Source organism: Orbilia oligospora (assembly GCF_000225545.1).
Source record: "Orbilia oligospora ATCC 24927 unplaced genomic scaffold scaffold00076, whole genome shotgun sequence".
Lineage (NCBI taxonomy): Eukaryota > Fungi > Ascomycota > Orbiliomycetes > Orbiliales > Orbiliaceae > Orbilia > Orbilia oligospora.
The window spans coordinates 1,757,925-1,893,924 of record NW_011645633.1 but is presented as its reverse complement, the minus strand read 5'-3'; the positions used below and the strand labels follow the sequence as shown (position 1 = coordinate 1,893,924).

The 136,000-nt window shown below is 44.9% G+C and overlaps 48 protein-coding genes across 48 annotated transcripts; 24 read left to right on the top strand and 24 right to left on the bottom strand.

Moving 5' to 3' along the window:
- Positions 1 to 23: 23 nt before the first annotated feature.
- On the bottom strand, positions 24 to 1,512 carry AOL_s00076g550 (uncharacterized protein; the record flags this gene model as incomplete). The annotated part of the gene is made up of 6 exons (XM_011123102.1): positions 24 to 230; positions 290 to 355; positions 431 to 745; positions 819 to 1,070; positions 1,249 to 1,299; positions 1,402 to 1,512. 6 exons carry the CDS (start codon positions 1,510 to 1,512, stop codon positions 24 to 26), a joined length of 1,002 nt encoding a protein of 333 aa, XP_011121404.1.
- A 386-nt stretch (positions 1,513 to 1,898) lies between these two features.
- AOL_s00076g549 (uncharacterized protein) lies at positions 1,899 to 2,708 on the top strand (the record flags this gene model as incomplete). Its single annotated transcript, XM_011123101.1, has 1 exon — positions 1,899 to 2,708. One exon carries the CDS (start codon positions 1,899 to 1,901, stop codon positions 2,706 to 2,708), a length of 810 nt encoding a protein of 269 aa, XP_011121403.1.
- Positions 2,709 to 2,946: 238 nt separating this feature from the next.
- Positions 2,947 to 3,956, bottom strand: AOL_s00076g548 (uncharacterized protein; the record flags this gene model as incomplete). Its single annotated transcript, XM_011123100.1, has 3 exons — positions 2,947 to 3,192; positions 3,272 to 3,602; positions 3,691 to 3,956. The coding sequence occupies 3 exons, from the start codon at positions 3,954 to 3,956 to the stop codon at positions 2,947 to 2,949; spliced, it is 843 nt and encodes a 280-aa protein (XP_011121402.1).
- A 2,867-nt stretch (positions 3,957 to 6,823) lies between these two features.
- On the bottom strand, positions 6,824 to 9,295 carry AOL_s00076g547 (uncharacterized protein; the record flags this gene model as incomplete). Its single annotated transcript, XM_011123099.1, has 1 exon — positions 6,824 to 9,295. One exon carries the CDS (start codon positions 9,293 to 9,295, stop codon positions 6,824 to 6,826), a length of 2,472 nt encoding a protein of 823 aa, XP_011121401.1.
- Positions 9,296 to 11,100: 1,805 nt separating this feature from the next.
- Positions 11,101 to 12,400, top strand: AOL_s00076g546 (uncharacterized protein; the record flags this gene model as incomplete). The annotated part of the gene is made up of 3 exons (XM_011123098.1): positions 11,101 to 11,418; positions 11,821 to 12,136; positions 12,255 to 12,400. 3 exons carry the CDS (start codon positions 11,101 to 11,103, stop codon positions 12,398 to 12,400), a joined length of 780 nt encoding a protein of 259 aa, XP_011121400.1.
- A 429-nt stretch (positions 12,401 to 12,829) lies between these two features.
- Positions 12,830 to 14,388, bottom strand: AOL_s00076g545 (uncharacterized protein; the record flags this gene model as incomplete). The annotated part of the gene is made up of 4 exons (XM_011123097.1): positions 12,830 to 13,074; positions 13,223 to 13,459; positions 13,627 to 14,148; positions 14,268 to 14,388. 4 exons carry the CDS (start codon positions 14,386 to 14,388, stop codon positions 12,830 to 12,832), a joined length of 1,125 nt encoding a protein of 374 aa, XP_011121399.1.
- Positions 14,389 to 15,244: 856 nt separating this feature from the next.
- On the bottom strand, positions 15,245 to 17,759 carry AOL_s00076g544 (uncharacterized protein; the record flags this gene model as incomplete). Its single annotated transcript, XM_011123096.1, has 6 exons — positions 15,245 to 16,367; positions 16,433 to 16,619; positions 16,692 to 16,979; positions 17,081 to 17,224; positions 17,503 to 17,539; positions 17,607 to 17,759. 6 exons carry the CDS (start codon positions 17,757 to 17,759, stop codon positions 15,245 to 15,247), a joined length of 1,932 nt encoding a protein of 643 aa, XP_011121398.1.
- A 3,949-nt stretch (positions 17,760 to 21,708) lies between these two features.
- On the bottom strand, positions 21,709 to 23,588 carry AOL_s00076g543 (uncharacterized protein; the record flags this gene model as incomplete). Its single annotated transcript, XM_011123095.1, has 3 exons — positions 21,709 to 22,990; positions 23,060 to 23,273; positions 23,384 to 23,588. The coding sequence occupies 3 exons, from the start codon at positions 23,586 to 23,588 to the stop codon at positions 21,709 to 21,711; spliced, it is 1,701 nt and encodes a 566-aa protein (XP_011121397.1).
- Positions 23,589 to 29,357: 5,769 nt separating this feature from the next.
- AOL_s00076g542 (uncharacterized protein) lies at positions 29,358 to 30,279 on the bottom strand (the record flags this gene model as incomplete). The annotated part of the gene is made up of 2 exons (XM_011123094.1): positions 29,358 to 30,052; positions 30,147 to 30,279. 2 exons carry the CDS (start codon positions 30,277 to 30,279, stop codon positions 29,358 to 29,360), a joined length of 828 nt encoding a protein of 275 aa, XP_011121396.1.
- A 3,103-nt stretch (positions 30,280 to 33,382) lies between these two features.
- Positions 33,383 to 34,011, top strand: AOL_s00076g541 (uncharacterized protein; the record flags this gene model as incomplete). Its single annotated transcript, XM_011123093.1, has 2 exons — positions 33,383 to 33,532; positions 33,628 to 34,011. 2 exons carry the CDS (start codon positions 33,383 to 33,385, stop codon positions 34,009 to 34,011), a joined length of 534 nt encoding a protein of 177 aa, XP_011121395.1.
- Positions 34,012 to 39,294: 5,283 nt separating this feature from the next.
- On the top strand, positions 39,295 to 40,601 carry AOL_s00076g540 (uncharacterized protein; the record flags this gene model as incomplete). The annotated part of the gene is made up of 4 exons (XM_011123092.1): positions 39,295 to 39,355; positions 39,452 to 39,534; positions 39,610 to 39,914; positions 40,019 to 40,601. 4 exons carry the CDS (start codon positions 39,295 to 39,297, stop codon positions 40,599 to 40,601), a joined length of 1,032 nt encoding a protein of 343 aa, XP_011121394.1.
- Positions 40,602 to 41,861: 1,260 nt separating this feature from the next.
- Positions 41,862 to 44,711, top strand: AOL_s00076g539 (uncharacterized protein; the record flags this gene model as incomplete). The annotated part of the gene is made up of 7 exons (XM_011123091.1): positions 41,862 to 42,125; positions 42,228 to 42,334; positions 42,462 to 42,855; positions 42,944 to 43,655; positions 43,735 to 43,875; positions 43,946 to 44,133; positions 44,205 to 44,711. The coding sequence occupies 7 exons, from the start codon at positions 41,862 to 41,864 to the stop codon at positions 44,709 to 44,711; spliced, it is 2,313 nt and encodes a 770-aa protein (XP_011121393.1).
- A 1,074-nt stretch (positions 44,712 to 45,785) lies between these two features.
- On the top strand, positions 45,786 to 46,322 carry AOL_s00076g538 (uncharacterized protein; the record flags this gene model as incomplete). The annotated part of the gene is made up of 1 exon (XM_011123090.1): positions 45,786 to 46,322. One exon carries the CDS (start codon positions 45,786 to 45,788, stop codon positions 46,320 to 46,322), a length of 537 nt encoding a protein of 178 aa, XP_011121392.1.
- A 1,149-nt stretch (positions 46,323 to 47,471) lies between these two features.
- AOL_s00076g537 (uncharacterized protein) lies at positions 47,472 to 51,611 on the bottom strand (the record flags this gene model as incomplete). The annotated part of the gene is made up of 8 exons (XM_011123089.1): positions 47,472 to 48,016; positions 48,101 to 49,480; positions 49,566 to 49,851; positions 50,072 to 50,423; positions 50,504 to 50,551; positions 50,620 to 50,663; positions 50,742 to 51,104; positions 51,240 to 51,611. 8 exons carry the CDS (start codon positions 51,609 to 51,611, stop codon positions 47,472 to 47,474), a joined length of 3,390 nt encoding a protein of 1,129 aa, XP_011121391.1.
- Positions 51,612 to 53,406: 1,795 nt separating this feature from the next.
- On the top strand, positions 53,407 to 55,453 carry AOL_s00076g536 (uncharacterized protein; the record flags this gene model as incomplete). The annotated part of the gene is made up of 6 exons (XM_011123088.1): positions 53,407 to 53,751; positions 53,837 to 54,205; positions 54,267 to 54,311; positions 54,393 to 54,851; positions 54,932 to 55,139; positions 55,230 to 55,453. 6 exons carry the CDS (start codon positions 53,407 to 53,409, stop codon positions 55,451 to 55,453), a joined length of 1,650 nt encoding a protein of 549 aa, XP_011121390.1.
- Positions 55,454 to 56,349: 896 nt separating this feature from the next.
- AOL_s00076g535 (uncharacterized protein) lies at positions 56,350 to 57,432 on the top strand (the record flags this gene model as incomplete). The annotated part of the gene is made up of 2 exons (XM_011123087.1): positions 56,350 to 56,416; positions 56,492 to 57,432. 2 exons carry the CDS (start codon positions 56,350 to 56,352, stop codon positions 57,430 to 57,432), a joined length of 1,008 nt encoding a protein of 335 aa, XP_011121389.1.
- Positions 57,433 to 58,192: 760 nt separating this feature from the next.
- Positions 58,193 to 60,254, bottom strand: AOL_s00076g534 (uncharacterized protein; the record flags this gene model as incomplete). The annotated part of the gene is made up of 5 exons (XM_011123086.1): positions 58,193 to 58,369; positions 58,438 to 58,556; positions 58,608 to 59,214; positions 59,303 to 59,669; positions 59,743 to 60,254. 5 exons carry the CDS (start codon positions 60,252 to 60,254, stop codon positions 58,193 to 58,195), a joined length of 1,782 nt encoding a protein of 593 aa, XP_011121388.1.
- A 1,873-nt stretch (positions 60,255 to 62,127) lies between these two features.
- Positions 62,128 to 63,314, top strand: AOL_s00076g533 (uncharacterized protein; the record flags this gene model as incomplete). Its single annotated transcript, XM_011123085.1, has 2 exons — positions 62,128 to 62,716; positions 62,803 to 63,314. 2 exons carry the CDS (start codon positions 62,128 to 62,130, stop codon positions 63,312 to 63,314), a joined length of 1,101 nt encoding a protein of 366 aa, XP_011121387.1.
- Positions 63,315 to 64,634: 1,320 nt separating this feature from the next.
- On the top strand, positions 64,635 to 66,380 carry AOL_s00076g532 (uncharacterized protein; the record flags this gene model as incomplete). Its single annotated transcript, XM_011123084.1, has 2 exons — positions 64,635 to 65,216; positions 65,310 to 66,380. The coding sequence occupies 2 exons, from the start codon at positions 64,635 to 64,637 to the stop codon at positions 66,378 to 66,380; spliced, it is 1,653 nt and encodes a 550-aa protein (XP_011121386.1).
- Positions 66,381 to 70,087: 3,707 nt separating this feature from the next.
- AOL_s00076g531 (uncharacterized protein) lies at positions 70,088 to 71,531 on the top strand (the record flags this gene model as incomplete). Its single annotated transcript, XM_011123083.1, has 2 exons — positions 70,088 to 70,501; positions 70,578 to 71,531. 2 exons carry the CDS (start codon positions 70,088 to 70,090, stop codon positions 71,529 to 71,531), a joined length of 1,368 nt encoding a protein of 455 aa, XP_011121385.1.
- Positions 71,532 to 72,977: 1,446 nt separating this feature from the next.
- AOL_s00076g530 (uncharacterized protein) lies at positions 72,978 to 75,537 on the top strand (the record flags this gene model as incomplete). Its single annotated transcript, XM_011123082.1, has 4 exons — positions 72,978 to 73,456; positions 73,547 to 73,644; positions 73,714 to 74,597; positions 74,665 to 75,537. 4 exons carry the CDS (start codon positions 72,978 to 72,980, stop codon positions 75,535 to 75,537), a joined length of 2,334 nt encoding a protein of 777 aa, XP_011121384.1.
- A 180-nt stretch (positions 75,538 to 75,717) lies between these two features.
- AOL_s00076g529 (uncharacterized protein) lies at positions 75,718 to 76,933 on the bottom strand (the record flags this gene model as incomplete). The annotated part of the gene is made up of 2 exons (XM_011123081.1): positions 75,718 to 76,725; positions 76,811 to 76,933. The coding sequence occupies 2 exons, from the start codon at positions 76,931 to 76,933 to the stop codon at positions 75,718 to 75,720; spliced, it is 1,131 nt and encodes a 376-aa protein (XP_011121383.1).
- Positions 76,934 to 77,511: 578 nt separating this feature from the next.
- AOL_s00076g528 (uncharacterized protein) lies at positions 77,512 to 78,736 on the top strand (the record flags this gene model as incomplete). The annotated part of the gene is made up of 2 exons (XM_011123080.1): positions 77,512 to 78,492; positions 78,569 to 78,736. 2 exons carry the CDS (start codon positions 77,512 to 77,514, stop codon positions 78,734 to 78,736), a joined length of 1,149 nt encoding a protein of 382 aa, XP_011121382.1.
- A 206-nt stretch (positions 78,737 to 78,942) lies between these two features.
- On the bottom strand, positions 78,943 to 80,137 carry AOL_s00076g527 (uncharacterized protein; the record flags this gene model as incomplete). The annotated part of the gene is made up of 3 exons (XM_011123079.1): positions 78,943 to 79,706; positions 79,769 to 80,035; positions 80,122 to 80,137. 3 exons carry the CDS (start codon positions 80,135 to 80,137, stop codon positions 78,943 to 78,945), a joined length of 1,047 nt encoding a protein of 348 aa, XP_011121381.1.
- A 1,091-nt stretch (positions 80,138 to 81,228) lies between these two features.
- On the bottom strand, positions 81,229 to 82,761 carry AOL_s00076g526 (uncharacterized protein; the record flags this gene model as incomplete). The annotated part of the gene is made up of 1 exon (XM_011123078.1): positions 81,229 to 82,761. One exon carries the CDS (start codon positions 82,759 to 82,761, stop codon positions 81,229 to 81,231), a length of 1,533 nt encoding a protein of 510 aa, XP_011121380.1.
- A 324-nt stretch (positions 82,762 to 83,085) lies between these two features.
- On the bottom strand, positions 83,086 to 85,546 carry AOL_s00076g525 (uncharacterized protein; the record flags this gene model as incomplete). The annotated part of the gene is made up of 6 exons (XM_011123077.1): positions 83,086 to 83,519; positions 83,578 to 83,705; positions 83,758 to 83,861; positions 83,927 to 84,340; positions 84,404 to 84,547; positions 84,605 to 85,546. 6 exons carry the CDS (start codon positions 85,544 to 85,546, stop codon positions 83,086 to 83,088), a joined length of 2,166 nt encoding a protein of 721 aa, XP_011121379.1.
- A 998-nt stretch (positions 85,547 to 86,544) lies between these two features.
- On the top strand, positions 86,545 to 87,643 carry AOL_s00076g524 (uncharacterized protein; the record flags this gene model as incomplete). The annotated part of the gene is made up of 2 exons (XM_011123076.1): positions 86,545 to 86,737; positions 86,838 to 87,643. 2 exons carry the CDS (start codon positions 86,545 to 86,547, stop codon positions 87,641 to 87,643), a joined length of 999 nt encoding a protein of 332 aa, XP_011121378.1.
- Positions 87,644 to 87,753: 110 nt separating this feature from the next.
- On the bottom strand, positions 87,754 to 88,840 carry AOL_s00076g523 (uncharacterized protein; the record flags this gene model as incomplete). Its single annotated transcript, XM_011123075.1, has 3 exons — positions 87,754 to 87,915; positions 88,079 to 88,230; positions 88,318 to 88,840. The coding sequence occupies 3 exons, from the start codon at positions 88,838 to 88,840 to the stop codon at positions 87,754 to 87,756; spliced, it is 837 nt and encodes a 278-aa protein (XP_011121377.1).
- Positions 88,841 to 90,004: 1,164 nt separating this feature from the next.
- AOL_s00076g522 (uncharacterized protein) lies at positions 90,005 to 92,160 on the bottom strand (the record flags this gene model as incomplete). The annotated part of the gene is made up of 2 exons (XM_011123074.1): positions 90,005 to 91,090; positions 91,183 to 92,160. 2 exons carry the CDS (start codon positions 92,158 to 92,160, stop codon positions 90,005 to 90,007), a joined length of 2,064 nt encoding a protein of 687 aa, XP_011121376.1.
- Positions 92,161 to 93,465: 1,305 nt separating this feature from the next.
- On the bottom strand, positions 93,466 to 94,153 carry AOL_s00076g521 (uncharacterized protein; the record flags this gene model as incomplete). The annotated part of the gene is made up of 4 exons (XM_011123073.1): positions 93,466 to 93,569; positions 93,629 to 93,745; positions 93,811 to 94,049; positions 94,131 to 94,153. The coding sequence occupies 4 exons, from the start codon at positions 94,151 to 94,153 to the stop codon at positions 93,466 to 93,468; spliced, it is 483 nt and encodes a 160-aa protein (XP_011121375.1).
- A 440-nt stretch (positions 94,154 to 94,593) lies between these two features.
- AOL_s00076g520 (uncharacterized protein) lies at positions 94,594 to 96,567 on the bottom strand (the record flags this gene model as incomplete). The annotated part of the gene is made up of 2 exons (XM_011123072.1): positions 94,594 to 95,437; positions 95,504 to 96,567. 2 exons carry the CDS (start codon positions 96,565 to 96,567, stop codon positions 94,594 to 94,596), a joined length of 1,908 nt encoding a protein of 635 aa, XP_011121374.1.
- A 582-nt stretch (positions 96,568 to 97,149) lies between these two features.
- AOL_s00076g519 (uncharacterized protein) lies at positions 97,150 to 97,947 on the bottom strand (the record flags this gene model as incomplete). The annotated part of the gene is made up of 1 exon (XM_011123071.1): positions 97,150 to 97,947. One exon carries the CDS (start codon positions 97,945 to 97,947, stop codon positions 97,150 to 97,152), a length of 798 nt encoding a protein of 265 aa, XP_011121373.1.
- Positions 97,948 to 99,766: 1,819 nt separating this feature from the next.
- Positions 99,767 to 101,741, top strand: AOL_s00076g518 (uncharacterized protein; the record flags this gene model as incomplete). The annotated part of the gene is made up of 4 exons (XM_011123070.1): positions 99,767 to 99,918; positions 100,000 to 100,270; positions 100,373 to 100,522; positions 100,593 to 101,741. The coding sequence occupies 4 exons, from the start codon at positions 99,767 to 99,769 to the stop codon at positions 101,739 to 101,741; spliced, it is 1,722 nt and encodes a 573-aa protein (XP_011121372.1).
- Positions 101,742 to 102,704: 963 nt separating this feature from the next.
- AOL_s00076g517 (uncharacterized protein) lies at positions 102,705 to 103,475 on the top strand (the record flags this gene model as incomplete). Its single annotated transcript, XM_011123069.1, has 1 exon — positions 102,705 to 103,475. The coding sequence occupies one exon, from the start codon at positions 102,705 to 102,707 to the stop codon at positions 103,473 to 103,475; it is 771 nt and encodes a 256-aa protein (XP_011121371.1).
- Positions 103,476 to 104,372: 897 nt separating this feature from the next.
- On the bottom strand, positions 104,373 to 104,891 carry AOL_s00076g516 (uncharacterized protein; the record flags this gene model as incomplete). Its single annotated transcript, XM_011123068.1, has 1 exon — positions 104,373 to 104,891. The coding sequence occupies one exon, from the start codon at positions 104,889 to 104,891 to the stop codon at positions 104,373 to 104,375; it is 519 nt and encodes a 172-aa protein (XP_011121370.1).
- Positions 104,892 to 105,134: 243 nt separating this feature from the next.
- Positions 105,135 to 106,091, bottom strand: AOL_s00076g515 (uncharacterized protein; the record flags this gene model as incomplete). Its single annotated transcript, XM_011123067.1, has 2 exons — positions 105,135 to 105,761; positions 105,876 to 106,091. The coding sequence occupies 2 exons, from the start codon at positions 106,089 to 106,091 to the stop codon at positions 105,135 to 105,137; spliced, it is 843 nt and encodes a 280-aa protein (XP_011121369.1).
- A 952-nt stretch (positions 106,092 to 107,043) lies between these two features.
- AOL_s00076g514 (uncharacterized protein) lies at positions 107,044 to 107,388 on the top strand (the record flags this gene model as incomplete). The annotated part of the gene is made up of 1 exon (XM_011123066.1): positions 107,044 to 107,388. One exon carries the CDS (start codon positions 107,044 to 107,046, stop codon positions 107,386 to 107,388), a length of 345 nt encoding a protein of 114 aa, XP_011121368.1.
- Positions 107,389 to 107,421: 33 nt separating this feature from the next.
- Positions 107,422 to 108,205, top strand: AOL_s00076g513 (uncharacterized protein; the record flags this gene model as incomplete). Its single annotated transcript, XM_011123065.1, has 2 exons — positions 107,422 to 108,013; positions 108,069 to 108,205. The coding sequence occupies 2 exons, from the start codon at positions 107,422 to 107,424 to the stop codon at positions 108,203 to 108,205; spliced, it is 729 nt and encodes a 242-aa protein (XP_011121367.1).
- A 75-nt stretch (positions 108,206 to 108,280) lies between these two features.
- Positions 108,281 to 109,588, top strand: AOL_s00076g512 (uncharacterized protein; the record flags this gene model as incomplete). Its single annotated transcript, XM_011123064.1, has 1 exon — positions 108,281 to 109,588. The coding sequence occupies one exon, from the start codon at positions 108,281 to 108,283 to the stop codon at positions 109,586 to 109,588; it is 1,308 nt and encodes a 435-aa protein (XP_011121366.1).
- Positions 109,589 to 113,677: 4,089 nt separating this feature from the next.
- AOL_s00076g511 (uncharacterized protein) lies at positions 113,678 to 115,058 on the top strand (the record flags this gene model as incomplete). The annotated part of the gene is made up of 3 exons (XM_011123063.1): positions 113,678 to 113,894; positions 114,030 to 114,225; positions 114,293 to 115,058. The coding sequence occupies 3 exons, from the start codon at positions 113,678 to 113,680 to the stop codon at positions 115,056 to 115,058; spliced, it is 1,179 nt and encodes a 392-aa protein (XP_011121365.1).
- Positions 115,059 to 115,596: 538 nt separating this feature from the next.
- On the bottom strand, positions 115,597 to 118,164 carry AOL_s00076g510 (uncharacterized protein; the record flags this gene model as incomplete). Its single annotated transcript, XM_011123062.1, has 3 exons — positions 115,597 to 116,034; positions 116,095 to 118,028; positions 118,110 to 118,164. The coding sequence occupies 3 exons, from the start codon at positions 118,162 to 118,164 to the stop codon at positions 115,597 to 115,599; spliced, it is 2,427 nt and encodes an 808-aa protein (XP_011121364.1).
- Positions 118,165 to 119,097: 933 nt separating this feature from the next.
- On the top strand, positions 119,098 to 120,054 carry AOL_s00076g509 (uncharacterized protein; the record flags this gene model as incomplete). The annotated part of the gene is made up of 1 exon (XM_011123061.1): positions 119,098 to 120,054. One exon carries the CDS (start codon positions 119,098 to 119,100, stop codon positions 120,052 to 120,054), a length of 957 nt encoding a protein of 318 aa, XP_011121363.1.
- A 2,273-nt stretch (positions 120,055 to 122,327) lies between these two features.
- Positions 122,328 to 122,792, top strand: AOL_s00076g508 (uncharacterized protein; the record flags this gene model as incomplete). Its single annotated transcript, XM_011123060.1, has 2 exons — positions 122,328 to 122,430; positions 122,503 to 122,792. 2 exons carry the CDS (start codon positions 122,328 to 122,330, stop codon positions 122,790 to 122,792), a joined length of 393 nt encoding a protein of 130 aa, XP_011121362.1.
- A 441-nt stretch (positions 122,793 to 123,233) lies between these two features.
- Positions 123,234 to 124,678, bottom strand: AOL_s00076g507 (uncharacterized protein; the record flags this gene model as incomplete). Its single annotated transcript, XM_011123059.1, has 3 exons — positions 123,234 to 124,214; positions 124,275 to 124,388; positions 124,469 to 124,678. 3 exons carry the CDS (start codon positions 124,676 to 124,678, stop codon positions 123,234 to 123,236), a joined length of 1,305 nt encoding a protein of 434 aa, XP_011121361.1.
- Positions 124,679 to 125,362: 684 nt separating this feature from the next.
- Positions 125,363 to 126,562, bottom strand: AOL_s00076g506 (uncharacterized protein; the record flags this gene model as incomplete). The annotated part of the gene is made up of 1 exon (XM_011123058.1): positions 125,363 to 126,562. The coding sequence occupies one exon, from the start codon at positions 126,560 to 126,562 to the stop codon at positions 125,363 to 125,365; it is 1,200 nt and encodes a 399-aa protein (XP_011121360.1).
- A 1,956-nt stretch (positions 126,563 to 128,518) lies between these two features.
- On the top strand, positions 128,519 to 130,578 carry AOL_s00076g505 (uncharacterized protein; the record flags this gene model as incomplete). The annotated part of the gene is made up of 3 exons (XM_011123057.1): positions 128,519 to 129,360; positions 129,418 to 130,148; positions 130,220 to 130,578. 3 exons carry the CDS (start codon positions 128,519 to 128,521, stop codon positions 130,576 to 130,578), a joined length of 1,932 nt encoding a protein of 643 aa, XP_011121359.1.
- Positions 130,579 to 132,277: 1,699 nt separating this feature from the next.
- Positions 132,278 to 133,537, top strand: AOL_s00076g504 (uncharacterized protein; the record flags this gene model as incomplete). Its single annotated transcript, XM_011123056.1, has 1 exon — positions 132,278 to 133,537. One exon carries the CDS (start codon positions 132,278 to 132,280, stop codon positions 133,535 to 133,537), a length of 1,260 nt encoding a protein of 419 aa, XP_011121358.1.
- Positions 133,538 to 133,751: 214 nt separating this feature from the next.
- AOL_s00076g503 (uncharacterized protein) lies at positions 133,752 to 135,321 on the bottom strand (the record flags this gene model as incomplete). Its single annotated transcript, XM_011123055.1, has 2 exons — positions 133,752 to 134,103; positions 134,186 to 135,321. The coding sequence occupies 2 exons, from the start codon at positions 135,319 to 135,321 to the stop codon at positions 133,752 to 133,754; spliced, it is 1,488 nt and encodes a 495-aa protein (XP_011121357.1).
- Positions 135,322 to 136,000: the final 679 nt, after the last annotated feature.

Here is a 136,000-nt window from a genome sequence, read left to right as displayed (position 1 = left end):
CAGAAAGTAACTCGTCTGCCAGCTCAAAACCCTTCCGTATGTTCCTCTAGCCAATTCCAAAATTTAAGAGCACCTCCACTATTACAATTTTCAACGATATCCGACCGCATCGGACCTACTCGACCCCATGGAATGATGACAGAGCCATTTTTGGATTGATCGATTTCTGGAGAGAGTGTTGCGTATAGTTCAGTTAAACCACCATAGCGTGCCGGATATAAGAACATCCACTGTGTAAATTCTTAGCGGTGCTAACCTTCGTCAGCTGGTGAGTAGGAGGGGAACATACGCCAAAAAGCTTCAAAGGAAGACTATGCCTCATTAGATCCGTTTTTAAATTCCCAGGATTGGGCGACTATAGTGGCTGTCAGCTTACAGAGATCTATGGAGAGGTCGAATAGGCGAGAATTGAATCCCATAGGTGACTTACTACCGCGATAATACCCGTATCTTTATATTTCTCGGCATATCCCTTCGCTAAAATAGTATTCGCACATTTGCTCTGGGCATACTTGAAATATGTATCGGCCCCAGGAATATATGACAATGGCGGGATGCCCTTGTTCTCAATGTTTTCGTAATTGATCCCACCAGCCGGAGCAACATGCGCACATATCGAAGATAGGAAGAGAACCCTCACGGAATCTTTTGGTGCGAATTTTACAGTTTCGACAAGGAGGTTCTGGAGGTGTCGTTGGAGAACAAACGGTCCGAGAACATTTGTTCCAAAGTGGAGTTCCCATCCCTATGACCAAAAAAAAGAGTTAAGTTTTAGATACCTGTGAAAAGTAAGATGTTATTTTTGCTTGATTGATCACCTGTGCACTTCTCCAGCTCATTGGAGTCGCCATTACACCCGCATTGTGGACTACTGCGTCCAATCTTCTTTCCTGTGAAAGAAGCTTGTCGGCTGCAGGTTTGAGAGTTGTAAGATCACTAAGGTCTAGCTGAAGAAACTCAATTCCTCCATCGGATTTTGGATATTCTTCCTTGATCTTATTAACTGCAGCGGTCCCGTTTTCTTCAGACCTTCCGGCGATGTATACTTTTGCGTTCTTGGAGTATAAGATCTATTGTTTTTCCAAGACATAAATGTTAATATTCAACCTTCAAGGCGTCTTAATTTAAGACTGTTGTGCATAAAATCGGCAAACAGGTAGTATTTATTGATGATTGCTATACAATTGAAATCAAACAGACAAGAACGACGAAAACGACCCTGACAGAGAGAATGGAAGAATTACTAACCTTCGCAAGCTCAAACCCTATACCACCAGTTGCGCCAGTAATCAGATACACCTAAAACCCAAATCATCAATGCCTTAGTCAACTGATGTACAGATATCGACTTCGCGCCCAGCGAAAGATGTTTGCTCGTTAGAAACGCCTAGCTGTACCCACCTTTCCAGACAAATCAGGAACATCCTTCTCCTCAAACCCTGGCTTTGGAGGAAACCCCTCTGATGTGACAAGCTGCCACAGGGCTGTATAGATACCATAAAATAAAGACATTGCGGCTGCGGGTATCAATTGGGCTGAGATTTTAGTCCTGGAAACAAAGTGCCGAGGATACGAGAACTAAGGCCGGGAATCCCAGAAGCCGACAGGACGTGGTGTCCAGATTGCGAGATCCAGGTCCTTGCATGGAGGACGGTCGTGTCAAAATACCACATACAACACACATTTCCATATTTCAATGTGTTGAATAGAATGTCCGCAGTCGTAGCTATGGGGGGTGCGCGCGGTGGATACGAGACTAGGGGGTATGAGAGGTAATGATCTCGATCATGCTCAAATTATTCCTCATGCTCAGGTACCACGAGTCCAAAACCATGATCTACCATGGTACCTGAACACCACGCAAGGGAACACCGATATCAGGAACAGGAACCGTTACCATGCATTTCTCACTTGCCTTAATACTGACATTGTCGCCGACCTTCATAACTTGCTTCTCCTTAGCCTTCCTTCGCACCAATCCGACCAAAAACCAAGGGATAAACTGGTTAACCAGTGAAGCCGTTCCTGATATCGAATCTCTTAACAAATGCCACCCCGTCCCCTTCGGCTACTTTGATACGGCTCAGTTCATACCAGACAATACCCCACCAGGATTTCTTGCAATGTATAAGATCCAAAAGGTTTACGATCCTACTAAAAATCTATATTGGATTTCTATACCCGGAGCTTCTGTTACAAAAGTCGAGTTTTATACGGGAACGGATTGTAAAAACGCGGTATACCAGCAAGATGAAGAAGGTGCTCTGAGAATGTCAAGGGTAAACCAACGGGAATCCCAGAATGTTAGATCGTCGACTATGCAACTACCACAGAATGTCCAGGCGATCCCAGAAGAAGAGAAAGATGACGAAGACTACAGCGACTTCGACATTGACCCGTCGGAGTTAGAAAATATGGACCAAGAAGTCGAGGCACAGTCGCAAGCAGGTAACTTGGGTACGACAAATCAGGAAAGAATGGACATCGAACCCCCTGTGGATGGTGAAACCCGGCAGGAGAAAATTAGTCGTCAGGAGAGAAACTTCCTACGATTTAATGACGATGTAGAAGGTGATGGGGGTATTGCGTTGGATGGCAGATATATTACACTGCAATGGAGTGAGGATTGGGAGAGCTTTAAATTATCATATCTCTATGTCCCGACGTCGAGGTCTCAGGTTACGGAATTGAGGGAGAGGGATTTATGATCTTAAAAATATACCGAAATCGATTCTTTTATACTAAGCCTCTAGCTCTAAATATTGCGAGAAATGCAACCTTTATGTGGATAGATATGTGTATGAAATACCATTAGGTCCGCGGCCAAACTTCACTTGAATCTCCAAACTATTTTGCTTCCTATGGAGCCCAGCATGCTCTCATAATGATATATAATATGATAGCAGCGAAAGAAGAGGACAAAAAGGGGTTACCCTCCCGTGAATCTTACCAGGCCCAGTATATAGAAAGGAATCCTTGCTGTAACCAAGGGGTGCATATTTTATGCTCCAGAGTCCCTAATACCAGTCCTTGCTGGGTTTGTTTTCCAATCTTCCCTCCACTTCTCACACTGTCGACGATACTGCCTTGCCTCTCTACCGTTAAGTCACTCAAGAATTTCACTCCAACGTTCAATAAACTGTAATGCGAATCCATTGCTCGAATGAAACGCCAGATGACAGTGAGCCAGGCCTTCAAAGTCATAAACATATTAGTTATAGGACTCAAAAAAAAAAAAAAAAAAATAGTCGCGAGTATTTAGCTGACTTACACCCGGATTTCTTGTCTCAAATGCAATGACCAAGAACCCACCACCAGGTAAGACCGTAGTATCCCTCCTCATAGGATTACCCAAATCATACGTCACGGGCACATTTTTGTCAACTTGCTCATTTATGACTTGCGCTAGTACAAAAAAATCGTGCCCATGCAAATGAATCGGATGATCCAGCCGGAGAGGCGTCTTTCCTGTTCGTGTGAAATTCGCACTGATGATGAAATATGCCCATTTATTCTCCTTGTTCAAGTATATCGGCTGATACAAATGCGGGAATGGCATTTTAGCACCCTCGAGACCGAGATAAGAGTATGTTGGCTCCGCCCTAGTTACCAGAGGATCATCAGTTGCCTACATTTAAATACGCCCTTGAAGGTACATTTTGCACGCTCTATCGGAACTTAAGAACTCACCAATCAACAAAGAAAGTCGAGTTTGCCATGTTCCATCTCCATTCTGTCCCACTCTGGGGAGTCTTCAACTCATTGGAGAAAGGATCCCAACTCACAAAGAATCCGTCGAGTATACCCAAAGGCGGAGGAGGGACGCTCTTCTTGAGGATCGGTTTGATAAGTTGCTTTGGCTCATCTCGACATAACTTTTGGTTCCTACAGTTCGAAATGGGTCGAAGGGTTCTTTGTCGATCTAGAGTCATATCGGACAATAACTGTCCTTGCATCTTCTGTTGAACATTCAACAGGTAGAACACCGGGAGGAATCAAGCAGGTTTTCATGTTAATCCAGAAGTCTGTCTGCTCGAATGTGTCTGCGTTCGCTTCGACTATGACATCATACCTTTGGCCTGAGATTAAGGTCTTGTAAGTATATCCATCTATACCTCAATAATGCAACAAGGTGATAAACAATCTCCCAACTTAAGGCAGGAACCACTCACCGATTGCAATATTAATCACATCCGTTCTATACAGCTCAATGGGCACAAGGTCGGCTGCCGCAACCGTGAAATTATGACCATCGATATCAATCCAAAACGTTTGCATATATGTCGTACTCACATTAATCAACCGCAGTCGATATTTCTTCCCCTTTTCGAACACAATATCCGTAAACCCTCCTTTGTCGCTCACACATCTCGAATCTGTTGTCGAATTGCATGGAAACTTCCACTTTCCATTCAACAACTTTAAATTCGGAAGCGGTGGAATCCCACGAACTTCCTTATAGTAAAGTGTAAAGGCAAAAGTATGGAACAAATCGGTAAGCATGAGGGTATACTCCTCATCATAGTTGACGCTACAGGGTCCATGTATGCACCGGTATTGGATATTGATATTCGGCTCTCACATGGCGACGAGACAATCTCACATTTCCCAGGACGAACTAAACCCCCTGACATCAAACCAGAATCCTATCTCCTCAAGAGATTTGGTTCATATGATTTTCAACTATCGGAGGCTCTGAAATATCTCACATATTTCATCATCGAAGCCGATCGAGAGCGTCAAGAATGTAAATTTATAATTACTGAGAATAGAATCCGATCACTCGAAACCGGTATATATATATAATGGACATAGTTATTTTGAATGTGATTTTACATACGTACATTCAATTTAAAAGGATCCCCGAATATAGAATTTAATATTTCGGTTTGGTATAGTTTCCAAGCACATGTCTGGATATCTCAAGACGATATACCACAGTTGTCGCGAGTCCCCAAACCCTCAAAATATTTAAAATCAGTTATGCAAGTATAAGGCTACACTCACAAACTCACTCTTCATCAAATGACGTAAACTCATTAACTATAACTCCAACGGCTTAGCCATACAATCACGGAAGCTATTTGATCTACAAGCGCTCCACTTCTAGAGCATTAAATTTGATATCTTCACATCCTACGTTGGAAGAAAACATAGGCCAAGATGTATTGTTTTGAGGAATGTAGAGTTATCTAGGCACCAGGCTGCAGGTTATGCAGGGTCCTGTCATGTTCCTTTCCCTTACTTCCTCTTTTCTCGTGTACGCCTTAATATATTCTGCGGTTAAGCTATATTCTGAACTTCATTGACATATCTTAAGTTCTGCAGTTAAAGTCTCGTGACTATAATACTATATGCTTGAAAAATCATCTAAGCTACTCTCACTCGAGACTGATATAAAATGGTTCCGGATCGATATATATGATTGTTCTACATGAAGATGCATAGATGCCTTGACATGCATCACAGTACCGGTGGAATCGTTTGACACTGTCAGGAATAATAGATAGATACACCTAATCCCCAGCTGGCCAGCTGCACCGGTGCACCTTCCACAGATATCATAAATCCGGAAACTTGGAATCAAACATTAAGAAGGGGCCAGCATATGTTTTCCAAAGCTCTGAAGGAACATGCTGGTAAGTAAGTAAAGGACATCTATACCACATACCCAATCCCCTTTACAAAAAAAAAGAATGAAAGAGAGAAAGAAAGAAATTTCACTCGTGGCAAAACGTCGGACACGACCGCACGTGGCTCGAAAATCCTTCTCATGCATGCCAGTTAGTCCATATCGATATGCATATATACATACATGCGCAAAGGAATTTAACCAGCCCACCCACCGCACAGCGGTATATACCGATCAATAGCCATTGAAGCCACGAAATCGAATTGTATAATCATTTCAATCATTTCAATCATGTGCGATCGCAATCGCACTCCACCATGCATGCACCCCCCCATGGCCACTTACGCTAAGACACGTGCAGTATCTGCGTACGAAATTTTTTTCATTTCATTATTAATTATTCAAAAATGCGACATCATAAAAACTTTCAAACATCAATCGAGTAATTCTGAATTATCTTCCATTATTGTTCATTAAATTAAAATAAAAATACTAATATATATAATATGTCTCAAAAAAAGGGAAGTGATCATATACTTTCTTCGTTAGTAAAAAAAAGATATAAAAAAATATGATGACAAGAAAGAAGGCAGTGTGGTGGTGGTGATGCTTTCGTTATATATCGGTGGGGGCGGGCTATGATACATTTTGCGGGTATATCTTCAAACTCTTTGGTATATCCTGCAGGGTGCCCTTTTTTTGTTTCCTTCGATATTTTTTCTCTTTCTCTTTTTTTCTCTTTTCCTTTAGACCTGTCTCTTTTTTGTTTTCCTTCGATGCATATGTTCAAGTAAGAAGATTCGTTATATCGAGCAAAAAAATAAAAAAGAATCGAAAAAGGAGGGGGTGGGAATAAAACTTATGTACCCCTCAAAAAAAAAACTCCGTAATAACGCCCAAAGCCATTCCATGAATACCATCATACCGTGATCATGCATTATGCATCATAAGATCTTTTACCGATATAACCCCGAAATTCCTTCAACTTAACATGTTAACAAAAATCAAACAGAAACAAGCAATTTCGGTCTTTCGTTATAAAAAAAAAAATGAAAAAAGAAAACTTCAAAGCAAAAACATGAGATATAATCTTTCAGAAAACAAACAAAAAGGCGCTCAAGTTTTCGTAATCCATTTTTTTGGGGGGATGCAAATTGTCGCGGGTTTTAACAAAGGAAAAACATGAAGTGCTTAAATCAACCATCCATCTGTTCTCAAACCATCCATTTGCACCGAATGAACATCCCTGGGTATCGCTATTCCTCCCAAATCTTTTTCCCCTACCTCTTGACAGGAAACCCAACTTCCTGTAACTACGTATTCCGGTTCTCCACTTTTTGCTTCTGAAGCTTGTCCATTCTTCTTCAACTCGAGCATACACATAGGTAGCTCCTTCACACGCTGTCGATTCACAGACGTCGAGATTGTTAAAGTCTCTTGGTCGAACCTGCTGAGCCACGATGGCACGGTAACTCTGTTAGTGAGACCGATAATCGCTGGCTCTTCAGGTGCAATGATCAACTCCAACCCCTTCTTTTTGCAAAACTCGTGATCAAGGCCCAAGAGATAGCAAGTAAGTTTGTAGATGACGTTGTAATGATCGACCTCCTGGAGTGTTTCCCAAGGTAACTGCGTACCCTCGTCAAAGTTTTGATTGCAAAGATTGTCGAAAAAATAGTATTCGGCCATAAACTCAACGAAGTTTTCGGTAGGATAGTCGCCGTTGAGTTTATTGTTAGTCTTTTTGTGTGAAATCTTTCGGGGTTCGAGGATCGCGGCTAGTCGTTCCTGGTATTGGTGCCATAGAGCGCCTAGGCGGATTTGCGATATCGCATCGAAGTTTTTAACAACTTTGCTCATCACGGGTCCGACTTTTTCGAGCGAGCGGTCTTTGTATAGATCGCGGTAAATGAACGAGCGTCGACCGATGGCGTTTGGGGCGGTAATTTGTAGTGGAACTCTGCCGTCTCGCATGTATAATGGTGAATCCGCTTCGGAAAGTGTACTGTAGAGGTCGCGGACCTCTTTGATCTGTTTATTCGCAAGAAAGGTCTCAGGTCTCCAGCAGCCACCTGGTGATTCCTTAAACAGGCCAGCTGGCGCGTGAGTGCTGAGAGTAACGTGGTGCTTTTCTTCCAGCTTGTTAACAGCGTCACCCAGTAATTCCGAGGCGTTGTAAAATTTTGTCTCCTCGGGCATTTTGTACCCGGGGAGATCAACCCAGACCGAAAAAACCAAATCCTTTGGATTAGTAGCCATGTGGGTTCCGTAGGCCAGCCCACGTAGATTTCGACAGAAGGTCCTGAGGCTGTGGGTGAGCTCGAACATCGGATTCTCATCGGCATCCTTGACTCGTTCGAGCGGCATCCCCAATAGCATTCGAAAAAAGACGGGCAGGTCCTTCTTGTCTTGTTTGAGAGTGTCGCATTCCTTCCGTAAGTCTCGTGCAAACTTGTCGGTGGCATCGCGAATCAACCAGTGTCCGTTCTTGTCTCCTAGATCGAACCCTTCGTGTAATTTTTGCATGAAGAGAGCGGTCGCATATCCACTGATAGCAGAGATATCCGCCTTGCCTGAAATTAAATCTTCATACTGAAAACACTGAGCCGGCGTCTTGCGATTCCAAACCAATCTCAAGTTTTGTGCATAACGAAACTCCTGTCGTGCCCACATACGGTTGGTATAGGACGACAGACCAGCTTTGTTATGACACTTCGTCCCCAGCCACTTCTCCACCACATCACCAGCCTTCGCACCACCCTTCAACTTGTCCACCACTTTTTCCAGGCACGTACACCTAGCACCAGGCATCAACACCACGACTTCCATCGATCGGAAAATATCGGGTATCTTTGGTAAGATCTCCTTAGCATAGTCCTCTCGTTGTGGAGCACAGAGTTGATCCATCCATAGATTCCCTTTCACCGCCGAAATCTCAACCAAACGATCTATTAAATCCTCAACGTCCCACTCGGTTCCCAAGTTCATTGCAACAGCTCTCGTCGGATCCTCTTCCCAATGGCCAATGATCAAGTTTTCTCTATCAAAGTCACCCCATGTGTAAGATATAGCTGTCCCGTCGATTTCGTTGATTTGTACTTTTGTCCAGCTCACAGCGACATGTTTTTGTATCGGTCGTTTCGCCCATTGAAGCAATGGCTGGCCAGGATGAAGACCAGAGATTTGTGGTTCACGAGTAACGATTTGATGTTTGAATTGTGTACAATAGCACTCTGAAATATGAGCTACTCTGACTGTTGTCCTTCTATCCTTACGAGAAGCATGGGGACCAGGAGTAGATGCCGGTGTAGCAGGAGAAGAGAACAATAATGGCGAAGGCGAACGAACCGCTCTGAGAGGTGGTGTTGTTGCCAGGTGCGATCCATATCCACTGCTTCCCGGTCTACTGGGAGGGGTATCCTCTGGCGTATCTGGAAGAAATGTATAGGGAATATGCTGGTCATGGCGATAGAGTGGCGGCCTAATTGGAGTGGAAGGTCGACGAAAGGAGTCTGAGATGTTTCTATGGTGAGGATGTGGTGGATGAGGAGACGGAGTTCGCATGGGAGAGTAGATTCCCTGGCGACCAATGGAGGATTTGCTACGGAGCGATGCCGGGCCGGGCGACCGGTAAGGCGAGGCTAAAAGTTTTCGTTCGACCATATTGAAGTCTCCAGATTGAGGACAATTCGAAGACGAGTGAGAAGATAGAAGGAAAGAAGGGGGATTAAGGGAACTACAGTCTTGCGACTTGAAGCCGAAGGGTTTGGGCTGTTATAGCGAATTCGAAGCGTCGGCAGCCATACTGTGGTATATTTTGCGTTGCGAACGAGCGCACGACACAAACAACCTGCACCAGCTGGGAAGAGCAGCCGGGATGCCCCAGAACCAAGAATTGATTGGAAGTTGATTTGGGTTTTAGCGAGGAAAAAAAATAGATGCCAGCTGTCGGGCGATAAGTTGGCGAGGGAGAAAGAAAAGGAAGGTGGAAATGTAATGTAATGTTAATGTAAGTAACTTCGATAACGGGACGGGTAGCAGAGGGAGAGATTCGGAGAGGGAGAGAAGATGGATGATATGATATTAATTGCCCGAGTGAAACCCGCCCATGTGGTATGGATATGGAATGGTCTGGTATGATACGATTTAAAATATAACCTCGACCTGAACCAGACCAGCTAAACCAGCTAAACCTATGGGGAAAGGAATCCGCCTAATAAAGAACAAGTTGCTGAGGAGATGAGCAGGACAGAATGGGGTCTTATGGGAGGGGGGGGAAGAAGAAGTACAAGAAGGGAAGGGTTACATGAAAAAAAGGAATACAGAAAATAGAAAAAATAAAATAAAATAAAATAAAATAAGAAATAGAAATCAGGTGAGATAGAAAGCAATTTAAAAAGAAGAAGAAGAGGAGAGAAGGAGAGTCTAGAAGTTCATGCTGAAATTGAGTGAGAGAGTGAGAGAGAGCGAGGGAAGGGACGGGAAGATGGAGGGTGGAGAAATGATATGAATGAATGGACAGGCGAACGGTGCATATATCGGCAGCCAACTATGCAGCAGCATTCAGGCTTTCTCCGCTGGCCATGGTCATATCTACAGCAAAATTTTCTGTAGGATCGCTCATATCATACCGTATCATACCGTATCATATCATCATTAGGAAGTCGGTAAGCAATTGGAAGTAATTGTAAGCAGATAGATAAAGTAAAAATGAAAAAATGGGGGAAAAAAAGGTACTTGCGAAAAGGTACTTCCGATGAGTACATGTAGGCTTCTCGTATCGGTCAAATCAACTGGATTTTATCATTCCAGGAGCGAATGGACATGTACTTACCTTCTTAACTCACATAGGACATGTACATCTCATCTGCCCCCGAGGCTATACTCCGTACATACATCGATACGCACGTACATACGTATGGAGTCTGTCTGTATCTGCAGCCCAGCCTGTTTCGCATGCGCTGGAAGGTTTATAGCGACTCGCCCGCAGGTTTGTGTTGGCAACCCCCTGCTGGGTCAATCCCTGTCTGCCGGACATCCCTGTCGTTGTGTTGAGCGATGTGTTGGGCTGACTGGACCTGAACCCGTCCTGTCCTGACGACCAGACCAACCCGATCCGACCTTAGTCTCGGCCAGGTTGACTTAGTGACTGGGAGCCGAACTTACGTGGCAGCGACGGGCCAATCACTCGGGCGCCAACTCACTCTGCTTTAACCACAGCAAGGCCTGTCTGTCCTGTCTGGTCCCCTTCGACTCGAAGCGTCGGGTTCGCATAATTCAGATTCAGATTCAGGAACCGCCCTGCTCTTGCCCGCTTGCCTTCCTGCAATCTGACGACAGACGGATAGTTATCATTGATCAATCGCCAGCTGAGTCTTAATTATAGATCGCGTGTCATCTCGACCGGGAGCGAAAAAGAGGGGAAACTTTGGAAAAGAAAGAAAGAAAGAAAGGAAAGTACGTAAGAGATGGCCATGGCGTCTTCTCCGCTGAACATCCTTATGCTCCACGGCAAGACCCAGTCCGGCCAGCTCTTCTACGCCAAAACCCGTGCCTTGGAAAAGCACCTGATCAAGGTCTGCGCTCCCTCCCGACTGGCATTCCATTATCCTACAGCGCCTCACCGGCTTTACCTCCGTGACATCCCGGATGTCGACCCAGCCTTGCTCCAGTCAGATGAGGAAAGCGATGGCATGTACACATGGTGGAGGAAGGACGAAACCACTGGTGAATACAAGGGCATCAAAGAAACATGGAAGTTCATTAGTGAATATCTGGACAAGAATGTAACTCTCCTTTCCTTCCTTTCCTTTGCTTTCCTTTCTCCTCCATACTATGCTTTCCTCGTCTTAGTCCGACATTAGTTTGAGTTCCCTCTTCAGTTATATTGCATTGCAATTGCTCAATTATTTAGTTACAGTGCTACTACACTATCACACTGCATCATGTATGCACTGTGAATTGTGCACTGTGCAATGAGTTTCGAATTGCTTCAAACCCACAAAAAGGGGGATTTCAAACTAGTCCTTCACTAGTTATTTGTTTTCATTTATATATATAAATACTGCATTGCACTGCTGCCTTTTCCCCGTATTGCCTTTGTTTACTTCGAATTACCCCAATTGATCTCAAAGTAAACATCCTAATAGTAATCGTTCAATCCCATTTCAACATATTTGTCTTTCCAGGGACCATTCATAGGAGCAATCGGATTTTCACAAGGCGCCGGCCTCGCTGCCATTCTCGCATCGATACTTGAACCTTCTCGTCCGAAACCGCAGTCCATAATATCCGATGGCTTCTCAACTACTCATCCGCCCCTTAAGTTTGCAGTAGCTTATTGTGGTTTCAAAGCTCCCAACGATGAATATAAGTGGATATATGAACCGAAGATCCAGACACCTGTACTCAACGTATTAGGTAGTTTGGATACTGTCGTCGATGAGAAGTTGATGAAGGGACTTGTTGATGTTTGTGAAGGTGGAAGGGTTTTATGGCATCCTGGTATGTAGGGAAGCTTATACCATATAACACTCTTACTTCCCTTTTGACTACATGTTCCTTTCATTTTTCATTTTATTTTTTTGATGAGGTTTCTTACGGTCGACTATCATGACAATAGGTGGTCATTACGTCGTAGTGAAGAAACAATGGCTAGATGCCGTCGGTGTCTTTATCCGAGACAGCATAAACGAATCCGAAACGTCGAGTAAATCCACCGCTGCAAAGGAAGAAGAGTCCGTGGAAGATATGGAAATGCCGTTTTAGGACATATGATGTTGTTACTGTTTCATTGTGCATGTGCGTGCGTGTGTGTGGAGAAGGTGGCTAGTGCATGCTAGGGGGGGAGGGACCATGCCGGGCCGTGATCCTCGGAATGTGAAGATCCCACGAGGTGGCTGCATACCTCCTACATACTTCCATACTTCCATACCACGACCAGCTATGGTGCACCGGCGGTGGAACGTGATTGTTTCGAAACCGCCTTACATTTTGTCCTAGCTTCAAGGCAGACGGGGTTTACGAATATAAATCGGGAATAAACGGAGAATATGAATAGAAATAGAAATAGAATAGACCAATAGACGTCGAACAAAGCGATACGAACCAATGACCTTAACCCGTCTAACTCTAGCTCTGTCTCAAGAGATATATAGTATATATATAAACAATTGCTTGGAAGTACATCAACATTGTTTAAGGCGACTTCATATGTTCGGAATACACCGAATTCTGTGACCCAAAAGGTTTCTTCGGTACTTGCAATTGCTGTATCCACTCGCCTGATCCTTCTTCAGGACTACCTTCTTCACTAGGACTTAAGAAGGGCTCGTCCTGTAGTTCTGGGAACAATCCTCCAGCATTGATTATCTGCACCGATCTAGACTCGTAGTCATATGTCCCTTGCTTAATCCCTTGAAGGTTACTTTCCATTTCGTTCGCTACATCATACCAACCAACAAACAAATCATACGTCAGCTTCAAATAATCCCCCAATCATATATAAAATATCCATAGTGCTAGTATAAAATCTTGAATAGAAAGAGAGAAACCAAGGAAAGAAGGAAGGGAGGGATGGGGTAGTCGTACCAGAAACCGCCAGCACATTCTTCCAAGGATCAATTCGAAAACAATTCATCCCATCGAACGCCAATGGATCCCAGCTCTTTGGCTTTTGTGCAACTTGATCTTCGTATTTCGGTTTCACGAGGAGAACGTGATGTATCCCTTTGAAAAACTCTGCCGTGGCGACGGGATTCATGTCCGGGAATTGACTCATGATGCTAGGTCCTAGAGGTAGCGTAGCTTCGAGGCCAAAAATGCAACCTATTTCATGAATTCAGGCCAGTCGATTTATTTAGTTAGTCAGAGAACAATTCACCATGTATCTCCCTCCATGACATCATGAATCAAGATCTATCGTTGAAGACAAGCTAGAAAGAAACCCATGTGATATCATGATAAAGCTCTAAAGAGCGGGGGTGGAAACATACGCCACAACCACAATTGTCCATCCGTCTGCCCCGTCTGTCCATCCACCAGTTGAAACACCAACTTCTTATTCCCCGTATAAGCCTGCGCAACCAAATTATTCAAACTAGAAGTCACTTCCAAATCCGCCGCTTTCAAAGGTCCGGGAGGCACGCTCATCGATCCAAACAGTTCCCACATCTCAGTGTGAGTATCCGGATCAATTTCCAGAATCGGCGGAGGCGCTTGTGCATCCCCTCCTTCCAGGGCAACGAGGTTTAAACTTGATATTCCTTGAACGAGACCTCCACCTGCACCTTCCATAGGAAAATCTTCTTCGATTGAAGGGCTTGACTCGCTTTGGTAGGAGTCGTCGGCGTTTTGGACTTCGACGGTTGTTTCTGAGTATATAGCACTTGATACAGTGTCATACCAGAATTTGGATTCGTTGATCGTAGGGGTATCCAACTCTGTGAGTGTTTTTAAGAAGAAATATTTCGATTTTCTACCAGTTATTGGGTCTGGTTTTGTGATTTTCGGGACGACTGCATGAAAGGATGTAGAAATGAGTATTATTAACTGTTAGTAAACCATTGCGGTATATTATTTATAATTGTAATAATCGTATTAAGAAATCAAGGTAATATTTACCTATGTAAGGAACCGTGGTAAGGATCCCATGCGGCGGGACGGAGGAGTGATAAGGTGCTTTCACGACCATATAGAACGGTATACGTACGGCGCTGACTGGCGACAACAAGAGGAGGGTGGATATCACCACCCATGTCGGTAATATTGATGAATGGACCATATTTACAACTTCAAACTAGCTTAAGCGCTTGGGGATTATCGAATCGTCAGTTTATGGACCACTTGAATTCGATATCGCATGGGTCTTCCTCGTGGATTTGGATATTCAAGGGAATCCCGCGTGGGCATATGCATGGCTAACCATGCTCCTGGCACGAGATTATTTGAGATCGTTTTTGCGTTGATTTCTGAAAAATACAACAAATTGGACATATATTTCGCCGCGAAGGGTTTTTCAGTCGGTGTATAGCTCGACATTATGACAGAAAAGATGTAGAAGTTTGAAAGGTTAAAAAGTAAATAGTTATATTTTAAAAAAGATCATCTAAAATTGCATTATATCCTAAAAGCCATTGGCGTATAACGTGCATTCGATTTAACAATAAAGTGAGTCAATGGAGAAAAAAAAAAACGCTTGATCCCGCTGTTAACATAACACGTAGAAACTTTAAGAAAAAATTGGGTGAACAGGAGGGTTTATATAAAGGAAAATATACAATAGAATAATTGGTGCAGCCGAAGTTCACAAAAAGTGGTCAATCGGCTGTATTAGAAGGATTGTCTTGAATTAGATTGAAGAAACGGGGAGAGAAAAGAAAAAAAAAAAGGAAAACATGCGTCCAAGCATATGCTTGTTAAGGTATTTGGAAGGATAAAAAACGGTATTCCAATAGTTGTCTGAACTTAGAAAAAATGACGATATCCTGATATAATCGATTATAATCCGCCTCCCATTTCCCTTATCCTCGATCTCCTTCTCGTCTCATGGTATCTTATTATTTTTTTGGTTGGTTTTAAGTTTTATTTCTGCTTTGTTAAAGCCGTAGCTTCTTAATGCATATTTCCTGGAAGTTCAACTGGCATTTGTTGACCTCCTGGAGACGGCAGCTCCGTGACACCAGGCATGCTTGGGTGTCTGTTCTGATCAAGTGGACTGACGACACTAGGGTTTCTAGACTGATCCAGTGGGCTAACGACGCTCGAATGTCGGCTAGGATCCATTGGTGTAGCAGCCATCTCGCTCATAGGGCTCTGTGGTGGTGGATATGGACCAGGAGAGGTTGGTGGAGCATATCCCTTGTTTGGCAAAGTAGGTGCCAAACCATACTGCTCGTTGTAACCGCCCTGCTGGCCGTACTGGCCATTATAACCCTGGTTGTTAAAGCCGGCATTTTGGGTGTTGTATCCAGCGTATGGAGGACCGACGGGTGGTTGTCCTCCTTGTTGTTGAGCTTGTTCCATGGGTGGTGGTGGTGGGAGGGTATCGTTTGCATTAGCTTCACGGTTTTGACGTCTACGGAAGAAGAAGAATGCACCGATTGCGGCGGCAATAACTGCGATACCACCGACTACACCACCGACAATGGCACCAACTGGGGTACTACTGCCGCCACCGCCAGAGGATTGTCCATCATTTTGACCGTTGTTACCGTCAGGTCCGGCGGTTACAATGCCGGTTCCGGTGGTCGTGGGGGCGATGTTACTAGGACCAGGCATGCTAGTAGATGGGACGAGAGTAGCGAATGGAGCAACACCATCGGTTCCAAGACTCTTAAGTTCGGAATCGGTGGTGTTCAATTTAGCTTGTGCGAAGCTGGTTTGTTGGTTGGTGAAGTCGTGAACCATATAAGTAGCTCGAACAAAAGGCATGCCAAAGACTGCAGTGTAACCTGCTCTAGCGGCAAGACTGTAGTTATCCATCGAGTCGACAAGAACGATACAAGCGGGCGTTCTGCCGTCACGAAGAGTGGTTTGGTAGCCACCAAGGGTATAGGCTGGGATGATCCATTGCTTGGCTGGAACGGTAATTGTAGTGCCTTGGAAGCTGAAGATAAGAGCTTTAGCGGCGTATCTGAAGCTACAGTCTGTGAGATAGCCGCCGTAGGTGGTGTCGAGGTAGGCTTCGACATCTCCAACAATCGCTTGCAGCGGGCCGTTAGGGAAGTAAAGAAGACTATGATAAACGATTAGTTTTTTACGAATTTTATTTTGAGATAGTGGACTGGGAAAGATGCATACCCAGTACTGAATTCGACATTGGCATTCCAGCTAGTGGCCAAAACCTCGGGATCACCACCACTGCCATCCTCGTATTCGAGAGAGTTGAGCTGCACGGTGGTAGTCGCAGAGGACTCGAAAGTGATCAAGTTACCCTCATACTTAGCAGTATCAATGGCGCCAATTGTGAGTTCACTGCTGTTGGTGTCTACAAACAAATATAGTTAGTGACTGTTTTTTTTTGTTTTCAAATATCCCTCCGGGTGGATTAGATGCATACCAAAGTCATTGAGATAAAGACCATACGCAAGAACACTGATAACGTCCTCATCCAACATGGTTCGGATGAGAGTCTTTTCAGTAGATCCAGAGCCGCCAATTCCCAAGCCCAATTGAGGTGTCCTGGTATAGTCATATGCAATACCGATTGGGACATTGTCAACCTCTGTTTGACCGATTTGAAGGGTATCTTGTCCATAGTATCCCAATACATAATACCTCGAATCGGAGGATGTCAGATTCAGCGCGCTCGAGAGGTTCTTGAAGGTACTTGATCCAGAGGGATCATCTGCAATTCAAATTTCCTGTGTTAGTTTTCCCGATGTCTTTAAAATCAATTTCGACGGCCGGTACATATATATGTGATGCGCCTGAAGAGAAATAACTTACATGTACCAGAAAAGTTAGATTGAACACAGAGAGCGAAATTTGCATTTGTCTGGCCATTACAATAGTTTCTCCGAGGCAGTGGGCCAGGAAACCAAGTAAATGGATCGGAGCTCAATCTTAATCGGACGAAATCGTGGGCGGACCCTGAAAATGAAGTTGTTAGATTATATAATCTGGAATTGAACAATAGTATTGTGTGCGCCAACAGCACGAATCATCCGCTTCCAACTAGTATAGAAACTGTGAAAATTAAACCCTGTGCTGCAGCGCTGGGATACATATATCCATGTTGTATGATTTGGGGCGATGCATCAATGTTCTTATCGATACGAGTACGAGGAGCGCGTGGTTGTAAGAGACCATCCGAAGTATTTCGTGCTGTTGGCGTTACACACAAAAACAAAACCTCACAGGAGACTCACCAACAAGAAGATCGACGTAGTAAGAGAATTGAGGGGCCTAAAAGGTTACGACAAGTCAGTTATCGAGATTCCTCGTATTTGCGACTTCGAAAGTGCCGTCTTACAGCATATTTGAAAGTTGAGCTAATAGTTGCCCTCTTGATCAAATCCGCAGCTGCCTCGACTGGGCTGCCAAAACTATTATGGAGCTGGAACTTGAAACCCTCTGCCGTCGCCAAACATATCGATGCAGTCGCCAAAGCTTTCGAGATCCTCATTTTTGCGAACTTCTAATCGTCTTGAACTTGCGTTCCAACGGTGGTGGAAAATAATACTGCAATCGCTAACCAAGACGTTCCGAAGCGCTGTCGAACCCTACGGTGGGATGAAATGCAAAGACCTGGGCCAAGAGAAATCTGGAATGTGGGAGGCACAGGTTCTTAAGGGAGGCATAAAGTCCGGAGAACTGCAGCGCTGGCTCGTTATCCACTCGGGGTCAAAGGCTGTTTTGATTACGGGCGGCTGCTTGCTAGGGGGCAACAGCGGAGGATCTCGAAGAGCCGCAGGCTGAATGGAGTTTTTGCATACGGCTTCGTGCGGGTTTTGCACATTTCGCACACACACACACCTTTCATCACCATGTGGAGCCCTGCAGAATGCATCTTGGTCGGACCGTGGAGCAATGGTGATGAATTTCCAAATATCCGCTTCTCAGTTGGTGCTAGTGGTCTCCATGTCGCACCCCTGATAGCGTACGGGCTAGCACATCGGCGCTACTCCAACCTTTTGTGTGCTTGTTTTCTGTACGATCCCGCAAAATGAAATTGGCATAAGGATTTTTAGTGGCCCGATTCCGACGTTTCCAAAAAAGTTCTCACCATTTGATAACGACATGATAAAGGAGGCTTCGGATTTTGATTTTTCTTTATGAGGTCTGCATGTTTTCATGCGAGATAGAGGCAATATTGACGCCAGTTTTCTCAATGCAGACTGTGAATGCACACACACGAGCTACAGAACTGTGGGATCAAAAAAGAATATCCACAAAAGATCGTGCATTAAAATCCATTGATATACATAGCACAAGGATTAGGCGCAGAAGCTAACAGCATGTCTTGCAATTCAGCCGCACTGGCCGGTTCCGACAGACTCGATCGACTGGAACATTCGGAAGGCAAAGGGAACAAACGATATCGATCGATAGTGAGCCTAATTCTTGAGGGTCCCGCCTACATAAAAGGTATCGATACACCGAGTCATGGAGAAATTCAAGGCAACGTTATAAAGGGAGTGAAGTTTTCTCTACTTCAAAACCCTGAAAGATTCGTCACAAGGACGTTTTGACGGGATATGAACAAAAGCGCAGGATCATGAGCAGGGCAGTCTCAGGCCTGAAAACAAGGGTTCTGGCAGGGGATCCAAATAAGCTTAGAAAACTTATTCTTTCCAGTCTTTTGGGGTCGAATTCAATAGCACCTGCTACCAAGGCAAAATTCTTACAAATACTCATCCGAATACCCACGAGATCTCGAGAAGAATGAACGAAAGAATTGGTTAAGATCGAAATATTTCCATGGATTGAGGACAAGCCAAGCAGAGAAAACAAGAGGGGTTCCCCATGAGGCCTATTAACCCACAGACCAAGTTGATTGACGACTTAGCTTATTTGACGACCATGCTCTCCTCGGTGTATAATCAGTTACAGTTCACATTCCTTCTTCAGCCGTCGGCGACGTGAATATCCGACCGACCCAGCGAGCCTTCTTACAGGGAGAGTGCATCTGTGGATTCGTATTCATTACCCACCCCACTGCCCAAAAACCTTCAGGTCCTGCGAATGTCGCCACCAGGGATCCAGAGCTCTCGGTAGATCTTGGGGCAACGATGCTCCACAGTTGGCTGTCCATACATACTCACTTACTACAATTTTTCAATGCAGTTGCAGCGCGAATACGGGCTGATGACTCCCATGTATCGAAGTCTATATGTGTAGGATAGGACAACCACGTACTAAAAAGCTGCTGGCTAGAATCCCAAGAATCGCAGCCTTCTCGAGGCAGCCCCGACGAGACCAAGGCTACCAAAATCCGAACGTCAAACCCTTCTTGTCTCTTGTCCTGCGCCCTACGCCATGTCAAACAGCGCCCTAAGACCGGTCAAATGTTGCAAAAGGACGAATACAACACATGGGAACGGAGCACGTTTTCTCGTTTTGAGCAGTTCCTGGTCTGCCTAAAGGCATTTCGGGGCTCCACATAAGCATCTGGGCATCTGGGCAAACGTACTATAACGTTTAAATCGTTTCCAATCTCAGTCTTTTCGCTGTTTGAAATTGAATCTTTTAAGCAACCGATGATGGAATAAAATCCTATTTTTACAAAGCTAGTCCTTTTGATGTTGACATTTTTACATAAAATTTTGAAATATTTTTAAATGAGCATGAGCTCCCCCCACCGGTATCGGTGCATAAAGTCTTTAAATGCCCCGTCTCGAGGAATTTTTTATACACATGAAGGCCTTAAAGTTTGGGGGTACATCTCGACTTCAAAGATTCAAAAGTAACCCAAGATCCTCGCCCAGAGTTGAAGACTGATCCTTCACATAAAAAAACTCCGATGACTAAGCGCCCAATATAAGTGATATTTACGACCGCATCCCATCCTCATGCACCAGAAATTCCAAACTATGGTATAGACAATAGCCAAAGAGAAGGCCGTTTAATTATTTCTGGGACCAAATAATACGAAAAAAGTTCGAACCGAGATCGATATTCAAAGACGATATTACGAAGGATACTTTCTATAGGCCTAGGAGGCCTCCACCAATATTCGATGGCTATCTCCCATTTCAATCCCGAATTCAAGGGATGAACCGACAAGCTTCCGAAACCTCAACTCTCGTTACCTATAACGTTAAATCATCCGTGGACGACAATCTTTGTTTTGACAGAGGTTTTGTATCAACATCGACTTCGTATGCTCAAGCTCAAGCTAGCTAGCTCATCGTCGCTATGTACAGATATACACATCTCCTTTGCCGTACTGGATTCTTCGCACTTAGGTAGCTCTACCTAGCGATTTCAAATCTCTTTTTTGGTTATTACAGTATATCAACCGACTGTCATAGCTCTATGGAAGTTGGCGGATACCATAAAGGGGGGAAGGGGGGGTATCTGTCCACTAGGCTGGCTCCCGGACGAATGTCGGCCATAAAGGTTGACTTCATCTGGTTCTGTGTCTAGATGTCACAGGAGAGGTTCTTTACTTAGGCTTCACAGATACAAAGCCATCTTAAAGACCTTTTAGACATCGGGTTCGAGACACGAAAAGCTCTGTAAGGACCAAATAAGGTTCATATGGTGGCTACAAGAGCGTATCGATCATTCCCTCGTCTTCAGACTTCTTGAACCTTGGTCGAACCTCGTACTGGTCCGGCCTAGCAACCTATGACTATAGTAGTGGATCGAATCAGTTCGCGAAATTTCATGCATAAGGGAAGCTTAAAGCTCTACTGGAAATTCAACATTACCTAGGCTTTAACATCCAAAAGAACGAGGTCCCTGAGCAATTTGTCGCCATCAAATCCATCAATTGTCTTTTGGGCTCATAAAGGACTTAACGATGTCCTCATGAATTATCAATATCTCGGAGCGTTTTTTACTTGGTACTTGGTCGCAGAACTTCGACCTCAAGACGTCGTTCGGTTCCAAGTGGTGTTTTCCAGTTTCGGCAAATAAGGTTCATCCCTCCCGTTCCTGTACTCAAGTCACGGATTAATGCTGACACCTCACAAGGGAGCCCAGGCCGATGAAGTTTAAATACGAGCGCACATCAGAAAAATAAAGTTGGATAGTAGTATATCAATTGATATATGAAGTGCCATATTAACACACAAGCGCTCAACAAGAGGCCCTCAAAGTGGTATAAAATCGCTTTGCCTCGAACAAAAACGCTCGAATCTCAAAAAGCAGACATATGATGCGGAGGGAAAAAAGACAGATAGGGGAACAAAAAAAAGGGAAATCATCTGTATGTACAAGAAAATCCGTTATAACAAACAAAATAACAAAAAAATGAGTTATAAAGAGGTATATTAATGGATCAAATATAAAAGAAAAGGTGCAAAAGCTGAGAAATCTTTCTTGGAAGAGGCTTCATATCATCTCGACCAAGCATCTCTTTCTTCGGACACAAAACAGATATCCGGAGGGGAAAATCAAATGCTGTTCTAAGCAAACATATATCCAACTCTCTTCCAGAATGGAGCGTTTCTCCGCCTCTCCATCTCCTTGTTATGCTCTTCCCAATCGATCTCCCTACGACCGGCATCGAGATCAATCTGGTCCAGACTCCTCCATCCCTCACGCTTCCAGAGATATCCAACAATCCAGAAGAAGAGAGTGATGAAGAAAGCCAAGAACTGCTTGAAGAAACCCTCAGCGGTGTTGAGCTTACCGTCACCACGTGGTGGGTACAAGGCAACATAGAATTGGGCAATCAAGACAATAACGTTGATGGCCAATCCGATCCAAGAACCAACAACACCGAAGATAGCCTTGAATGGGATTTCGTCGAGGGTACGACCTTGGTGAGCCCATGCGGCACGGAAACGGATGTGGCAGAGACAGATGGAACCCCAGGTGAAGAGGGCAGAGAGACCGGACAAAGCCAAAAGCCAGTCGAAAATTTCAACACCCTGTGGAGCAAGACCGATGAAGGCAAGACCACCCATGGAGATAATAAGGATGGTAGCTGGGAGAGGACGACCGGCACGATCAACGTAGGCGAAGATCCTAGGGGCGTATCCTTGCTCGGCCAAGGCGCACAAAGTACGGGAAGCACCGAAGACACCGGAGTTACCAATGGAAACGACGGAGACGAGGATGACAACGTTGAGGAAGGAAGCGTATCCGGGAATACCAGCACGGTTGGCGACAAGGACCATAGGAGAAGCAGTGGTATCGATGAAGTTTCCGGAACCGAAAAGCTGTGGGTCGTTGGATGGGATCAAGAAACCGATGAAGAGAAGGGAGAGAACGTAGAAGAGAGTGATACGCCAGAAGACCTGCTTGACGGCAGATGGGAGGGACTTGAGAGGAGTCTTGGACTCAGCAGCGGCAAGACCGACGAGCTCAGTACCGGCGAAGGAGAAAGCGGCAGTGACGAAGACACCACAGAAACCTCGGAATCCATTCCTGAATGCACCTGGATCATACCAAGTTCTGGCTCCCCAGTACTCATTGAATTGACCGTTGGATGGACCGCCACCAAGGACGAAGATGAAACCGGCGAACAAGAAACTGACAACAGCGGCGAGTTTGAGCACGCTAGTCCAGAATTCTTCTTCACCATATCCAAGGACACCGAAGACATTGACGAGGACGATGACGAGCAAGAACATGGAATACCAGATAGCCGGACTTAGGTCATCTCGCCAAAAACGAATACATTCCGAAGCGACAATGATTTCGAAGGGAAGAATTGTAGCCCATTGAGCGAAGTAGCACCAACTATTCAAGAAACGGTGGTTAGCTCGCTTATACTATATCTCTTGGACAACGCCACAACATGCAACATACCCCATAGCAAAACCCCAAGAAGGATCGACGAAACGGGACGAGTAGGTATAGAAACCACCAGATACTGGATACATGATAGCGAGTTCACCGAGGGCGTAGACGACGTTGAAAATCATGATACCGATAATCATGAAATCGATAACCAAGGAAGCGGGACCACCAGTGGCCAAGGCACCACCGGAACCGACGAAGAGACCAGCACCAATTGAACCACCTGTTTGCCAACGTTAGTGTATTCGAATTTATTGCCACCGATCTGGTGGTGTTTTTTTTTTTTTTTCCTCTAAAGAAAAAAAAAGAGAAATAGAGAAGATTTCAACATACCAATGGCAATCATATTCATGTGTCTCGTCTTCAATGTCTGGTTAAGCTGATTATGCTTATCCGCCAACGTACGGGGCTTGAACGACTCTGGGGTAACACCCATCCTCGTCCAGATACTGAGGTTGGAATTCTCATCGCTGAAGGCATCTGCTGAAGGAGGCGAACTCTTCACCTCAGTGTCTTCGAAAACTGGCTTTGCGGCCATCTTGTATTGGCAAGAGCAAACAGCGACACGCGAACGCTGTCTCTGTTATTATTCTAAAAAAAAAAAAGGTTTAAAGAAGGGGTGAAATGGACGAAGGGTCGCGAATTGTCGAGTTTAATTCTTCTTCTTCAAAATTGAAGGTGGAAGAATAAGTGATGTTGAGGGATATCGAGAAGAATATCTGAGCAGCAGAAGAGAAAAACAGCGACGAAACCACTGCTATATAAAAGAACTTCTGGAAGTCTGGATGATCCCATCACCACACCTTCCTATCTGTTGCTCACTAAACCAGCTTTGCGGTCTTGGGATTAGTCTGGTGGTTCCTAATCTCGGTAGACACCTGTTTCCTCTCGTCGCCGATGACAGGAAAAACCTTCAGGATACATCCTAGTCCCGTTGCGAATTGCCATCGAGCTTGGGGCCCGCATAGTTGCCTTATCGCATAAAGCTAACATTCGTGGTACCATGTCGCCCACCCCCCTCTTCTCAAGGAACATTTCGAATTCCAGAATACCGCACTAGTCCGGAGTGAGTGGCTACAAATCGGTCTGACTCCCTGACAACTCTAAGAAGGTTGGCGAGGGTACCTTCGCTGGATGAGCATTATGCGCAAAAACCGAAGGTGGAAACACTATTGCCAAGAATATGTGGTTCGGGGGTGGTCTGGTGGATGTTTTTGATCAAAAGCAGTTACTGGGCCGTTCGACTAGAAGGGTGTCCCGCAGAACTTCCTGATATCGAGCGATCTAATTCCCAATCCTCACCAAAATCTGACTACTTTTTGGATGTTGGTTTGGTTCGAAACCTCACCATTCCGATTGGAGGAAAACATGACCACACGCCCAGATTGGGAGGAAATACGCCGCTTCGCACCTCGCCTTCCTCAAAAAATGCCACATGTCTGTCAGTTCAACCTTCGGATACAAGGGGGGTTTCATGTGAACCATGCGACTTATTCGTATCCTAAGGGTCTTGTGTACTTCTCCAGCAAGAAAAGAAAAAGAAGATCCGCAGCTTGCCTTCTTACTAAAACATCCCTGGATTAGAACAGAACGTCATCAGGCTTTTAGGCTCCGAATACCAAGTGCTTGGAAGAAACTCTTGGTGTTTTCTCTAAGCGCAGGGTGCTTTTTATGGTCCGTCGCTTGTCTGCCGAGGTGCCGAGAAGCGATGCTAGGACTCCCCGGCATGCGCCAAGAGATCAAGCAGGTAGGTCGTTTTGCTGAACCATGGCAATCGAAGCTTTGGTACTGTCCAAGTCAAAGTCTTGGAAGTTTTGAGGCAACCCGAGGTGATACGAAGTACATGTACATGACATGTACCTGTGTGTACCTGATCTTTTTTTCTTCTCCAACTTCCCACTTCCCGGTTGCTGAATTTGCGATTTTTCCCTCCTTCTTCGACGCTCTGACGAAGTTTCCGTCAATGCACTGTCATTTGCAGAGTTTTCTTTTCTCCTTTGCGGAGCTACGGTTTCAAAAATCCAACAAGGCGGCCTCAAAGGAAATCTGCGTTGTTGGAAAGAAACCAAGAAGAAAAAAAACACTCAGCCAATTATCGTGAAAACTCTTCCACCAAGTATAGGCAGACGCCGGAATGTCACGTTAGGATAACACTTTGTATTTCCACAGGAAGAAGGGGGGGGGACAAAAGGAACATCGAAAACAGAAAAGGAATAAAGCTAAAATCCCACGATCAATGGACGAACATGGATTGGCCCTTCTTCAGTGGGGTCCGGACTACCCGCCTGTCGCCAATCCCCACCAATTTGTTAGGCATCCAGAACACAATCGCTGGGCAGACAGGCGACCAAGAAATTTAAGGTGCTTTTGGATTTCAAGCTTCTGGCTAACGAAACCCCACTAACGACCAAACAAGGAAAGCCCAGAAGCACATCAAGCTGAAATTCACGAAAGGTTAGACTCGGGTTCGAAATTCCAGCCACTTCCCCATACAATCCGCCAAATGATATCTGACTATATCGGATACGAGCATGTGTATGTCGCGCTGCACCAAGCCGCCAAGCGCGCCCAGTTGTCAGTTTATCAACGCCTCCAAGGGTAGCCTTCGGGCGAACGCTAGGATGTTGATAGCGGTAGGTTGTCTCTGTTGATAATCTTTGATATCAGGTTTTGAGAGTATAACGGGGTTGGATACCCAAATGGGATATAGATGCGGCTTAGCAGTGGATTGATATGGAGGCAAAAAACCAACCAGATGCTATGTTGAAGTGGTAGATGCGCGGGACCCCGTCGATATGCGCATGCACGAGCATCATGGCTTCCGCGTGGTTAAACTTTGTTAGCATCCGAGCGAGAGTGGCCATGGCTAATCTCGATACCCCATTGTCATTACGCAATGGAATTTTAGGAATAATGGAGAAGATACAAGACAATACAAAGGACTGGCCGGCGAGATGCGACAACAACCTGTTGTACATTCATACTGACATGCATCCTGACATACGCTATACATGTGGAGAAAGCGTATGCGAGATATTTAATTTTTTGATTTTGATGACAATTATATGCATACTTGGGTTCGTATCAGTGTGGAACTACCGACTATCACTTGATACACTACCTTGTTCCTAAGATCCCACAATGCGATGCGATACGATATAATATTGATTACATCTCGGCTTCAGTGAGTTAAACTCAGGTTCCAGCCTCCCCCCTTCATAACCGGTTTGTACTTCAATCTCTCTGTCTCTCTCTCGACGCCCCTCGTGTAATGCGTTTGTGGGGATCGATATTGGAGATGAAGGAAAACCCCACAAAATGAGAGCTTTATATTACCTAACCGTTACAACGGTGGCAACTCTGCCTGCTCAAGCCCCCATCTCAAGTTTATTTTCCGTCGGGGTTTCCGAATACATACATGATTCTTTTTTTGAGTTATCCGTCGGTACCAGTTTTGTGCATGGCACATGGCTAACCACTGAAGCTATTCGTTCAGCGAGATCGATATGTTTCGTTTCTATCACAAGATTTCAATATTCCTTTTTTTTTTCGCTTTCTCTCTTTTAGGTTGTCCAATCAGGCTCGTCGTTTGCCCAGCGCCTCCTCTCTCTCCAAGCCGAAATAACTCGGGCTTGGGAGAATGGCTTTTATTGAGAATAGGATGATATTTCGTCAATTGCTAGTAGAATTTCACATGATATCACCTGATATACTATCTTACCTCCTCAGCTGAATAATTTGGGGCTGTTTTTCTTTTCTTTTCGTTCTGTCGTCCGAGTAAACCGAGAATGAAAAAAAGTGGTTACCTAGTACCAAGAGACGCAATAATACGGTGGTTTGCGGGTGAAGTCGGTTACAACATATTCTCACAAGGCGGTCCTCGAGCCTCTCTTTCCTTGATTCCCCGTTCGAATAAAAAATATATTCGTCACGACCAAAACGTCTTCGGAGTCCGGAATCCTCCTTGATACTATTTTTTTTTTTTTTTTTTTTGTTCTTTTTCTTTTCTTTCGCCTTCGCATCCGGTGTTTTGGGAAGATCCAAACCAGAGAAAAAGTCCGAAGGCGACTGTAGCAAATAACGTAACCGGTTCCCGGAATACCTCAGTCACAACACAAGCACACCACGCCCTGTCAGGTCTTCCAGGCCTACAGGGCAGTGGAACATGTTACAAAGACACCACGAGTTTGGATAATATATTGGAATCGAATCGTGGAGAGTGTATTTTTAATGCCATGTGTATACTACCTTGTAGACATAGTATGTAAAACGCTCGAAGGGATACTTTTAGTATCTTTTTTAGCGTAAGGCCTTCAAAACGGAATATCGTTGAGACATCCGGGGAATCCTTACCGACAGTTAGCCTTCGCCTACAACGTCCAAGTTAAGTCATCTACTAGATCCTCACTTTTTTTTTTTTTTTTTTTGCTTTCTAGAATTCGAATTCAAATTCAAATCTATTGAAGATGTATGTATGTATGAAGGTCAAACGGCTTGCTCGTCTCATCCAAAACCCGGAAAGCCAAGTAGCGTTAATGAAGCCAAGAAAGAAATACAAGGCCTACAAAAGCAAACCGGTCAAATCAGACCTGATCGGGAAGGTACAAAAGTTACAACACGAGGGGGGTCTGCCTCACGATGGTCGTTTTGACATTTTTGTGAATGAATTCAGCTTTAGCTTTTCTTTTTTATATTTTGCATGAAAGGGGGTTTCGTTATACGAGCGAGAGATAGAGAGAGGAAACCAGGTGCACGAGACCAGTTGCCTTGTTCGGAATTGTTACTGAATGTGTGTATGTGTATGCAGGTGTATGTGTAGAATCGAATCTAAGGTCATGCAGGGCTTGCTTGCTGGCACGCGATTCGATAGTAGTGAGTCTTTCCCCGAAATTAATTAGGCATACCTATTGAGACTTTTTCTTTCCTTCTTTCTTTCTTTCAGCTTTACTTTCTTTTCTTTATCTTTTTCTTTACTTTTTGATACAGGACAGATATAGGTATGGCGTGGTATGGTATGGTTTGTACTCGTGTTAACGCCTCTGGAGCGGAAAAATCTGGGGTAAAGTGTTTAAGGTTAGAACCGGAGATGGTAGGTAGACGTTTTCTTTCATTCTTTTCTTTTCTTCTTTTCTTCGTTACTTATTTTACTTTTTTTTATATTTATTTATTTGATACTATTGAATTCAAAAGTGACAGCCTGGGACAGCTCGGTCATGCGCGGTATTGCATTCGCTGAAGATTAACGGTAACTAATACCCATGCGTTATTTTGCCACAGAAGATGAGTAGTCGTCAGCCTTCGATACTGATTCGATTTGATTCGATACATACATAAGCACTTGGTATCTTTGTTTTTCTTTCTTTCTCGGGTGGGTGTCAAGATTCTTGGAACCTTAGCCCCCTTCCCCACAGACGGCAGGCCTGGCCTGGGCGTTCGGATCTAAGAAGGAGAATAATAAACGGGGTATATGATTTACTACCTAGGTATGTGCCTAGGTATGTATGTACATGATTTGATATCGTGCGATCCAGATCCGATGGATTGGCGTGCATGTGTGTCTGTGTGTATACAAATGTCTACCGTGGCGAAAGGATGGATGGATGGGCACGCGAGCACAGCTCGGACCCGCCTCCCGCTTGACTGCATTAATTGGGTGGTTCCACTGAAGTGGTCTACGGGACATTCTGTAGTTCCGGACTCCGGATACAAGTATGCTGTCTTAGAGAATCCTTTTTTTTTTTTTTTTTTTTTTTCGTTTTTGGAAGGACTATTGCATGTGATTAAAGATAGATCAGCATTGTCAGTGGCGTATCATGATATTTAATGGGGCGTAGCTGGTTGGTCTGGAAGGGTCAATGTCTGGAAGTTGAGAGTGATTGCTCGATTGATTGTCGAGGTATGCATGCATGATTGAATTGAATCGCCATTGTCAGATCAAAAACTTCTTCTTTTTAGGGTTACAAACGGTAAATGAGCACACGACCGGTTTTCTTTTTGAGGTTCTTCTTCTTTTTCTTCTTTTTTTGTTTTGAATTGAAATATATATTATGTTATAAGGGCAAATTACCTAATTACATTATCGATTCCCATGAATGAACTACCTACACCCCCAGAAAAAAAAAAGAAAACTCCCAAGAAAGAAAGGAAAACAGAGAAAGAACGATATGAGCTCCAATAGTCACCCGATGACAGAGTCCTCCCATTTACTTACAATCTGGTCTCGTCCCTATAGTACCAGTCTTTTTTTTGTTCCCCCTCACAAAGGCCACCCAAGATTAGTTACAATCTAGTTCCCTCCGTCTCTCTCTCACTTTGTCTTCCTCGCCTCTGCTTCAGCAGCAGCAAGATGCCATGCGAACAACCTTCTGAAAGTCGCTTTCCCACCAGTTTCAATGACATCTCCGTGACAAGGGATGATCCTATCAAACTCCCATCCATCGAGGACCTTTGCACTTCGATTGAACCCAGCTCTTCCTTTACTGCTAGCTCCGTACCACAAAAACCTCTGCTGACTCTTCCCAGCCAAAGAAGTGAACAGATGCATAGAAACTTTTGTCCAAAACCCCTTCGTCGCATCAATATCCGTCTTCGAGAATTGTTCTTTCGAGGGTAGATTAAAGATCAAATCCGCTTCGATCAGTGTCCCGGACGGTTTATGCAATAAAGCGATCTCATGGCTCATATGATTATCCCAATATTCGAGCTCGAAGTCTCGAGTGAAGTCTTCCGGTAGAACCAAGGAATTCTTGTTCTCAGAGTTGTATGAGAAATCGAATGGGACGTCTTCGTTGCCTTGCTTTTGACGCTTTTGGTAGAGAACTGTGGGTCCGATTACTCGGGCTGTTGGGTAGGCGGCTTTCCATGGACCGATGTTGAGGTGGTGTTCGATGTCTGGTGCGACGATGTAGGAGACTTGACCACCGAGGGAGGTGACGGTTGAGGCTACTTCGTCGGTTAGAACGGTAGGGGAGAAGACGACGAGGCCGCCGGATGATAGTTTGGCTGATGAGAAGGGTATGTTAGTAGGTGTTTTATCATATATCATTTGTTTTGCTTTATGAGTATAACTCTAGGATTTTATATGGATGATACGTACTAATTGTAGCTCTACCACCGAATTTGAGAAGACCGATACGGAGAAAAGGGACAGAGACTGTGGTGATTGCATCGGTGACTTGTCTGATGACGGCTGTTTTGGATGGATCGGTGCCCCAGAGCTTTGACGACATGGTGACGATATTAAATTGGTATAACTTGTGCTCGGTTTGAATTGATTGGCTTAGGGTTTATAAATCTGTAGGATTGATGTTCGCGATAGAAGGTAGGTATGAAGGTATCTCGAGTATTGAAGATAGGATACTGATGAGGATATATTGAATTCGTATTGTATTGCTGTTATAAAATTGTGGAAGCATTTGAGTCCATTGAAGTTCGATCCCGGTATTTTTATAGCCACCTTCCCTTCATTCCAACTTACAACATCCACCCTCGGTCTGATTGATAATGCAACTTGCACGGGAGTATCAACTTGAGAAATTCCAATCCTATGCACTCATGAAGATGGAAGGAAGAAAGAAGTGGAGGAGTAATCATTCAATCAGCCACAAACAACATGCGTATGCATTCCCCAAAGTCCGCATTTCCGGGTGAGCCGTCGGTGTGGTTCTTCCCTTAGCTTTCCTGCAGTGTTTGCGACCCCAAAACTTTTGAACGTTTTTTTTTTAAAAAAAAACCAAAAGAACGAATCGAATGACGTTTTCATTTCAAGCAGAAAAGTAGGTCATGTAAAGTCCGTCGCTTACAGACACTAGCAGGGGTTCAACGGGGGAATTGTTTCGCGAAGACCACTTAAGCTTCGGATTTGCTGACTTCACGGGCATCCTCGGTGTCAATGATACGGACTAAATTGCACAATGCAATTGAGGCTTGGATTTTTATTCATCGGCTCCGAGGCTCTGGATGTTGGAGATGCCGAGTATGAGTAATTTCGAATGTTTCTAGAAGTTCTAGACCTTTTATTACACCGTATCATCGGTATATTAAGACCCATTGTGAAGGTTTGAATAGAGAGACGTCGACTTCGAATTTCATGAATTCCGAGGAGTATGGAAGGATTCGAAGATTTCGGCTCCACTTGCAAGAATAGACGGTTGCACCGAGCCGTTGGAGATTAATAATCGGGAAAAATTGCTTGGCCTGCAGAGACAGCTGGCTTTTGAGCTCTGTCAGCACGTTTTGTCGATATCGTGATAGATAAAGTGAGTTAATTATGTCAGCATATCTATTTCGGTATTGAAGAGGAGGAGGAAGAAGGAACAAGACAAGTATATTTGCTTTGAAGTTCTGTAAATCCTGCGCTATCGCCATCGTTGACCGACCGTTGGAGGGTTTTGTCTGAGGCTTTCTGGTATGTGTTGTTATACAACACAGCAGGTTTCTAGCTGCTTGTACAGTCTCGTAACCAACACGTCTGATCCCGTGATTTTTTTCATGATCAAAAAGGAATCGGCTAAAAAGCATAGGACCGAATATGCATAAAATTATTCAAGGAGTCGATTGATGCTAAAATGAAGCGATTTGGATAAGAATTGATGGCAGGGGATGAGGTTCGTTAAAATGACCATCGCAACCTCGATGAGGTTGATGTGATGTTTGGGTCCTCAACACACGGCAAAACTACACAGTCTCGGAGTCAACAACAAAACAACTCTTGGAGATATCGATACAGACTCGTGCAAGCATACAATATGACATACACACCCTATGCTATCTGAAGTAGAGAAATTGTTTAATACCTTTCAAATCCTACTAGAAGACAGTAGAGCGAAGTCGTAAATCGTGCTGTGTCTACGGTTTTTTATTGGGCTCAAGTAGCTCAACTTTCAGGGATTGTTGTTAGGTTACTGCAGCTGACCGCTGAACGGATATCTACAGACATACAGACAGACATGGCTACCACGTTTCCGATAATTTAAATTTCGTGGTTACCATCGGCCAGTCGGAAGCCGTCTTTGCAACTTCTTTTTCTATCGACTAAATATTTTATATAAATTTCAGGTAAAAGCAGAGACGGGAACAGTCAAAATCTGGGGAGAAAGACGCCATGAGACAGACACATCTGACCACTCACAGGCCCATGTGGTCCTCCCACAACACCATCTTTTCAACATGTTTGACCGACCAGAATATCCGCTTTCGGCAGGGTAGCGAGAGGATTGCCTGGCCAACGACGACCAGCCCATGTTCGCGGGATAAAACAACCGGCGCTTGAATTCAACAGCTTCTTCGCCCTGCTGACACGACGGGTTCTACATGTTATAGCGGTGAAAGTAACTAGGAGAAAAGGTAGCGCTGTGGGGTTCAAAACAAACCAGCTGATGTAGGGCAGCTGTCAAGGTCAGAAGTAGAGATTTTTATTAAGTTGAAGTCCGTTCCTGGATTTGTCTCCGTCTGCATGATACTATCTCCACATCCTTTTTTGTCTTTGGCTCTATCGATAATAGGCTTTTTTGCGCAACAGAGCGCTATATTATATATTATCTTTGGTACACGGTTGGACCCTTATTTCAGTTATAAGGATCAGGATTATAGGATCAGGAAGGGAGTCAGTCAGTCAGTTTATCTATTAGTATATGACGACGATATAATAAGAGACTTATACTCCGCATCTCATCGCATATCCCACTTCTCTCTCTCTCTCTCTTCCTCTCTTCCGTCATAATTGCTTGGTTGCATGGCATAGTATAGTATACTTACCTCTTTCATAGTTGCTACCTTTACCTCGACCTCTTCGCTGTCTTGCAGGTAAGAACCGTAGCCATCAGGTTAACAGTACATGTACAGTACTTACTGACTTACATAAGTACTTAAGCAAGTACGTACATGTCGTTGTCGTCGCAGTTGATTCGTCTGCTGCAAAGAAACGTCAGCTAGCAACCAACCAATCCACCCCAACCCAGCCTTCCTACTTTCGGCCATTTCGAATTCCTGCTAACCAATTGTCCTGTTTCTCCAAATCGCACTTTTTGCGACTTCAAGATATCCCTTCTCTGCATCTTTTCTCACGAACTACGGTTTTCCTCGAATTCGATTTTTAAAATCGCATCGGATCGGATCCGAGCACGTCACTTTTGCTGCTGCAGCTGCCACCTTTCTGAATCCCGACAAGGTCTCTTTCTCCGCGCCGCTACGGATATCTGCAGCCAAACCAAGGTCCATCGCCTGATACGGAAAACTACCACCAAAAAGGGATTCCCATTCCATCATCTTGCATACCTCGCACCATCAATTATCACGATAGCACTATCGTAATAGATAAAATACTTTATCAAGATGTTCTTCGAGAAGACTACTCTTTGGTTCTTCCGAATCGCACAATGGTGTCTTTGTGTCTCGCTTCTCGGTATCTCGGGGTACCTTGTCAACGAGTACGCCAAAGCTAATTCTCGGGTTCCACCTGAAATCTGGTTGCCTTGCATTACCGTAAGTACTTTCATGACCTTCAATTGCTACAGCATGCTATATAAATCGACGGAAAAAATGGTAATAAAAATACTAATAAATATATGTATCACTAGTCTGCCTTCGCGATTTGTATCTTATTCTACTCAATCACCCTCCTGTGCTGTCTCGGTCGTCTCCTCCTCCACATCGCCGCCTTCTTCGATTTTTGCTTCATGGTCACCTATATCGCTGGTGTCGTCCTGAACCGTTACAACTTCCATCAAGACGGTACCCAGAACCGAACATGGCAGCATTTGACATGGACCAGACAACAAGCTGGTATTGATAACCATGCCAATAAGAACTTGCCATTGGTCAAGGCGCTGGCTGGACTTACAACCACGTTGATGGTTTTGTATATCATCACGACTTTGTTGTGTATCAATTTGGCGAGGTTGGCTGATGAGAAGCACGAGGAGAAGACCGGACACAGAAGGAGATCTTCTAGCCATGTTTAGACCAGTGATTTAGCATGATTAGAAGGAAGACGGTTTGTAGATGAAACCTGATGAGACGGGTATAGATGCTCCGACTCATCGATATTCACGAAAATGCCATTTATTTATTTTTATCGATATGGTGGATATCATCTTGGACGATGGATTTTTTCATTTGTTATCTTTTGGGTCAACTAATGCTTTTATGATACCTCACATTGGGTTATTTTGTTCTTTCTCTTTTGTCAATTTACCTATACAAGGCCGGAAACCTAGACTTTTCGGGAACAGGACCGAATCGCGATCGTATCGGATTCATGCAAGTGTAGGACTAATAGTCCTTTCGGCATTATGATAATGTGGGTAGCTAGGGAGGGTATGCATATGTTAATGAGGTTGTTTTTTTCCTTTTATCATGTTTTTTGACGGAGGTGTATTCATGTAAATAATGTCCAACTAGTATCGCTTCAAATGATACAGCCATTCTTACTGTCCTAAATTCTCTAGATCTCAAGACCTTGAATATAAATATCTAGGTCATGTGTCTATCTATATACCTAAGTAGGTATCTATCGATTCGATATCGCTTGCCATGATCCTTTCCATGGCCTGATGCGCCCAGCACTGTTCGCCAAGGAAACACCAAGAAATGTTGGATCCAACACACATTTGGCTGTTATTTCACCTATTTCGAGAAGACTTCCAACATTTTTGATTTTAGAAAGAGGTTATCCCATGCTATGTGTAACGTTACGAGTATAGTCTCCTTTCTTCTAGGAATAGAAAAAGGGGGGCGAAGAAGGAGTCTAAGTATTCGAATGTGTATCTTTTCAAATCTTACAACCTGACGATATCTCTAGACATAGTCGTAGATTAAGTTTTTTTTTCTTTACCTTTTATATCTCAGACATATTCATTATTTGACTCTCGCGAAATAGCCTTTTGTTTCGTCAATCAGCCCTTTTAATATCCAAACTGGGTAGATTACCCTTTTTGGTCGTCCATCTATAGAACTTCGGGAGTTTAAAAAGGGTGAAAGGCCGGTGGTAACCTTATAAAACTCTTTTTTTTCTCTTTTGAAATTCTTTCTTAATTACCTCAAGGTCCTGACAAGGCCTTCTCCTGTTGGACGGGCTGAGAGGAAGAGAAGTTATATATATGGAATGAGGGGGGAAGAAGAGAAGGTGAAGGTTTTTTTTTTGAAAGATCTTTGGCTGGACTTCTTCCTTTGACTCTTCGATCACCGACTGGATATTGTGATTTTATACTTACGACGACGAAGAGGGTTTATATTCATCTTATATTACCCTTTGGTGTATAATTATAAGAGTGTTTACTTTAAGTAGCTCTATCTATATACTCACGATGACACCTTCTACTCCTCCATCACCTCGTCTGGAGTCTATAACCTCCCCGGAATCCGACTCGGAACCTTTACTTCCACTATATACCCCTTCCACCACACTTCCACCAGCATACACCACCCACCGAACAGATAGATTACTACTTTCCTCCTCCTCCTCTTCATCATCTTCTTCATCACCATCGCCATCAGGACAATCAACCACAAGCCCAACAAGTGACCCCTCCAAAATCCCAATATTCTCCATAACCGGGCACCTTCGTCTCAAAATTCACAACCCCTTACAACTCTTCCACCGCTTCCTCTTCACATTCTTACTCCTAAACACCGCCTTATTCGCACTATTAGTCTATAAACTAGACGAAACGACGTTTCTTACCGTGCCCGGTATAGAATACAAAATATGCGTTTGTCCGTTACCGCCGCCACAATCAGAGGTACATCATCAATTTGAAAGGTATGGGGATTTTATCGGTGGGGGGGAGTGTTATGCTTTTTTTAATACCAATGATAACAATAATAATAATAATTGGGGAGCTGGGATTTTGAAGGGAGGGAGGAGGGAGTATGAGAAGTTGTTGGTTTGGAAAGAGTGTATTGAGGAAGTTGGGAGGAGTAGACGGTGGAGAGAGTGGATTTTGTGGGTGGTTATGCCGGTTATGTGCGTCGTTGAGACGGTGGCGGCGGGGGCTTGGTGGTGGTGTTTGAGAGAGGTAGAGAGGGAGGAGGAGGAAAAGGAGGAGAGAGAGCGGGAGGAACAGGAAGTGGGACAGGAGGAAGTTAACTTTCGTGGGGGGAAGAGTGGGGATGTTTGAATATGCATATATGCATATATGGACGAAGTCGAAGATGGAAGACGGATGATGTCCGGATGTTGATTCCTACCGAACCACTTGTCTCGTACTCGGACCTGGAACCGAATCTCGTAGAGTTTAGAGGGTTCGCGGTGTGGGGTTTACAGCATTTTGTGCACGTGGAGTTTGGGTTACTCTTTTTGTTTTCCTTTCACGATCGATGTGTGGGACTGGTGGAGTTATCATATGGCTGTGCATATTGTGGTACAGGTTTGTGTACTTCCAATGTAATGCAATATTCTTATATCATGGTAACTTGCTGCGCTTTGTGTGGTCTCGTTCCCGGACGTCACAAAGGGCAGCGGTAATTTAGAATAGTGTATATCTTATACTAAGTGGGGTGTAAAAAACTTATACTTTTCCTATGCCATACGCCATACATGGACCAGCTAACTAACTAATTCGGTACCTCATTGGATATATACCTATAGATGTAACGTTCATGCTCTTACAGTTGGTTAATGCAGTGCGGTGGCTTGGTTAAAACAGCCTACTTGTGCGTACAGGGTTAAATATCTGTCTTGACCAATTGAGTTTGAGAAAAAAGTTGCAATGAGTTAGGTATAGTCAAATCCGTGATCCGGGCTCTCCCTTTCGTTTGTGCACCATTGAGCTTTAGTAGTTCATAGAATGCATGGGGGAGCTCAATGGCAAATTTAAACTTGTGCGCCGTATATTTGGTATCCTCCATAGGGAACAGTATACAGAAGCATGTGGTTGATCAAGGGTAGTCGGTTACAAAGGGCTGTTTCGCCACGCGAGAGGAGGAAAAAAAAAAAAAATCTAACATCAAGGAAAACTCATGCGATGCAATGGCATATGGCACTCGTTTCGAAATTCGAGATGTATCGATTTCGACTCGAGGCCGGGCTCGTGCTCGAGTTTGTTAGAAGTTGTACAGCAGCTACACAGCCGACTCGATCATTTACCAACATGCAACATGTAACATTGTTAACAGTGTAACAAACATTTGATTACTTCGATATACCTAGATTCGAGGCTAACTTCGATAGATGGTGCATGAAAATTCAGTGATGCAATGCAGCTTTTTCCTACCAATTGAGTGAATAGTTACTGTAGATTTTTTTTTCTCGGTTCTGGATCAAATGCAGGAGCTAGTTTTGTCTCTGGAGCCGAGCACGAATTAACGCTCGTGTTCGTTCAGTGTTGGCATTCCAAAGCTTATGCAGCATGCATGCAGGTTCGCAATCGGGTCGGGACTTTTTGTGATCTGCGGGTGCGGCACGGAGCGAGAGTACAAGCTTGGAGTGGGAAGATTTCGTAATCCAAGGGGGCTTTTTGGCATTGGAAATATGTAATGATGTGAAGTAATACTCATTAATGTGGGATACAAAATTTCTAATATGCAATTAATTGGCGATGACTTAAGTACTTGTGGAGGGCGAATCGGTCGGGTTAGATCGGGCATGAACAATATGCATGCATAGGAATGCTGTCGAGCGGGATATATAGCTAGCTAGCTAGTCAGCTCCCTCATCAAGCGCCTATATTTAAGGCTGAGAGTTGGAATGGTGTATGTCGAAGTCAGATTTACCTCTCTCTGGCAGTTTTGGGTTTTCTTCAAAGCGGGGTAGCGAGCACGTAACACGGCAAGTTGCAGAATTATTTCCTGCGAACTGGGGCCATGGCTGAAGCTGAATGGGTTTGTGTAACTGCTAGCTATAAAGGTTCAGCTCGAGGTACATGTACACATCTTCGAGTCCTAGATGTATGTACATATCGTATACATACATTGTTCATTTTATGGACATTTCATATATACCAAAATATATCGATATTATCGATATATATATGAGTATCAAGGCCTTTGGAAACCTTCAATCAGCTTGGGAAATTTTGGATCATGGTGTGCTGGTGTCGTGATATACTAATGTCATGATGTAATAACCCTAAATATACACGCAATGTTGAATATCAATATCTGAGTATCAGTAAAGCGAGCTGCCTACCGAGTGCGATTCCAAGTAGTTGCAGTAAGGGAGGAGACAAACCGCATATTATAGGTTAATTGAGAAGCTAGGTACTAGTCTAAGCTAAGAAGGGAATTGGGGATGTGCATTCTTCTGCAGCTCGATATTTCGGCCAGCACCCGATCGATTGACGTCCGTCCATCCATGTGGTAAAGGCCGGTACTATTCCTAATCCCCATTAGTCGGGGCAGGAAATATACTTAGCTAGTACAGCAGGGACCTAAATTTTGAAAGAGTACATCGGTGTCGTGGTCCGTGATATAGTTGTACGATAAAATTAAAGCCAGATATATGTACCTGGCGAGATCACAAAGAGCTAACTACTAGACTTTGTATTCAATTGGCTAGATTTTGAAAGCTTCAACTTCTGTGTTAGTATACTAGATTTGGTGGGATACACGGGTTGTCAATCCCTTTGGGTCAATCGTTCGTGAGGGGTAGTTTTAAGATTCGCGGCTGGAATGTGGCGGCTAGATATATTCGATCGATTGTAGGGATTGTACTCTGAACTTAATCGAAATAAATACAATATGTATATATGCCTCATCGAAAGTGAACTGCAAGGATTGAATAGTGGCGCCATGGCTGGCTGTGGAATTGAAAGGCGGTATATCCGTATGCAAGAAGAGATATTAAGGCCTTGAATTCGGTGATCCTATCATATACCTGTACTTGGGCATCCATGTAATGCGTGCATTATGGTCGACTATGGGAGATCTTCCGAATGGAGCTACTCCGCATTGCTGTAGAACTAATGATCGGTTACATAGCAATCAATTGGCTAATTGGGTCCTCTGTTGAGCTCATCAGTTACTCCTGGAATTCTGATTCGACCAAAACCAGGATTTCACATGTCCGGTGCATTACAGTATCCGTGCCTATCGATAACTCATACGTATGCTTAATCGAATAGTTACGACCCCTCTCTAGATCTATAGAGGTATATCTATATAAGAGAGCCTACCACCCTGCCTTTTCGTCAATTCATCCTCTTTGAATACCAATCATCTTCACACAAGCACAATCAACTTACCCACATTTATACACGGACAGTTGTCATAACTTTTATTTTATCTTCAGCGATATATAAATCAACATGCCTGTTGAGTTTCCAAAATCTTTAAGAGCGTCTTCCCATAGTTCGGAGGGCGGAACTAGTAAGTCTAGAATCAATATCTCAAAGAAAGTGCACGATTATTCGTGCTACTCATATATCAAGGGGACTAATTTTTTTCGTGTTCGAACGTTATTAGCTAAGGAGGAGGATATCTACGGATACGAACTCCTCTATAGAAGCGCCTTCGCCTCATACATCGCCCCAACTGGAGCATGGAATGTAAGTACTGATATATTACTATGTAAATATAGTTTCTTAGAGCCAGAAACCTATCTAACAGCTTCTAAACTATAGCTCGTTTGGTTCCAAGCTGCAGATGGCTCTATCAAACAGGCCAGGTGGTATGGTGAATGGGTCATTTCCACCGTCCTTGCTCCTGGAAAGGCTCTTCAAGGTACCCCACTTACGGCTCTCTTATGGGGGCCCCAGGACACCGTCCGTCTCTATTACCTTAGTCCACAATTCGAACTCCAGGAATGGTGCTGGGACACCAAGAACGGTGCCGATAACAAGTATGATGGTGCTTTGAATGCCGCAAAGGTCAAGGTCGCACCATACAGCAAGCTTGGTGCTGTCTCCTTCGGAGGTGCCAATCTTCGGTACGTTTATACTCTTTCTTTGATACCCTCTTAGCGCTGCGATCCCGTTTTCTGGATCTTGGAATGTTTGGAACTTGAATTGACTGACGCATTTGGATATATAGTGTCTACTATCAAGGCACCAATAACAAGCTCGAGGAATACACCTTCGGCGGCGGTCAAGGTTGGAAGAAGGGTGCCACTCTCCCGGGAGACCCACTTCCAGGAACCTACATTTCCTTCGTCAACCGTAATAAATGGGATGCCAACCCACCCTCCATCCGCGGCTACTTCCAAACCGTGACCGGCTCTCTCGCAGAACAAGTCTGGGAAACCGGTGGCTGGAGAATCGGCCAATTTGTCATCCCAGCTGCCCCATTCCTCACACCAATTTCAGCCACTGTTTCACCCGAGAAGGATTTCCCTAAGATTCATGTCTACTGGCTCAGCGTCGAGAGCACGATTATTGAGTCTGTGAACTGGCATGGATGGAAGGCACCGAAGCAGATTGATAATATTAGTGTTGTTAAGGCGGATATTTCAGCCACGAGTTTTACGAGGGATGATGGAACTGTTGATGTTAGGATTTATGGTACTGCACAGTTGAATGTGCTGTTTGAGAGGATCTTCAGGTACGGAGTTTGGGAAGAGAAGATTCATAGTATTAGTGTTGGGAAAGAAATTCCTATTGAGGTTGTGGGTGTATAAATTGAGGATAGATACTAAGTACTCTCAGACAAAGAATTCTGAATTCTCTTTTTGATCATTTCAGTTTCGTTTTATTTTGGACGAGGGATTGTTAACTAGTAATTGTGGGACGCTCTTTTGTAATTTTGTCCGATGATATTAGTATCAATGCAATGGGAATACTAGAGAGATTATTGTGTTGACAGATGTTGTAATTTGAACGTGCACAGTCTCGTAACCCGCCTGCTATGTATGAGGTCGTGGCCATTGTCAGTCTAGACCGTGGATGTGCTAAAAATACATGTATACATTCTTTGTTGCTTAGTCGAAACCCCCCCGTGGGGTATCGCACATTGTAAATTGCAGACTGATCGTGATGATGGTAACTTTGGAACAAGTTCTCGAGCTAGCGCTGCTCGAAATCCGGGTACGCGAGTACTCGAGTACTCGAGTCGGTATGTTCTAAGAACTTCACAACAGGACCCGCGGCAACTCCCTTCCTGACCTAATTACTCTATACTGGCCATAAACATTAGTCGGTATTAACTACGACTAGTAGGAGCTTGAGAGATTTCAGTGAACTGGCAAGGAAGAGCAGGAACTTTGCATCATGCGCTTCCCTTCAGGTTTCTGTGGCGGAATTTCCCCCAGCAGCGCAATGCAGTGGACTCGACAGTGGATGACATCACATCCTCGCCCACCCATGGCCACCCACATTGACCGGCTTGGCAGCCCTGCGGGTGCGTCGATGCATGGTCGTCGATGGGTAGACGTAAGCTAAGACATCTGATGTCGAATTCCGAATTCCGCATCTTAGGCTAGAGATGTTACATTCCCTACAGTGCTACCAAAATGTATGCGTGCACGCGTGAAAGACAGGAGCCGTACGAGCCGTTCTTGAGCTTTGAGCAACCATCTTGCGAATTGCGTTGGATATCTGATCGTTGAATAGTCGAATTAATCACACTGGGCTATAGCTTAGCAGGCGTAGGTGCGGTTCATAATATTGTTCTGGAGAATATCCTGCGAAAGTCCGGCATTGACCATCCGAAAGTGAATGAGGACGGTGGTAGATTGGGAAAATTATAAGATCGACGGGCGGGCGCTTTTTCTTTTCTGTCCTTGATCGAGTAAAGCATTTCGAATTCTTGTGGTCGCTTGGAGTAAAGACGAACATTCTCTAGAACCTTTGCATTGGTTATTAAATATACTCGACTCGAGCGGATATCGACAAATTAATTGACATACTTTACCGGATTATATACTTGCAAGTTTAACGATATGATATCCCCGAAAGTCCAACGGCTTTGCGCCTCCGAATCTTCAGTCACATCGCTGATGAACGAGGATCCGGACCTAACCCCCTCGAAAGCCTATGAAAAAGTCGCTCCTCATAAAATGCCAGTAATCTTAAGTGCATTCGCGCAAAAACATTCGGCAAAATCTAACGAAGATGACTATGCGAATGTGTTGGAAGAAGATATCGAGGCTGCAAAGAGTTGTGGGAACTTTGAAGGGACGGAGCCTAGCAAGCTCTTTTTAAAAGTATGAATTGTTAAGTTTTGTATTTGTATTTTTACAACTTCTTCTTATGTATACATGTAGTTAAAGGATGTGGATTAACTTCGATGGCGTTTTCTTTTCTAGATATTCTACCATGTCCTCCGTACCTTGGAAAACGACCCGCAGGCTGGAGTTGTGTCGCCTAATCTGCTGGGTAGCACGGGAGTTATACCTCTAACTATCATGTCAATGTAAGAGTTCCCTTTGAATTCTTTCCGTTTGGCTAGTGGTTGAGGGTATAAGTGCCCTTACCTTTATATAGAAAATTTTTAGCTATATTTATAAACTAGAGATCTCGAGAACTAACTTGATACATAGAATCCCAGATATAATGCGCCACTACGCAAACCTTATCGTCAAAGCCGAATCATCCATAATCCTAGCCACAAACTTCTGGGCAGCTTCTCATGCCTCTCATATTATCACCGATGCTCTCAGGGAGCTTTCAAGGCGGAGATTAGAAGCAGATCTCCCTACAGTTGATGTGAAAATTCTATACGACAGAGGGAATTTGAAGCAGCTGTTCAAACACCATCTGAACGGGAAGGAGAAAGAATTCAATAGTGAGAAAGTTCAGATCCCGAAGCCGGAAGAAGTACAAGGGATTACGTTGCAAGTTTTGAATTTTCATATCCCGCCCGTTGGGACATTTCATGCGAAATGGATGGTTGTTGATGGGAAGATTGCGGTTTTGAATAGTAATAATATTCAGGTCAGTAGCCTAATTCCCTTTTCCTTATATATATATACATATATGTATGCGCAAGAAGCTGATTTAACATACTTATTTGATTCGCAAGGATGTTGCAAATTTGGAAATGATGTGTCATTATGAGGGTGCCATAGTCGATTCCTTTTATGATTCTGCTATGATCTCCTGGCATAATGCACTCAGACCATCACTCGGTGTTCATAGATTCTTCGACGAGGATGTGACAAGACAAAATTTTGGGTTCTCGGATTTTCACACTATTGCGAAAACGATCGGAGACGACGTAAACCGGCGGACGAAAGAGTTCCGGACTAAATATCTCAAAGAACACGAGAATTGTGAAAGCGAGTATCTAGGAAGAGATGGAAGAGATATGGTACCGTTTGCCGCCCAACTGGGAGCTGCCCATAATAGAAAAGCCCATGAGCATGCAGATAACGAAAACCTACCCAATAGCTTATCAAGCAATGAGCACAATCGTGGGCCCCTGGGTACAGGCGGGTCACCAGTCCCAAATCACACTCAACGGGGACAAATGGTTGATACTGAAATACCACTACTAAAAGATCGAACGGCCTCAAACACAAGTCATATTGGGAGAACAATTGCAACCGAAGAGGACCAAGACGAAGCTGCAAGAGTACTAAACCAAGCAGCTGAAGATGTTACCGTAGGGGAGGAACAGCATCTTGCTTCTGCCGCTGATGCCTCGAGAATTGAATACGATAGTACCCTGTCAGCAGAAGCAGAACGAGTGCAAGGGTTCCTTGGGACACTAGAAGGTCTGACAAAACATTTAAGTATGCCAGAACCCTGGGGCTTGTTGAGTTTCTCCATAAATTTGCTTTTACAGATACGGGCTAAATATTTTGTTCTCAGATACCACAATCCAACCAAACACCCAAGGGACATTAAGATGTTCCGACAGAGAAGCTCATCTCGAAGATTTCAACCCTTATATTCTTCACCCACGCCACAAGCCATTTCCTATCGCGATGGTGAACAGGCGGCCTTTTGGCGGTAAGTTGTAGTCTTGATATATGTATATCACATAACGATACAAAGTACTAAAGGTATTTCTTTATAAAAGCTCCGGGTCATCAATCGGTCAGAGTCCCGCAGAATGAAGCTTGGATAGCTGCCACCCGTTTGGCCGAAACACAAGTATTCATCCAAACTCCGGACCTAAATGCATCCCCCTTAGTCGAGGAGATCCGAGACGCAGTGAAGAGGGGCATTGAGGTTGTCCTATACATAACTTTAGGTTATAACGACGCTGTGAGTTCATGCTGAGGATCCAAGAAAGTTGTTACTTGTCGTTGGTGGCACGTTAGACTAATATTAACCAGGGCGAACTCTTGCCTTTTCAAAACGGCACTAATGAGCAAATAGTTTGTTCGCTGTTTAATTCCCTATCATCGGATGAGGAGAAAGAAAGATTGAAGGTATATTGGTATACTGCCAAAGATATGCGGTTCCCAATTCATGCAAAAACAAAACAGAGGACATCGCATATAAAACTCATGGTAGTCGACGGCCACATTGGCATCCAAGGTAGTGGGAACCAAGATACACAAAGTTGGTATCACAGCCAGGAAACAAATGTAATGATTGACAGCGAGGAAGTTGTCCAGGAATGGCTGTGGGGTATTCGATCAAACCAAAACACTCATATTTGGGGAAGAGTTGACAATGATGGTGTTTGGAGAGCAAAGGAAGAAAGAGACGACGTAGAAGATAGTGATATCTCCGGTGATCAAATTCCTGGAGCTTTAGGAGGGGCAAAAATAAAGTTCGGCTGGATGAAAGGTATTAAGGGCGCTATTGAGCGGGTCCAAGGCGCAGGCGGTTTCTAAGGGAGTTTAACCAACCAATGCGGTAGATGTTAATCATTACAGGGCTCCCGGCCCAGGTTGTATTTTTCTGTCCAGTGTCTTTCGGGGTTGTTGCATTTGGGTAACTGTTCGCTTCGACATCTCTATATCTGGCTAACCCTTCTGAATTCGCTTCTTAATGTAATTGCAACTTGACATTCATAATATAGTGGTTTATCTCTTTGAAAAATAGGCATTTGCAACTGCCAGCTAAGAGTTACAACAGAAAGACCAAGATATTGCACTTTTATAATTTAATTGGCTGCAATTGTTACATCGACGCATCAATTGCCCCCACGCGAAGACTATATTTAAATTTACAACATTTGCATATGTGGTCGACGGGATCTGGTTGACAGATAGGCTGGAAACGAGAAGCCGCAGCCGCGCGGTCTGACGTCAACCGAAGCTAAACGTCTACCATGATAGTTTAGCTCGAGGCTGTTCAAACGATCCAGTGAGCGTCGATGAAAATAATCCTTGTATGTAGACGTCTGCAGTGCAGGTATATGTTTTAACATATATTTCTACCAGAATTTTTTTCCTGTGAAACGATAGGCCCCTGCAGTGAAGCTCCGGCCTTTTTTGGCCTAAGCATTTTACTTGGCTCGACTTGGCTGGAGAAGGAATGCCCAGGGGTTGGCTCCCAGACTCACGGAAACGAGTGGTCTGACAAGCATCATGCCAGGGGTCCGATGCAGCAAGCAATGTAATTGGTTCAAAAGCAGCCAATTGTTAGGCCCATTTTTAGCCCGCCCCCGCCATCTTCAGAGTGCGGATTGAAAGTTGGTTTCGGCCACACACCTTTCCTGCTTAAGCGCCTTATTATTGTTTTGAATCAAGTTTATGTCCGCTGTCGTAGATGGCCCACGGACTAGAACAAACAATGGGGATTACGTTTCAAACTTCAGGTCCACGTTCTATTTCTCCAATATTTATATTCCAAACCTGGCTCCCGAGTTGAAACTGTATATCAGATTCATTCGCCAGTGGCTATTCCTTCAAAAACGGCACACCTGCCGAGACTGCGAGGCCTCTCTTGCTGTTCATGCGACAATGTCAAATTCTCCCGTGGATTCGAGGCCAGCCGTAGCATCATTACCTTCGCAAACAAACCCCTCCAATACTCTAGATGTCAGGTCTACAGGACAAGAGCCGGTGAACATGGCACCGGCCATGCAGCAAACGAACACAGATCTCGATGTAAATCGAGTCGAGGCCATACCTTCGGCCCCTCCTCCTGCCTACATTCCACCTCCTGAATGCCGAACCTCACGGATATACGATTTTGGGGACTTAGATCTGACTAATCATCCCGATAATGATCCTGAACGTGCAGTCCCACCCCCGCCTTATACTGGCCCATCTAGAGACCAGGCCGTTGTAATATACAGTCACACTTCTCCCTCAGGCGATGCAACAGCCACGGTATATTACCCTACGATGGATTCATACATGAAGGCTTCAAAGCGTCGAAGGCTCTACGGGGCAGTCACTCTTGCCGCATTTATCATCGTGGGAATAATTCTCTTGGGAAGCCTAATTGCTCGACAAAATATGGGAGGGTCAACTGATACAGCGGACCGGACTTAGTCTAGAGGTCTATCCAGACTCGGACAGGAGGTCGCATACATCCATATCTCTACGTACATACAATTCCGCAGTTCAACGAACCCCGCCTTTACATTCTATCTTTTGGTTTTCTTACGATATTGAAGGCATGGGAACCGTTGTTATGACACTCTGACCGACGAATATGTTACGACGAAATTAGGCCAGAACTTACTGTTTTCTCATGTTCGAAAGGGACTTCGTTTTTTTTTTTTTTTTTTTTTTTTTTTTGGTTTTTTATTTCCTCATGTTCATTTCTCTTATTCCAGGTTTCCCCTCATCAGCATCTTGGGAAGAGTTCTGGCGTTCTTGATTCTGGTTGTCTGGGCTTTCCGTTTTTTTGCGCATCTTTTCCTGGGCCGTCGGGGATTTATTCACTTTCAACACTAGCAAACTGCGAAAGCTAGATAATTAATGGAGCAGTCACTATTGAATTTCACTTCTTCAAATTTGTACTTATTCTTTCTTAATCACGGAATACGGCCATGAAGTATCTGCAACCTTAAGTTTGCGGGATGTGTCTCATCCAAAGATTCGTCCCAAGCATTTCAAATTATTGCAATTTCACTGACCCGTCAACGGACTTGCATGCAGATTTTGTCAACAAACAATACAATTTTGACTAGACAAAGTGCAAAAACCTTTCGCTTTGGCATAGTCACTTGATTATTACGGAGTACTACCTTTCCGATTCCTTGCATACTGTGATGATATCGTGATGTATTAGGAATGAGGAGGAACCTCGAGAGGGGCTTCGGGACCCTACAACGGGATCGCAGAATATTTACAACAAAAACAACACATGTGAGAATAGTGTCGATATCGAGCAAACATGCCATCGAGTTGATCTAAATTGGACCTAGAATACACCCAGCTCCATTTCATAGTCTGATTGGAGCCGAATACCAGTTAACTGCCTTAACTTTTTTCTTAACCTTATAGATTTATGAAAATCCTTGCCAAAATAATAAAAAATACATGTCAAGAATGATATCATGATAAGAATTGCAATTGAAGGGGTTAATTAACAGTACAGTATTAAATTTATAAATGAATCGACGGCCTCAGAATTCAACAAAAGCCGGGGTTCATAATACTACACGAAATTAGAGAATGGCTAATTCATCGAACTTATGGCCCTTTAGCTGGCCCCGTAACCTTATCCCAAAAGTATCTAACCCCTTTATCCCACTCCTTATTTCCGCATTCAAAATCTGGCATACCATAGGCCTCTCTGATGGTTTCCTCTAAACACTTTTTCGATTCTCTACCTTGTCGGTTTGAGAAATAAGTATATCTGAAGCCCATCGAAAGGACCCACTCCCACAAAGCAGATTCGTGTGGAATGGGTGTAGTTGGGGCCATCCACCAATTTCCATCCCAGCCAGGACACAGCGTAACTTTGTTGTAGAACTGAAGCGGTCCCCTTCCCATTCTCTTCGGGCGGGCAAGATTGTGGTTTATGTCATCGAAAGCGTCGAGAAATCCATAGCCCCAGATCTTAGCGTAGGCCTGACCGTTAGCGAGCCAAAAGCGGCACGCAGCCCATTTACGCCCCGGAGGACGCCGATACGGGTCCAGTGGCTGAATTTCAAAATGTTGTGTACCTCCAATGACACGGGTACCCCCTCCTTTCCAATTCCAAGGGTTAAGCGGATTGTTTCCGTGACATCCATCTATATATATTGCAGTTACACTTTAGAATCGCCTCTGAAATCTGAAAACAGACATTTCGTAAAACGGTGCAAAGGTTTGCTTACCTAATATATGGTGTAAATTTTCTTTACACTCTTTCTTCGTGGGTGGGTTTGATGTCCAACTGATCGCGATCCGGAAGTTTTCTGGAGACCCTTCATAAAAGGTCTTATCTAGTCCACCGTCTTTACCTTTAAGCTCAGGGGCACCTTCACCACAAACTTCGTCGCTACTAATAGCCGAGGCAACAAGGTTTCGTTCGACATAATACCATGAAGTAACAGGGAGAGTTTGTATCCATCTCTTAGATGAGGGGACAGTAGCGGTGGGTTTTGGCGTAGTAAAGAACAATTGCTTGCAAGCGTGCACAGTGACTTGAGGGGGAGGTGTAATTTCTGGAACTATAGGCCCGGTTGGTCCTGTTCCAATTGTGGCGGTTGGCGGTGGCATTTCGGACGTTGTGGGAACAACTGGCGAAAACTTTGTTCCTGTCGTCAAAGCTGGCACAGTGGAGATACCGATTTTCTTTAGGTCAAACTTCGACGGGTCTTTCAACGAGACTGTGTAACTCGTGTAGTTCGTGTTTGTAATAGTTGAAGTCAAGTTTCCTCCATTTGCTAATGGGAGGAGAAGGACAATTATCGGCGCTGCTACGGCGGGGATCGCCCATAGTAGCTCGCTTTCAGCCCATGTCATCTCTCCAACTAGAGACTCGTCAACCCAATCTAGGGTTGGTGCTGGCTCTTCATGCTCTTCAATCTGCGTGGGTGTACTCTCCTCTTCATCATCTTCATTATTCGCTGGCGTGCTGGTGGCTCTAATACTTGAAAGCGATGCCGTTGAATGTTCTGTTTCAGTAACACTATGGCTACTAAGTGTAGGCCCAGATGTCGTCTCTACGGTTGTGGCTGTAGTACTGGTAGAAAATGAGCTGCTTAGAGAGCTACTCATACTTGAAGAACTACTTGAGCTCGTTTGCACCGGGCATTTTGCCCAATAACTCTTATTTGGAGTGCTCCCACGCTTCCACGAGTCCTCTGGACTGTATACTGGAGGCACTCCTTCGCCTGGTCCCTCGCCCCATCCTGGTGGCAGGTCCCCTAGGGCTGGATCCGTGGGCCGCTTTGGATTTTCCGAGATATTGTCATCTGAATCCCATTCAAGGTCTTCAGGCCATCTCTCTTGCACGAGAGACTGGGCCATTCCTACCAACTTATCTTTCTCAACTTCTACCAACTCTCTTGTGAGGCGCCTGTAATAGGATGTTCCTTCTTTGCACATCCCCCAAGCTCCATTGTATACAACTCCTGGAGCCCGGTCTAGTCTATGTTCAAGTTTTCTGTCAAATCGAGGGTATGAATAGGCATATAAGATTGTTCTAGCTTCATCTCGATCAAATCCCATTTCTAGAAAGTATGCAAAGAGACCTGCAACTGTGCCCGCCGCTACATAAATTTCGAAATTGGAATTCAGCATCGCTCCGTTTAGAGATGTAGTTAACAAGAGCGCGATAAAAAAAAGGGCACTTACCATAAGCTGTTCCCTTGACAGTACCATAGTCCCCAGGATTATGTGACACGGCTTTGGCCGGACCAACTTCCCTGCTATCGAATGTAGAATAGGGAAGGGGTACTAAGATATCAACGGCGGGGGCAGAAACCCGGAGGTTCAAATGTGACTGATAATAGCTATCCCAGGATATCATATCCACACCCCCAACCGTAATGAAAGGCCTCTCTGCATTCCACCTTCTGAGTCCCTCCTTCGCTGGAAACCCAATGATTGGGTTAGTTACAACAGTGTTACCTTCATCTTCCTATTTTTACGACCCGAACAAATTAGCAGCCAGTCCATTTCGTGCCTATGTGATTTTACAGAACTTTGCTAGCCTAGGTGTATATATATCTCAATTATAAGGAGCTTAGGACGAGAAAAGCCCAGTTTGTGATACCTAAATACGAGATTTTGGGATCTCGAAACCAGGCCGAGGCAAATTCTGTAGCATGCACTCTCATTGTACTAAGCGGCATACTTACGACTTCCCAATGGACACTACCTCCTGGTACTACGAATGCAACACCAAGCTTGCTAAGCATTCCAATAAGACTGCGGATACTAGCTATGAGGTTATAATCGAATGTATCCATTTTAGATCCCGGGTTATTAGGATCGGAGAGAAATGTTAGGATCCATGACATGCTTATCACGATCTTCCTTCCCATGAATCGTTTCGTAATATCCGCATGAATCTGAAGAAGGCTGTCAAAAATATGGAGACGTGATGTCCTACCATTCCTATCGGCGGCTACAACTACAACTGGTTTTGCCTGTCTCGCGGTGCCTACAGTTCTGCCAAAGATTTTACCAAAAACCGCAGTTCCAGCACCCCTGAGATAATATGAATTAAAGGTTGAGGTTAAAATGAAAGTTGTACAACATTTTAGGTTCTATGAATCATATCAACTTACCAAGAGTAATCCCGATATATTTTTTGGGGGGCTGGGTAGGGGTCTGCCCTGTTAAATGAAAATTAAAACCGATGATTCTTGAATAATATTTTCATCTTTGCTGGAAATTATCTTACCACATCCAATCTCTCATTTCTCTTAGATTGGTATGATTAAATTCCTAGTATATATCATGATCAGCAACATATTATAATCCTCCTATGAAACAATATGTGGCATCACGGTGGAAGTATCTTACCGGATGGTTTACGTCAACTCCCTTGCAAATAACATATACTACTACTGGAGGCTCTGTCGCACGCCCTACTCTTTGGTAATAATTATACTGTAGTTTATCCCAACCTTCTTCTTGGCCCCATATCCAAGGCGGTACTCCCAAAGCTCGGAGTTCTCGGGGAGCCCTAAGCTGGCCGGTAATTTCCCTCTTTAGCATACCATGAAGCGGATATGCAGGGTTTATTGTTCTAGTTAAGTTCGAATCCCTCGGCTTGATCTTACCACTGACATCAGGCGTCCTTTTTCGATTTCGAATAAACCCTGGCGGGGTAACTTTTAGCTTTCTAGCTGGATAGAGAGTGGTCAACGGCCGAACAGATGCAAACTATAGTATTATGGGCAGTTAGTCAGCATCACCTTTAGCTGAAGACTCTAAATACCGCCCGTAAACTTGAAATAGTCATCCAATAGATATCACAATCTTACTAGTTTGTGATTTGAGTTCTTATCTTATACATACCAGATCACCATACTCCTGCTCCAGGCGCCTGATTTGTTGGGTGCTGGTAATCAAGCAGAAATACCATATATCGGCCTCGCTAACCCCGTTTGGTCCCCTAGCCCAGTATTCTTGATCGGTGCCTTTAAATCTTATACCTTTAACAGCATCTACCATTTCCTGAAAGTACTTGGCTTTCTCCTCAGAGCTATATGGTTTCCCATTCTGATCCACTCCAGGACTTTGCTGCGCAGGGAGCTTCAGAAGAATCACCCAGGGTATTGGTTCCGAATATTGACTTGAATCTGATCCGGCTTTACTAGTCGGGTCGGATCCAGTATCTGACCCGCCGCTTTCTTCAGTGTCTGAAGGCCATCGAGCAGATAGTTTCATACTTTTCTGGCTTCCCGATCTTGGCCATGATATCGAAAAGAAGGGGTATATGATGAGTAGAAGCAAGAAAATTCGCTGGTTCAACAATATTTTCATTCTCAAAGCTAGAGATTAACTCGCAATGGACACCAGGTCCGAATATATAAGCTAATTCTTAAATTGAAGAAGGTTTGCTTTGGGTATGAGATTAAAGGTTCGTGAGAATAATTGCAAACTGGATATAACTTTATAGAATTATAGAATTGGTAGAATTGACAAAAACTGATAAACTGCTGGGAATAATTGATTACGAGAAATTAATGTCACAAAGGGCACCGTCTAGCTATCGGAGTGTTTGAGTGTATAGGTAGGAGCTTAGGATATATACGTACATCATGCAATTGCAATTGATGACTAGATCGAAACGAGTTTAACAAAATATATCCGATTCATCCAACAACGTGCTAGGGTTTGTATAGCAGTGACCGGTCTCGCTTATACAAGACATCACAGGAGGTATGCGGGAACCAACTTTCAGTTTTAAATTATTAGTCTGGGGACGCTTTAAATTATAGAATGTATACTATACCTATAAAGTCTAGTAACATGCAACATGATATCCCTGAAACAAGGAGATGTGAAGAAAACTGGCTGTATCATATGATTATAAATATTAAAATATTTTACATCTCAATTGCATTACATCGCTACTGCACCTACATCTTTACATTTCGAGTCTGAGAATCCGTTGGATCCATTTGATTCCAACTCCCCATATTCAACATTAACGCCACAACTAATCAATAACTGTTGGCTAGAGATATCAACTGGTAAGCACCTAGCCCTTGATTAGGTCGGTCCATTCGCAGCTAAAAACACCAACTCGACATGTGAGTTTGGGGGCAGAACGGTGCTGAGGCCGGCGAACAATTGTACAACAAACATGGTGGTATGGTCTACGGGACTTTTTAGGCGAAGCCTTTAACGTTGAACAGACGACACGGCTGTACAACTAAGGCTGGTGCTTTGCCTAATCAGCCCGGTTATACCATTGATGCACTTGAGGTAATATAAGTACGTTTTTGGTTGATGCACAGCTAACTATGAACGATAGTATAGATAGACGCCGTTCAAACCTCAAGGTTTCAAGGGGCTCTTCCTAAAAGGCTTAGATATACATACTCTGCATCAGTTTTCATATGCTGCGCACGCGTATTGCTACAACAAAATTTTCAAATGGCTAACATGAATACATGATTTCAGAAAATCGAAGTTAATCTATTCCACGGATCTTTGTATGATGATGTGATTAGTGATTGTGGCAATATCTTACAACAATACAGATGCGAAAATATTGTGATAAAAGTAAAGCAAGCTAATGGATTATAGACGCGGTTAAATCATCGATCACGATAGCATAAATTCGATTGCGAGACCATGGCGCTGGTTGGTATTCATGTACCCTATATATCTTAGAACTACACACAAGCAATTTTAATTTCGTGTACCACTGTTCTAACCCGAATTAAGGTATCCGTCTCCGGACCACATTGCATTTTCTATCTCGATCTTCCCACAAATTCCTTTCATCATATCGGAGCTTAAAATTTGGTCTAAATTCTGGTTCAAATACCCATGATATATATAGCGTGTGAGTAAATTGATCATTAAACTTACTCTGATGTTTGCATCTTATAGCTTAGCATACTGGTACTATAGTTATAGCGTTATCTCGATCATTTTGAGAGAATATTCTGAGTTGTCCTGCGCAAGACTACTATTATATCTCCCTTGAACGGTAGGGTCTTTCGAAAATATGATAGTATTTCACCTTTTTATCTATCTACTAGCTCTTCATATCGAGTGGGCAGTTGCACCAGGAAATAACTACAATGATGAGTATATGGGTCATGAAGGTCTTGTTGAAGTCTTAGGAGGGGATATCAAAGTGTGGTGGTTTCTTCCGAGGACGGAATATATGAAAGACGAGGACTTTTTAGGAAAATTCAATACGGAACTAGAGAATTTTGCAGTGAAACATGGTGGAGAGACACGAAATGTTTATAGATCACATAGTGACCATATTGGGACCATCTTTTTCACCATCAAGCTTTTCCTTACTCATGACCCTGAAGAACTTTGGAATGCGCATAAAGACAATGTAAGATTCTCATAGCTTTCCCTAGGGAGCTTCAAATGCTCCCTTTTTAATTTTAAGGACACTAATGCAAAATAAATATATTTAGCTCTTATCATACGGTGAGGTGCCGTATTCTAGGGCTTCTAGGATCATGGAGCATGAGGACTTCAAAAAGGCTAAGGTCAAAGCCAAACTGAAAGCCAAACCCGATACTCCAAATCCGAAAGAGAAGCGAGATGAAAATATAACCTTATTACCAAAGTCAGCAGATTCAGTCTTCGAGCGAGCGGTCGACCTAAACGAAGTTGAAGTGCTAGAAGAGCCATTTGAGGACCTACAAAAAATGTCTCAACCTAAGGGTGCCCCCCTTTCCGAACTGCATGGCCACTACTACCGTAGAGCGGCAAAGGGACGAGGTTCAACAGTTTATGTAATTGATTCAGGAGCATGGGTCGGCGAGAAAAATAAGCACAAGGTTCGTTTTCACACCCTAAGCTATAGGTAAATGCTAACTCTGAAATTTTCACCGATTCTAGGAGCTATCAGAGATCCGACTTGTTGATTATCTATTCGCAGGACCGGTAAGTCTTTAAAAAAAATCCATTTCAAACAAAATTTGAAGCCCCCAGATCTATATGGTTGGATACTCATGTAACTCGAAGGATCCTGGATCCGATATGGTTGATAGTTGGTCGGAATTCTATCATGGGACCAAGGTATTGAGTAGAGTAGCTGGTCGGCGTTTGGGGACAGCGCCTCTTGCCAACATCGTTGTTGTCCAAGTTCTCAATAAATTTCAGTACCAAACAGTCGCTCATATGCTTGATAGCATTCTTAGGGCGTATGATCATATCGTCCAAACAAAGCCAAAGTTTGCCATCTTAAACATGTCCTTGTATTTTGCAACAGGGGATTTATCAGGAGCATACACATCTGGCGAAGGAAATATCATTCAAAAAATAAAAAAGGATTATGATTATCCCGATGCTAGCCCTGAGCAAGAAGCAGCCGGGGTATTGACGACACCAGAAGCGGTTATAAGGCTTTCGAGGTATCTTGCTTCGGAGATAGACAAGTTGGGAAATGCTAAGATCGTCACATGCACTAGCAATTATAAGGATGTATGTGGTTTTGGGGGACTTAGTGGTCTAGTAGAGTCCTTAAATGGTTTTGATGTAGCTGATCCATGTGCCGATGCCAGGCCCCCGACGGACTTTTACCAGCCAACGAAATGCTAGAATTTCCAAAAACTGTCGTTGTCGTTGGGTCCACCGGACTAGATGACAAAGCAATCTACCAGTACTGGGACCAAGTCAGGGTATATGCACCTTCAAGCAATGTCATGGTAGCATCGTTCGACGACGTTGATGACAGTCCCACTATACTACCAACCGACGGTGTATCATTCGGTATTTGCCCCCACCCCGTTCTTGTCGACGGATAGCGATCGCCCACCTATTTGGTATAGGAAGAGCTAACAACTGATATATGATAAACAGGCACAGGTACTGTCTCTGGAATGTTAGCAACATTCGTTTCGGAAGGTGTTCCTATAGACGATGCCGTTGAACACCTTTACAAGCTCGCTCATTCTAGGAAACCACCAGGGGTAAAAGACCCTGAAGGATACTATACTCCAATTGCATTTAATGGCGTGGAAAAGAGTGAGTGGCCCTCTACGGTTGGAGACCAGGAGGGTCTTGAGGAATATATTCTGCCCTGAATTTAGTATTAAAGTAGGATACAAATCCTCTATACACTCAAGACAGCGAGATGATTCGACAGCACGTGCGTGTTTGTGGCACTAGGGGTATAATATATCCTAGGATCGATTTAAGCAAATACCTCGGTAGTTAGTTAGGCAACTAGTAAGAATTATACAAATTTAGAAAAAAAATGGAGATATCGAAATCGATACGAATAATTATACCAGCTAGCCCCCAGATTCTGTTTATGGAACCCTAACAACTAGACTAGCACCTAGTATAGTATACCTCGCTGCTAGCTGCATGAATCTGTGTAAAAAATAAAATGCTTGATAAGATGATTGAACTTTGATCGATTGAGAGGCCTGAAGCTGGCTGCGTAATATTATATATTATACAATACGTATTAACTCAGCGTCGACGCGACACTGCACTGCACTGGCTCAAGCTTCACCAGCTTAGGAATTTTGGTGTTTTGCCCACAGTGCCGCCAAGGTGCCGCCGAGACAATAACCCATCCCAATCGGGAAATACATCGTGCAAAATTTACAACGGAATCAACACGGATATTGACTTTCACAAACCCGCACGCTTTGCAAGTTTGGAACCCTCATTGCCAATTACTAGATCCATCTACCAGAAAACTTTCCCTCATCTGATTACTTATTAATCCTTGTTCAGATTCTTCCCATATTATCTTACATCTAAAGCTATCTCTTTCTCAAACAACCCGCAAATTTACAACTTCTCCATCTTTTTTCCGTCGATTCCGTCCTTCATTGCATAGATCAAACCTTCGAATCGCATTTCCTTGAGGTAAAACTGCACCCCCAATCTTAGATCGATCGCGACCAAAGCCGAATTTCCTGATTTTCGGAGTAGCTAGTCTGAACTTCCCTCGGCGGCGTTAAAAATGGGCCCAAGCACAGTCGGAAACCAGGGGCAGAGCCAGGCCGACAGCTCAGAAACCCGTAAACCAAGTATACTCCTTCACCGCCTCTCCTCTTCCGGCCTGCAGTTTCCAGAAGTCCAAGGCTGACGATTGACAATGATAGGTGGCCAATCAAAGAAGTTTTCTGCCATGACGCTTCTGAAAATAATTGGGCTCCTCTTCTGCATCCCAATTTCCTACGTCCCGGACGCTGATATCGATGGGGTGGATGAACTCCTCAATGGATCCACTGAATCAGCTCCTAATCCCCCTGAGCAAGAAATTTTCGAGATTACGGTCCGAGTCGTTGACCACAAGAATGCAAGAGCCATTCTTAAGGGGGCTACTGAAGAGAAGAGTGTTGAGTTCTTATCAAGATTTGCAATATTCAACGCGCAATCGCCACTCGCCGATGTGGTGCTCCAGGCGGCATATTCCAAGAAGGTCGGAATCCATGTCGATGCCATATTTTTGGCACGAGGAACTGTCGTTGGCGGAAGCAAGGCTATTACTTGGAAGTTAGCAAGGACCATGTCTGAAATTGAAGACTATTTGGCCACACCGAATGATTTCAACAATACGGTGCTCATGGTTGGACATACCCTTGATAAGAAACAATGCAAGATGAGAGGATGGATGTTTGCAGCTGCCGGTTTATGCTACCCAGAATTTTCTCTGAGCTACCAAGAGCGAGGAACAACGGACCTTGAGCATGCGAAAGGAATTAAGTTGGGGGATCGTCTCAATAAGCAATTCCAGGCGGGACACCTATTCAGCATGGAACTAGGTGGACCTGCCAATACCTCCCAACCTCGCGAGGCAGCAAGGATTCCAACCGACCACAAGGCGCCACTGCCTGAGGGATTTGAAGAAGCCTTGAAGTTCAGAGGCATCTTCGTGCCGAAGAAGGAAGCACCAGTCAGGCCGGAGGGTCGAAAAGCTGATGGTCCAATATCTGTAGATGATTACAGCTTCACAGGAACATACCATGAAAGTGGGAATGGGTTTATTTATACCCCGAGCGACGAAGATCGGCGTATGCTCGGCTGGGGACGTGGCTCTTAGATTGGTTAGCTCATCCACAAGTACCATAGGAGCTCATTGTCACACGCTCACCATTCATAAGTTCACTCGGATAGGCGACAAACGACGGAAGTTTCTTGCCCCTCTTTTCTATTATTTATTTTTGTCTTTGGAAAGTTCTCAGCATTGGTTCTTTCACCCCTTGGTATCATAGACATGTTGTTTCTTTCAAGGCCCTCTCGAGAACTCAGGCATTTATCAAAGCGGGTCACCTCCTTTTGTCCAATTTAAATCTACAAGGATATTCCACAATAAATCGCTTCCTTTAACATCAGCTAGATAGCGTTGAACGTCTATACAGAACTGGATTTTAATCTATGCTAAGTTGCAAACTTCGCCTCATCCTCACAACGGTTGGTTTCGCTGTGGTAGTTAACCGTATACTAGTATACTATAACATCTAGAATCGGGTACCAGTTGTGGTACTCTCAATTGATCAAATATACGCGTATGGATGCTGAAATTAGTATGGATTTTCTTGATATTCTTGATTACAAAACGGTATATGTAGTACCTATATATAAAGGTATTTTGACATGATGTCGGGGAAAGGGGAATTGAGAACATGACAAGATCTCCTAAACTCATTTTATATTGCACAGCCACTTTAGTAAGCGAGCATCAAGCTAGCACCAGGATACAATAGATGATGCTGTGGCGATGTTGTAGTGTGGTAATCCTAGACGTACTGTGTCATGTTTCAATGGTGTAAGAACGTCAAAATAACCCCAAAGGCCTCAAATTAAGCCCAAGAGGCACGGCACAGAGACCCATTCGCACTTTCCACCCATTTCTCTGAGCCAACGCAGTTGAAACAATACAATACACCGTTTGGGTCAATTTTATTTTTGAATGAAAAAAGGCGCGGGTAGTTGGAGCCCCAGTTGGCGGCTTGCCATCCCTCGCTTCCATACAGTGCCTGGTCATATTGAAAGTTAGTTTGTTCTAGTTATTTAATGCCAACATGGTTACACAACCTAACCGTACCTCGTTGAGATATTGTCCTGTTTCTGGGGCAAGTTTTCGAAGGTTATATTCGAGCACATTACGTGCGTGGTCAACCACGGCATCTCGAAGGTCTGGTGTATCCCAGCCAGTTGCGGCAACTAAAAACTTAGCAAAGTATGGTCTTCAGCGTGAATATTGGTGGCACTCACTGAAATGATTATATGTTCGCCTCCAGGCGGGGTTCAGCGCCATGTCAACGTTTTTGTACTGCGCGACTCCAGGTCCTCCAACAATATGGCCAAGGTAAGCACCAACATAGGGACTCCACATCTTTTTCAAGGTAGCAGCGAAAAATGTTGGGTCTTCGGTTAAAGCTCTAGCATCGAGGAGGCGGCTAGGTAGAACTGCGGTGCTTCCTGCCCGTTCAGCACGGAAAAAGTTGACAAAGTAAGTCATGAAGTCTGGGAAAGTGTATGTCTGTTGGTCGTAGATAATATGATCTTTGTATTTGCCATTGGTAAGGTTGGCGTAAAGTGGTTTGAGTATGTCTGATGCTTCCTCAGCAGTGCCATTAACCATGGTCAGAGCAGCAGCCCAACCCACTTTTCCAGTCCCGTTGTCGAAAATGAAAGAGTAGCCCATAAGACCTGCCTCTGAAATACGAGGGATGTCAGAATGAACGTATGCCATCCAATCCCACCAAATATCAGTGTCGTCAGACGTAAGAGTGAAGTTTTGACTAAGAACTGTTATTGGCTGTGTCGGATATGTTCTAATCGTTGCACTTGTGACTACGCCAAAGGTGCCGCCACCTCCCTGTAATTATTTAAGCCGGTTGGTCTCAGCATAGATCCCAAGTTGCGATAATTTCAATAAATGAAGGGCCGACTCGGTTTGAACTTACACCTCGCAAAGCCCAGAAGTATTCGGAATTCTCGCATTCATTGGCTGTTATATATTGGCCCGACGGCGTGACAAGATTTATTTCGAGGACTTGATCTACAGCCATGCCGTATTTACTGCCGATTGGCGAGTGGCCCCCACCTTGCATGAACCCTCCGATACATCCAACGGTCGGATTACCTCCAGTGACAACGAGTTTGCCATGTGGGTGGGCCAGAAGAACCAAATCTTTCCACTGCATACCAGAGCCAATCGTGACCGCCGAGTGGGCTTTGGCTTTAGAGCACTTTTTCGGTTTGAAACTTTCTGTGAAATCAGCATCCCGCATGTAGTGGGTCCAGATACTCAGCGAATGTGCACCGGATGATCTATGAGAAGATATAATTAGCGGGCTAGTTCAAAATAACAGTAGAGAATGTACGATGGTGCAAGTTGACTTACCGGCCGAGGAATTCATGACCGGTGTTTTTGACGATCAACCGAATGTTGTATTTTTTCGCAAACTTTACACCAGCTTCAACCTGGCTGGGGTTGGTAGCATTGATAACGTAGACTGGTGACCCAAGAAGTGTATTACAGGTTCCATTTGCTTCGGCCCCGCCGGTAGGAGGGCATGGATTTCCATTCCAGCCGGGCTGCATAACATTGAAAGGAGATTGGGTAATCCAAGTATGATACTTGGATTCCTCACTGATCTTTTCACAGGCTTCCTTGTCGTATGCAGGGCCCTGATAACAGACAATTCCTGGGGGAACCGTTTTTAGGAGGGCACCATTTGTAGTCTTATTAAGCCGCGACCAGGCGTGAGAGTCTGGCCAGCATCGCTGAGAAGGCTGGCATTTGCAGTCGTCAAGATTATTACCAGTAGCCTCAGCAAATATCCTTAGAGACGAGAGATAGGTCAAAGACGTTAAAAATTGCATTGCCGGAATCGGAAACTTTGGGAGCCTCATTTTGTAGAATTAGGATTGATTTGCCTGAGTGCTTTGGTCTAGCAATGGATTTTTTAACTCACAGGACGTCCTGTTCCCTCTGCCTTTATATAGCCCTAGTCTATGACTAGAACATCGGGATTTTCCCTAACCAAGTTAATATCGAAGTACGCTCGTCACAATTCGGGCGATGTATTCGTCTCACGAAAAACGTTATGTTCATTGAAACACCGTCCGCAGCGGTCGGAGCAACGGGCTATTATATCATATCCAGCGGTCTCAAGGCTGTAAGCCTGGCGGATTGTGACGAAAAGAGTAAAGCATTAATACAATTGTGTTAATCAATTTCCCAATGGAAAATTAAACCTACGCACTAAGGACAAGTTAGAGCCAAATCTAAGTAAGTCTGTCACGTCACGGCACCACTCAAGATCAAGGACGGGGGCCCGTCGCGAATCGGATGCCGCTACTTAGAAATGTGACTGAGATTCAGAGACTCGGTTGTGGGCTTAGGCCGCCTTGGAGGGTGTCGACTTACTTGGCAATCGAGAGCTATGCATTATGTGCTACAGGCACGAAGTTGTCGAGATCCCCCTCAACAGTAATTTAAATGTATAGACGATGGTCGATTACGCATACCCATGCATACCCATGCGATGGGGGCTGGCATGTTGTCGCCTCGAAGTCCCAGACGGAGGCGCAGCTCGTCGCTATTAACGTTATAAACGTTATGCGGCGCAGGTCCCAACACAAGGTAAATCTCCACGACTCCACCATGTGCACCACGGTGGTCGAAAGCTGGGAACAAAGCACATGCATGTATCCAGATATCCCAGCTAATTAATTCCAATGTTCCTAAGCGATATAAACCAGCTCGGGATAGCTCTACCCTAGAATTTAAAAGTAACGCGGGTGCCTTGCGAATAATTGGATTCGAATTCTAAAATTGCAGCTAGAAGCTTAAGCTTTGCAATTCTAACCTAATCGATTAATCTCAGACAAAATACGCAGATTTATATATATATGTCATATGATCAGTGCCCTAGCTCTAGCTCTAGCTCTAGCTCTCTATATACTGCGGAATTATTATATTAATATAACCACGGCTTCAATGTAAAAGATTTATATTTTAGCGCCCAAACTATTGATTACCGTGGTAAATTATTACATTGATTATACTAACAACTTAAACTCGCAACTAGTATCTATATATATTTTTTTGAAACATAGATCCTGTAGGGATAAAGGATCCTAGGAGGTGTACAGTTGGTGTATATATATACGTATACGATATAAAAGATGTAGGAACATAAAAGCTATAGCGCTAACTGCATGCCCGCCACAACCGGTTAACCAGGTCGTTGTAGGAGAGTTAAATTTACTACATACACAGCAGCTGGTATTCAAGGAGTTATCGGGTCGATAACATAGATGCTGCTGGGTAGCTGCGCGCGGAATCCTATTTGCACAAGTTGATCCGCTTACGCACATCAACCAAATCTGTTTCATCTGCATTAATGCATTAACCCGTTGGCATCTCCTAATGTTTGCACTGAGGCACTGCAACGGCCTACATCGCAACTCGGGAGGTTAGTACTCTCATTTTCTAGCTATGTATGCGTATATGGTTTATAAACCTTTTCGCTGTACTAATTCAGAATAATATGCCCGGTTCAAAAGATAGAGCCGTAGCATACATTAAAACCGAGTTCTCTTGTATAAAATGTCACCTAAAGCCCCTCTTCTGAATAGCAGCTAGCGCAATTGCTTCCTTAGCTAGTCATCTAAGTGAGTACTCGAAGAGTATTCCACTAAACATACGAGTACGTAATGGTGTACAAGGCTCTGTTTCTAGATCCCATGGAATTAATATCACTGTTGTATAGAATCCGCCATGATTTACTACAGACTCCTTACGAATACCTATATGCTACTGCTAGCAAGTCAACTGTTACGATATTCTGAAGGCCTTCCACTAGAGCAAGAACCTTCAAGGAGAGACCTAATAGCCCTAAGAGGGCTATCTATCAACAACGATACGACACCTTTACGACCTCTAATTAGGACGATACCTTCCCCTCTTCCTACTGAAAGATCTGAGAGCCGCACAGGTAACGCTTCGAATGTGCTAGATGCCAGAAAAGGTGGTGGCGCCAGACCACTTTACACCGCAGAATTAACAACCGCATGCTTGAGTTTCCGAGATCTTCTACGAATAACACCGGAGATGTACAGGGAAAATGATGCCGCGGATGGGTGGCGAGCTTTCCCCATTACAGCGAACTATCCAGACTGGAGAGAGATGTTAAGAAAGATTGGTAGAAAAAATCTACGGTGGTATGTGGATTTCCATGTCGAACAGTGCCATGAATGCGAATGCAAAATCGGAGAAGCAGACGATGGGGGATTCTGGCAGTTAGAAGCGAGCGGTACGCCTGGCTGCCCAGATGATAAAACTGCTCGGGGCTGCCAGTTGATTTTCGGTAATTCCTCCTCTTTCAGAAAACCTTTACGCATTCTCTGTCTCTCACCCTAGCCATTAAGATATCTACTAATCTTTTTATTCCAGGCTGCTACTGTTTGGAAGGGTTATTTGACCCATCTGAAGGGACCCCGGGCGTATTGCTCGAAAGGGTTGGTCACCACCAATATATCAAAGGGGGCAGGCATAGAGTAGATGAAGAGAGAGCGAGGCAGCAAGAAGAGGAAGCCAGGCAGGAGTGGCATATGGAGTCGGAGGCGTCAAGGCAACTTGCGCCCGACACTGCAGAGCCATTTATGCTTGAGGGTCCAGACCCCCATTTTGATGACAATGGCGGAGAGGGCTCTAGTACGGGTGCGACCCGTTGGGCTGTAGACTCCGGGCGAAATATGCCACCACCTCAGTGGGGTTATCATCTTCCACCGGATTTAATAGAAACTGAAGAAGAAGAACTTGAGGATAGTCGACGCAGGTATACTTTCGGCGAATGGGGTGGCCATGGACTATCTGGCCCTTATAATTTTAAGAGAAGCCTAGAAAGTATACCAAAATTAAACGATGATGGTTCGGAAACCACTCACAAATATATCTCACATTGATCAATTGAAATGTGCTTTCTTCAAGCGACCTTTGGACAGTCTTTAGGGAATATCTGCAGTCACTTCTTTATCTTTATTTTGATATCGCTACGTGCGCTATAATCATAATTGTTATGGCTAGTCTCTAGTCTTCTACCAGTTATGTATATGTATATAGTTCGCGTTGATGTTGCATTTTGGGAATTTGATGAGCTGTGGGGGCGCTCATGCTCGCGCCCGTTCGCTGGGAACGAACATGCGGGGATATCGGATCGAGTAATTGGCTGCGGATTTGTACTTAGATTTTGAACTTGTTCGAATGTTCCCTCACGGCCTCAAGGCCGTAATCTCGTTACCGTAACTTCGTATATACCATTGCTCTGACTTTATACCTTTCGACGCGTAAAGCCGATATAGTTAATTTTATTCTCCTAGTTACTAGTATTATATACTCAAAACTCGTCAGATGCAATGGATATCGCGATAAAGTCGTAGTCAAATATTATCGGAATATAATCGCGCCACACGGTCTGGATTTCCCGCCGCCGTGGCCGTCTCTCGTACGTTACCAGATTTCGGAGTTCGGATAATCATAGTATGCGGTGTTAATGCCAATTTTGCCGGCCTTATTCAAATTCCCACACTTTTGAGGGTATTTGAATTCACTGGCATGAATCGTTAACGTTGCGTTACACGGTTATGGCTGAAATCTACGTATTCAAGATCTCCCGATCGTGTCTTAACGTCTTCAGCCATAAATGCATACGTCTTGGCGTGCTACTAAGATCTTGGTTGACTTTTTCGATGAGGTGATTCTGGCTAGCGGGAAATAGTTTTCCTGCCCACCCTTTCAGTTTACCTGACCAGGGCTGAAGAAAGCCCCAAAACCAGGATACCTGCCTTCAAAAGCTTGCGTGGGGAGACCTTTTGGCTGGTCAAAAGGGCACATGGACAATGCCAGTTCTGCTCTGCACCTTTGAAACCGGTATAATCGGTATAAACGGCAGCATTCCAAGTGGAGAAAATTTCAGGGGCGATAATAGTTTATATTAAATCGACACTTTTAAGTAATATAGGCAGGCCCCACCGAGATAAAGAGGGTTAATCAGTGCTTGGCCTGCATGGTACGACCTTTCTATTGCAACTATCTCTGCGCTGCGATTGTCAAGTCGTACGTTCGTCGATGAAATCCGTTATTCCAGTTCTCTTGGTCTGCATTTACTGGACCTTGCTGCTGAGGCGGTAGGCTGCGTTTCCGCTCGCTTCTATCCTTTATTTCCTTTCGATCCTTTTTTAAAACGTTTAAAACGAGAACTCGGCCCACGCCGCTTTTTTTCCAGAATGGATTCTGTAAAGGAACTACCCGATTTATTCAAGAACTCATCGCCTACCACGATGCGTCGGTTGCGGACTTCCTTCTTAGCGTTTTGCTTGACGACGCTGGCGGTGTCGATGTATCTTCTTTGGAACTATGGAGCCACTCTTCCTCGTGTCTTCCATGGCATTGAAGACGTCGATGACAGCGTCCAAGGAGGTGTTTCTGTTGATCCAGCCGCGACGAATACTCAGAGTATCGATATCACATCATTATCAACATCAATCGTCGCCCCAGAGTCCTCGTCAGTTCCCGCGCAAGACTCTCAGTCAGATAAGGGAGCTGGATTAGATGAATCAGGCTCGACACATCTTCCGTATTTCGATCTTGTCTGGTGGCTTCGTTCAATTGGTCGTTTCCCCGGAGAACCTTTAATCTTTATGATTGCCAGCAACGCCGAGATGGCCTTAACCTTCAACATGCACGAGACATTTGAAAAGTACGGGAATGAAAATAACTTCTTTGTATTGTGTCTAGAGAAGGCATGTCTTGATGCCCCAGAGATTTTCACTTACGATGTTGTCGGTATGAATAAGAACTCTGTCAAGGTAAGGAAAGCCCTTTCATTCCGATCCGAGCTCTTGTAGAACCTGTCGGTCCCCAACACAATTAAGCCGTTTTTTTAACTAAGATTCTTGTAGATTGCTGCAAGCGCCCAACTGTTGAGGGAAAGGTTTAGCTTCGTCTTCATAGACCCTGATGTCTATCTTACGGGATCTATTGACCCATTTAGCGTTATGCTACCGTTGAGCGATCCCGACTGGGACATTCAGTTTTTCCCAGGCCCTGCCAGGGGAGCAAAGGGAATAGACGCCAGCTTCTTCTACGCCCGACCAAATGAACCAACCAAGGAATTCTTCAAAAGAGTAAAAAAGAACTGGAAGGAATCCGGGGACCAGGATCTCAACAGTCTTATGAACGTCATGGCTTTTGAGATGTTCAGCGGAGACGGAACTTTGAAGATGAAGATCCTTGGTTCTAAAGAGTTCAGAGGTTGGGGGGACATGATCGAATGGGAATCAAAGAACTATAACAACTACGCTGCTATGAATATCATTCAGAATGAAACTGCGGTCGTCCATATGACATGTGTCGAACCTAGTCTTCGCAGCTACATCGCAAGGAACTTTGGCGCTTGGTATGATGTTGAAAGTTACTACAGTGGAAAACGCAAATTCCTAGCAGTAAAGGGGTTGGAAGGCGACGCATCTCACGCTTCGAAGATAATCGGGTTCGCCGCCAAAGTCGCCATGGACAGCTATCGAACGCTCATCTTTCCGTCATCCGCTATTTTAACCCAAGCTAGAAAGAACGCGCAAACAGGGGCGTCGGACTACGTAACCGTTCCCGAATTTCCAGCTTATAGAATCGTCAACCCGTCCAGCTTGTACCCTCTAAGCCTACGCCTTGTGGAAGCTACGTATTTAAACAACAGGGCACGGTATACGGATGAGCATTTGACCGAAGATACGATAATAATGGGCAACGGCCATTCAGCTAAAGATCCGACTACTGGAAAACCAGTGGTCGTCAAGACTGTTCTCGATAAAGCGAAAGTCGACATTATCTGGCTAGACATGGGCAGCGGAAGGTGGTGGGATCTCGACGCCTCCGGTGCAATGGCTTCATACACTAGGGAGGTGCAGAATGTCATCAAAACGTGCAGCAATGCCAACGAGGAATTCTTCGAATGCGACAAGAGATGCATATAAAGCTATTTTTTATTTGGTTAGGGATTTTTCTTTTCTTTTCATATGGGTCATTTTCGGGCATTTTTAGCGATATATTTCTTTTATTTGTTCTAGAGGCTAGAGGGACTACCAAAAAACATAATGTTCATAGAGAAAGGCACGCAATGAATCAAGCATAAACACAAATGGCTACTATTCCGCGGGGAGGGCCTTCTTAGAACCCTCCCTCAATTATTCTTACTGTCATTTGTTACGGAAGCTGGCCTAGCCGTTGAGACCCACGGATGTGTGCTTCCTACTTCTGTGATTTGCCAACGAATGCTAAGTATTTACTCGAATGTGCAGGATTTTTGCTTACGATATAATATGCTCATCTGTACTTTCATGGATCCACCTCGTTTCTCGAAGAAAGTCTGTGCCATGTTAAAGTTCAATTGCATTAATTGACAATAATGTATCCGTGAAGAGAAGTGAAAGGTGATCGCCTCATAGAATACCAAAAACCCGGATAAACCTGTTGACTAGGAAGGACATCCTACTGGCTTCACGCTGCATTCTACTGTGTGGTACGTCTGCTGAAACACCACCTAAAGTGCTATCATCCAGGTTTGTTGAAGCTCATGTGATAGGAAAATCAAGGTTGTGCAAGGGGGACACCAAACACGCCATTGAGAGGAGGTGGTCATAGCGTCTTTTGGAAGGACCTGAATGGTGGGTCTCCACTGGACTTGCACGTATTGAGGCAGGGGCAGCAAGGGTTTAAGTTCGGATCAAACCGTGCAGGGCGACTTGCGAGAATATGAGTTTTCGCGGTCGCGTTCTTCAGCAGCTTGGTGAGACTAGAACTTGACATCCTGCGGTTCCTTGTATTCTCCTCTGCTTCGTGTAATTTAATAACCGTGTTCGTAAATTTGAGGATAATTTGGTTCAATTACTACATCTTAAAACTACCGAACAGTCCATTAATCCTCGAATAGTCTGCAGTCGCCAGTTGCATTGTGATTTCATTCGTTCGACCGTAGCAGCATTGAGTGTGGCCTTCAGGACGGTAAAGGACTAAACAACTTACCCAATTCTGAGCGAAGGTCAGCTGTCGTATTAATGGAGTTAAGAGAAAACCCTCAAAGAACAAATTGTTTCCTTCGCTCGGGGGGTTAACCTACATTTGTAGAAGATACTTTAGTGGTTCACATCAATTCATCACTTGAATTCTTCAAGTGTTAAACCCTAATTTGTGAGCACAGCCCCCCAATCCAAAAGCCATGTCGCTGGTTCAGTCCTTACTAGGTTCTTGATGCAGTATCAACGGAAAACCTGGAAATACAAAAGCGACAAACCAGGAACACACCGACTGGACTATATCGCAGGCTGTTATCACCAGACACCAGTCGTCATCAGGGACCACGGTTTTTGAGCTTTCTTCCTGCGGTGCTGCAGGGACCGGGGGAGTAATCAATTGTGTCTGGATGCAACGCAATCAACCATGGGACTACGGTTGAATTTAAGACCCCAAGTCCTTAATGCTCTGGACTATGTATGTGGATGGAATAGTGGGTTCTGTTATAGGTTCTGACTTTTGGGGCGGTAGTGCACTTTGGGCTGCGAAGAAGAGATAGTATAGCCGATTCCGTTCTGTAAGAATGGCCGTGCGGAGAAGCGTTATATTTTGGAGCTCCGACAATATCGGCTTCCCGAAAATATATCGCCACCGTTAATGTCTTATTCTTCAATAAAGTTATATCTCTTCGTCAGCCAAGAATAACGACTTTTAATATCGATCGATAAGGATGTAATGATGAAATATTAGAATTACCTGATAGAGTTATCAAATACTGAAAGGCATCGAATCATTCTGCCCACAATTGTATCGACGTACGGGCGAATACGGACTCTAAACCTTCTCAGGAAATCTTGAAGCTTTGCTATCTACGCATGCAAGACATATTTGATAATACAAATGTGAAAATTCTCGACTTTTAAAATTTTTGGCGCCCCATTGTCGGATTTTCTCTCGGCAGATGTTCCTCGAACTCCTCACCCTAAGGTCAGAGCTGAATATTGGGGCCTGTGCGGAAGCTTTACACTAACCGTAAATGGAAAGCTTCGAGAAGAATTTTCACCATGGTAGACCTTCTAGCGCCTTTTTCTAGAGCATTTTATTGGGTGCTGCCTTTATTGTGTTTCCCCTCAGCCAGGGATCTAGAATCTCCACATATCTCGAAGTGAGACCTCAAGGCCTCGAGGCCGACATTGCCTCCGGCGGTTAAGCTTTTTACTGTAACGTCGTGAGCTCATACACATTATCAGACGGAACGGAGACTTGGTCGGTCGACAGGAGAAAATAGGAGCCAAAGGCAAAGACTTATAACGACGAAACCAGAAGTGTCGTGAGTCTGTGGGGTCTAGTCGTCGAAAGTGGGGAAGCGAGAGGTTGGAGACGAAGCTAAATTAATTCCCTGTGTTACATCAAAATAATCCCACAACGTCTGTAGATATGTGTTGGTTTACTGAAGATGTAAATTGATTTGGCTGTTCGATATACATGATTATTGCATCGTTGTATTCCGTAGTCACATCTCATGGTATATTTAGTATATGTATACATGATCCTCGCTTCACGTTCATGTGCATGTAATTAAGCACCTCCAAAAATCTACAGATCAGCGCAGAGATCAATATTCTATACACGGGAGGACATCGCATGATTTCAATATCGCTGGTGGTACAAGTCTCCGGCCTAGCGGGTATGACATGTCGACATCTCATTGTGCATCCTAACTACCGCATGGACGAGGATAACTCCATGATCCCCAATTGCTTTGTGCCTGGTCTCGAGGCTACCATTCGCTGCAGGATTCGGAGGCCAACCCGGACTTGTCGAAGATTGGCAACAGCCTAGCCAAGATCGCAGAAAATGTTTCCGCGCTTGCGACCTTTTGGGCATGGGTTTTTCTTTCATTCTCGATATTATCGGGTTTCAGTCTCGGTAGCTAATTCGGCGGTTTCCACAACTTTATCTTAGGTCGAAATGGGTACCATTGTTAAGCGATAGTTCGCCAAAGTTACCATTCGACACATTGTAATCGTGGGTCGTCAACCAAAGATAGCTAAGCCTTTCGACAGAGTTTTCGGGGCTTTTTAGTGTGATGCATGCTGCATGGGCCAGGGACTAAGGAATCAACTACCTGTTTCCTTATCCTGCATCTGGGGAACTCTCCCACATGGCCACCACCACTACTATCTTCATGATGGCAACTGAGTTTTCCTGAGACTTTGGGGTTTTTTGGGGTTGCGGGGGACCCAAACGACCTTCGACTAACAGAGGGTAGCGTAGGCCGCTACACCTGGGGATGGTGACTTCTAGTTTCTCCGGCCGACGATAATTTCCCCAATCAAGGAGGTGGTACTGATATCATGACGATGTATAAAATGACCCTCAATTTCTCGCATGGTATCTTTTTTTTTCTCCATCAGCATCGGCAACAGCGGCTCTTCTCGGGATTGCAACATTGGCTTTATAGGACGTATTTGGTTTTAAAATCCTATATATTATTTCTATAAATCTATATAGGGACCTCGAGTCTTCCAGTACAAAAGCCCGTCAATCCGATTTCAGGCAGACGTGCTGCTTCCTAATCCGTCGCCCTTCTCGAGATCAACATTCCGCGCACATATATAAGCCTTATACCAACACAGTCCATTTATCTTCTAATAGATATATCTCAACAATGGCTGGAGGTGTCCCAATTGTTGCGCGCGCAGCCGCGAGCGATAGAGAATTGACTGGTGCAGCGGCATTGACTCTTAGACAGTCCTTGCTTCCATGCGCTCTTGTTACTACTCTTTTCTTCCTCTGGGGTTTCGCATACGGCCTTCTAGATGTTTTGAACGCCCATTTCCAGAGTGCTTTAGGCATCACAAAGAGTCAGAGCTCTGCCCTGCAGGGTGCATACTTTGGCGCATACTTCTTGTTCCCTCTGCTCTTTGGTGGGCCAATATTGCGACGATTCGGTTACAAGGTTACTTTCATGACTGGCCTTATCATCTTTGGTATTGGATGCTTTTGTTTTTGGCCCTCTGGTATCTACTCGTCTTTTGGTGGGTTCTGCGGGTCCATGGCTATTGTTGGATGGGGTCTGTCGGTAAGTAAACTCGAAATATCCGCAATGAAATTGTAATTTCTTATAGTGGAAGCATAAAATTAATGGGTTATTCTAGACACTCGAAGTATCGGCGAATCCATACCTTGCAACTTGCGGTCCTCCAAAGTATTCCGAAATCAGACTATCAACTGCTCAGGCTGTCCAGGCTACTGGAACCGTCGTCGCACCAGTTCTCGGCTCCTATGTCTTCTTCAAGAATACTGAGGATCTTAACTCTCTCAAGAACGTCCAATGGGTCTATCTCGGTGTTGGAGTATTCGTCTTCTGTCTTGCTTTCGCATTCTTCTTCGCCCCAATCCCAGAGATTACCGATGCGGATATGGAACTCCAAGCCACTTCTGATGAGCTCTCCCAGGAAGTCGAACCTTTGAGGAAGCAAATTACTCTTTTCTGGGGTGTTGCAGCTCAATTCTGCTACGTCGGTGCCCAATGCGCAGTTGCAGGTTTCTTCATCAACTACACTCTCGAAACCGGCCGTGATCATGCAACTTCTGCAAATCTTCTCGCCGTCGCTCAAGGTCTCTTCGCCATTGGTCGTTTCGCCGGTGCCGCAATGATGAAATTCGTCAAGCCTCGTTATGTTCTTCTTACTTTCCTCATCGGAACATGCGTTTTCTCCATACTGTCCATGAACATCGGAGGAACAGCAGGTCTTTCATTCCTCAACGTCGTCTTCTTTTTCGAGTCATGCTGTTTCCCACTTATCTTTACTCTCGCTATCAAGAAGCTCGGTCGTCATACTAAAATCGGTGCTTCTTTCCTCGTTTCTTCGATCTCCGGTGGAGCCGTTTGGCCACAAATCCTCGCACAGGTTGCAGACCGTAAATCGACCCATTTTGCTATGCTGGTCCCATTTATCGGATTTGCTTTGGCGACTACTTTCCCAGTTTACGTCAATCTATTCCAGAGGGATCGCATGGACATCGCATTCGAGACAGTTACGCCTGCACGCGACGTGGAAGAGAGGAGCATCGACGACGAAAAGGTTCACGTTTCTATGAAGGAGTAAAAATGAGATATTTATTGTATAGCCGGTTGAGCCAGCGTTGATTGTTCCGCTGAGCTTTTCTTTTTAAATATCCATCGAGACTAGGGGCTAGGAATTTATGAGCTATGAGCGGTTAGCGGATTTCCTTTTTAGTTATGATATGATCGAAGGGTTAGTGAACGTTTTGTATATATCTCTCATACTATATATATTTCCTGTTTAGATCCTAGGCCGAATTGCATTTAGCCATAGTCTATACACCATGAATTTATCGATAGATCTACTATCTGTCATTTCTACCTATGCTTTATCTTAAAATAAACTCGATAAGTAGTTCTCATTTGTAGGCTTAAGTACCCGATCCCCATAAAGATACATACAATTCGAGCACCGGTATTTCACTATTTATAAATTAGTTGATATCGATATCGATACCCCCCTTCTAAAGCCTTGTCTACTATTGAAACCATACAATTCCCACCAGCAATACAATGCAATGCTGTGTAACACAAGTTTTCTAGAGCGACGTCGCGACGATATAATCCAAAAACGTCAGCTTCAATCGAAGCTAATCGGCGAATCAAATATATACTTCTCTTGGGCCTAAATATGGAAATCATATACCAGAAAACGGCTGTTATCCGCCTGCCAGACTACCCCCGTCCTACCGCTTCCCGTCATTTTCCTTCCTATCGGCCTTCGGGAACGTCATCCCGTCTACAACACTCCAACCAAAAACCACACGCTCAACTCATTCCGGCGGTCCCTGCGCCAGACCTTTCCTTCTTCGCCCCACACCACCATACGTCATCCTGCGTCTTCTTTTCGCCCAGAAGAAAAGAGAAAAAAAATCCTGTGAGCTGAACAGTACATGTACATGAACCCGCGCTGCTGGAATGCAGGTCTTTCTATATTCGTAGAAAAGAAACCCTGGGGGAGAACATTAACCCCCCAGTATGCATATGTATGTAAGTACTTACATCTGCTGTTTCCAAGGAAGTGCTTGTGGGCAAAAGTGTCAAAGAAAAAAGCTTAGGGTGATGGTGGAATTTCTGCAGTTTGAAGGGATCCGCTCCCTTGTACCGTCTCCGCTTTTTTGGCCGGTTCCTTGGGTGCGGTTTTGGTGAGAGACTATCTATAGATACTTCCTTTTAAGTACATTCTGGTTGCATATTTATTCTAACCGCATACCGTCATTTCGTGTACTTTTTAGATCTTTGTTTTTTCTGTTTCCTCAGCTTTCGGGTTTTTTCCCCTTCTCCCTCTCCCTCCTTTGCGGGGAGGCACCTTCGCTAAACTACTACTTACCCATCTTGTGATATTTTAGACACGACAACGCTGCCAAACATTGCATTCCAACCCATTTTTAAACGACCTCAACCATCATCTCACAAATGAATCGGTAGCACAGGCGGGAAAATAAACCTAGCACACCAAAAAAAAAAAAATAATCGAAAAAAAAAAGAAATGAACGACGCAGGCGCCGACGAGGCCATTAAAGATCTGGCTGAGTCCCACGCAAGAGAACCCGACCTCAACCGATTCCTTTCTCCCACATATAATCACAACAACAAGCGGTCCTCACGTCCTAACAGTGAGACGAGTTCTGTTAATAGTGTTCCGACACAGAGTTCTCAGAAGGACAATGTAGGAATAGGACCGTCAAGGCCGCCACATAGGACGTCTTGTTTTTGGGAGAGATTTAGTCATGATTCGAGAGAAGACGAGGAAGAGGAAGTTGAAAATGTGAGGAGAAGTAGGAGTGGGGATGCTGGGCTGGAGACAAGGGGTCCTGACACTAGAAATGGAAGTACAAATTCTAGCTCACCGATGAGGGAAGTTGAAGGAGATTTGGCGGGGCCAAATGTGGGTGGGGATGAGGAAGAGAATATTAGAGAGCTTCAAGAGATGGAGAGAAAGGGAGAAGAAGATGAGCAACTACCCGGGTAAGGCTATACTAACTCGAAACTACAGGCTATGATTGTGATATGTGAAGAAAATAAGCTAAATGCTAATTTACAAATTTGATGTTATAGGGTGTACTTTTTTCTAAGCACGGCGTTCCCTTTAATCTCAGCAACATTAGGACCTATAGCGAATGTAACGTCAATCTGTGCCTTAGCCGTGCCCTGGAGTGAGTAAGATACATTTCATTAGCATATATATCAAAGTAAACGAATTATGACTAATGAATTCCTTACAGGAGTTTATATTCCTCCAAACTCGTTCTCCCCGCTTGACGACAGTTATAAAATCTCGGACCCTACTTGGTCGTTAGCCCTAAACGCTGTGTCCCTTGCCTGCGGGTTTGCAGCAAACATAATACTCCTCCTAAACTTGTCCAGGCGCATACGATCCGCACATCTCCAACCTATCACAATCACCCTCTGGTACTTAGCTTCATTTTTACTTATCGCCCTCCTAGCCTGTTACCGCCAATATTTGTATTCCGTCCCTCGAGAAAATCACACTTGGAGCCAAGCATTCTATTATGGCATCATCGCCGCATCACTATACTTCCTTATTGCGACACTTCTAGTCGGGAATTATATTGGCGTATTAACTGGGAAATATGCGAAACAGTTCACCTTGACGATAGCGCAGCGCACGTTAATGTTACAAACTATGAGCCTGATGGGGTGGTTATGCCTCGGCGCTGGTGTTTTTGCAAAACTTGAGGGATGGGCGTATCTCGACGGAATTTACTTTTGTGATACGACGTTTTTGGTCATAGGGCTGGGGGATTATACGCTTACCACGAAAGCCGGACGAGCTCTGTTATTCCCGTATGCTACGATTGGGATTGTAACTGTTGGTTTGATCGTTAGTAGTATTCGAGGGTTGGTTTTAGAACGAGGGAAGAGGAAAGTGAGAAGAAGGCTTTTAGAAAAGCAGAGAGAAGTCATTGTTGACGGTGGGGAGCACGGTGTGGTGGATAGAGCTGAAAGCCAGAAAGAAAGGTTCGAGCTTATGAGAAAAGTGCAGGATAGGGCGGACAGAAAGAGGAAGTGGATGAGCTTGTGTACGTCTGTAACGTTCTTCTTGGTATTTTGGCTTGGTGGGGCGTTTGTGTTTATGGAAGCAGAGGTAAGCTAAAAACCCTCATAACTCTATAACAGTTCAAGGAGCTTATATTTGAGTCGTATATGTACAGAAAGACCAGAAATGGACATACTTTCAATCACTATACTTCTGCTACACCACAATTCTGACAATTGGATATGGCGATTTTACCCCGACGTCGAACTCTGCAAAACCATTCTTCGTCATATGGACTCTTCTCGCAGTTCCAATGATGACTATACTCGTCTCTAACCTCGGCGATACCATCATCGTTATTATCAAGAATGTGACCTTATGGCTAGGCGAATGGACAATCTTACCCGAAGAAAAGCTGCCCGATCTGGGTGGCCGGAATCGATGGCTCAAGACAGAAACGCAGAGGCGACGACAACGGAGGATACAAGGGTCAGAGAAATTTCAACAAGCACAAAGAGAGCGGGAAGAACAGAGACACCGAGAATTAAGAGATGACGACGAGGAGGACATTGAAGAAAAGAGGGCATTGGAACGGATAGGGACCGGGCTGATCAACCGAGAGGGAAAGGAGCGTGATACTGGGAGTGGGGAAGAGCGGAATAAAAGGTTATTCCATGATCTGGCCTTTTCGATCCAGAAACTTATGCCAGACCTTGCCAGCAATTCGCCCAAACAATATGGTTACGAAGAATGGTCTAGCTACCTGAAACTCATTAATATGCAAGACCCGAGGTCGAGGATCCAACCGGCACCAAGAGTTGGCGAGGCGGGAGTTGAAAGACACCCAAAAGATGACTGGCTGGGGGAAAATAGTCCGTTGATGAGTAGACAAAGTGAAACAGAATGGCTGCTCACAAGACTATGCAGCCGGTTAGAAGCGTGCTTAAGAGAAGAGAGGGACAATGAAAAGAAGAAGAGGAAAGGGAAAGCCAGAATTGAAGGCCTTGATATCGGCGGGGATTCAGCCGAAATATTTAAATCTACCTAAGGAAGTACATAAGAGAGCGCTGGCTCGACTCTATTGCATTGTAATCACATATAATTAATAACTTGGGGTCATTTAACGAACTCTGAACCAATTATCCAAACGCCTCAAATGTATCGTTGTATATGTTTACTGAGGATAAATGCTGGTCTGAAAACACTTAAGGTGCTGCTCTATAAAATCTCATAGCGAAGCCCTGTGAGCCTCCTGCTGGGGCACTCCGATACCCCCCATGGTCCTCGCGATGTGTCCTGGATCAGCTAGGACCACATCCATTTCTTTTTTCGTTCGTACCAATGTCATCCCGGCCATGGCTGTTCCATTCAAATTCAAGCCTGGACATTTGATTGCAACTCCATCCACAACTGCACCGCTCTCCTCGTCTTGGTCAACCACATATACAGTCTCCGTGGTTCTTGGTAAAATCCCCATCCACCCTTTTGTGAATGCCATGTTGTAACTAAATGATACATCGACATCCATCGGTCTCTGCATCGTCAAAATTGAGTCCCATTGTTTATCTACCTCTCTGAGCACAACATCTGCAGGTGTCGTGGGATGTAATAGAGTGTATTCTGCCAACGATAGTAGAGTGGAGTACATTCCCCATAATTCCTCTGGTTTGCAGCCTTCGTGTATCTTCATAAGGTAATGCTTATACATGACTTTACTTTGATACCGAACCTTCAGGTCTCCAACCTTACTTTCCACTACACCACTCTCGCCGGGGTTTGCATCAAATATCTGCTTCGCCCAGAGTCCGTCCATTTCTGGCTGTGTTAACGGTATAAATTGTAAATGACGATGCGGTTGGCTGGCTCCAGACTCCTTCCCGCTGTTGAAGAACCCATATAAACATTGATGTTCTCCCGCTTCATCGTGTACCCCCGTTTGGTCATTGTTATCACTCTCCCAACCCTTTAGGACACTTAGAACTGCTTCTAGATCGCCCACTGTTAGAGGACACCCCTGTTTCTCGAACTCGGTGGTCGCTAAAATAAAATGACCGGGAATAACCGGGAATTTATTTAGAACGAGATAATGTGAACGAGGGACAGCTGTGACATAGAGAGCTGGGTTTGGGGGCAAGAAGGGATTTGATTTTGGAGTTGGGTTTGGAGGGGTAGAATGGGATGGATTATGTGCGGCCATGGGTTTTTTGAGAAGGTTTGGAGCATATCGGATTTCATACTGTTGAACAAGTAAAGTTCTCAATGTTAGTAACTTATTGTAATGAAAATCAAAATAGATGAGATAAAGAAGGTCGGTTTCATACATTTATTCCATCGTGAGCTATGTTATGAACTTCGATCTCGGCGAATGTTAATGCTCCGGCCTTTAGCGCCCGTTTATATGTCGTGAACACTAACGAACGCAGGGACTGGATCGAGGCAGCCATTGCGATACGTTACGACTCCACCGATTTCCGCGGGGCTTAAGCTTCTAGTTAAGTTTGAGAGCATATAAATCCGCGAGACTCAATTGATCAAAATCGATCAATGTAATTGAAGTGTACGCGCGGGCTGTCCATGTCCTGGCGTGCAGCAACTGGTGGGGCTCAAGAAGTTTGAAAACCGACTAGCTCGGAATTCGGTAACAATTGACATGATCTCATTGCAATGCCATGCATTCTCAACACCAGACAATAACACACTAACTCCGAACTGCCAGCCACATTCCTCAGGTCCACACGGAAAAGCTCCGTCGATGGAATGCAGTTCTTCAGCTGTCTGGAGACCAGGCCGCGTAGTCTTTGTCGGGGTTCTTAGTGGTGTTTTCTGCAGCCAAGTAACCAATCAGCTTGACGTCACCGCCCAGGCTGCTGGGCCGCCAGTGTTATATAAAGCCCCTCTTTACCCCGCTATTATTATTTTTTTCCGCTGCTTGAATCACCAAAATTAATCTCCATTACGCCAAAAATCCTTCTGTTTAGGTTCTTTTGAAAATTTTCAATTAAAACCTTTCTTTTTATTCAAGATGTCTTACGATCGTGATAATTCTTACGGCGGAAGCGGTGGTGGTTACGGACGGGACGACGGTGGACGTCGAAATGACGACCACAACAGACGTGATGATAACTACGGACGTCGTGATGATGACCGCCGCGATGACAGACGTGATGATAGACGCGATGACCGTCGAAATGACGGCGGTTATGGTGGTGGTAACTCTGGATATGGCGGCTCCGGTGGCGGTGGATCATATGGCTCCGGTGGGAACTCAGGCTACAGTGGCTCTGGGGGTAACTCTGGATATGGCGGCTCTGGAGGCAATTCTGGCTACGGTGGCTCCGGAGGCTCCGGAGGCAATTCCGGATATGGTGGTTCCGGAGGAAACTCTGGATACGGCGGCTCTGGTGGTAACTCTGGATATAGTGGTTCGGGCGGCAACTCTGGATATGGCGGTCGTGATGACCGAGACTCAGACCGTCGAGACCATGGAGGCTCTGGATCCTACGGCCGGGACGACAGACGGGACGACCGTCGTGATGACCGCCGCGATGACCGACGGGATGACCGTAGAGACAACCACGGAAACTCAGAATATCGTCGTCCACAAGGTAGCGGCACCCACGGATACGACGATGACAGCGATGACGACTTCGAACAAGCCAAGAAGACAGCAAAGAAGCAATCTGGCAAGCAAGACAAAGACGATGATGAAGAGACCAGCCTTTTCTCTACTGCCTTGAGTTTCTTGAGCGATAAGAAAAAGAACAAGAAGATCAACACCGATGACTTCGATGAAGACAGGGTCGTCAAGGCTCACAAGAATACCTATGGAAGCAATAGCAATAGCAGCAGCAACAATGATTCCGGTACTATTGGTGCCGCCGCAGCTATGGAGGCATTAAAGATGTTCAGTGGCAGCGGTAGCAGCAGTGGCGGTGGAAAACAGGACAAGAACCAACTTATTGGACTTGCCATGAGTCAAGCTGCAAAGATGATGTCTGGAAAGGTATGATATACGTTCTTAACCTTTCTGTCTTCTCAATCAATACGAAAATAGTGCTAACATCCTATTGCTCGTCTAGCCGCAAGAAGAGAAGCAAAGTGCCGTTAACCAGGCCGCTGAAATGGCTCTCAAGATGTACTTGAAGAGTGGAAAGGATAGTAGTTCATCCGGTGGCAACAGTAGCAGCAGTGGTGGTCTCGGTGCCGGTGACTTGCTCGGACTTGCGTCCAAGTTCCTTTCGAAATAAATTCAATTGCGCAAGATGGAAATCACGAATTGCATGATTAATGAATATGTTGGATTATGATTAATATTGCAAACCGCAAAGCTTTAAAGCCTGCACGGTGAAATGACTAAGACTAAGAATCAAGTTTTATTCAAGTGCTACATCCAAACGTACTCTATTTCTACTACCGTGTCAGATCTAGTGTATACTCTTCGTTGACTTCGATATTAGTTAAATACCCCCATCCACCGACTTGCCTCTTCTAATTGGTTCAAGGCTACCTTCGCCCCCTCTAACATCCATGCAGTTGAAAATAAACAATGACCATACCCACTATGAATCTGAACTCGGGTATCAACCCCCAGCTCTTTCATTCTCTCTGCAAACAACAATTGCCCATCTCTTAAAACATCCATACCATAAGCTTCATGATAAACCTTAGGAAACTGCTTAAGGGATTCATCGTCTAGTGCAACCAACGGACTGAAATACTTATCCGCCTCAGGTGGTGAATTCCTCCATGCGATATATCGATCTACATCGACAGCAGTTACGAACGGCGCATCTTTATTCTGTACAATGCTGGTTCCTTGATCGCTCGAAATCTTTTCTGTTGGGAAAAGATGTACATCAACGGCCGGAAGTCCATGCAAGAAGAGTCCCTTGATTACGCCGGTCCGCTTATTCTCGATATCGATAATTGCGCAAGCGCTTGCAATCTGCGCCCCCGCTGAAGTACCATACAGATAGACCTTCTCAGTGTCAAATTCTGGAATGCCCCAGCTCTTGAGTTGATCCTGCAGTTTGTTATCAGCTGCGTGAAGAACGGCGCGGTACACTCCATAGCTATCGTCCTGAGGAGTGTTATATGGATTTTCGGGACAGAATCTATAGCCAACGTTGATGACGGTAACGTTATGGCTAGCGTACCAGAGACAATGGGGGTGGCCGAATTCGAGGTTTCCACCGACCCAACCGCCACCGTGGAAGTCTGCTTCCAATATTAATATGATTTCACATTTCGGGGTTATTGCTGGTGAATCATTCACTTACGAAATAAGATAGAGGGTAGTTGATTCCCAGCTGCAGCCCTCGCAGCTTCATTTGGTGTATAAATTCTCACCGGGATCAGAGTTCCATCGCGGATTGGGATTTCAGTATCATTGGTCTCACAGTCCTTGGGACCAGAATAGAGGGTGTTTGGGAATGTAGCCAAGTTATCTAGGACTCGACGGTAATCTTCGAGACTATAGTTTGCAGAGTCGTCTCTCGGTATAAGTTTAAGCATCTGCTCAAACTCAGGAGCGATTTTACTATATTCTATTTTTCCTCTTGTTAGAAACTCGGAATTAAAATACTTCGCAAATATATCGATATAGGCAGCTATAACCTCAGGGGATCTTTACCTGTGTAAGATGTCATTTTGTGATTTTGTGAAGTATGTATGTACTAGTAGTTTAATTATCACTAGTGAAATTGGTATAGAACTAAGGTATCTGGATCCAAATATATCGACTCGAGTATAGAATATGAAATTTACAAGCTTGATCGAATTGCTGAAAAGATCTCTCTACAGTTCTCCTATGGTCCTACCCAGGCCTGCTTTTATACCAAGAAGTGGGGCCATAATGAAACCCCTGGCATACAGCTCAACGTGATCAACTCGATCCGAGGCTGCGCAAACCGCGGCGATGTCTATAGGCACAATACTGCGATTTCTGATCCGTATTGCATGATTTATCCTATAGGTCACCTACGCGGTGTCGCGGATATACAATATGGTTACAGATTTAGAACCTAGCATTGATTTTTTGCGTTCAGACGTCTAACGTCCCGAACTGGAAAATATTTACACCCGGATACTAAGGACCAATATCCGTCTATGATCTCATAAGTATTCAGCGACGGAAATGGAATGCGCAGCTGTGGAATTTCCAATTAATATTATGGGACTTGTAATTTGTAATATTTGAGAGCGTGATTCGTTTATTAAGACTAGGTCACGATCACTCGTTTTGCTGCGTTCGGCACCCGTCTGTCAACTAGACTAGCCAGGAGCTTGATGTTAGATGCATGCGCATGCAAAACCGTAGTCAGTGTTTGGGCCCTGGCGGTAGTGATGTCTCCCTGTAAGATGGGGAAGCTGAAGGAGTTTAGCCGAAGGCCAGAAGTTCTCCCGGCCGAAACGTTTACCGGCCGAATTGCAGGTGGGCTTCCATATGAAAATAAAGAATAAACCGGCACGATTAATAATTTGAAGGGTTTTACAATCCTTTAAGATGGGGAGAACCTTAGATAGTAATTGTTTGGGTCCGACATTTCTCTTATGCGTCGGTGTTAACAGGCTTTCCGCCTTACTTCTTAGGTTGTCATCTTCGAAATCAAATAAAGCGCTAAACCGAAAAACCAAAATCTGAGCCTAAGCTCCAAGATAAAATGCCTGATCCAAATAATACACCGTCCGTGAAGATGATATCGGAACACTCTTCCTATCGGGCGAGATATGTTATGCGTCATATCTCATTGCTAAATCCAATATTACCTCTCAGACCTCTCCAATTGACATTCCTCTTTTTCCTGGCTGTTTCCTCTTCCGGTAGAAGGTCCTTGAGCTGCTCAAGCAGTTTATCCACCTCCTCTAGTTTGGCTTCTGCATAAGTTGCATCCTTATTTGTTTCAGCGCTTGTCGTCCTCTCTGCATCTTCAGCGGCTGCTTCCCACACCCTTGCAAGCTCCAAGCTCCCATGGAAAGGATTAGAATTTCCGTCATGAACTTCTCTATGCTGTATCCTGACACCCCCACCCCCAAAGTTATCCAACAATTGACTTTCGCTTCTCAGTTTTCCCATTACCCCTTCCAATTCTCTGGCTGCTACATTATTGCCTTCCTTAATGGCCTTCATGAGTTCTCCTAGCTCATCCATTCTCTCCTTCCAATAACCTAGCTCTCCTATGGCCCCTAGCAGCTCTGGTAACTCGCCTCTCCCCAAACCAGGCCCTGAATTTGCCGTATTACTCCTTTCACGGCCCAGTTTTTGTGGGATCGGCTCCTTTTTGATCGGTTGGCTTGCTAGTAAGAACGCATGCAGCATTCGTTCTCTGCTCTCGACATAGTCTTCATAGACTCTTTTGATCTCTGCTAGTTCCTCGTCCAGGTCAAAATCTTCGTCTCCATGAACCATACCCAAAACTTTGCCTTTCCTTGGGGTTGCGCTTCCTTCCCCTGCCAGTCTTAGCTGCTCATCAAGCCATATCTCCAACTCTGCCTTAGCGGCCACCATACCCGCTGTTTTCACTTCCTCGGGTATGTTGGCCATATCGACCTCCTTAACCCTCTCCTTTACCTCTCCCAGTAACCTTTTCTCCTCATCCAGCCGTCTCTTTGCGTCTACAACCGCCTTCTCAAGCGGTAGCAAAGACTCTTCATCCCCTCCAGAAGCTCCACCGGCTTGATCCTTCCCCGCTAATGGTCCACCGGGTGGTGCAGGTGGCAACTGTTGATTATGCACCACAAACACACCAGCCAGCGATTTATTCTTCCCTTGTGCCAACGCTGTAATCTTTTGCTGGTACTTCCCTAGCACCGTCAATTGCGACAATACTCTTCTAAACTCTAAAACCTGGTCATATGTCTGTGTCCAATCTGTAGGTAACGGTGTGACACCGGTACTAATCTTTCGACTATGAGAACGGATATGTGACGGTGTCTGTGGCTGCTGTTGCTGCTGCTGGGGAAATATTGCGGATTTTGTAGTGGCATCTGAATCGCTGACGGGCAGTTTGATATCGGCTGTTAATTCGGCCCATTGTTTGCGTAATCGCAAGTTTTCGACGGCGGCATTGTAGTATGCTTTTCGTGTGCCGGTTAAGGTGCGCACAGCGCGTTGGGCACTAAGTGAGGGTGTAGGGGAGGTCGAAGAAGCGATTAGAGTCGTAAGAGTAGAGGAGAGATGTCGCCGAATGAGATTTACTTCGGAGGTAGGGTGTATGAAGGGAGATAAAGCGGATTCGACGGCGGGGAGAACGGGGAGGTTTGGTTGGGACATCGCCAGGTAGTTGGGAGATCAGAGGTTGTGGGTTAATTGGGGGAACGGCGGGTTATCTCGAGGGAGCTTGGGATGTTCAATGGGCAGAAATACCACAGACAACGCGCGCAAAACGTCTGGATTCATGAACAAATATCGAATGGTCAAAACTTCACGATGATATTAAGAAAACGGTTAAGCTTATAATTACTAAGATAGAGTGAACGGCCGCAAAATAGTATATACATAACCGCTAAACAAGCTTCAAAGCATGTGATGAATAATGCGTGCATGCTAAACTGGATATCCTGACAATATATCAACAAAGAAATTTAATGGAAACAATTACTGCAGCTCCACGCTCACTGCGCCATAACTGATGCCTTTATACACCAGCTCGAATGTCATATACCCGGCTCTTAATGTCATATCCACTCGATACGCACATGTAAATATCTTTTTCATAAACCCATAATCTACGTCAAAAATCCTCTTGCTTTGATTTGTCAGATCCGCGGTCAATTTACATAGGATTTTGACTCGGGGTGTCATTCTCATAGGTGGGAAATCATCCTCACAAACGACGATGGTATCGACCCATGGCGTAGTTTTTCGGAAAGTGCGGTGGAACTGCTGTGATATCTTTTTATCATCGGAGATTTCGGCACCTTTGTAGACAAACCAGGAGATTTGGTTACGTGCCATCTTTAGGCCGGTGAGAGGGTCAAAGAAGGCATCTTCCTCGAGATGTTGGCCCGGAATGAAATGGGCGATCATAACTATTCAAATTGTTAAATCAGTATACCTTCGTAAATTGGGAGTTGGGAGAAGACTTACGGGTTCCATAATGCTTTCGGCACTTTCGTATCCACATCGCGCGAGTCGGGTCACCAATGCTGCCAACCTGCTGGGGGGCTGAAAGGTCTATTCCTCTTATCACACCACCTTTTACTACTGCGACATCACTATTGCTTTGTTAGCTAAGCGGAATGAATGAACTGCCGGTCGAACACTTACCCATCCTTTGGCTGTAGAACATTAATTCCTTGCGGTTTAGCCCATGCGACGACCCGGTTGTATAAATAAGGTGACTGCCCAAACCCTCCGACTAACAGAATTTGCTATTCAAATTTGGTCAGCTTTCTCAGTTTCAGCTCTACTACCGAATGATCGTAGAAATACATACCCTATTGCTGGCCGTCTTATCCACGTGCGCGATCTGTCGAACTTGTTCCGCGATCAATTCAATAACTTTATCAATCACTGGATCAAACAGCGACCGCATCTCTGCTCTTGTGATCTCGAATTCGCCATCCACAACTCTAGCCTCAGGAATATTATCTCGTCCAGGTACAATCACCGAATAGGTGTCCTGGTCTTCTCTATCCCGGAAGCCGCATTTTACTTCTTCGAAGTTTCGCATTACACGCTGACGTTGAGCAACCCGTAAACTATCGTAGTGCGTGCCCATTCGTGTTTTGAAGAAGTCTTCGAAAGATTGGTCAATGTAGCTGCTACCGCAGGTATCACCGCTACCAACAACGGCTTCATCAACTTCGAGACGAGGATGAATGCGGCGGATGTTGTAAGATATTAAATCCTAGGATACATTTATTTTAGCATTCAAAAGAACCAGCATAGGGTGTTATATTGCTGGACTTACGACGGTACCGCCTCCGGCATCGCAAACAATGATCTTATCCCCGACGTTTGCCGATGTCTCTGAAGATCTTAGAGTATATAAAGCTGCAGCCTCTGGCTCTGTGCACAAATTCAATGTATGGTTTGTTGCAAATCCCGCTCGCTCCTATCCTCTAGTTAGTATTTGCTGTCGCCTTAGTTGAAATGCACATAAAATACATACTGCCGCCCTCTTTGTCCTCGCGCAAGCTTGTTCATTCCAAACCGCTGGAATCGTCAAAACAAAATCCACCTGTGTGATATCCATAACCGCCTTGCCCCTCTGCACGTGTAGCTGGGCAATAGCATGTTGATACACCGCGCTCAAAAAGTCTGCAACAACGTCTTCGATAGTCTTCCCAGGTGGAAGATCACACAGCCCTGCTATTTCCTCGTCCGGGTATTCTAGGAATAACTTAAACCACTTGAGAATTGAGAGTGTAGGCTGAATATCGTAACCCCACGAGAACGGACCACCCGTAGTCGGATAAGCGATTTCAGTAGGAACTTGGGAAAGAGCGCGGGTGCCGCAGTTGGGCCAGTTTTGGATTATAGATATCTGTGGCTCTCCAGGGGTTGTATCTGCAAATGCGAGACCTGAATATGTTGTTCCGAAGTCTAAGGCGACTATGATTTTGTGTCGTCCGTACTGTGCGCCAGGTGCCGGACCTGCGAAGTTTTGGACTTGGAATGTCTGCCCCGCCTGTGGTGCTGCGTTTTGCATAAATGCTGGGTTCCCCTGAGGGTGGTACTGTTGGACCGGCGGTACCCCCATACCAAGAGGAGGTGCCTGCTGTTGCGGAGCATGCTGAAACTGTTGGTGCTGTTGAAATCCCGTATTTTGGGGAGAAAATTGAGGATGTGCTTGTGCTTGAAATTGCTGCTGCTGGAATTGCTGCTGTGGTGGTTGCTGTTGAAATTGGAGATTCGGCGGAGCTGCTGGTTGGGGGGGGAAAGGTACTTTCTGGTCGTATGGATTTGCGTAGTTCGCGGGCCCCTGGTTAACGGGCTGTTGATATCCCGGCTGTGACTGACCTGACCATTGGGGTGATATTGGAGTAGCTTGGGTTTGAGGTTGTTGATATTGATTGAAAGCTGGATTTCCAGCCTGCTGAGAGGCATACATTGTCGTATATGTATATGTATATGTATATGTATGCGAGGTTCGGATATCACTGGCTGGGTAAAATCAATCAAGATCCAGATATCGATAATCCGGGGGTAGCTCAGATCTACTTCTAAACTTAGGTACAGGAATATATACGAGAAGTTACGTAGGAAAGAATGTCGAGAAAACAAAAAGAATTAGAAAGGGTAAATACGACGCCAGGAAATCGCGATCGATTCGGAAGAGGGATTTGAAGGAGGGTTTCTCCAGAATAGCGGCGAAGGGTTCCCGGCACCTTATATCCTATGTGCCGTAGTTCGTGGGATTTGGCGAGAAACTAAGGATTTGCGGCTGATAGAAATAGAATCAAACCACCACCATCCAGGCATCTCTTGTTACTAACATTGGCCACTATTAGCTACCTATTCAAATCGAGGGAAGGGATGGAACATTAGCTGCAGGCCATTAAGCTTTTTTCCTCCTTCCTCCTCCTTTCAGAGCCGAAAAAAAAAAGCTGAATTGTGATAGCCTCGTGGGTCGGAACTTGGACACGATAGCTTGACAAATTGACTCTAGTTCTACATGCGCCAGCTGCATGCACGATGCCAGGACCCCGGCGCTTTGGGCAAGTGATGGGGATATTAATTGGGTTAGAAAGACCAATGAAAATAGACCAAAAGAGCCGCATCGCATTCTGGCGGAACCAATTCCGCAAACACCCAGATAGTGAGTGAAATTCACCAGTTCCATCATTTGGAAAACTTTCAATCACGGATTTTCATGGAACTGGTAGTCAGCTCAACTCGAGTTGTACTTTTGTAGATACGGATTCTTGTACCACCTCAGGGTCTCACTGCTCCAAAAATGCCAGATTGAGTAATTGCCCAGTTGGGAAGATATCACGATCGGCGTAATATCAACCGGCGACCGACTCACAAGGTCGCGCGTTGTTATACCATGTCGCGACATCAACCGGACTGAACCCCACAACACTGACAGTGGACTACTCGATCGGAATGGATGAATCTGTCCGCAATTCGATTAATTCCCGGCCCGTTAAACGGAGACGACATGATACGCCGGTGGACAAAGACGAGACAGATAGCACTAGTAGTCGTGCGGAAAGTCCACCTTTGCTAGGTGAAGCATCGTCTTCGCATGGTGTAGTGGCACCGAAAGCTACAGCGGCCGAAGGGAAGAAGAACGCTTGTAAGTAATAACATCTATATAGATATATCATCCAAGCACCTATGTATCGGACTATATCTATAGCATCCATGGCCTTGGTTACTAACATATATGAGTTAAGTCACGGAACTAATGTCCAAGAAGCCCAAACCTAACCCACCGGCGCCAAAGACACAGCGGCCCAGTCCGAATCCATATTTCCTAAACTCTGACCCTCGCGCCGGTCTTGCCGTCTACCTAGCTGATCCAGCATCTGTTCCTTCAAAATCAATGCTCTTCTATAACGACGATTTCGTAGTAATAAAAGACGCATTTCCCAAAGCAACCGTTCACGCTCTGATTCTCCCTCGAGATATTTCAATAACCCATCTCCAACCTCTTGAACTACTAAATTCAAACCCGGAATTACTCGCTTCTATTCGCAAAATTGCACTCCAAACTCGTGACCTCTTGGCCAAGGAACTCTGTCGAATTCATCTGAAAACCTCAGTTCTAGAACAAACTCGTCAAAAGGCCTTTGAAGAACTTGAAGAACGAGCGATCTCCGAACCAGGTTTTGATCCTGACTCCGAAGAATCGCAGGCACTATTACCCCCCGGTAGGAATTGGGCATCATGCATCAAAATCGGTGTTCACGCCCGCCCGTCAATGTCAAATCTTCATATCCACGTAATCTCGGAAGATATGCATTCTGAACGAGTCAAGAAAAAGAACCATTTTAACTCTTTTAACTCGGGATTTTTTGTGAACTTGGACGAGTTCCCGCTTGATAAGGATGATGAAAGGATTCCGGGAGTAGGGCATGTGACGAATGGAATGCTCAAGGGAGATATGGTCTGCTGGAGATGTAAAAAGAATTTTAAGAATCATTTTAAGGAATTAAAGGACCATTTAGAGGTTGAGTACGAGGCATGGAAGATGATATGACATCTTCCAGGGAACAGTCTGCTTCTTTTCTACAAAGCTTTAGAGAAGAATGGTACAAATCAAACGTTAGATATTGGTTCAATCAGAGTGGCTTGAACAAAATCCCTTGATTATTTCACACATCTGTGAGATGCATTGTTGGACATAAATCCAAAAAGAAGAGTACAATACTCGCTAGAGCCTTGCACCTGCAGTATTGTAAGGGCGTTGATATCAAACCTAAGCTCCAAAACATCATATGACAATGAGCCGGCATCCAACATGACCAATTCCTATTTATTATAATATTAAGCCACGGATTCTTTTCAATTCGTAATAAGAGGAGGTGCCAATATAACCTATTATATTTTCGAATTTCGCCACATTGTCAGAACTTCTCTTCAAATAAGATAAGATTCGTTATAACGCTAGAGCTCAAGAGCTTGAGTTACTTACGTTCAACCCGATGTACTCGCAATTCTTTGGATCTTCCGTCGTGCTCCCACCATTGACATAGTAAATCATTTGCCAGTAACCCCCCTTTCTATCTCTTCGCTTGCATGCGATAAACCCATTCGTGACTAGATTTGGGGTTTTCCAGTAGAGACCTATCCACATAAATTCGTTAGTTAGCCTGGAGAAAATGAAATAGCACGATAGCCATCCCGAAACTACGAAGGAGGACTGGAAATCACCATATTCAGCAACGTCACCACCCCCAATCAACTCAAACAACTTATGGCTCCTCCTAAAATCCGGCTTCGACTTTCTTGTCAAGTTTTGAAAAATAAACTCTGCCATTCCTGTTAATGTCGCCGCATTATACGTAATATTCCTAAACCCGCCGACCGGTCCCAGATCAAATAAATTATTTGAAAAGTCTCTACCAACGCTATATAAGATACCCTTTCGCATCTGAATAGCCAACGTTGGCGACTTGAGACTTCCGTCTATTACAGCCCGCTGGGTGCCCCGCACTTTATCGTCTGGACGTAAGACGACATTTCGGCCGTCGATTTCTGGGTTGCTGGCGCGGACTTGGAGGTAGACTGGTGGACGTTGGTTTGTGGTGTCTGTTACGAATGCTTCGTACCAGTTTGTGGTGCAGGATGGGGTTACTGGAGCATAACGAGCTGGCTCGGGTTTGGCGATTGGGTCAGCCCTAGCGCCACTGAGGATGTAAGCGACGAGAAAGGTGGTTTTGAGCAGCATATGCATGCTTAAATTGAATATAAAAAATCGGAATTTACAAATTTACGATACTATCGAGGTAAGTAGAGAGAGGGCCAGAGTATACTAATATGTACTACTGGGTGAATGAACCAAGCTGTGGGTCCAAATGGTTCAATTTATATACTTCCTTATCCTAACCCCTACGCTCAATCGATCGAAGGCAAGGGAATTCAGCCTTAAATTCGTGAAAGCTTGAAAGCCATGTATCACGCACAAATCAGTGTTCAAAAACCATCACATCAATTGCCTTTAACGGCTGAAAAAAACATTAACGGAATCGAAATTAAGTAGTACGACATGGTACGGATGCTACCTTGCCAACCAATCTGCATGATAGTCAGCAGGGGACCTGAGCTGAAGGGGGAAGGGCGGTGACGTTGTGTAAGAGGTATGGGATGCAATTGGGAATGTTTGCCATCATGGGCGCACGCCTCTTTAAAGAATTGGGCGACCAGCATATCAGCTTTTGAGTAGTGCACGACGGTGCCGGTTGGTGAGGGGTTCGCCGACGCCGCATACACTTATCATCGATAACACCCTGTGAAATCGTGGTCTCGCATCGAGGTTAGTGAGATTGGGTGTCTTTGTAGAACCTATAGTATACTATAGCACTATGCATAGCTATGTCTCTATGGATATATATAACTACCGGCAGCTCGCAGTCTCTCAATTTACAACACCAAACCCAGGACTCAAAGTCGTACAAGTGTGTTCGTCATGAACTTAGATGGCGTCCAGCCACTTTATATTTTTTGATAATATGGGCCTATGGAGCGCTAAGGGCCATTATCTATATGTGGCTTTAACTAGAAGCCCGGAGTAAGAATTTCTTTAACTGTAAGAGGCTTTCTACGGAATCGTTCTCAACAATCGACCTTGTGGAAGGTTCAAAAAATCCTGTGCTATATATAATCTGTAGCTCTATGACGTTTGAAAGCCAGGTTTAAAAAATACTTGAACATTGCAAGCTGGTAAGGATAATATACATCATAAGAATGAAGATGCTATATTTGTAATTGAACTAGGTAAAATGCATTGGATATCATATACGCACTCTTCATGAATTCAAATCAACCGAACACGAGGTGATCGTGCTATCATTCTATGCCATCACCATATCAAATTAGCCACGCCAGTGTAAAAAAAACCTCACCATCCAAACTTTTCTGCTAAAATCTCCACATCCTTTCCTTCATATAGCAAATCTCTTCCAACGGTTCTGACTTCCCTCATCATAGCATCAGGTCCACAAACCAGTACTCCGGTTCTCCCATTCAATCTTGGTCCATCTTCGTCCTCTACCACTCTAATAACTTCCTTTCTCAAATCCGGCCGTTTTCCGTTAATGCCTCTAGTGATGAACTTTTTTACTTCAATCTCAAATTCTCGGGGTAAGGTCCTCTTGACTTCTTCTAATTTCTCGAGATCTTCTTCGATCCATTTCAGATGGTGTTCGTGGTGGACTATCCACACTAGAACAATCTTTCTCGGCTTCCCACCTTTCCCCTTTTTATTCTTATCCATTTCCCTTCTTATCAATTCACACATCAATGGCCAAGCAACCGCAATACCACTACCACCGGCAATGAACAGCGACTTCGTACACCCTCTCAAAGACCCCCTCGCATGTTCAGACCCATAAGGTCCATCGACGGTAACCTTAACCATCCCACCCATATCATATAACGCCTCTGTGAACCCCTTCAGCTTTCTAATCACTAGTACCATATCCTTCTCATTCCCATCATTAAGACTATTTCCCTCAAGATCATACCCAACCGGCGGGGTAAGTATTGTAAACGGATGAGCTTGAAATCTGTTCCACCCAGGGACAGTCAAGAAAACATGTCCTGCTGGCTCCCATTTCATAACCTTGTTCGATCCTTTCCCAAAATTTTTGATAGTGACCCTGATAGTACTTTCGTCAAGGACTTCAACTTCTCCATCGGCTGACCATCGTTTATTATATGCTCTATAAACAATCCTATCGGCCGCCCAGATGAGGAATGAAAAGACGACGTAAATTCTTGCAGCCGGGTGGTGAAGGTATAGGAATATCATGGCGATGGAAGCGAATGAGATGTGCGTAGCCAGGAACAATTCGTAGGCTTTTAGACGGATTTCGTCCATGGAGGTTATACCAAAGATCCAGAAGGCGATAAATGAAATCAGACCGAAGAAGATATCTGGCCGGAGAAGGATGCCAATGAATGTCAGACCGCGGTCGGTACCAGCCTGGTATGTATTGTTAGTATCCAAATGTTGTAACCCAGGAATTTCTAAACCGAAGGATGATATATCAACGGAAAGCGAGCAGAAGAACTTACAATAAAAATTCTATAAACGACATACATCCCTATAAAATGCACTATACTGGCTATATGTGACGTAGTAGCAACCATACGGTGAACAATCAAATGTTCTTCATAACTCCACCCGGTCAAATACTTGATCGGTGAGGTCTTCGCCGCCAATATGAAATTTAATGGCTGGTTCATAGTAAATACCATCCCCCACCTGTCAGCCATCAGGAAAAACCGAAGATCAGAGTTGTTGGTCCTGTCGAGCGGGTAGTAAATGTAGTATATAGATAAGAAGACTGATGTCCAAAAGAATAGCTGATTAACGATAAGGATAGAATTATGTGGTATCACGCGGCCTCGGGAGTCGTTAGGACGTTGATAGGTCATAAATCCTTTGAAACGGCGGTAAAGGAGTGTGTACCATGGTAATTTCGGCGTGGAGTTTTGTAGAAGAGGTTTGGATTCGTCTGAATCTATTTCGGCGGGAATAATAGCGCTGGAAGCACTAGAACTTGACGCTGTAGAGGCCGTTTCGACTACCGAAACATCCACATTTCCGGTCTTGTATCTTCTGTTATCCCTTCCAGCGGTTTCCTCTTTCTTCTTTTTCCTTTGTGCCTTCCTATATTCTCTTATCCTCCCCGCAGCCTTCCTAATCACAAAAACCCCGATAGGGAACAAAATACAACCGACGTTGTAGTATATACCCAACCATCTCGTAAACTCCATGGCATCGATAATAGCATTCTGATCCCCTCTATTACCCCCTTCAGCCGCAGCCGTAGAAATAGCATTTCGTTTAATAAGCTCCGAGACTCGTTCGCTTAGTACCGGGCGAAGATTAAAATGCGAGGAAGGCCACCACATGTTTAAGTTCTCGCTGTTGGTACTGCTGTCGTTGGTAGGCGACCCATTTGAATCGGATCCTGGATTAGCGAGTACCGTAGAGCCTGAGAAACGAAGGTCTGACGACCGTGTGGGATATGGATAACGAGGCGACATCTTAGAAACGGTGGCATTAAATAATTAACTTCAGTACCTATGATAGGAGAGGTACTTAGGTAAATGTTAGTGATTTCCCAGCAGCCGTAAGTGGTAGTCGCTACATCGGAGTTTCAAAAATTTAAAAGCTCGCGCGAGGATTTCTGAAAGTCGGATATACCAAGTTTAAATGATCCAAGGTCCAGAGCCCCCCCATGAAGAACAGTTAACAGCGAGAGCTGGCCAAGAGGTCCTTGCTTGGCCAGCTGTTTGTCGGAGCCAACCAGCGTCTTTCCTTCCGATGGCGCCATTTTCAACATCTTACGTCCGAGGGGGCAGCTTGCTAGAGAATAGTTTCCGAATAGTGTCCCCGTACGCAGACCCCTCAAGTCCGATTCGGCCTGATCCTTATCATGCGATCAAAAGTTTACTGGAGCCGAGCTCCGAAGAGCCAAGAAACGGCCGCGTGGAGGCAACTTGAACGAAGAGGTCTCCATAGTAGGAATCAAACCCGCCTGCAGACGCCAAACGTTAGCAAACTATTATGTACTGTCGGCAGAAAGACGACGAAAAAGAATGAGGGGGAAATACATTTACATATCGAAATTTTAGGGCGCGCATGAGCATGTGGGGGTATTGATTTGGGATGATGCTCATGCATGACCTTAGCTCAAGGCAACCATGTGGTTGAACCCCATGAAGAATTGGTCCTGTTTTTTTTTGATCTATCGTTCTCGGAGGGGTGCTTGTCATGTACGAGCGGATCTAATCTAAGCTTAAATGCCTGACGAGCGTGCCCAGGAATCCGGTGATATCTAATCTGATGCATCTGATATAACGATGAAAGCAGCCTGAGGTCACACTGCTTTCTTGGTGAAAGTTAATTAATTTAATTCATGTGGCTTCTTGCCCATGATTGATGGAAGTATGGAAAAGCCCAGTGCCGGGCCAATAATGAGTATATACAGGATTGTTGGCCGGAAACTAAAAAAGGTCGTCCTAACCAGGCTGAGGTATCTCAGCACCTACGAAACCTTGTTTTGAACAGGGTGCGGGCTGGGAACCCCTCTTTCACGACATCCTCGGAGACCTTCGTCATTCTCTCTTCCTACTTGTCGCTGGACTTGTATTTCCCACTTCATTTCGTCCAGGCGACCGCTCCGCCCCGGCGCCCGGGAAAGGGTGAAGAAATATTCCTACCCCGCTTCCCGGTTTGCACCTTCAATATCCCATCTTCTCGATGGGAATGACACCTCGCCCTTCGGCTTCGGGCTTTCCTTCACATGCAGCTGGTCGGGGCAGGTGGGTTTCTGAAGGTCGGGGCGATTAGCCCCCAAACTTCCCATCCTTGGCCCCGCCATTTGCAGATAGCGCAGTGACCCCCTTTCTAAGGCGGGTCAGAAAGTCGACACCGTTGGCCATGGTATGCTCTGATATATTGATTAGGAAAGATCCTTTGAATTATTATAAATGTAACCTGATCGCTTACTATTCTGGCCCCACGGCGAAGACTTGCTCTGGGTAGTCCACCCCTTATCGTTATTCTTATATAGAACAGGCTTGTCGTCTCCAGCAGCTTGAGAACCAGCAACTGCGTCCGTGTATCCTGTCGAACCCAGTCAGCCAAAATGCCGTCATATCCGACACACTCGACCCACTCGGAGTATCTACCTTTGGCAAGGAGATCCCTTAGCTCCTTCGCATTGAACCCGTTCACGGGTGCATGTTCGTCAACCATACCGCCCGAGAAACCAGGTGAATTATTAGCGTTATTATTAGAGAAGTTTCGATTATTCTGGGACTGGTAAGAAGAAGATCGTGAGTCGGAGCGACGAGGCTGGTTGTAGTTCTGGGAGGGAGTGGGAGATGGCGAGGCGCTATTATTCTGGGTGGATTGACGACGGCGCCATCTATAAATAGAGAGGACACACGAGCATTAGTATAGCACTTATACATGACGATCGGTCCCATAAGAACGGAATCTAGCTCACTTGTTCTCCTCGTTGGCAGACATGGTTCAGCTGTTCACGTGGTCGGGATGAGTGGACCAGCGTGCTCGAGCCAGTGCGATGGGCAGTATGTTACAGGTGAAGAGAAGAGGCCAGCTCTGGTGATTCGTAAGTCGTTACTTCGTCAGGAAGGGAGCGAGGTGATGACAATGATGAAGCTGAGGATCGGATGTCGAATGGGAGGTCGAGGATGTCGAGAGGAAAGCTGGGAGTTCTGAAGTTCGAGGTTGCAATTGTCGGGGAGGACAATCAATCGAGAGACAGCAACGCGACAACACCACAATAATGCAACAGCTCAACGCAAATGCACAATTTATTGCTCGTTACAACTTAGTCTTGAGGGGCACTGTAGTCTCAAGGCATCATCTCTTTACTACTATTCGATTGATCTATACTAAAAGTTCCAATATTCACTAGTTATAGATTGTAAAATGAGGGGGTTACATCACCGCCAATCTTCAATATCTTCCGGACCATAGATCTCTCCCAGATAAAACGAAATATCCGGTGTCCTGTCAGGCAGTAGATCCAAGAGGCCTTCGGGAAAGAAGGTACTTAACCCGGATCTGATAAAGCCTGCCCTCTCAAGTATAGCCGCGGACCGTTTCCCTTTTCCCGTAGAGATATACAAAGACCGGTTCAGTACCAACAATCTTCCCTGTCTTTTAACCCATAAGTAATCCTTGCTAACATTCCCTTCTTTAAATGTCTTAAACCTCTCCCTCTCCGCTTCGTCAAGTCTGGAGTCTCTGTTACAGTCTTGTAGTACCGCTTCTTTGAGCCTTTCAGTCCAGATATTGAGCACTGAAGGCACGGTAATACTATATTGCCACGATCCCGTAGTAAAAGGCCAGACCATTCTAAGCATATCCTCATAGAAAGTGTTTAGTAACGACTCAAATTTTCCGTAAAACGCTTCAGTAATAAACTCTTCTGCTATCGTTCCATTGAATCCAGCTGTAGTCTTTTTCTTGATGTATTCTGTAAGCATACCCGACACGACGTGTATATGAACCCTTAGGTTTTCCCCAGCGGCATCTAGCATGGGTCGTAAGCGCTCAAGCAAAGGCAAGAGTATTGCGTTCCGTGTTTTCTCCTCGGGCCGTAAACTTAGTGGGCTTGGAGGTAGGATGAAAAGTCGCTGGTCTCGAAAATCTTCAATATCGATTCTTATGTTACGGATTAGCGGCCAGTAGGCATCGGCAAGATGTAGCCTTTGAGACATGGGTTCCCTTGGTAGCGAGTCGTAGTGATCCTCGTATTCGCTTTCGATTATAGGTTCGGTGAGGCTTCAATCAAATGCCAAAATTAACTACGTATACACCAACAGAAAATTTGAATAGTGTCTAACTCACTTTGTACGACCCTGCGTAAAAGAGTAAGTCACGGCCTCCCACGGGGTATTATACTGAACCTTAATCTTATTCTTATGCATATTCGTTGACAATCTTATCACAAACGTATTTTGCCCATAGAACCACTCAGTGGCCTCATGGTGTACCTGCTTATTAACGCGAAATATCGATAGATCAATCGCTATTTGCTTATATGTTGGAGGGTATGAACGGCGTCCCGGTACAATGACTGGCGGTGGGTCCCGGCTTAGGAGCTGTTTATAGATTTCATCTCTGATCTCGCGAGGGAGACCTAGAAAATGGAACGACCCTTCTCGAATGAATTTTTTGTTTGCATACCGGCGTTCGTTGTAATCGTCAGTTAAAGCCGGAGCTGGGGGTGGGGGAGGTCCCCATAGCCCGTTGGGCCTCGCTGGCGGTGGTGGGGGGATAACCCTGCGGTCCCAGCTAGGTCTAACGTTGTGCACATGTAGCCCCTGTGGTGGAGGAGGAGGAGAAGGAGGAGGGACAGGTAGAGGAGTTCCAGTCCATGAACTTAATACTGGGGCTGATATCTGCGGTGGTGGTGGTGACTGCCCTCCGAGACATTCGTACTCGCGCCAGTCGAAAGGTGGCGGCGGCGGCGGCCGTCGCCCCAGTCGTGGTACAAAACCAACAGCCCTAGACGGGGGAGCTGGAGGGCCTGATGGTGCGGGTGGAGGGGGCGGACTAGGCGTACTCCCCCAGGTATTCTGCCGGCTACCACTTGAAACCGCATCGGAGATGGATGAAACTATGGACGGAGGCCCATGACCACCTGGAAAACCTGGGGGGCGTCGAGATATAGATGACACTGACTGTTGGTCGTTCCGAGAGATAGGTGGTAGAGGTGGAGGAGGGGGTGGAGGCAGGGTTCCTGACATAGACCATCCCGGTAGTGGAGGCCTAGGTGCCCCAGCCCATGAATTTGAAGTCGAAATAGATGTGCCAATACTAGATTCCCCAAGCTGAACGGATTGGAACGAGGCATCTAGCTCCGTGTCATCAAGCGGGTCTTTCTGGGGGCGCGAGCTAAAGAACGACATTTTCTAAATCCCAGAGCCTGCCTTCTAGCTGGTGTTGATTGCTGCTCTAGCGTATGTTGTTCAGGTTTATAAATTATATATTCCATTTATCTACCTTCTTATCATTTCGAGATATTTCGACCACTATATATGTGTTCGATTATGCATGCATGCATGACAGGTCTCGATGTGGTTTGAACAAAGGTTGCGGCCCGTGCGCTGTAGCGCGCCGAATTCGCGACTGGTGAACTAAGTTGCACTTATGGATCGAATAATTAAGTCCGCGTTGCGTTTTTTACCCTCAGTGGACTTGGTTCATAGGCATGGGCACGGTTCGGCCTAAGGATCACGCCTAGGTTTTGGTTATGCACTCTAGATGCATATGTCTGGGGCGAAAAGGCTGTCACATGTCTTGGGAGATGTAAATTGGTCTCACAGATCCCAATGGGTTTAAAATTTTATGGCTAATAAGCGCAATGCGTTCTGTAGTTTCTGAACAATTGAAGAATGACCAATTGAGCAGATTCGTAGGTGTTTCCACTGCAATAAAGATCATCCTCTCTGGCGCGGAAGATTAAACTACAAAACACTCAGATTTAAAATTTACTTTTCCAAAGCCACCAATGTTTCTGCCGCATCATCTCCAAAGGCCTTCCAGCTCCTCCTCGCAAACCACGGCCCATAACTAATCCTCGCAACCCCTGCTTCTTCTAATTCCTTCAACCCCAATGGCGTCGGGCCAGTCCCATGTACCGCTAACTTCCCTCCAAACGCCTCCACCATCTCCTTGACCTCCTCGATAGTAATCACATGTTTTCCCACACCCCACACAAATACCGTCGTAGCACCAGCATCAAGGTATTTCTTTCCCCGCTCAATTGCATCCTTAATTGATCCTCCATATCCCAACACATCAGTCCTAGCGTTGATTACAAAGTCTGGAACACCAGCTTCTGACGCAGCTTTTAACGCCGTTCTAATCCTTTCGACTGCTTCTTCGGTGGGCCTTAATTCCTCGTGGCCAGTAGACGTGTCTGTCTTCAAATCTTCAATGTTTGCGCCAACAACACCAAGCGAAATAGCTGATTTGATAGTTTCGGCAATGTCGTTGTAGCCATCTTGAAGATCTGCGGATAACGGTTTGGTATCTGCAAATCCGGAGTTTTTAAGACCCTGGGTGACGTTCTTGATACCGACGAGATTGCCGGAAAGTGGAAGTTGTGCGTCAAGGATACCTTGAGTTGCGGCAATTGACCACGATGCTGTCGCGAGTGCCTTTGTGGATGCATGTGTGGCTACTGCTGCAGCGGTTGGGGCATCATGTACATTGGTAAGGATCAATGGCTTTCCGGGAATATGGAGAGACTTGAGGGTTCTAGCGAGAGTATTAAGACGGGACATGGTGAATAGAAAAAGGAAGTCTTCTTTTAGAGATATATTTTAAGAGTGTTGTTTTTGTGGTATTATTGTTAGGAGAATTTGGTGGGTCAGTAGACGTCTATGCGAGGGATGTTCAAGATGTTTCAGTGTGATCCGAACTGCTGTTTCGAATTCTGATAATTAGCTATTCTTCCACGGATATCTTTCTTTGAAGCGTTATATAAAGGCACAAAGTAACATTTAAAATCGAGTCGGGCCCGCCTTCCGCCATTTCCCGTCGACCACACTAACATTAAGCCGTGTGAGGAACTTAGCTGACTCAGCAGTCGAACATTACGTAAGGAGTCAATATCCATCTCTTTGGTGCAGCAGACTTTTGTGGATATTTGCGTCTATAGTGTATTTTTGAGTTCGGGGTCCTTGAATGTCGTGCTTTCCGGATGGCATTATCGGAAAAGATCCATGCTAAGAGTCATAGCATACCTAGCTATCGAGAGTCATATTTCAATTGCTTATGAAATCATTATCGCGAAATCGCGTTCGGCTATCAGTTTTCAAACAATTGCAATGTGCAAAATGGAAACCAGCAGGAAATCTATGGTGTATGCATGCGCATACCTAAAAGTTGTTCCATCAACAGAACGAAATCCGGTATCTTTCATATTACCAATTTTTACGTTACTAATTTTTTCACGTCACATAGTAGTATATCCGGGCCGGACTTATACCAATTCGATTGATAAGCATGTCATTTTTATGCCGGAGTTCCTTTCTTCCTAGGTTTTTGAAAGAACTTCGAAGACGAAAGAGTCGCCTGCACGAACATGTACATGTCGCCAAATCCCATGACCTCGGGTTTGCCGACGATATGACATACATAAGTATCCCGATTCGTCTCTCAATATTTGATCCATGCAATATCTTGTTAAAATTGTGAATTAGGAAGCTTTTTTAGGGATATTATCCTCTAGTAAATATTTTATTATGCGATCAGACTAAGAAAAGTGTTAAAATACCTATTAATCGTGATATATCGATAACCAGGAATCCAATCCATGTCCTTTTGGGAGGAAGTTTCGTTGACGAACACTGTGAAGTATTTCTATTCCCTAGGCTAATTAATGCATATACATGCATTATCGATTCTAAGGATAAATATCTTTCCAAAAGCGATATTGCATATATTGATCCAGTTGATGGCACTTGAAGATATCGGTCTTCGACTGTGATGGCCTTTCTGCCTTTTCCTCGCTGAGGCCGTTTGCATTTTCTAGATATGTGTCGTGCTTTATGCCCTATGTCCGGGAACCTTTGAGGAGAGTTAAAATTCATCTTCGATATACATACCTTATGTTTGTAGGCATATACTTAAAAAGTAGTACTTATGTTGAGGATAGAACTGGAACAGATCAGAGCGCAAACTCTGAATCAAGGTTAATATTCAGAAACATCCTACATGGATAAGTGCAGTATGCCACCAACCGGAATAACTCCGAGGAGCAGGGGTTCACCTGCCATAAGATCCGCGCTCCCATGATATGATATGATATGTCCTACCCCAAAGCTTGTTTTCCATCAACTGCTCCTTTTAGCATCCCCAAAAATGTCACCGGTGGTATCCTAGGCATGCAGCGCGGTAGCTACCCAGTTTCTGCATGGACCTTGGAAAAGGCCTCAAAGCACATCGTTACACTTCCCGAATTCCACTCTTCATCATCAACCATCTCCCCACAAACCACTACATCCACCAGCAGGCCATATGGAACATCCATTCTTATCCAAAGTGACCAGATTCTTAATTTTTGTAAATTGGTAAAATCGATTTGCGACGTTTGGCGAAATGGCTGCCGAAAGGCGCAGGCAGGGTAGAGACGAGGATGACGTCACACCACAGAGGCCGTCGGTTAACGATGCGAACGAAGTAAGCGACAAACTTCCAACGTCGCCGCCATACGATCTTCGTCTAACTGTAGTCGGTGCTTCCAACATTGCGTATGTCCTTATATTCCATCACCGTTTTCTAGGATAGTCAACAGTATTTAATGTTAGTACTGATGGCTTTTGCAAAATTAGAATCGCAGATTTGCGTGGTACCTCAGACCCTTACATCATAGGGAAGCTGAAAAACGTTAAAGGCCTGATCCCAGAAGTCGGAAAAGCCAGCCGTATCCATTTCAGAACCTCGACCAAGGCCAAGACTAGAGATCCGGAATGGCGAGAGACATGGAGGTTTGGCGGTGTGCGGGAGGGCACTTATATCAAATTAAAACTCTTCGACGAGGATGGTAAACAGGCTGTTGACGATAAGCTGGGTAGCATCAAGCTTGTTCTTCGAGATTTTGAAGTATGACCCCATGGATCCATTTTGATCCCAGGATTTTAGTTGGCTGTAAGGTGATTGTTGCCGATATGATCATGATACTGATTGTTGTTTGTGGCTGTATAGAATAATCTTCTAGATGGCTTGGAGCACACAAGGCACATCCCCATCAGAGGATACAAGGGAAAGAAGCACATCCAAGTGCTCACTGCATTCTTTGACCTCTGCAACCCAGAGGCTTACATGGACTCCCCGGAGCCTCATATCACTATCAATGTAATTATCCTCCTCTCAGTTGGTCTCGACGGTCACGTGAACACATAAAGCTAATAAGTGCCTTTCTCAGCTTCAACTTCTCCCACCGACATACCCTTCTAATCTATTGACACATCTTGTCAGTCCCACAAGATACTCTGTTCATTATTCTCCTCTTGCAAATCTTGTTACTACCACTCCCTCAAAAAAGAAGCAAAACACCTCCGAAGCACAAGAGGTACCTCCAGACGCGGCTTCACATCCCTCTACTTCCTTCAAAGCATATAAAATTGCTCTTGTCCATCCACCGCCTTCAAAGTCCCTCCAATTCCACGCCGACATGTCTCACTCCAAGGCTTTTGATCCCTCGAAGCTTCATTACCGCTTCTTTCGTCACCTCGTTCGCAAGCAATATCAGAACATCTATGGTCATGACAACAATACCGTTTATGGCGCTTGGGATGACTCCAACGATGTCGGTCAGGGCCTAGTCGATCTTCTTCAACCAGTCGAGAACAAACTTTTCACATTCGTTATCACTACCAATGGAGAATGGCGCTTCTGCGAGACCGGAGATGAGTATAAGATCAATCACCTCAGCAAGCACGGGATGCACTCCAATGGTGAAGAGAAAGTTGCCTGGAGCGGTGAATTCTTCATTCGTTTTGACAGGGACGTCACAGTAGAAGATGTCAAAGATGCTAAGATGTATGCTCGAGATGAAGAGCAAGCTAAAGTTGGTGGAGAAAAAGCTAATATCGCTGGAGTTCAACCCCAAGGACGTTGGAAGATCTATTTGGACAACGATAGCGGAACTTACTCTCCTGATAAGGAAAAGATTGCGACTTTCCGCGAGTTCATGGCTCAGAACCTCAAGGGCATTGAAGTCGTTGTCAAGAATTTCAAGGATGAAGGGTTGATGCGAGCTAAGAAGGAGCAAAAAGGAGAAGACGCTGATAGTGGTAACCAAGTAAAGGGCAAAAATACCGAAGACGAACAGCACGACCAAAATAAACCGGAAGGAAAAGAAGAAGGCGTTCAAGGCGAGCCAGCCAACGATGAGCCAGACAATGGTCAACCAGCCACGACCGTCCCAAAGCGTAAACCTCGTCGACTCATCAGCATTTTGAAGGAAGAGAACGAACGACGCCTTAATATTGAACGAGAGCAGGCTCAGAAGGAACGTCGGGCTCGTCGTGGCTCTAACTACAGCTCTGATCCCGACGAAAACCCTTATTGATTGGGTTCTCCATTTTAGATATTTAATTTCTCTTTTCTTTCTTCTTTGGGGTATCATTTTATGTATGCGAGATATGTTTTGTTTAAACATTGGAGAATATTTGTATTCTCCTTGATCATTGGGCCGGAGTCATCTGCGAACCTGGTATTCTTTGTATTGGTAATCATGATAATGCTTTCACAAGGGAATGTGACTCTGTTTGTAATATCCGCTCGAAGTCGTTCAATATAATCTCGGTGCCAGAGCATGCGCACTCCTTTCTAGTGCCGCAGTATACTCAACTGTCTAAGTTCTATTCTAGAGTTGCCCCCACCATGTCGCTATTATCAAACATTTGAAAATAATATTATCACCATGGGTCCGGTCCTTTGGTGCAAGCACACCGTCTATATACGAGACTAGGTCGAATAATAGTTCGTCAACTACCTAGGTATTATCAGAATAGGAATACTACATTTTGATATTCAAGTTTGAACATTGTCTCGTACCCAGGCCTGGAAGGCTTGAATATGAAATAAGCCATAAATCGCACTTTCTCTCAATAGATCAAGTCTAAAGTCGTGTTGCCGAGCAATGTAGTGGAAGCGTAAACTACAGTCTCCGTCACCCCATTATGTGTATACATAGGCTCTCTGTATGTTGATATTCCTGGTGTGAACTCCGTTCCCTTAGTTACGGAACTTACGACTATTTAAACGTCGACGCCATCTCCCTGACACCTCCATCTATCCAACAACGTACTCCACGGTCTTCTCCACAGCATCTTTAGCAACGTCCTGATCATCATCACGCTCTCTGACAACGGCATTGATACCTTTCTATCTACGTCTTAGCTATCGTCAGAGTCACTACCCAATTGCCGTTAGCAATTAGTTAGCGTCTATCAAGTATCTATCTATCCCTTAACCGTATGTTGGTGTCTGCTTGATTCTTACTTACCTCCTTACCTACCTATCTACAAAAATGGAAGTCGCGTCCTGGTTGCTAATTGAAATCGATGACTACAGAGTCAAAAGTCTCTACAGAAATTCTTTCAAGATGGAAGAAATTTCTGATTCCGAACACCCATCCCAGTCTATGTTGACTGTTCCGGCCTCTCCCATCCTTTCGAGGATGCCCGGAAAAGGGCCAAAACCCGAGCCATCGACCCCGAGGGGTCTAAAAAGAAAGACATCTCCGCCAATTTCTTCGAGGCCATCGAAAATGGCAACTCCGGGGCCATCAAAAAACCCGGAGACGATGACAGTCCGTGGTCTTTATAAGTACCACGGCCTCGGCCGCAAGAAGCTCGAGAAGTACCACAGCCCCGGATCGTTGAGACGATATGCCGAGGCCGAGCTTCAAAAGCTGCAAGCAATCTTCGACGAGGAGATTGCAAAGATCAAGTCGACGGATATCCCTTTGGCCCAGGAGATAACCTTCAGCAACATCGATGAGCTTGTTGAAGAAGCGATGGAACGTCTCGAAACTGAAAAACAGACGTTGACACACCTGAGAGGTGTCATCGTGCTGTACTCCAGGACCATCTTTCAGATCGCAGAGGACTTACTCGAGGAAATCGGGTATGTTACTGCCAGCCAGCAGGAAGAGGAGGATGGCAAGGAGGAGAAGGAGGAAGGTGACATTAAAGATGAAGAGATGGACGAAGACGAAGAGGGAAAAGAAGAGGAGGAGGATGAAGATGAAGATGAAGATGAAGATGAGAACGAGGACGATATCATCCTCGTCGATTAAGGAACTTGTTTTGACTATTCTATTTATCCATCTTGCTCCTTATAGCGTTTTTTTGTGTCCACGCGTGCGACCACCCATTCCTCTGTTGTTTCTAGACTTGTTTTAAACCTATCATTCTGTAATTTAATGATGAGACGACAGCACGCATACTTGAATGCACCACTCCTGCACGCTTGTATATAATATCTAATATTCCTTCGCATCACTTTTCATATCGACGCTCTTGTAATTATTATCTTCTATATGTTGATGAGATAAACTAGCTAGCTAGACGCAAGCGCAAGTCTATAGGTAGCTATATAGATGTCTAAGGACGAGTCGACGTCGTGGTTGACAACACAATTGTTTGTTGCAGTCTCGTAACCAGACTCGGATCTTTGTGTTGCGTGCTTGTTGTTTTTTGGTTAGCCTCCAGACTTTTGTGTTGCGATCGATGCACATAGCCGGTGGTCTAGTTCTAGTTTTTACACAGCCAGTCTAGAAATATACAGTAAGGAAGCCTATTATATCGATTGTACGAGCGTAGTATTACACTTTGGCAAAATTCGGCTCAGGTAGATGTAATCTAATCGAAAAGTATTGAAACCTTTTTGATGAAACCTCTTAGATAGTGTCGCAAAGTAGATATAGGAAGCTAGTGATATCATGGTATCGTATATTGAAATGAAATATTGGGAGCACGCATGGCTGATTATCTTGGGCCTAAGCTAGTTAAGCTAAGCTTAGAAACTCGGAATAAACTTTGTAAGACTGAACCCGAATGCTAGCCAAAGAAACCCAGTGATTCTATATATTTTAGAAAAAACCCCTCCATGGATCTCCGCCTATTTATATCGAAGACGTCCCACTAGCTGGAAGCCGTAGGGGAAAATTATGAAATATCCCGCCGTTGTTTAATTATTCTATCCGCCCCTCAAGCCCCCAATCGATTGAAAAATTAGATTTGAATAACCCTTCAAGAGGGTGATTTTCCTCCTGATCAAATAAAAATTTAAAAACCGTACCGACGACGTGTGCTAGACTCCATCTTCTGATGGGACTTTGACAGATGAGGTCAAACTTCATAAGCGATTTTTGGTATGCCCTATTGAATAGGATATCAGACCCCAAGATCTTTTGTATTTGATTATCCGAATTGACCATTTGCAAAAATTTCTCTAGGGAGAAGTCGTTGATTATGCCATCGGCCTCGATTTCACCGTAGACGACGTACTCCAATTTCCCGGAGTAGCTGATACCTTCGAGCAGACCTTTGGCCCTCATCCTTGGCCGAATTGTGGAAATATGCTGTATCGGCTGACGTATTTTCGACCTGTCGATAATAGAGATTCTTGCATTCTTCCGCATTCTAAAGGCTTTATGTAAAGCCCATAGTAGCGATGGGGTAGTACTGACAAAGTCGCTGCCTTCGTCCATTTTTTCGCCTTCGATATGAAAAGCGAGTGAAACGTCAAATCGTTCTAACTCGGACTCTGCTAAGATAGGCACCTGGTTGTCGCTGCCTGCAAACTTCCCAGAGCGAAATCCATTTATCCCATTTCGACCATGGGATGACCGGTTGTATGCCCGGTATAGGATTTCGGGTGCTAGTTTCTGAATTGGTCGTCTGGGCCGGTGAGGGACTCGGTGCTCTTCATTCATGTCTTCGTCTGACAAGTTCTACTTGCTTGAAGAGACTGAAGAGTCACTATCGCTGTTTTCGTCATCAGGCCCTCGATCCCTCCTGGTGTTTCGACATGTTAGGGGAGTATCTGCAATGCGAATATCCTCTTTCCTTCTCAGTACCAGCGCAACACCGACCCTTCGAGCCGCGCTTTTGAGCCCACTGGTAAAACTGGAATATTTGTATAGCTTATCATTGATGATAGCTGTTGCGACTTCTAGATATAACTTTTTATTGAGTGCCGTATATCTATACTCCGTAAATTGCGCCACGACCGAGTTTTTCCCACGGAATTTTTGGTGTTTCTGGCTGAGAATTCTGCTAAGTTCTTCATTGTTGACTGAATACGCAAGTTTCAGAACATACAAGTCGGTTTTTTCATCTTCCGTCCAGCGGTTGACGCGTTTACCGGTATATGGATTGATTCGAACACTATCGGAATCAGCTTCATGACCGCCCTCGTCGTCAGAAAGAGTCAAGTCAATGATAATTTGATCATTGGGCTTGATATCTACAGAACAGGATGAGCTCGGTGTTGTGCTTGCTGGAGAGCTCTGTGGGCTAGTTCTATTACAATCCGTGTAGACTAACACTTCAAATTCGGTAGATGCGTCTTCGCTCGGCTGCGGAATCACTTTTCATTAATCTTTCTGTCGTTGAAGTAATGAAAAGAAAACCCCTGGCTATAAGGAAGTACACCAAGAAGTAGGCTTGTTATCAAAGATTGTTAAAAGTACCTTTTGTTCGCCCATGAGATTGCTACCACAGTGTGGGCAAACTCCAGTTGGGATTGGTGCTGTGGCTTCAATCCTTTGTGGATTATTGTCCTCTTCTGCTTTCATATCATCTGAGAAATTTTGGTATTGATCTTGAGGCTCGGCTTCCCAGAGTTCACCTGCAGTGCCTATGCCACTCAGGGCCTCGTGATCAAGTACATCCCAGTTAAACGGCATTTTAATTCGGTTTCAAGCCTTCGGGTAGTTCAAGTTACCTAGTGAAGTTAGCGATCCATATAATACGCAAACTGTATAGAGAAGAGATTGTTTTACATACGAAACTATAAGAGCAAACGGAGTGACTGCTGAGCGAGAAAAGCTGGGTCTAGGACAATTTAAACATGATCATGAAGAGGGGGGCAGTCGATTTATATATCTTCCAGCCATCGCCGAGATCCCCCCCCCAAATCAATATCATAGCGTGGGAAAGTATTCTTGACAATGTTTGAGACATAGGTGATGAATCATTTTCTTCATATTCGGCGATGGCGTGTCTTGATGATAGATTGCTCAGCGTAGAATCCGTCCCGGGTATCTAGAGATAGATACTAGCGCGATCCTCTCGTACAATTTGAGACAGTAGTATCAAGCCTGCAAGATGGACTTCGACTACGCAGTATGAAGTTGGACGTACTTTGAGCCTCTTGTGCTCCAGACTATTAGATTTGCAGTTTAAGATTGGCTTATGCTAATCCGAGAGGAACCGCAGGGTGGTTATTTCAATGGATTAGTTTCATGATCAAGTTCGGAGAAGAATACTTCATGGATCCAGTTCAAACTTACAGTTCGTAAGTAATCCTGTTGGTGAGACAAGTGTCTTATAGTTTAGATATGCTGAGCGAGAGCGTGATGATATCTACAATGGCCGAGCTTTGGTGGAGAAACTATATAAGAAGCTTGTTGCCCACCCTCAAAATCTCGAAAGTCAGCCCGAGATATTTGTTCTGAGCGTTCAACTCAACCTTCCAACCCCATCATTGCTCCCAACTAACCACAATGCCAACTTAGCATCTACACTTTCCAGTAAAGCTTTGTTGTGGTAAATCGCTTTTCTATCCTTTCCCTCTTATTATTTGATTTCGATTGTCTTTCATTTGCACAGAATACCGAACGGCTGTTCCGTACCAACATGAGCCAACCCCACGGTACCAATCCAGGTCAAGGAATGGACCCACCCCATCGGGTTCCGATGCTATACATATCGCCTCCCGTAACAGACTCAATCCCAGAAGTCGAAGCAGCTTCTGTCCCTCATACCCAATGCCCAGTTTATAACCTATTCGAAACACAAGAAACCGATATATTCCCACAAGGTCCAACGGTCCCACAGCAATCTAGTTCAGACGAAAACATACCAGCCTGTACAAGCTTTCAGAACGAGAATAGACAAATGGATCAACCAAGCTCCGCGGATGGTGGGCCACAACTTGATCCTATTTCCCAGGATCCTACTTCCGATATCGCTCGTTCCTAGGTGGATGACGATGACGGAGGGAATCCCTTCGACATGTTTTGCGAAGAGCTCAAGAAGGAAGTTAGTCGGGCAGATATGGAGGGTAGAATGGACAAAACCGGGGGAGTGACTAACTTGATGGTCGAGAACAACGAAACGAGTATCATAATTGAAGAGGATCACGACGTCAGAATGAATACACCGGAAAGAGAGGACCCTATATTTAAGTTATCGAATATAAATTATGGGATACATCACGAAGAAGAAGAAGAAGCATGGCCTACGCTGAGCACACCAAAACGTCCCGAAACATTGACTCAACTACCCGAGGAGGAGGAAGAAAGAAATCTACTCCACTGTTCAGATGACGATCAAGATGATGAAGATGATGACAGTGGGTACTGGACAGGTCGAAAAAGAACCAGAATCAGCGTTAATAAATATAAATCCCGAAAACCTACTTTACATTCTCCCGAAGGTGACCACCTTGCCTTTGACCGGATCTCTCCAAATAGCAAGTACTACAAGACACCATTTGTTCCAAGCGAAAAACCCGTGAACAGAGTACTTTTCCCAAGCGCTGCCAGGAGAAAGAAGAATATAGTAGAAAATCAAGAGCAGGAGAAAATACAGCCGGAAGAAAATGGTATGTTTTCTAAAAGTATTCACAAATATCATTGCACTAGCTGAAGAGAATATAGACGGTGTTGACAACGACACCACGGAACCAGAACCACAAGAACCAGAGTCCGAAAACATCTACGATCCACTTACACCATATCGCCATACGTGGACTGATTCAAACCTCGTGGTCCTATACGTCCTACGCCGGTGGTAGAAACTCGGCCCCCCAGCTGTTCGGAATGTACTAAACCGATGCTTTGGGATCAATATCTCTTCTGGGGCATATGTCATGCAATTTGACCAATATTTTACGAACGAGAGAGATAGAAATTTAAACATATTCAAAGATATCTTCATCGACACTTCATTCACGGATCCAGAAGGGAAATGGAACGCAGTAAAGGAAGAATTAATCGCGGCGGCCGAAAGTGCAGGAGTTCATCTCATTCCTCGAGAAAGAGATGACGATGAGGTTATTAAAATGTACCGAGAGGTGAAAAAGAAACGAGATATTCTACAGATGAGAGAGAGGCTATCGGCATTCTCGCATACCACGCCGGTAAAGTCTCCTCTATTTCTTACGGATGATTCGAGCTCGAGCGACGATGGAGACGAGGTACCAGATACACCATGCAAAGTTCCTGCGAAGTATAGCTCGGAGACAAAGAAACGCAAGTTTATGGCATTGCATGACAAGATAGAGGTTCCCGCTCGCAAAGATGGCAGGAAACTCAAGCTGCCAACAGATATTTTATTTCGCTACTCAGATGGTGAATCATTTGGATACAACTCAGATACAATCATTAGGGCAGGGCTTTTCCGTGATATCTCCCAGCCAGTCCCAGAACCTCTCGAAATGAACAGTCCAGAATTTGACAAGCATGCAGCAAATCATCTAAACCGTGAGAAGATTCCAACCCCCATGATCTCCACATCTAATAGCCTGATGTGGGTTCTCCGAAAAGCTGCTCTCAGCCGTCGTTGGACGAGTGCCACAAACCCTCGAATTACCATTGTCGACCCGAGATATTTGAAGAAGACATACCGTGCAAGTGACTTCATCGCAGGTCTTTGCAAGCGACAGCCAATGATTCCAGCGGCACATCGATATGGTGGTCACTACGACATTCTAGTCTGGGCTGAAATCCCCAAGCAGGCTATCGTGAATGTAATAGACTACTTTGAGCTTCTACATGCCACAAGTGTTCCTCGACATATCCATATCCACTTTCGAATGGATATTGTGAGCCGTGTGAAGATCAACAGTGTGATTTATGGAATGAAGTTCGCAGTTGCGTGTTCCGAAGAAATAGAGAGGGCGGTGGAAGACTTCAGTGTCATAATGCTTGGGAAGGCTGTTGCTACGGATCTCAGAGATAAGTTTATCACGAACGTAAGTATTGATTGGGGGCTTGGAGCACGACAAGAGAATCAAGACGTTTCAAAATACTTTTTACCACGTTGGGCGGCAACAGATGCCCAGCAGCTACTTCGTCTTGATGCAGATATGTTCAGGAAAGAGGACCAAGTAAACAGTGGGATAAATCGAGGGCAAGACTCTAGACTACTTGAAAATTCTGACGGGCAGCTGGCTTAAGGAGATTACACCTGGAGAACAAGACCGACAGTGAGGGATCCACATATATATCACAATCTATTCTATATAGTCATTTGACAAGAATAAATCAAGTCACACTATCATTAAGCTTTCCAACTGGCCGTCTGTGATATTATACTCAAATAGCCTAATAAGATTTCGAGAAGTAAAATCAATTGGCCCGGTCAGTTGCACTCTATGGATGCATGCGGTCTAACAGGCAAGAAGCTTATGAGTGTAATTACGTAAGATTCTCCTATAAATATAGAGTCTTCGGGTTTTTTCAAGCTCGATGTTTAAGCGATTGAGTTAGGTCTGGTAAATACAAATAAGCTTAGGTACGTGTACATATCCTTACATCTATCAGAAATTTAAAGTTCAAATTATGTTTACTTCGAATCCCGGGATCCCAGAAAGCTATAGTATAGTTCCTAGTCTCAAGACCAGCTGTATACGTGTATGTAATGAAATCTACGAAAGAAACCTAATTACGCCTATGTATACGATAGTTTGGCACTTAAGCACTAAGATATCTTAGGAATATATTAATAACGGTAGAATATGAGATGACGGGCAATTTAATTGCTGCGATAGCAAATTCGTTTTAAGACAATCAGATTATATATACCATGGATCAATACACCATCTAATCTTTTGGTATCGATATCATGATATCATGATAATGAAATATATACCGAGCACACTCAATTAAATTGCTAGGTACCACGGGACTCCTTTCAGATTTGGAATGATACACCCAATTTGCGACGCTACTTTTCGGATTATTCCGTGAGTGTAAAGGCATTACACGTTACAATTGGCTGATATGATCTTCGACCAGGATATCTTACCAAGTACCAAGGAATCCTCTGTGCGTAACCAGGTCTGAGCGTTGAAACAGCTCTAGACCCCACCGTCATATGATACGACGAACACACATATTTGACTTTTTTTCAAAATTTATAGGTCGAGAAACACTATTTTCATTCCTTCAAAACCGCATAGGCTGAGATATTTTGAACTCCCAAAGCTGAGGTTGTGTACCCATTATGCAAATAGGATATATATAAAAAAACCACTCCGGCTTTTAGTCTTCGGCTATCGAGCATGTCTAGTTAGCTCGCGGGTGAGGACTTTAGGCTGTCGGAAATCAACCCCAGTAACATCTATTTAGCAGAATTTTGAGCCAAAAAAAACTCTCCATTTTTGCCTGTATTCACGTCGGCTGCTTGCTGGCGAAAGGCTTGCATTTTGGTGGCTGAAGCATAACGATGGTGGAATATCATGTCGAAAGAATTCAACTCTATGTCTTAGCATCACTACTACATTCCTTCCAAGTTACGAGTTAGCCCGGCCAAGTCTCCTCAAGAAGATATCTTTTCCGAAGCCACGTTCTGTGAGGTTGATAATTGTCACAAACTTCATCTCGAATAGGAGGTAAAAAAAAAGTATGAAAGGCTTTAAACTTTGTAAAAAAAAACTAGGACCCGCTCACGGACCAGCTCCAGTTATGCCTATTGGCCCAAACCCCTAAAATACCTTGTAAAGGCAAGGGTAAAAATCCTGAAGTACTTACTTACATACATCGTACATGTAGTATATGCCGGCAGTCCATCTGTCTCTGAGGGCTAAAGCCATGTGCTCTGGAAATGCAGCAGGCGGGAGGGTTCGCGTTCGCAAATTTGGATGGCTGTTGCATGTTGCATATGTTACTGCATAACCGCCTTAAGCCCTTCGATTCTAGAAATTCGGGTGCAGGCATTGTCCCAGCCCACGCACGCCTAATCTTGGTTAAAGTGCGTGCTTTCCGGGTAAATTGGTACTTTTATTCGTCACGATTCTTCCTAAAGTTCGAATGACCTTGACTCGTAATCCTTACTACCATATTGTATAGAGTTTGCGGGGCCGGATAAACTTGAATAATAAAATAATAACTTCCCTAGGCTGGACAAGTGGCTTGACCGTGGAAGCATGCACGATGCAAGTGGCCCAGCGCCACGAACGCGACGTCAAACGCAGTTTGTCAGAAAAGTTAATGATCATAATATTGACTTTAACAGCTGGAAAGCCGCTCTTTGGAAGCTTTTAGGAGGGATATGTCTGTATCTTTTTTGTATTCGAGGCGCAAATACAGTGTATACGTTAGCTAGATGAGAATAGATAGATCGATTTATAGAAAGACGTGAAGATTTAGTATTTAGGTTTAGTTTTGGCTCTGTGTTGGTTTGCTCTTAAGATCTTGCTGTCGTTAACAATCAACTCCTCCATTCAAACAACGTTTATGAATCTTTGCATTTGCAGATTGAAGCGCTCTACGGGTTTAACATTAATGATGTCCACTTCCATTCACCATTCTCGTTCGATTTCGTAAGCATCATTGCATTCCCCACTTTCTTTTGGTGATACAGCAGCTAGTAGCTAGCACTGGATAATGATACCCGCTCGGGTGCCAGAGTCCTGGCATCTGGGCTCTCAAAGTCCCAGAGCCTTGGCTGGTTCAAGATCAAAAACGACCTCCTGGTTAAAATCAAGGCTCTCTCGTCAAAACAATCTGAATCTCGTCCGTGTCGATGTGTGCCAGCTAGCAGACTGCCGCTGTGGAACCGATTACCTGCGTGCTCCACTGTTATGTGGTGATTGGTCATAATCAGTCTCATCTAGCTAATTGAGCAGGCTGCGAGCCATGAGACTTCCTAAGAGTAACAAGGAATGGCAAAAAGAGCCAGATTTACTCGAACAGCCTGCCTAAGAGGCAAATCCGCACAGCTTACTGAGACTATCTCTAAGGTCTAACCATTCTGCGAAACTGACCCTCAAAAGGTCAATAGCAGCCGCGGTTTTACAAATTAAGAGCCACGCGGCGGCGAAAAGGTCTCAATCTTCGCGGCTGTTTCAATGCACAGGATTGATCCCTCCAGATGGGATCTGGTTTACACTCGCGCTCCAAGGTCCATGAACATGATATCGATAGTGCAGTGCAGCGCTCCAACAAAGACACGAAAGTTCTAGTTACTCCTTTTAATTTCTGTATCCAATTGCAATCCTGATCGGATTGTTTAGGCTAAAATACGGAGTCGGCATCTGCAAACCTAAATGCAAATTTGACGACCGTGGTGGATCCAAAATCTGGGGATTTGCACTTGTTGGCGGTGGTGTCTTTCCTTCCCCAGTTTTCTCGCAAGTCCATTGCATTGCACATTTATCCGATATTCCCTGCCGACGGTTACTAGCACAAAGCAGCGACAGTGGAGAACCGGATCGGATCATTTTGACAACGAGGACTGCAGCTGCAGCTTGGCCCTATGAATGTTGCATTTCTTCCAGCTCGCTGTTTTTTACCTCCAGACCCAGTTTTCGCTCAGCTACTGCCATGGATACTTCATACGAATATAGCCAAAACGGGGATATATCGACCAAGATACCCCTCCGGTTCTACGGTTCTTGTGGGGAGAGCCGCCTTGGTCTAGCTCGTGCTAGCCCCATAACCCTGTTCCCACTCTCCCAATACAGATATTGAAACTCGATGGCACAGCAGCTTACCATCCCCACCCGGATCATTCGATTCACATCCAATGTTCCACCGCACGTTTAACACTGCGGTTTGACGAGAAGGATTCTGGAAACCCGCAGTTTGGAGTATAGTCCCGGGTAATATTGCAGCATCGATGCATTTGACAAGGGCCTTTCCATGTGTCTTGGCAACAGGTGGCACAGACTTCTTCCAACCCTTTTCCATGAACTTCACTCAGATCATGGCCATGGTCATGGTCATGGTTAGACAAAGATGACTATGGGGAGTTGGCGAACATGGTTCCAATTTACCCAACCGGCGGGAAGAGCGCGATACTATCGCTGATCCCTTTCATCTCTGGTCTGGCTAAACTTCGCAAGAATTGAATTCGAATATACCCAGGTTGACAGATTTGCGCGAGCATGCAAGTATAAAAAGCCTGGTGTATTCCCCCATGTTTTTGTACTCCAGATTCTGAGATCTCCAGCTCTTATCAACATCGTTCTCCTTTTAACAACTATTTCCGGGGTATAATATATAATTTTAAACGTCATATCGATAATTTCATATCAATCATCATGAAGGTCTCAACACTCGCTGCTCTTGGTGCCTTCGCCGCCGGCCTCGTCGCTGCTACTCCAGTCGACAAGCGCGCCACCGTTCCGGCCGCTAACAAGGTCAAGTACCAACTTGATATGACACATTTCCACTCCTCCGCAAAGCGAGGACGACGATATGAAGCCCTTGGAGGAAAGATGGCTCTTCTCCAGAGAAGATGGTTCGGTCACGCTACTGGTATGTCTGAAGTGCATTATACCAAGATGCCAATATCATCGCGCGCACGGTCCCTTCAAATCGCAGGGAACACGCGGTGTGGCTTTTTTTGATTGCGAAATTGTGCCGCTGACCAAGATTATTGGCGATGCTTAGAATCCTACACTTTGGAAGATGCTCCATACGCTGCTATCGCTGGCAGCGTTGAGTTCAACAGAGTCACTCATGAGAACAGTTTGAAGTGGGAGACTATCGAGCCACAGCAAGGTGTTTTCGACTTCACACTCGGTGACAAGCTCATTGCTTGGGCTGATGCCAACGACCAGGCCGTTCGTGGTCACACCTTGGTCTGGTATGAATATAAATCTCAACTGCCGCAAAAATATGCCTGATTGAATACTAATGAAACTTCAAAATAGGCACTCCCAGCTCCCTAACTGGATCAACAACCCTGCTGTCCCATGGACTGCGGCTACTCTCAAGCCAATTCTTGAGAACCACGTCCGCACAGTCGTCCGCCACTACAAGGGCAAGATCGACCAGTGGGATGTCGTTAACGAGATGTTCAACGAAGACGGTACCTTCCGTGACAGCATCTTCTACCGCCTCTTCGGATCTGACTACGCTAAGTGGGCACTCACCTGGGCCCACGAGGAAGATCCAGATGCTCTTCTCTTCATCAACGACTACAACTTCGAATACGTCACACCTAAAGTTACCGCTGCCGCCGCTTTCTTCAAGTCCCTCGTTGACCAAGGTTACCCACTCGGTGCCGTCGGTGCCCAGGCCCACTTGATCGTCGGACAAGTCGACGAAGCCGGTATCACCGCCGGTTTCCAGAAGTTCACCGAATTCGGTCTATTGTTGTACCTCACCGAGGTCGATATCAGATACGAAATCGGTCGTGGAAACGATATTGCCAACTACACCACCTCCCAAATCGGACAACAAGCCAAGGATTACTATGCTGTCACCAAGGCTTGCTTGAACGTTCCAAACTGCATTGGTATGACTCTTTGGCAATACAGTGACAAGTACTCTTGGATCCCCGGTGTCTGGGCCGGTACTGGCGCTGCTCTGCCATGGGACGAGAGACTAAACAAGAAGCCAGCATATACTGCTGTCTATGAGGCTATCTTGGAGAAGCCTTGCTCTGTTTGCGAGACCGACGGACTCGATGCTTAGATAGAGGAGTGACGGGTTATTCTTGTAGAATAATTTCTTTTCTTGTACCATAAAGTACAATATGTATGATAGTTGATCGACGGGTGGCAAGTTTTTGACTACCAAATTATAATGATATTGCTTTAGATATTTACGAAGCGAAACTTTCGTTATGGTTATGGGTATATATATATTGTGATTGTGCACTTGTAAAAATGATAGAGAAGAGGTCCTAGCTGTATGCCAGTAGTCGCCCTAGTTGGGACTTCTCGAGACCAAAAACACCGACACTCGCTCAAAACAAAAAGGAAGCAGAAAGAATTCGACTCGCTACCTGCTAATAGTGAGGGTTTTGACTTGATAACTCCTAGAAGTTTCTAAAACAATATCCACCATGGTACTCTCCCAAAACTCCTAACAAAAAAACTCCAGTCATTAAAAGACTCAGCCGACAAACTAAAGGGAAACATAAAAAGAGAAGACATTCGTGACAAGAGATAGTGAATGAGTGTATTGGTTGAAAAATATAGATAGTCCGCATCTGCATAAGCGCGCACGCTTATCGTAACAGTCTTCGACGTCTTTTGACAGGAACGTCGTCGTGTCTAGGCTGTATCCACCATGCGATACCACAGTCATCACATGCAGGTTCTAACTTCACCTTAGGATACCACCTAACCACATTGTTCATCATGTCAGTGAGACCTCTCTCCGTTCTGACTTCCCCTCCGGGAAGGATGTATCTATCGTGGTATCTAAGGGTCGTTGTTAATGGAAGCTCTGCCTGAGTCTGGACATCGCGTAACGGGCAACCAGGCTGATGCGTCTTCCTATTGCTAGGTTTAGCTTCGTCAGATTCACCCTTGGATTTCCCCCGCTTTCGTTTTGAGGTTCGACGAACGGAGTGATAACAAGTGCAAGTATGTTGGACGACGCATTTGGGGCAAAGGCGCTCGTAACTAGTGGGACAATATGGACAAGGGGTTCTTGCGCACGTCTACCGTAAGTGTTAGATTTTATTCATGAGGGAGGGAGGATTCTTCAGAAGGGAACTCACCCAACAAATTGGGATCGCGCAGGCGCTACACCGCTGTCCGTAATCCATTACATCGCGTCCATTATCGCAGTTCTTGCAAGCCACAATGAGGGAGTCACACTCATCCATCCCGCACACCGTAAGGTGCTTTTTGCCATGTCTTTCCGATTGGGTATCGATGGGAATTCGGATTGGACAGAAGTCCTCGGGCATATGATTACAGGTGCAGCCTGTACAGTTGCTTAACAGCAGCTTCCTCGCTTCTTCTTGGGACTGAAAGTTGCACTCTACACAAACATACCTACCAGCATTTGTGCAATAGTTACAACAGTTGGAGACGCAGTACTTATGCGGCATATACTCCGGAAGGGCGGTTTTTGTCCTGATAGGTCTCCAATCGAGCGGTCGGGTAGCGAATGTCATCTTCCGATCACAGTCGATACAAACATAACGGAGGCAAATATAGCACGTTCTTGCTTCCTCGCATTCGCGACATATGTGTGATTCTAGAGTAATATCGCACTTATTGCACGTTCTCGCGGCGAGGTAGCCAGGTGCTGCGAATTTTGGTTCAACATTCGAGTCGGTAAGGCCATTACCTCCAAGAACGGTAGTGTTATCCATATCAACCATTCCATAGTCGAAGTTGCCTTCTTTGATGTACTCTTCGTTCCAGCAATATCCACCCGTGGCAGAGCAAGCCCCATAATCTGTTTTGATCCCCAGTACTTTACAATACTGGATATAGAGACTTTTTACACCATTTCCATTTGTTCGAAAACGTGAGCTCCCTGCGCTATCGTAAAGGATTTGAATATCTCGGTCTCGTGACTCATTGTAACGTCGGGAATTATGATGACCTTCTCCACGGACTCCCCAAACTAAGAGAGTCTTGAGTTTGCAAGGTTTCATGATATTTAGTGGCGAGGTGACAGGCCGTCGTTGTTGAGCTTCTTCTAGATAGTGCCCCAGTACATCAAAGCTTATGCTTCCAAGGGATAGGCTTCGGCACCATCTTACACTGAGAAATGTGAGCTGCTGAAGTACCACGCCGAGTATCTGATACCAACAGTTCCAATGGATGTCGCTTCCATCTAAAGTGAGCTTCGTAAGGCTAGCAAGAGGCAAGCTGGACAGTACTCTCTCCTCGTAGCTGATGGAACAGGAGCGGTGAATCCAGTGAGCCGTTGGTTCATGTGTTTTGAGTCCGGATAAGATGTGTAATGGCGATCCCGTCCATTTCCCCGCCCGTCCAGGAACTACCTCCGATACGGTATCAAACCGGTAGTCTCGGTGGACTCGGTCGGAGCGGTCCGCAGTGTAGGCTGTGATATTGATCTCTTTCCAAAACATTGGCGAGTCTAAAATCCGCCGCCTGATATATTTGCATATGCTCATTAATAGGAGCAATGAGTCCAGTTCGCACGCTTCGATCAAGCTGCAAAATATTGGATAGTGGTCCACCATGACTTCCATGAACCGACACCCGGCTGTCGGATTAATTAATTTCGGAGGGTTTGTTTCTAGATTATCGGCCAAGAAGTACTGGACTGCCGCCTGCTGGGTTTGACCGAGGAAAGTATGAGGATTACAGAACCTTTGCTTCCATTCCTTGGCCGATTTGAAATCCCTCGGCCTATCCGGAGGCATAGGATCGAATACTTTGAAGCTCGGGTGCATCTTTTCAAACCGCGCCGGATACAACGGGCTACTCTCAGGTTGTTGATACTGGTCATACGGTCCATTAAGGTGCCCTTCTGATCCAATGAGACGACCAGTCCAATCTATCTCCGTTTTCTGATAACTCGAACTAGACCAGTTGACTGGCTGCTTCCTGCCATTGGGTAGAGTAACTACCCATTTTGGAACCTGATAGTGTCGCCAGTCGACGTCTATTTCTCCCAGGTATATGCGAACATAACGACTGGAACGAGAAAGCAACTGCAGTACCTTTCCTATATTTTAATTACCAGGGATTCGTTAGCGAGTCACTCGAGCAAATATTAATATAAACGGACACAGTGGCTTAAGCTTACGAGATGGCAGCGTCTCCGTCGAGGATGAGGGCGATGGTCTCGCTAGCCCACTCATGCTTTAATCTGCCTTTTCAGAACCATGAAGGAGTGGAAGAAACCAAATTTTTCGTTTCGGCTTCAGATAGCGAACGTTGTGTTCATCGGAGGTTCGAGGTTGAAGTCAGAGATGAGACGGTTTTATTAAGTACAATACGAGAAATGGAGCTTCCAACACGACGCCGATTCGCCAGGCCAGTCGAATCGAGTCGAGTCGGCCTCGAGTTATATTTAAACGTCGGCCAACGTTGACTTGCTCCTGAAGCCTTGTTTTAACCTCCCTCTTTGTTTCGGGTTCGTTTGCTCAAAGGCAAATGTGACGACGATACCGCAGGATCTTGAACTTCATAACAACATAGCCTCGAGTTACGTATATTATAATCGCTAACCAACTAACGCTAACATGCATAACATCAAAGGTTGAGGCAGGCTGCCGCGTGCGGAACCGAGAGGGCAAGCTTTGCCTCGCGACTAAACGAACGGTCGGGGCCAGATCCTCCTTGACGGAGTGTGCAGGGGTTCCATTCCGGTGGCTCTCGACCGGTCTTTCAGCCCAATTTCCCCGCAGGAATCGGCAGAATCCATGGCAGAATTCGCTTGAAACTGGGCGCAAAAAGGGTCTTTGTGCAGCTGTCACTAAGGCCTCTTTTTCTCCTTTTGTCGGTGCGGAATTCCCGGTGGCACCAGCTGGTGGTTGAGATATTTGGCTTCTTGGTCGTTCCTGGCTGGTCCGGTTTTCGACATCTCCTTTTCTTTTATCATGAAGAGCTAGTCCCCTTTTTACGGCGTGAATTTGCTGGGGCGGCTCTTGCTCACGAAAACACCGTCCAACCGCGAGGTTTAGAGGTCGAATATCGCCAGTATCACGACGGTGCTTTACGTGCCCACCAGACGGCCTGAACCGAAACTTAAGGGGCCCGTAATCCAATAGACTGCTCGACGCCTTGTCGCGATGAACACGGCTTCGACAGCCTTCCGGCTGCTAGTTTTACTATGCGTCCTGGTTATGATCTTGTTGTCTCTGCTTTCGTTCACCTTTATCTCGCCACGGAAGACCCTCCACGCGACACCTATAAACCTTACCGCGCCTTCCCTGAAACCAACGGATCCGATGTACTTAGCGGCCTGCGTGCCCATGTCGAAGGACCTTGCGACTCTTCCCGAGTTTATACTACATCACTATGCCCATATTGGCATTCAAAGGTTTTATCTGGTGGATCAGTCAGAGGAGGGTGGAGTTTCCAACCATTATCACGAATTGCCATTAAATGCCTCGTATATAACTTGGCTTGGGACACCACCCGCTACGGATAACGAAACCGCTCAGTTTGCGGCATACAACGCCTGTCAATCTCGCTATGGCAGCCTACATGCTTGGATTGCATATCTGGATGTCGACGAGTTCATTGAACAGAAACGGAAGGATGTTACGCTCCAAAATTTCCTCCATTCGATGGATAAAAACGCCACGGTTGGAGCTTTGGGGATCAACATGCTCCTTCATACCAATAACAGCCATATCCTTAAGCCCGAGGGAACTCTTCGAGCAGCTTTTACCGAGTGTGTTTCGTCAGATATGGAAAAATCGCCAAATGCTCATATCAAGAGTATCGTGAAGACAAAGTACTACGAGAAACCTCGGACGGACCATAACTTTATTACTAAGAGCGAATCCCTGACTGTGGGAGAAAAGGGTGATAAAGTACCTTTTATCTTCCGGCGGCCCATCACAACGGATCTTTTCGCGATACATCACTATGCGATCAGGAGTCGGGAGCAGTTTAACGTCAGGGTGAAAAACGGTGAGGTCGAGGAGCCACGGACTTTCCCGAACATGATGGACTGGTGGGATGCAGTAGGGAAGATGCCGAAGATGAAATGTGATAGTATGGCGAAACTGAAGCCCTGAGACATGGCTGGCTGGTAGGCAGCGGGCCATCTGGCACACCGCATGCACCGCCCGTATATAAGGACGACCCTAGCTTTTCAACCTTTTTTCTCTCTCTTTCTTAAACTTTTTGGAGTTATCGGGTGGTTTGAGTTTTTCCGCTAATAGGATGAGGTCATGATTTCCTCTAATTCTTCACTTTCCGAGATGTACTATTATGTTTAATCAAATGTCTACGCGTATACGTCCTCAATTATACACCTTAGTCAGGTTTTAGGTAATCGATTCTCCAAATCTCGATTCTTTCCTCGTGGCAGCTGGACGAGATCCTAGCGACACTTCTTTCCAAATCCGGCCACGGAACCAAGGTCAACGCAAAACTTGCAACAATGCATACGACTAATCTACCACCACCCTGCCCGCATTAGTCCTGAATTGCGGCCGTTTTAGCCAATTATTGGAGAACCTTCAATGTACACATTCGTATTTATTCCTCCAAGGCACCGAAAGTTTGAATTGGCGGGTATTCCGGACGGAGACTCGGAGACTCGGAGTTCGATTATGCCTGAATCTAGAAATTTAGGCCACGACAATCGCCCCCCCGCGGAATCGGTAAGGAGGTGTCAAAAAACTTAAAGGTTATTTTCTGCTGGTACCTTTGCTTTGGCCAGCCAGTAGCTAGTAGACCCGGGCCGGGGGTGAGAAAAACGCTATGCATGCGGGATCGAGTTTGTTTAAACATCATCGGTCCTATCGTCGTCAAAATTTCAATCTAGTATTGTATTGGCCCCGCTTGATCAACGACTCGGATTACATTTATGCTGGAGGGTATTCGCTGCCATGTAAACTGTACGCCGAATTAGTTCCATTGCACCGACTTTAATACACTTCCCGATATCCCAATTTTTACCACCCAGGCCAGTGTTGGGAATCAGTACGCAAGCTGGATAGGAAATAGCGGAGGATCTTAGGAAGGGGAGGTGGAAGCCCTAGCTGTTAGGAATTGTGGGGGGCGATACAAACCCCAAGCTAGGGCCCTAGGATTTTTCAATTTATTCAAGGACCATTGAATGTTACAACAGAAACACCCCATACCGACATACTACCGTCTAGATCTATATCTCAATTCACTTCGGATAGAGGGACTCATTCGTCGACGTGCCGAATTCGCGAACCAAAAAGAATACATGGTCGAGATGAGTGTGTCCTCACAAACTGAGGTAATCGGAGTATGGACTCCTACGAACATCACACATTCTGATTGGGAGGCTCTACCCCATGATTCAAGAGGTGGCATCCTTATCGGCATCCAGGTTACAGCTGCTGCAATAGCTGTTATCACGGTATCATTAAGATTGTATACTCGGAAATTTGTTACAAGAACAATTGGAATGGATGATTACTTGATGGCAGCAGTACTTGTATGCCCCAGAATTTCCAACTGTATACATATAGATTCTATTTTCTTACAGTTATACCATCCCCCTTTTTTTCAGGTCATGATAGTAGCCGTTTGCATCGTCATGGTAATACGTACGTATGCTCTGACTTCGTATTTCACAATTCTGGGCTTTGAAACATATACTAATATCTGTTGGAAATCTAGTTTTTAGTGTATTTCAGGCCGGCCATCACATCTGGGATACAAAACCAGGGAATATTCATACAATATACAAGGTATTTACACCTATACATTTTCCAAATCTTCTTCAAGAAAAAGCCTTTAATAACCCCTAAATTTAAAATCGTAGATATCATGGGGGATAACAGTAGTATACTACGCCATCCTAGGCACGACCCGATTCTCTGTCCTCGCGTCTTATATCCGACTATTCGGGAGTATTCCGATCTTTCGGGCAATTGTTATCATCTCAATGGTAGTCAACGGATGCATGACGATCTCGTTTATCGTGGCATTTATACTATCATGTCGACCTTTATACTATGCATGGGATCCATACGTCCATCCGACAGATTATTCTAAATGTATTGACGAAATCAGGTTCATTGTTGCGAGCAGTATAATGAATATCGTTATGGACTTCTGGGTCTGCTTTTTGCCCATACAACCACTGTGGAGTAAGTTCCCTTTTTTGGGTGCAGAGCCCCGGTATAATGTTGGGAGGTTGGGGTAAACGAGATTGAGAATGGAATGTGACTAACGGACTTAAAGGACTGGCGTTACCTCTGGGGCAGAAAATTATAACGGCGATATTGCTATCCCTTGGTGCGATGTAAGTACTATCTTTAATCCGTTCCTAGGATCCTCCTTAGTTGTTTTTAAAGGTACTAAAATGCGTGTTTTTGGGGGGTATCGTAGAGCTTGCGTCGCTAGCATTCTGAGACTTAGAGAACTCCAAAAATCGTTAATAACTACACATTCCACTGACCCAACCTGTAAGCTGTACTCAATATATTCTATATCCAATTAATTAATTTACTAACTTAATTTTTTAATTGTGCCACTAGACGACGCACTAGCATATGGTATCTACTCAGTCCTCGAACAAAATCTCGGCGCGATAGCCGCAAGTCTTCCTCCAACAAAAGCATTAATACAACGCCGATGGCCCAATTTTCTAAAAGCAGACCGTGGGAGTATGGCCGGTCGAGAAGAAGAACAGTTGAGGACAGCTTCGGAGATGGCGCATATTTCGAAGGGGAGCAGCTTTGGTACTGCTGCAGATGGGAATTTGGAAAATGGGGTACCACACATTACTGATATTCAGCCGCTGAGTAGAGCCTATAGCACGCCGTGAGTGGGCGCCGACGCTTCTGGGATTTTATTTAATATTGTCTGCGACGCTGGCGTTAAGGTATTTATACATTTGCTTGTAATTTGAGGGCTTTCTTTGGAATGATGCTGTTTAGCTCTCCGAAGATCTTCTTTCTCATGGGTTTCTAGAATACGGGCGAAAGGAGTTCGATATATTACCGATCGATTTTTGATACTCCCCATATTTAAAGCATGAGCCAAGAATTATCCTACGCTCGCTCAGTGGGAGGCTTGCCGTCTGGTTTACGAGACAAGACGTACATATATGTACATAGATACGACTTCCGTTTGCCTCTCTATTACACAATATTTGAAGTTTGCAAATAGTGGGCCTATCGGATATGGTTTACGAAAATTGGCTTGAGACAGGATATGATGCTTGATTTAGAGTTAAGGCGGCTTCATCCCACCACTGTACAAATGCTTACATCCATCCTCTCCAAGGATACCAAACGTCAACTACAATATCCTTACCATCTAGGATAAAATACCAATCATGACTCGCCGCTGCTACGCAAGCATGTTGAATATCCAAAACCAACTTCTCTCCAACCTTAAATGCCTTCTCAACTTTATCCTCTCCAACATGGTCTTTATTCTCTTTATCTAGAGTCAAAACCCCATGTTCCTGCGATATCCTTCCAAGAACCCACTTCTCCTTTCCTCGTACCCGTCCAAAGCCTGGGTATTGCCCTGGTTCTCGGCCGACCGCCAAAACCCCTGCGTTAATGAGAGCTTCATTTCGAGAAGGATAGACGGAGACAACTTCGACATTTACTGTGCATGCTAGAGAACTATTGCCCGGGAATGCCGGGTCGGGTGGTGGGACGACACCGGTGGCGAGTTGTTGAAGGTCGTTGAACGGATAATTCCCGGCGTGAATCTCTAGGCTACAATTATCCGGTAACTCGATGCCGAGATCTTTACCAAGCGATTTTAGATTTGAAACGACATGTGCAGTTGGAGTTGCACCGATGGAAAGGACTAGTGGTCTATTGCTCACATCTGTGGCGTCTAGTGAATGTGAAACCTCATTGAGAGCCTTGACGGCCGCAAAAACTGTCGATAACTCGGTTTTTAGATATGATATTGAATCATCTTCGGTTTTGGAGGAGTATGAGTCGCCGGCGTGTGCGTAGAAGCCGTAAATTGAGATGTTTCGGTGTAATATCGCGGATTTGAGAAGTTCCTTTAGAGAATCCGAGGACGGCTCTAGACCAGCACGATGGTAACCTGTGTCAAGTTTTATAAAAACAGACCAGGGTCTTCCACAAAGCGGTGGGAGGGAGTTTAAATTCGCAATTTGGGTAGGGTGGTCGACGAGAAGACGGAGATTGGGGATGTTTTTTGAGAGGGATGAGAGGGTGGCTACGTATGATGCTGCTGGTGGCAAGCCATATAAAACCTATCAAAGTTAGCATCATATATACGCCAAAGGCCCTCCAAAGGGGAACGAGAAACATACGTCTGTGACAGTACCGTCATCGATTAACGGCTTCAACCCACGGATTTCCCGAATCGTCGACGTGATAACAGAGTGGTGCTTCGGCCCGAGCTCTATCTTTGTGACTTCGATCGTCTAATTGACATATGAGCCCCGGAGCCAATCCCTCTGATATCGATTTGAAATACGGAGTGCAGTTTTGTTTATATCCATACTTTATGAGTCTTGACATGAGCTCTGAATGAGATATCCAAGCCTTCGAGGCTCCGGTGGAAGATATCGCAATTCCGTTGAATTGTCGGAAGAGAGAGACAGAGAGACGGGGTAGGAAGACTGGAACGGTGCCCTCCGATGTAAGAATGGAGAAGAGGATTCATTGCGGTTTTGCGGGCCGCGGCCTCGTCCATAAGTTGTTCTACGCTCATAGTGGGCGAGCGGCGGGGTGAAGTTTGATTCGAAAGTTCGGTACTGGACGAAGCTTTTAGCGGGAAGCTTTTATCTGAATAGAAAACCAACGTTTAGTAACTTTAAACGGAAGATTTGCTACAGTGAACGGGTACGTATTTCAACCACGTTGACTTACGAGCGAAAGTATTGATACCTTGGATCGATATCGAAGGGAGTTATAAATTCAATGCGGGCGGTGCGGCAAGAGACGTCGGATGTTACTTCTGGTTGTACAACAGGAGCTGGTTGAAATAATGACATCCCTGCTATAACCGGCCGGTCGACCGGGGTTTAGCCGAGCAAGTGATCGAGGCACGAATATATTGAATTAACATGTTGCACCTGGTCGGAATAGGGATTTGGATGAAGATACTATTCAAGATTTATCTAATTAGGGGTTTCTTTCTAGATATATCGATATATGCCTTATCGATATCACACTCATAAACTTATAAGTTCTTTCTATATTTATAAATTTGGTTTCGGCATTAGCGGCTTAAACGCATGAATAACTTGTATTGGATACCCTCGATCAAGCTAGACACTAGGACTAGCGATTTTGATTCGATATAAAAGCTCTATGGAAACTTTGGTAATCAAATCCATAGCCGAAACCGTCTAAACATCGGATTGAGGTCTAGTCTATCTCAATAGCCAGTGATCTAGGCGAGGACGCGGAATCCCCCCTCTACCTTAACTTCCACCCATCCTTCCTTCTCTGGCACCTCGATAAATCTTCCATCGACGCAAATCCATCTCTTCCATAGCTCTTTATCCTCTAGATTTTCGATCCTAAAGCCTTTGCTCTCCTCGTATCCGACGATTTCATGTTCCACATGCTTCCCACCCGCATATGCCCCCATAATCAACGTATTGATCAGATCTTTACCACTGATATCTCCGGTATACAATGCCCAAACTTGGCCATCGCGGCTCTTAGGACTGATCACGAACGTCGGCTCCATTCTGTCAACCAAAGCTAGCATCAGATATGAGTGTTTCGTTCCTCCCTTCACAGCTTCCACTCCCTTTACAGTTGCATTATAAGGTTGGAAGCCGTTCCCCGCACCACCAAGGAAAGTTCCTTTCATAACTTCCTCCGCAACCATCTTGAATTTGTTAATGCCATGCTTTCGATACTCTGGTGTTTCAGAACCACCAACGATAGAGGCATGAAAACCGTATGATGCAACAACGCATCCTCGGATCGAGGTAGTCTTGGTAAGTGATTCCTTAAGTGGCTCTCCATTTTCCCGAGAACCGGGCGAGAATGTGGCAGTGAAAGTGGGGAATAGAGTTGGTTTCCCATGAAGCAGAGACTTTAGTCCCAATCCATGCGCTGAGGCAAAGGCATTTGCTGTGCCCAGTGGTAGAACACAAACTGTGATCTTTTGAGAAGTGGTTGGAACCGCGTTAATATATTCGGTCACTCCAGTATCTCCGCTAAGGAGAACAATAAGGTTTTCGAGCCCATTTGAGGCAATCTGGGTTGTAAACTCTGCGATCGATGTAGGACTACTCGTGATATGAGTAGTATGTGCAACCCTTAGATAGCTGAGCAATGGGGATAGAAGGCCGTCATAGTATCCCTGAGCCGTTTTGAGACCCGAATTGTTTGATACGATGACATGGATCTGGGAAGCTGGCAGCTTAAGGTGGGGTGGGAGGTTTGCGGGGTCAATGATAAGCGACCACAGGGATTCTGATATCGGATGTCGAAGATTAGAGACTTCAAGGGTCGGAGGTGAGGCACCTGATCCTGCGAGGAGAACGTAGTCGCTCCCATCATCGTCATTGTTTAAATTGTTTGGTCTGAAAATAGCAATGGGGGTGGATTCTGGCTTAGTCTCGACGTCTGCCATTGTGATATCAGTCTATCAAGTCTAGTCGATCTAACAGTTAACAGCTTAACAATATTGCAAATCGATTAGATCTAGAGAAGAAAGCCAGCTTTTGCTTGGATATTGTAGAATGTAGAATTAAAGTATACGAGGTCGAAGAGGTTGAATAGTTTAGTGTCTACGCAGCACTTCGGATTTAATTCGTATTGACGGTTTAGCTTACAAATGTTGGTCTGCGTCTGGGATCCTCGGTGCCGGCATCGATGTTGACATTGCGTGGTGTTGCTCGCTTTCGGCAGTTACACAGGCCGCAACACAAAATATACTACACGTCAATATGTGTTGCGATGGTCTGGTAGGGTCGAATCTTGTCACTATCGAACGTCGCGTCGACGTCGACTCTTACATCTCGTGAAACCATCTGCATCTAGCATCTACGCTCTACGGATCTCCTCTCTCCATTTTCTACCCCTACAGCGTCAAGAATCCCCCTTCTTACTCCTCATTCTGCAGCTTAAATCCTCCCCTACTTTTGAAGATGATGGAGTACCCTATTCTCCATCTACTGATGTGGGCTCTGTTCATATTCACAGTACCATTCTTAGCTTTCCTAACCGTGCTTGTGGGTGAGGGAGCTGGAATGCATGTAAGGATAGTACAGACACTACTGCTACTTGTTGTAGTCGCACTGACTACTGTGATTATTGTCAAGACTATTATCCTACCAGTAAGTACCAAGCATCACTCTTTGATTCATTTGCGTACACGTTCAATCTTCTTACCTGAAATGTTATGATGCTAACAGTATATCACAGACGACGGCTACGGACCAGAATACGGGGTAGATAATCCATCAAGATTTGGCTGATACAGGCGTTATGAACAAGATTCGAACTAATATCTATTTGATGAAGAACCGCGTGAGGCTAGTCAAGACTTACACTTCAGAAACGTTGACTAGCTTGAAGATACAAGCTAAGTAGGCTTCCATACATTGAAACAATCTATGGCTGTCCACAAGTGATCGGATTGCTCTTAATAGTTGACGAAAAGTCTAATTACCATACCGAATGCCACTGATACGTCCTCAAAGTTGCCGGAGCCTATCATACCTTATTTATGAAGTATGCTTCAATCTCTCCCAAGTTTTCAAGTAAATGATGCAAATGGAAATATAGTGACACAGATCTTGCTAAAGTTCCGATTGATGATCCGGAAGTCGGCTATGCGGGGTCCTCTACGACTACTCTGAGGAATTTTTAGAAATCGAAATTTTACCCCTCCACAACATTTTTATCCCGAACGTTGCATTGCACTGATTAGCTTGGATTTTGACTAGTATTTGATTCCCTAGGTATTGTCCTCGAGCCATTAAGTTGGGAAATTGGGGCCGGTGTTGACTATGTTCGGGTTCATGAAATTACTGTTGCCACTGTACATGTACATAGCTGAGCGAGGGTATCTATCGTGTCCCTGAATTCCGAACACCTCGCTCCGGTATAGGCGGCCTCATTCCGCGATCTTAGACCCAAACTCCCCTTCAGGATGTAATCCGTTGGCTAAAACTTGGCGGAATGCCCACTACCCCGAGAAATCGGTCGTGAGGAATGAGGCAACACAGAATTTACCACGGGACAATATATGGTATCGACGGTATGCAATCCAGGTTCGCATACCTCATGCAGGTACCACAGGAGTAAGCTTCTGGAAAGGTGTAACGGTATAAAGAGGCCGTTATATCGTCTTTTCATCTATCTTTTTCTCTCTTTCAGCAATCATCGTTCAACTCTTAACTCTAGTCACTCATTTTAAGAGTTTTTCTTCCTTTCTTTCCCTTCTTCTTTATTTTTATTTTTTTCAATCTTTTTTATCAAATTTTTATTATTTCTTTTCTTCCTATATTCTCTTCTTACTTTACTATTATACTACTTTCTTTGGGTTTCCAGGGATCTAACGCCCTCTTAACACACAATAGCTATGGCGCCGTCCGGACAATGGCTACAGCTCTATTTACTTTCTCTTCTCTCTGTTCCTTCTCTTGCTTTGCCCAATATCGACCATTCAAATACCCATATCAGGCGAAAAGACTATCAGGAACAGTCTCGTTGTCAATTCAAACCCCTTGGATTCGTCCATCCGCACCCAGGTTCCTCAAAATCCATAATCACAATTACAAAACAAGGCCAAGAGGTAACAACATACACACCAGCGGCCACTAAATGCTCTGCCGGTACCTGCAAAGAAGTTTACTGTTCTTCAACTTATCGCTGGTATTCTACCTGGCTCCCTGGCCCAAGCGGCCTTCAATTCGTCACCCGTGGTGATGATACTATAACTTTACCTCCCGTACCCTGTGCGACTTCTGCTCCCAAAATCCTTACCAAGTCACATTACTGCAAGAAAAACGGTGTTTATACCATCAAAGGGAAGGTTTATCAGGTACATGATGCCCCGAAGTATATTAAATATGCCGTGGAGACCGTTCATACCTATCTTGTCAGTGATGTGGATTCTTATTTCCAATGGTTGCACAATAAGACCTCTGGAGTAAGGGTAAATATTAAGAGAATTAGCTGCGTGGAGAATACTTGTACGCACGAAATTCAGACCTGGCAGAAAGACCAAAGAGTCAACAAGGAGGTTAAGTCGTTGACTGCGGAATATAAAGGCTACTGTGGAAAAGCTGGAGCTTGCACACTTTCAGCGCAAATTCCAGGTTATGGGGGGAACAAGATTGTGGTCACTGCTAAATCTAAGGGTCCGGCGACCTGTGTTTCTGCGCAGGAAGTCACGATAACTAGGACACACGTTGTGACAAAGTAAGCTTCTTGAACGATCCATAACCATATATTAGTACTAACATTTATTGGCTTTAGTACTGTAACTCGAAGACCGGTACCTATTACCCACCGGATTCGAACAAGAACAGTCACGAAAACCAAAGCCAGAGTATCTAGCTCTTGTACTTCGAAACCATCCAAAAAGATTACCCTGTCAAAAGCAGTCAGAAAAACTACAATTTGCTCGTCAGCTGCTTCTCGACGGGTTACTCCATCCCCATCAATTCCAACTGGCTATAAAACCATTGACCAAACCAAACCACTTCCAACCCAACGAATCAGCGAGGAACTCTATATCGCTGTAGCCCTTATTCCTTCAATCGGATATAATAAAGCTTACCAGAAGGGTGGTAAACTAACCGCAGACTACTTTGTTCGTTTCGACAATTTTGAAGATGGAAACCTAACATTCTCGAAGAATGAATGCGATGCATTACCATTTTCCTTGTCAGACGGCGAACTTACAGCCAACGGCGATTATCTAAAGGCACTTGTTGAGGAAGATGCTATATCAATATCATCTCGGCCCGAATCCGTACCGGTACGGATGAGTACCCCGGAATCTGGAGATACTGTAGCAGTGATTTCAACATTTTATGATGGATATCAACGCTTGTTAGTCTGGGGTACCCAAAGACTTGCGGCTGGGACCGCACTGGCTCAATTTTGCATTCGAAAAGATGCAAACAGGAACAACGGTCAGATATATGTCTTTTGGGATGCGATGGCACCTCAAGATTGCTCTTTAGTGGCGTTGTTTATTCTTGGTAAGTTCTAATCTAACATGAAGATTTTAGTTATTTTTTTTATGTTATAAAATAAACTAACAGGATTGTAGACGGCTTTGTACCATCCAAAAAACCCTCGGTTACAAAGACCATAACTAGAACATCCTCCATAATAGTCCAAAAGACCAAGCCGTGCCCCGAAAGTCTGTCCACTAGCTCTCAGGTATCAACTAGTGCGACAATAAATGAAGCACGCAGCTCTTTCATAACCTCTTCATCAAAGACCCCTTCATCCACAACTATACCGTCGGCAAGGGCCTCGACAAATAGTTCTTCTTCTTCAAGTGCATCCACGGATATTTCGACAACGAGTGCAGTTCCGCCAGCAAGAACTCCTCCACCTGTTGACGAGTATTCGTACGGAGACTATGGAAACTTTGGAGACTTCATTACTGATTTGTTTGATTAAGTCTTCGCCTCCGAGATGAGGCCTTTCAATTCATGTTTCACGCATATGATCACAAGATGATCTTTTATTATACCCAGCCTTTGAGAGACTAGGCTACTTTCTTATGTATACACATCTATGGCCAGGCGTTATTAGGGGTTTTATTTTTTATTTTCTTTTGTTTTAGTGATTGATTCAGAATATATTTTATATCCAGACTGAAATTACTCATGATCATCGGCTGAAGTTGGAGACAATTGGCCATCGTAGTCTCGAGTCTACTATAAAATGATTCCGAAATCGCACATGTGAGACCTGACAGTTATGCTTAGCATTCACACGACTTATCGTACCTGTATCGATTTAGGGCTCCAGCTCTCCGAAACAGTTTGAGACTCCTATAATCGATATTTTTAGCTCCCCTTCCCAGCTTCCCAATGAATAACTATAATGAATACCTATAGGACTATCGATACTTTGTAAATATCTGTCGCATAATCGGAACGTGTCGTTACGATTTTGTGCCACGGCATTCATTTCCGAGTCATGCGTCGAGATACTCGATTCTATCATAGTGTGATAATGGTCGACCCAGCTAAAAATATACGCCGCAGCTAGTAGGCCGCCTGGGAGATCCTTCTCCTTGATTCCTTCAGTTTCTCGCCCATACTTTTAGTTTATTGGCAATTGCAATTTCTTTTGCAAAAGCTGTTAACTAGCTTTGCCATCTTGTAATGTAGTAAGATCTATTGGCTAATTCAAACTTTCTAAAAAGTTTCCCTAACTTCATTCGAAGAAAATTCCTCCTCTAGGGAATTTTCTATTCCTTCTTCTTAACAGATCAGCCAATTACCATGAAGTCTCCGTTCAGCTAAGGTAAAATGGAAATTACGGCAAAGTCCTGCGGAGATGACACCCAGCCTTGAAGATTCGGGTAAACATTCCAAGATAGGCACGATATCGCATATAGGCATCCCAATCTATATTAGTGACCACCCCCCAAGTGGCAGGGAACAAATTTTCATTGCATCATGAAAATATGGTGTTTCATGCTTCTTCCTCGGGTAAAACCTTGTCTTCTAGACCTTCTGGGCATTAGCAAGTCTGGGCCTCACAATGCGGCCCTCCTATAGGGCGCCGCTGGCCTCACTCTGCATTTGGCACGCATGGCAGTGTTTCGCAACAGGTTACTCCGGAACGACACACAACGCAAAGCCACACTCCTCCAGGCGTTTTCTCCGTCTGCCAACGGTTCGACCATGAGACGGCTTCCCAGTTTGAGCTGCACGACCCCGCGCTAAGGTAATAGCATTGATGTGCTATTGAGCCTATCTGGAATCGATATAGTACATGTAGCTTGGGAAATGGCAAATTCGACGGATTCCACAATATATAAGGACCGTTTCCCACCGACCCAATCTGATTTTTCTTTCTCCTTCAGTATCATCCGAAAACTCAAGTATCTAAAACCCCCAAATACATTTTCTTCTCTTCTTTTCATCACCTCTGGTAGGTTGATTTAGGCTGGTCCTTTCCAAAAAATCATTATTACATTTTCATTTTTCTATTACGAACTACTTTCAGTTTCGATTCACGGCATCTTCTTCTCCTTACGATAATCTTTCAAACGATCTATCTTAATTTTTTACGGCATCTTCTACACTCTTAATTCTCTTAATTTTTTTATATCTTTTTATATCTCTCTCTCAAATCATTCAAAATGAAGTTCTCTGCTATCCTCGCTGCCGCTGTCCTCGCCTTCGTTGCCTCTGGTGCTCCTCTTGAGCGCAATGCCCGTCGTGCCACTACTGCTGACCTCGCCCGCGCCGATGGTCCAGTTGGCATCGTCGGTGCCCCAATTCTTGTTGCCCGCAGCAATCCGCTTGTCGCCTACCTTCACAAGCGTCAAGATAGCCAGGGCTTGAAGAAGTTGGTCATCAACTACCTCACCCAGAAGAAGGCTCCCGCGAGAATCATCCAGTTCGTGGAGACTGCTCCAGATCAACTCGTCGGCCGCATCATGCAGCTCCCACCCCAGGATATGCAGAACGTCGTTGGTGCTCTCGAGGAAGGTAGAATCCCTTCCATCCCTGGTATTCCACCAAAGGAGTTGGTTCTTTCCTTCTTGCAACCTCTTGGAATTCCAGCGGATACCATGTCCAAGATCACCAACGCTCCAGACACTGTCTTCAACAACATCACCAAGTTGCCACTCAAGGACCTTGATGCGGTTATCATTTCCCTCCAGGGTGGTGTCATTCCAAACATCCCCGGTGTCACTGACGGTATCGCTGGCGTTGACCCTAACGCTCCTGCCATCGGGACCGTTCCCGCAGCTGGTACCGTTCCAGTCGCCACTCAGCCGGTTGCCAATGTCCCTGTCCGCCAAAGCTTCGGTGCCCCAGCTGGCCGAAAGGTCAAGCGCGAGTTCGGCCGACCTGATGCTTCCTTGAAGGTCCGACAGGTTCAACAGCTTCCCCCTACTGGCCAGGTTCCTACCACTGGTCAGCTCCCAACCGGCCAGATCCCAGCTGGTCAGGTTCCAACCGGTCAGATCCCAACCACTGAGGTCCCACCACTCCCAGCTACCGGTGCTGAGCTCAAGACTTTGACCATTCAAGACATGACTCAAGGAGGCGCCCCTCCTCAACTCATCGAGTTTGTCAAGACTGTGCCAGACGCCACCTTCGACGCTCTCCGAGCCCTCGAGCTCACCGTTGGCGGTCAGAACGGCCAGCCACTTAACCAGGCAGTCGTCGCCCAGCTCAACGAGTACTGGGGTCAGTTGTACAACGGCCAGATGCCAACCATCTCCACAGCTGGAACTGCTCCAGTTGCCAACACCCCAGTTGCCAACCTTCCAGTTGCCAATGCTCCCGTTGCCAATCTCCCAGTCGCCAACCTCCCAGTCGCCAATGCCCCGGTTGCCAACATCCCAGTCGGTAACACCCCAGTCGCCACCATCCCCACCACCATCTAAATGATTGATTGATAGTCCACGAGTTTTATTTGTAGAAGAATGCCCTGAAGTTTGATGCCTGATGCCTGTATGTGGTAGTTTTTTTTAGAAAGTGTTAATATATTAATGACCTTTAAAACCCCTTCTTCTTTCCATTCGTAAAATTACAAACAGTGATATAAGCTTAAAGTGTAAAAAATACTAACGACACTGTAAGATAATGTGATGTGAATAACTATGCCCTAAACCTTCTACACTCCTCGCATATCTCGATCCCACAGCTACGACAAGCTAGAATATACTTCCAATGTCTAACATCACAAATTTCACACCTGTGGCCAAATGGCTTCGGTTCTGATTCCCTCACAAAGCCTCCGGGATGTTGGCAGGCGCCATTGTTGTTAATAATTTGCTGTTGAACTTGATTAATCATATTCATTCGGAATCTTGGTGCGAGCGGTCGCACGGCGGCTTGATCTACTCGGGCTGCGGCATCTTCGTAAAGTCGTCGTTCTTCAAAAACCGGGCATGGACATTTCTTCCACTCTACCCCACAAATGTAACAGAATTCTGCTTTACAGTGGCATCTTTTGAGAAGAAGAAAAGTAATATGTTAGAATAATAATTACTTATGTTCATAGATTGGGGAGGGCGGAAGTAGTAACTTACGTTATATGATGACACCCACTCCTCAGCTCGACCATTCTTTTACACTTGAAACACTGTTTCCATCCTTGCTGCCCAGCAGTATTTATCACTGCTTGCAGCTCATGGTCAACTTTGCAAGCGCCCGCGTGCCATTTTTCTTTACATTTTGTGCAAGCGACTGTCGAACAATGCTTACAAAAGGCGAAGTTACTGGCTTTGTTGACTGACTCTGGCGGAATGAACTGCAAACACTTTTTGTTCGGACAGTACATTCTATCTGAACTTGAATATTCTACCGCTGCTTCTTGATATTGTTCATATTCCGCAGCCGATAGGATCCTCGCAATAACGTTTCCAGGAATTTCGACCTTGCAGCACTTAAGAGGATAGAGTGATTCATCTTTCATAGCTCTGAAAACGTAGGTCCGTAAACAGTTTCGACAATAGATATGATTGCAGGGGTTGCATTTTGTAGATTGGTCTTGTAGTACGTTGTCGGAACAGATGCTGCATTGAACTCTCGGTCCGGCATTATAATACTTCATACTACTCTCCCGCACGTACGGACGTCTATATGTTGGCATTGTTCCAGCGTTACTTTCGAACTCATCGTCATCGTCATATTCGCTGTATAGTGTTGTTTGATCTCCATACTCCGTAGACCCCGCCACCGATTCCAAGTCATAATTACTATAATCGTCACCACCTCTCATGACCAAAGCGCGAGACCGGGAAGACGTGGCAGCAGCAGTAGATCGAGGTGCGGTTTGCGGAGTAGCGTCCATAGTGTTTGCCATTCTTAGCGCTTGTTCTCGGTCTCTAACAGCGATAGCTTCAAGGGCTTGGAATTCGGCGATTGTGGTGGAATCCTGGAGAACAGCGTCCGCGATACTTTTTGCCATGCGTTGGTCTGCGTGGAATTGAGACATGGATAGAAGGATGTCTTTGTAGTCTTGTAGGGCTGCATGACGATCAGCCATTTTACCTGCTTTTTCCTTGCCCTTACGATTATCGACTTCGATATCGAGCTCTTCAAGTTGGAGCGTTAAGGCTATTAGTAAGTCATCGTTGACTTCATAGCCCGCAGTTGAATTTGAGGGTTCGGGGTTTCGAGTGTGGATCGGGAGCCTTGATCGTGAGGGCCCTGCTGTTGCCATGATGATATCGGTAGCGCTATCGCCGCGGATTGAACCGAAATTGGTATATATCTAGGCAATATGCGCCGAGAGGCTATAAGCTATGAAGAATCGGTTCAGATCTGGTACATGCGACACAACGATCCGTATCTATACGCCTTGTCTGAAAAAAAAAAAAAAAAAAAAACCGGAGATGTGCCACTATAGTGCAAGTACTTAGGTGGTGCGATTATCCCGCAGTGCAAATCTGCAGACAATTCAATTCCCCCGCGCGCGCGTTGGATCGATACTTAGTAAGCCCCGTAATAACCTCGATTATCGGTGTACCATATGGTACTATGTGTCCAGCCAACCTGTTGTCCAACCAATTGGTACCGATTTGTGGGGTTCGACATTTGGTTGCACCGTTCTCGATTTCAGGCAACATTTAGAACCCCGGCCGAGGAATGCAGCCTGACGCGCCGGGGTAAATTCAGCAGCGTTCTAACGAAGAACATAGACAATATAACCCGGGCAAGTAGACGAAGAAAAACATGGGATTCAAATAATTTAATTAGTATATCGTCTAATTTTTCTTTTTTTCTTTTCCCGCTATCTAACTGCAGATAAGAATATGAATTACACCACGATTTTCGTGTTGCGTGTGGTATTTTTGACAGCTCCGCATTGGGAAATGCAGGGATCGGAGCTCCAAGCCGTC